This window comes from Meriones unguiculatus, chromosome 3 (assembly GCF_030254825.1).
Source record: "Meriones unguiculatus strain TT.TT164.6M chromosome 3, Bangor_MerUng_6.1, whole genome shotgun sequence".
Classification (NCBI taxonomy): Eukaryota; Metazoa; Chordata; class Mammalia; order Rodentia; family Muridae; genus Meriones; species Meriones unguiculatus.
In genome coordinates this window covers 171,997,640-172,140,889 of record NC_083351.1, presented here as the reverse complement: position 1 = coordinate 172,140,889, position 143,250 = coordinate 171,997,640, and the positions used below count along the sequence as shown (strand labels likewise).

General features: G+C 45.6%; 3 protein-coding genes across 10 annotated transcripts; 2 read left to right on the top strand and 1 right to left on the bottom strand.

Annotated features, from left to right (window-relative positions):
* The first annotated feature begins 29,261 nt into the window (after positions 1–29,261).
* Tmem150c (transmembrane protein 150C) lies at positions 29,262–89,842 on the top strand. 6 transcript variants are annotated; one of them, XM_060381004.1, is made up of 8 exons: positions 29,262–29,279; positions 71,666–71,755; positions 73,808–73,861; positions 73,951–73,983; positions 74,088–74,155; positions 81,443–81,570; positions 83,939–84,116; positions 87,654–89,842. In XM_060381004.1, exons 2-8 carry the CDS (start codon positions 71,676–71,678, stop codon positions 87,860–87,862), a joined length of 750 nt encoding a protein of 249 aa, XP_060236987.1. In that variant the 5' UTR covers positions 29,262–29,279; positions 71,666–71,675; the 3' UTR covers positions 87,863–89,842. The 6 variants fall into 6 exon arrangements, with proteins under 6 accessions (XP_060236987.1, XP_021501801.1, XP_021501800.1 ...); XM_021646126.2 differs by lacking the exon at positions 29,262–29,279 and adding an exon at positions 29,544–29,787 and having other exon boundaries at positions 71,669–71,755; XM_021646125.2 differs by lacking the exon at positions 29,262–29,279 and adding an exon at positions 29,544–29,787.
* Positions 89,843–95,598: 5,756 nt separating this feature from the next.
* On the bottom strand, positions 95,599–124,519 carry Enoph1 (enolase-phosphatase 1). Its single transcript, XM_021646131.2, has 6 exons — positions 124,192–124,519; positions 106,275–106,376; positions 105,035–105,237; positions 102,643–102,775; positions 99,770–99,893; positions 95,599–96,524 (listed from the first exon to the last, which is right to left on the bottom strand). The coding sequence occupies exons 1-6, from the start codon at positions 124,273–124,275 to the stop codon at positions 96,388–96,390; spliced, it is 783 nt and encodes a 260-aa protein (XP_021501806.1). The 5' UTR covers positions 124,276–124,519; the 3' UTR covers positions 95,599–96,387.
* A 113-nt stretch (positions 124,520–124,632) lies between these two features.
* On the top strand, positions 124,633–129,811 carry Hnrnpdl (heterogeneous nuclear ribonucleoprotein D like). Of its 3 annotated transcripts, XR_009590975.1 has the most exons (9): positions 124,633–125,783; positions 126,513–126,681; positions 126,771–126,932; positions 127,278–127,409; positions 127,524–127,638; positions 127,831–128,001; positions 128,318–128,411; positions 128,778–128,882; positions 129,551–129,811. XR_009590975.1 is itself a non-coding variant. In XM_060381000.1 (8 exons), the coding sequence occupies exons 1-7, from the start codon at positions 125,341–125,343 to the stop codon at positions 128,386–128,388; spliced, it is 1,263 nt and encodes a 420-aa protein (XP_060236983.1). In that variant the 5' UTR covers positions 124,634–125,340; the 3' UTR covers positions 128,389–128,411; positions 129,551–129,811. The 3 variants fall into 3 exon arrangements, 2 of the variants coding, with proteins under 2 accessions (XP_060236983.1, XP_060236984.1); XM_060381000.1 differs by lacking the exon at positions 128,778–128,882 and having other exon boundaries at positions 124,634–125,783; XM_060381001.1 differs by lacking the exons at positions 124,633–125,783; positions 128,778–128,882 and adding an exon at positions 125,806–125,928.
* The last annotated feature ends 13,439 nt before the right edge of the window (positions 129,812–143,250 follow it).

Below are 143,250 nucleotides of genomic sequence, written 5' to 3'. Positions count from 1 at the left end.
CTCTGGAAGAGGACTCACCTCTCCAAGCCCATGGTAAGAATGACTTCCTCCTCTTGGGCTAGGAGGCCCTTCTGGAAAGTCTTCTAGACCTTAGAAAGATGCAAAGTGACACACTCTCAGGGCCTCGCACCTGCACCTAGTGCGAGAACCCTCTTGAAATTGGGGGGAAGTAGGCAAGAAGAACTCCAGCAAGCTGGAGTGGCAGGTGGACAGTGGAAATCTGCCAAGCCTAGATCTGCTCTACTGTGGGCCGCCACACTGAGGTGATAACCCTTGTTATTTTATTATAACCCTTGTCAGCTCATTATTGGTCATTGGAGTTGTCTATTCTTTACAGCCCAGGGCAGCCCAAAACATATGTCCATGAGTCAAGGTTAAGTTTAGTTCTTTGGCTCCAAGGGGACTATGCCAAGGACTGGGATCTCAACCACGGAGACTTGATTTTAGGGGAGGTTGTTGGTTTGGGAGAAATTCAGCTGTCTCGTAGAAAGTTGTCCCTCCTAGTCCTGATGTGTTACCACTCTGGTCAGCATGTAGTCCTACCAACAGCTAAGGGAATGTTCTGAAGATTCACCCCAGGTTCTTTGCAACCCCAGGATGCTCTGGCAACACATCCTGCAGCTGGCCTCAGAACCGGGAGGGAAAATTGTACTGTGGAGTTGCTGAAGAAGAAAACTCTTTTTTTTTCTTTTAATTTTTATTTATTCATTTTACATTCTTGTTCTAGCCCCTCCCTATTCTCCCCCTGGTCCCACTCTCCCTCCCTGTTTCCCCTGCCCCCCCTCCCCTACTTCTCAGAGAAGGGGAACCCCCTCCCCCGTACCCAGCCATCCAGCATATCAAAAGTTGCATCAGGACTGAGAGAATCCTCTTTCCCCTGGCCTGTCAAGGCAGCCCAACCAGGAAAAAATGATCAAAAAGCAGGTAACAGAGTCCATGTCAAAGAAAGCCCTACTTCTCTTACTAGGGAACCCACATGAACACCGAGCTTCCCATCAGCTACATCTGTGAAGAGAGCCTAGGTTCAGTCCATGCATGGTCCTTGGTTGGTGCTTCAGTCTCTGCAAGCCCTCCTGGGCCCTGGTTAGTTGGCTTTTTTGATCTTGTGGAGCTCCTTTCCCCTCTGGGTCCAAGAAGGAAACTCTTGATTTACAATGCTGGAATGAGGCTCAAAACGCTGAAGAGTATCAGAGGAAAGTGGAAGGCCTGAAAAGCAGCAACCAAGGAAGATGTAGTCAGCTTCCTGGTCATATGGAAACGCAAGCTATAGAAGGTCATACAGTCTTAATCGGGCGTCCTGTGGGTACTCAAGGTGTAGGCAGTGGGCAGAAGCTACTCCATCTATGAGGGCAGGCCAAGGTCAGAGACATCTGAGAATCCTTGGAGACTGCTCACTGACTCCCCGAAAGCTATGGTAAAGACCCCTAAATACGAGGGGAACACCAAGGCTTCCCTCATTCCCTCTCTTTGGAGTTTAGATATTCAGATGTTGGATGTTAGAAAATTACCCTATTGGAGGGCAAAGTTAAAGGCTCTTAGAATTGTCTAGAAACATTGATCAGTCATTGATGACATTTAAGTATGAGGCCTGAACACAGACTGTGGACTTTGTTTGGTAGGTGCCGGGAATAGAGAACGCTGGTGTTCAGGGAGAAGCAGTGGTAAGGGGTGCATTCGGGTGTGAAATCTGGATCAAGTGGCCCGTCGGGACACTGCTGAATACCTAGATAACTTCGAAGGATGCTGCTGGTGGTAGAAACGGGAAAACCAGTGTGCAAAATGGAAACAAGAATTTGTAAACCGACAGTTCCCCTGCTTAAAAGACCTCCACAAAGCTGACGTTCAGCGTGGTCCGGCACAGTCTCTGACTTTATAAACACACTGTTTTTACACAGAGTGGAGGGAAAGCCTGTAACGCCTCCATATGCTGCTAGAATAGGACTCTCCTTGCATACATACATACATACATACATAACTTTCTTCATACATTAGTAAAGAACAGGATAAACAGGCAGAAAAAAGCTCCGTATCTTTCTGTGAAAGTACTTGTGTGACTTTTGTATTTATATGTGTGCATGTGTAACTGTGTGTGTATGCACTTGCGCATGTGTTTGCATGTGTGTATGCATGTGTGCATATAAGTATGGCATGCACGCATGTATGTGTGTATGTGCACGGGTATGCATGCATGCACTTATTTTTAATGCAGTTTGCAGCAAAATCTTGGACTTCAGAGGATTCTTCCAGTTCCCTGAGGAATCAGACTGCTTCCTGGAACTCTGTTTTTGCTGCAATTGGAACGGTGATGGGTACTAGGGACCTCTGCTGAAGTAGAGGGGAATCCACTCAGTGGATGTCAGTGAAGGATAAGCTCAGCGGTTCCCAGGACAGTGGCATTTTGGAGGCTCATCAACACATCAACAATGAGCAAAAGCCATCGCGTGATTTGCAACTTCCCTTTCACCGTCCGGTCACATCTGTCCAATCTACTTCACAATTCACTTTGAAACTTGAACCTCTTCACTATCACCCACAAAATTCAAGCCCGAACTACCTTCTTGGTCATAACATATCCAGTGGGAGTGAGGCCGCCGGCTCTCCCATGAAGAGACATCGCTTCTCTCCCTTTGCTAAATAGACAGACAACTAGCAGGTTCCCAGCTCCTGCACCAGCCATACTGGGACCTATCTGGCCTATATGGTTTTCTTCAGGAAATTGGAATTAGGACTCAAAGACCCCACCAAGCTGTTTACGGGTTGGGTCTGAAGGCTGTGAGGAACTGAAAGCCATTTGAGGGAGGTCAAGTAACCAGAGAAAGCAGAGTTTATCTGGAGCGAGATAGTAAAGATGCAGTACAGGTGCAGCACAGGTGCAGTACAGGTGCAGCACAGGTGCAACACAGGTGCAACACAGGTGCAGTACAGGTGCAACACAGGTGCAGTACAAATGCAGTACAGGTGCAACACAGGTGCAGTACAGATACAGTGCAGGTGCAACACAGGTGCAGTACAAATGCAGTACAGGTGCAGCACAGGTGCAGTACAGGTGCAACACAGGTGCAACACAGGTGCAGTACAGATACAGTGCAGGTGCAACACAGGTGCAGTACAAATGCAGTACAGGTGCAACACAGGTGCAGTACAAATGCAGTACAGGTGCAACACAGGTGCAGTACAAATGCAGTACAGGTGCAACACAGGTGCACAGGTGCAGTACAGGTGCAACACAGGTGCAGTACAGATACAGTGCAGGTGCAACACAGGTGCAGTACAAATGCAGTACAGGTGCAACACAGGTGCAGTACAAATGCAGTACAGGTGCAACACAGGTGCAGTACAAATGCAGTACAGGTGCAACACAGGTGCACAGGTGCAGTACAGGTGCAACACAGGTGCAGTACAGATACAGTGCAGGTGCAACACAGGTGCAGTACAGATACAGTGCAGGTGCAACACAGGTGCAGTGCAGCTACAGTACAGGTGCAACACAGGTGCACAGGTGCAGTACAGATGCAGCACAGGTGCAACACAGGTGCAGCACAAATGCAGTGCAGGTGCAGCACAGGTGCAGTACAGGTGCACCACAGACGCAGCACAGACAGTGGGTGTATTCACTCAGAGGGAGTGAGGAGATGGAGAGGGGAGAGAGACTTCAAAAGAGAGAGAGAGGAAAGGAAGGAGAAGAGGGAGGGGTTGGGGAATAGGAGGGGAAGGTTACTGATGAGGCCCAAGTTCCTTCCTTGGGTTCAAGCCATCTCCCTACAGCCTTGTAACACTCCTGACTGTCCTTCACAGTTTAAGGCAATCCCTATTCTTTGTACCAAGCAAGCGCTAATCAACATTCTATGGTGTTTATTCCATGCTCTGTTTTAGGACTAACCATGTAACATTGTAGCTGTGAATTCCAGGCCTCTCTTTTCTGGCTGGCTTTGAACTTCCCTGAGAGTTAGAAATGCGTCTGCCCATCTTTTGAGTCCGAGCACTAAGAAGAAACCGGCATACAGCCAACACTCAGCAAATTATCCAGAAGGTACTTTTCAAGCTAGAGTCACCCCGTTTGCATCCTGCGTCAGTCCTGGCATGGTCTGACTCTGTTTCCCCACAGAGTTCTGACACACAGATACAAACACAGGCTTTTCCTTCTGACTGGTCAGTCTCTCAGTTCTGCAGCAGGAGCTGGTAGACGCCCACTTCCTGGGGTAGAAGGGACGGTGGGAGCTCACCGATGTTTGGAAACATGACAGCATTTGCCATTTGCTTAAAAAAAAATCTAACTTCAGATACACAAAACACACAGCAATACTAGTGCACAGATGAAATAACAACAACAAGAAAATCCATCCAAATGATGTCCCTACATTAGAGCATGTGTCCAAAGCCCCAGGTAGTCCTTGCTCATATGCATTCATACAGCTTACAGGGCAGGAGTCATCCTCCTGATAAAAATGTGTTTCATGTAATAATTACATTTTTTCTGTTGTCTGGACTTCCTAGATTTTAATAACATCTCTGCGGAATCTTAGCTAATTAGATATGCATTAAATTCTTGAATTTTTTACAATTGATATTCAGATTGCTTCACTCCCTCCCTCCTTCCCCTTCGCCTTCCCTCTCCCTCACTGCTTCTCTTTCCTCCACTTTCTCTCTCCATCTCTTTCTCCTTTCCATCCATCGTTGATGTAGTTTCTTTGGAAAATATCACATACATTCTTACATTCTTCCCTTCTTTAGTTTGATTCTTTGAGAATAATTCCACCCAGATCCATGTTACTGGCATAAGGCTCAGCTTTCGTTCAACAACAAACGTTTACTTAGAATCTAGTGCTCTGGCTGCTAAATGTTGGAGCCATAGGGACGCAATGTCCTCCCTCTCAAAGGGTTCTCCTACTGTCTCTCCCCTCCTGGCTTGCCAGAGGATACCATGCAGGCTACAGTGGGGGGACTGTCATCAAAAGTCTTACTCAGTTGTGGTCCCCATGTTACGCTACTGACTGGACAGGTGAGCGTGCCTGGGGCAATAGTGGCAAACCTGTTACGGGGGTAACTAGCTGCTACCTAATTCCATCCTACTCCACAAGATGGAATCCACGTGTGGGACTGTAAACCTGGTCAAAAGCCAGTGTCTGTGTTGGGAGGGAGGTCATCAGCACTACTAGAAAATCTGCTGCCATGGTTCTGCTAAGTGGGTACAATGTGCCCGTCAAATTGTCACCTAAGTAGTTATGTTTATGTCCACAGGTCAGTGCTATGATTGGCTTTGGTCAGAGACACTCCTTTTCGGCAGTAGTAACTGCAGAAATTCATAAATGGTCAATGTGATGAAAATAAGAGAGTATCGGATGCTCGGCCATGAATGGGAAACTCTATCCCCTCCTAGGCTCAGAGAATATCATGGAAGATGGGCCAGAAAAATGTAAGAGTCAGAAGGAGTGGAGTGAGGCAGAACACTGACCATGACATGACTGTTAAACTCTTGATCTCGTAGCAGGATTGAGATTATTTGGGATTACTGATACAAGATCTGTGCAAGATCTGTCAACATCCAGCCACAGCAAGGGAATGGTGTCCAGGAGGCCTTCAAGGAGGAACCATAGGTGGGTACTGGTACCTAGTGGAGAGGGTTGGTGAGGGTCCAGCCCTCCTTAGTATCTACAGGCAGTTAATGGTTGCTGGGGAGAGGAATAGTCATTTTCTTCACTGTTGTAGCCAGTGGGACACCCTTCACCCAGGACTCTGAAGGTGACCTTCTGAGACCCACTATACCATCAAAAGTAATTAAAAAATAGATAGATAGGTAGATGGAAGTAGAATAAGAATTAAGTAGGAAGAAGAAGAGGATTAGAGGGAGCAAGAGGCAAAGGTTAATGGGGTAAATTATGTGTGTGTATGAGAATGCCATCATGAAACATGTGTAATTCATGCATGCTAACAAATCAAATATTAAAAAATATTTATTACTGGCAATAGACAGAGACTAGCAGCTAAATTAGAATGTGCCATGGCAAAGTGCTACCTCACAGGGAAGAACAATTATCTATGATACCAGACTTCCTTGTCTTGGAGCTGGCTTTACATGCTGTATTTCTTATTAAAGGATGCCAAGTTCTCTGCCCACAGTAGTGCATGGGTATATGAAATTCCTTGTGGCCTCCATGACCTCAATGCCGTTACCAAGGACATTCCCAGGAAAGACTGTGACTCTTCTAGTTTACTAGCAATAATGATCACTCATTTACTGAGTACTTATGTTCCTGGATTTTATGATGTGGTGCAATGGCATGAGGCGGTTACCTTTATTGCCCTCATTACTTCACACAACAGAGGCTCAAAGATGTGAAATAAATAAATAAATGCTTTATGGGATCACACAAATTTTAAAGAAGTAATAAAGGGAGAAGCTACGTGGTGGTTCACACTCGTAACCCCAATACTTGGGAAGCTGAGGCAGGAGAATTGTGAGTTCAAGACTAGACAGTGTTATAAAGCCATTCTGAGGCAGGCTAGGAACTAACTCCTTTTGGCTGCAAAGTTGCTGTCTCTCCTAGGTCAATACATGCCATTGGTAAACTGAGTTCCCCTTTCCCTGGGCAAGGAGTCCAGCTGGGCTCTATGCTGGGTAAATGCAAAGTCTCTGTTTTGGCTACAGCAGAGCTTTGTTTTGTTGTGGGGCCTTACAGAGCAAGTCTCAAGTCCCTTCAATGTGGCCTCTCTTGTTTGTCAACCCTTATGGTCAGGCCTAACCCTCTCTGGGTCCCCACTGGAGCCTCTTTTGATATGGCTGTTCTTCTGGGGTGCACACAAGGGGACACACATTCTTTTAGTTTTTATTATTCATCAACACCATCTTCCCAGAAGGTAGCTTTTGCCTTCCTTGGATATTTTGATTGCTAGTCACAACACAATAGGTAGAACTGCATACCTAAATGTGTAAGCAGCCATGGCCTTCTGTCTACTCCAACACTCGCTGTGCTCACACGTTTCCTCTAGGAGGAATTATTAGCAATAAGCCTGAATCCAAATAGGGAGAAGTTGTCTTTGGCTGGGCTCCCAAGAAACAGCCCCTGAATAAGGGTCATGAGCAAATGATTTACTGAGGAGATGCTCCTGGGGAAAGCCAGTACCAGAGTAGGGGAGCGAGGTGAGGAAGAGCAGAACCCTAAACAAGGCTCTGTGGAAGTGCTGCTCCTGCCTGACCCCCCATGAGCTCAGGAGTATAAATTATACCTCAGAACTGGTCTCCAGTAAGGCAGGGAGTTGAGCTTTGTACTCTCCTGCCAGGCAGGCACTGGTTTTAAGGATGTAGCCCTGCATATCTGGCTCTTTAGCCGCGAACAGACAGAGATGTTGCTGGTTGGGGAGGGGGGTAGGGAGAGTCCAAGGGAGAGGATGTGAACTGCTAGAGAAAAAGCAGGCAGATGTGGGCTGGGCACTCAGGATACACAGGGGCATCCTGCTCATACTGGCACGCAAACAATGTGTGAATACAGCCCAGGGATGAAAAGTGTGGCCAGTGGGAGCTGATCTGGATTTACCTCCTAGCTGGACATGCCAGATGCACAACCTGGCTGGCTAAGGCTTGGCTTCCTCTGCAATATGGAAAATAATAGCTTCTAGGTGAGGGGGAAGACTTGAGCTCTGTGGTTGGAAGGATTATGTTGATGACGGTCATGAGCAGGTTTTCAGCTCTTACCCCTGGTTCAACACCAAGATAATTTGTGAAATGTCCCCAGCCCTGCTGGACCAGCATGTGTCTTCTTTTTTTTTTTTTTTTTTTGTCTGCTGGTATTACTATAGGTACGGCTATTTTTTTTTTAAGTCCATGATCCTAACAAGACCTGACAATTTTACACAAAGTTGCACAGTCTTCATCTCTTCTCACTTTTTCTGTGCAGAAAACCTTTGTCTCAGAGACAGCCATAGGTCTAGAATGCAGACAGCAGCTTCTTCCAAGTTTTTGCTCACCAGGGCTTTCTATTTTTAACTTTTTAAGAAATCTTTGCACATTTTTTTTTTTTAGGAAGAAAACCTAATGAGCCCCTGGAGAGTAATATTTTAAAAAAAAGAAAAAGAAAACAACTCAGTTTCAATAATGATCAGTTCTTAGCCAGTCTTGTCTCACCGGTGCCCCAAGCTTGCCTCCTTACCACTATCTGAAGCAAATGCTGGCTGCTGTTACCGTTCCGTCCGTGAATATTGTGCTATGTACTTCCAGAAGATAAGAACGCTTTTGATTTTAATTTTAAAAGTAGCGTATGCTAAGACTTCTCTAGTATTGTTAAATACAGCAAGTTCACGTGTGTGAATTTCCTGCTTGTATAGATGTGTGTCAGTGTCCTCGTGATCACACTGCAGAACAATCATGCCAGCACATAACAGGCTTCATTCATGGCTACACTACCATGACCACACCTTTTTAAGAAGCAGCAACAAATAAGTTTTCAAGGATAGATGTGACCCTGTCTCTTTATAACCATGAGCAGCTCCCGATACATTCAAAGTCTAGTTCGTGTTGTCTCTCTTACAAAGGGAAGGGTCCTGTCTGGGCACTCAAGCATGTCCTACTCAGCACATGTTCTAAGAAGTCTCTACCTGTGGCTCTGGCAAGAGATTCACATGAACACGGCGCTTTTCCGCTCAGCAGTGCTAAGGATACAGCCCAGGTCTTCATCCGAGCTAGGCCAGCTCTCTACCACTGACAGGGTTTTGCTTTGTTTTAATTGGGGGATGGTGTCTTGCTGTTACCCAGGCTGGTCTTGAACTCAAGGTCCTCCCAGTTCAGGCTCCCTAGTTGCTGGGACCATAGGGTCTGTGACACTGCACCCAGCCAAAATGATCCTTCCTACAACTTTTCATTTATTGTCTTGTGCATATAATCACGTTCCTGTGTTATCCATCTCTCTCTCTCTCTGGTGGACATTTTGTGGCATGCCCAGTTCTCATACAGTATAATTAGCCATGCTAACACAACTTTATGTTTTAGGAGATGACGTGCATTAAGATGGTTTTTGCTTTTTTTTTTTTTTAATAATGACATGGAATTTTATCTCAAGTCAATACTGGTTTTATTTCTTATGAAAATAGCTTCAAATGCTGGAGCTGCAAGGGAGGTTAAGTTTTCCACTAAAGTGACGGTGTATGCCCGTGAGGTCAACATTTTGGAGACTGAGGCACAAGAATCTTGCGTTCAAGACCAGTCTGGGCTACATAGTGAGATCCTGCCCCAAAGAAGAGGAAGAGGAAGAGGAAAAGGAAGGTGAAGAGGGAGAAGGGGAGGAGCAGATGGAGGCCAAGAGGAGGCGGATGGGGAGGAGGACCAATAACTGTGATTGCCTCAGGTCACAGAGAAGAACGCCTGGGCCTGCAGCTCTGCAAGAGGCTCGCCTAAAGGACACATTGTTCTCTTAGTGTCTCAGCCAAGTGCAGGCGCACCACACCTGGTTACACTCGTAAAACAGAGCCAAGCCATGCCCCTGTCCCCACCCCATGCAGGGAGGGCTGAGGAAGTGAATAGGGAGCAGCAGTGGGGCAGAGTCGTCGTCGAGACTGGAGGGCAGAAGCTGGCTGCAGTGCCTGCTGAACCAAAGCCAGGGTTGTTGGCAACCCACAGAGCGGGAGCAGTGCTGAGACGGATCTTGAGTGGGCAGCTGAGAGTGTCTGCCATGCCAGGGAACTCAAAAATGTGCCAGCTGTTATGAGACCTTCGGAGTTTTCATGGCATGGTGGATAGATCCAGCATGAGCGCAGGAGAGGGACGTTTGGTGTGCTATGCCTGCCCTACCGCTATGGCTGAATTCATACAATGAAGCCCCAGTCCCCAGTACCTCACAACATGGCCGTTTAAAGACGAAGAGCCCATAAGAGGCTGTTACAGCTGACCCTAATCAAATCTGGCTGTTCTTCGGAGACAACCAGGACAGACTCACATGAGCACAGAGAAATGACCGTGTAAACAGACAGGGAGAGACTGGCCATGTGACCACCAACGAGGGTGGGCCTAGATGAAGCTGCTCCTGATGCCATTTAATTGGAAGCTTCCAAACTTCAGTGCTGTGGGGAGATCAAGATTAGGCCCTCCAGACTATGGTACCTCAGTAAAGAGACCCCAGAACTCTAGTGCAGCACCTAGCCCAATCTTTACCCCCAGACGTCATTAATCATCTTGAGCTACTGCTTTCTTCACTATAAAAGGGGCTGGCCACAATGCCTGCTTGTTAGAGTTATGTAGGAACTAAAGCGTTCTCTCTATGAAGAGCTCCAGACAGTCCCTGGCACACAGCAATCACTATGTGGGTGCCTGCTTAGTGCGTGTGTGTGTGTGTGTGTGTGTGTGTGTGTGTGTGTAGTTACATGTCAATGTGTAATATTGACATGTCTACTGTTCATTGTCACTCCTTTATTAACCAACAGCAAAGAAATGATCTGATACGAGCCAAACAGTGGATTAGTGATGGATAAAACCCTGAGCAAGACAGATTGGTGTCTTCTGACCTTACTGAGCTTGTGTTCTGATAGAAGAAAGCAGCAATAAATAAGTAACAATAAATGTGTTAATGGCTGTAATTCCTGATTGTGCTGAATGCTGTGAGGAAACTACTTAGTGATGAGACAGAAAACACAAGGTGAAAGGGAGTCCTTGAAGTGACCAGCCAAGGGAAGAACCCCCCCAGACAGTGTGAACAGATAGCTGGTACAAAGGGAACGGAAAGAATTTGACCTGAGCCAGAGGGTGCTGAAGACCAGTGTCACTAAAACATGGTGAGTGACAGGTCTGGGGCTGGATAAGACTGAAGTAGGTAGGGGAAGGACTTGAGTTTTGCTTTAGTGCAGAGGGGAACCACTCAAGGAAAGCATGCTTCTTTGATATGCTTGTTTTTAACTACCCAGGCTGCTGAGTGGAGAGTCATTGAAGAGAGAGGGGAGTAAGTGCAAGGACACAAGCTATAAATAACAAACAGGTTGAAGAAAGGTGACAGTAAAGGAGGAGAGATCCGGGAGAGAGCTGCACTATGTGTGTGCATGCATGTGAGAGTGAGTGTGTGTGTGTGTGTGTGTGTGTCTGTGTGTGTCTGTGTGTGTGTCTGTGTGAACTTTGGGCCCTATACTCCAATATCATGTGGTTTCTCAGGCTTTACTACATTTCTTCTCATAGGCTTGGGCTGCTCTTTCATCCCACTCCATCCCTGGCATGTCAAGATACGCACCTCACCTCCAGATCGTGCTTTGATGTTCAGCAGAGACCAAAGCTGCTGCATAGAGAGAGTCACCCACACAGAGAGCAGCACCCTGACCAAGGGGCAGGTGTGCCCATCACTACCAACTGGTTTTGAAGGTAACCAGCCTGGGAGACCCATTAGCATTGGCCATGAATGGAGCCCGCCCTGGAAGAAGCGGAGGGTCTCAGAGGCTGGGGTCTCCTCTGTCTGGACTGTGCCTCTTCCTCTTCCCCAACCCCACGCTCCAGAAGCAGAGGGAAACCTGTAATTCAGATATTTACCTCAGTCTCTCCAGTTTGGCTATGAATCCCCTACATCTCCCTGGTTATGTGAGGTGTAGTAAACATATTTCTCACTGACAACATTTTAGATCCGTGATGGTCTTTTTGGGGTAACCTTCTCCTATGTCAGCCAAGAAGGATCTAAATTTGAAGCCATGGCTTTTTTTTCTCCGGTCTAGGATGTGGGCAGGTGGGAGACAGATTTCATGAAGTAGGAGGAGACTTTCAAATACCAGCTAAATATGGGTGCGGTAGAAAGATGAATGGAGCGTTCCTATGGAAGTAAGTTCCATTGTGTTCACTGAGAACTTCAGGCCCCAGGAAGAGCAGAAGCGTCCCCCATCCAGCAAGGACGGTTTAGTTAGAGCTCCGCATGGTATCTCGGTCAGAAGAAGGTCACAAGCGGCCTTGCCAATTATAGCTAAAAAGACCTGAGCCCCTCTGCCAACAAGGGCCCAGGGTGGTTGCCTGGCAACCGGAACGCATTCTCCTTGTTCAGCGTTTGAGGCTTTAATTCACCAACCAAGGCTGCTCTCGATGATACTTTTGATGAGGATTCATCTGTCTACCTCTGCTGGGGAAGGTCTTGACTCATGCCCCTGCTGAATGGGGAAATCTAGACCAGAAAGGACAGTCTGTGGGAGCTGGAAGATTGTCTCTGGTCCGATTCACGGTGGAGATCCAGAGAACCTGTCTCACCCAAGGTGGCACGGCCAGGCAACAACACACGAACCCTTCTGGACCCAGTCCACCGCCAGGAGGCCGTTCGGTAATTTCAGCACCTTCACCAGACCCCCACAGGGACCTCCTCACCCAGGACTCAAGGGCCTAGCTCGCCTATTGATCATGCAAAATGGCCCTGTGTGCTTACGGAATTACACCCAATCTCACTAACTCACAGTCAGCAGGAGTCGTGCTGAACCTGTGGAAAACAGCATGCAAGACTAAAATGGGGGCACTTGTTACTCTCACATATCGTATCCATAGTGACAAAAAATACTGGCAGATGGCAGCCAGGGAGAGGTCCAGCCAGTACTCCTCAGGGAAACGGTGGAGTCGCCCTGCCTTTGCAAGGCTGGAAGTTCCTGGTTGAAAAGGGCCCACCTGAGGGGGGGCGCAGGAGCCAGGACCCAGGAAGTCCAGGTTGCAGGGGGTAGTGCTCAGTGCCCACTTTTTAATTAGTGCCTCCAAAGAAACCACAAGTGAGGAAGGTACTGGTGTGTGTGTGTGTGTGTGTGTGTGTGTGTGTGTGTGTGTGTGTGTATTCGAGAGGCGTGCACAGGGCTGAGCTGTACAGCAAACCTGACAGTCAGTGGCAGCCATGGCCTGAGACCACAGGGCAGATCCCTGGTTTTCAGGGATCTGCTCTTTAAAAAGGATCACCAATGTTTATTGTTACTTTTGTCCTGGGGAAAAGACCCACATGCACTTGGGATTCGTGGGTCGCGGTGATGACCTTCCCAGATACCCTCCATGTGTCACCGTGATGCCAAAAGAGTTATGGGCATCCTTCCAGGACAGCAGGGTAGGGAGGGGAAACAAGTCGCTTAGGGGGGTGTTAAAATCAGGCTCTGAGTCAGGGGGCAGCCCCAGCTTTTTGAGAGGGGAGGGTGAGAGGGTTTGCAGCTCAGTAAGCAGCAATTGATCGTCTGTCTTTGGTGTGATGAACTGGCTAAGACACAGAGCTAGTGCTGGGGGCAAAGCAGCGGCTTCTCCTCACAGCCAGCTCTCAGCTCTGGCTGCAGGCGTCTGTCTGTTCGAGGCTCGCTTTCCTCTTAGTAGGAATCGGTTCCCTGCATCCCACTTCCATTTTCACCACTCTCCCACCTGCCGCCACGCCAAACGGGCAAAGGGGTTTGGGTTGGGTGTGGGGTACTAGCAAATTCTAGGTTATTATTAAGCTACTGTGAAAATCTTTAGCTTAACTCCTTTCCTGAGACCTGGATTACTCCTGATACCAAGCCAAAGTCGTAAGAAAATGACTATTAAAGTGCTCTAATTGGCTTTTAAAAGATCCTGTTCAGTTCATGCGTTTTCCTAATTTCCCCTCTCAACCATTTGTCTTTGCATAAATATATATTTAGGAGTTTGGTATCCGAGATTTAGTAACACAGCCTTAGAGTCAATTTTTTAACAAGTACTAGGGAGCAGGCTCTTTGTAAGGGTGTCCATCACATTGACACGGTGCGTCATGAACCTGAACACCCGCTGAAAGCATGCTCTCTCAGGCAGTGTCCATCGAAAAATCATATTTGTGTCTTGCCACCTTGCACAGGCAATTGCCACTGAAGGCGGCGTTTAATATGTTGTATCAAAATGAGCATAAAACTTTAATACCAGTCCGACCTTTCAAGGGGTAGAAAGAGAAGACAAGAAACCTGGAGATGAGATAAGTTTGGACGTGTGTCCGTATGGAGGGACAATAATAGTGAGACACAGCTAGGAAATGAGCAGACCAAGCCAGAGGGCTGGGCTGTTTTTACTCTGTTTCGTAGCCATGGGGGCCTTGAACTCGTGCTATAGGTAAAGATGATGCTGAGCTGCTGGTCCTCCTTCCTCCCCTCCCAAGCATTAGCATTATAGCTGTGTGCTGCCACTCCTGGTTTATATGATGCTGAGATGAGCCCTTAGTGAGTACTGTAAACCCTGAGCTACATCCCGGACCATCTACAAGGTTATCCTTGTGAGGCCTGTGGCAGGAATAAAGGGTTGGAGGGCAATAAAAGATCATATTTTATATTCATTTTTAGAAATAAAATGATCATAAAAGACCAAATGTGTATTATTTACAATGGCCTTGTTTCCTATGATAACCTGATTTGTGTGTGTGTGTGTGTGTGTGTGTGTGTGTGTGCGTGCGCGTGCACTCACATGCATGTATCCACATCTGTCTTTTGCTGGGAGCCAAACCCAGGGCTTCACAGAAGGTAGACAAGTACACGACAGTCAGCTAGTCCCGCAGCCCACCACCTGACTTTAAATTTAAACAAAGAAAAGGATGTAGTGATTTGTGAACCTAAAAAGCAGAGGAATAAGGTGGGCTTCAGGTACGATGTGACATCATTTGATCAGGATCATATCCTTTATCCCCTTTGATGATCTTGGTTCTTTTCTTCCTCCACATACAGGTGTCATCTTCATGCTGAGATCCTAGGATCTCTCTCTCTCTCTCTCTCTCTCTCTCTCACACACACACACACACACACACACACACACACTTCCTAGACAGACATGAACAAATCTCTATTTACCCTGTATAAGGCACCAACGACAGACCAATAAAACGGTTTCTTTCAAGTCCAGCTCAGTGAATCCACGGACCCGTTGGGCTTACTTCTAGGAACAGCAGGGAGGAGGATGACCTCACAACAGCCACTGAAAGATCCCACCCAGCGTGGATTCCCACTTCCCAGAGCTGCAGCGTTGGCGTTTCCTCCCGTTCTCCTCCCAACCTGTATATACACTAGCAGTTTACTATAATCCACCCCCGGAGCCTGCACACCGCTAAGGCAGGATGACAGCTGGGGGAGAAGGCAGGGCGAGTCTGTGGCTGATGACCCACTCCTGTAGCCGTTAATAGGCCTGATGCTGTTAGGGTCACCTCCAGGTAGGCACAGCTGCTGGGAGCTCAGGATGACAGTGGTCCCGTCATAGCGTTACGACAGTTCTTGGCTTTTTTTTTTTTTTTTAGACAAGGTCTCTTGTGTAGCTGGCCTTGAACTCGTGATCCTCCCAACATGCTGAAGATTACAGGTGTGCGTGGTTACATCTAGCGGCCAACAGAACACAAGGGCATTTAATCCCTCTCCAACCATTAACAAAAATCTGAAAATTTCACTTATTGGGCCAATTTAAGTCTCATTGTCCCATGAGCAAAGTGACGTAGGTAGAGAAATAGGGCTTCACCGACTGGCTTGGGTAAACTGAGGCTATTCCCCTGGCCAGGACCAGTCTGCTCGAATCATACACAGCTCCACATCGGGAGTAAACTCCAGGGAGGCGAATAGCACTTACCAGGGCAGAGTAAGCGTTAAGGACACGGAAAAGATTTTATGAAGAGTACGTGGGAGAGCCAGCCTCCCTTTGTTCACATTATCAAAACAGAACGGTGTGGATGGCGAGAACCCAAACATATCACCCGCCTAAGTCGGCATTAAAACTGATCTCATCAGCTTGACAAGGAAAAGGAGTTTAAGGTGGGCAGGGACGGTTTGTATCTATCTATACCTGTACCCTCAGTTACTCGAGATGCTGAGGTCAAAGAAGGGACGTGAAGAAGTTTTTGAAGTAATTTATATTTCTTTTATGTGCATTGGTGTTTTGCTGGCACGTATGTCAGATCTTAAAGCGGCAGACAGCTGTGAGCTGCCATGTGGATGGTGGGAATTGAACCCTGGTCCTCTGGAAGAGCAGCCAGTGCGCTTAACCACTGAGCCATCTCTCCAGGCAGATATGGAGAATGGAAGGCCAGCTTGGGCAACAGAGTGAGAATGTTTATGCAGTTAGAAGTGATAGTTTAATTATCAATAAAATTCTAAGAAAAGCAGCTAGTCAGGCTTTAAAAAACGTAGATAAATCAGGGAATTGAAAGTTAAAAATAAAGAAAAGCATTCACATGCACAGAATGAAAATATTAGAAAATAATTTAAACATGCTGAATAACTTTGGGTGAAAGACTTTTTCATTTTCAATTAATACTGGATCTTCAGAGGTCACTTAAAAAAAACATTTGACCTTAAAAATCAAACTATTTTATATAAAAAAGTCATTAAAAAACAAAGTGAAAATAAAGGGGAGAAACCTAAAAGAATTTGTTAGATATATAGCAGAAAAGGAATGTTTGCCCTCATTATCAGAAAAAAAATAACAGAGAAATGGAAAAAGCATCATGATATTATGTTTAAATCTTTAAAAATAATAAGAATCAGTGTTGGGGTTTACAGAAACTGATATTTTTATATATTGCTACAATTTTTAAGAAAGTTATCTGGAAATATTAGGGAACATTAAAACTGTACCCCTCCCTTTTAGGAATCTCTTTTTCTTTTCTTTTTTCTATTTGTTTGTTTTGTTAGACAAAGTCTCTTGTGGTCCAGGGTGGTCTTAAATTTTGTTATCCTTCACCTCCACTTCCCAAATGCTGGGATTACAGGTGTGTACCATGGCTGGTCTGTGGTTCTGATGGTGAAACACAGGGCCTTGTACATGCTGGGCAAGAACTCTCTCAACTGAACTGCACCCCTAACCCCACAGCTAGGGATTTGTTTCACTACTAAGAGTACATATACTTAAGTATCTTTAATACTGCATATTGTTAATTGTGGGAAGCAAAAGGAAACAATTTAAGTATTTATCAAAATGGTTATGGTTAAATAAATTGTGATACAGTCAAACTATAAATTATCAGTAAGGTTTTGAAAAGTGGTGTGGCTCAGCTTGTTTATTTGGCAGTGAGTTGTTTCCATTTTCCTTTGGTTTATGCAAAGGCCAATTACAAACAAACACACACACACACACACACAGAGCTGATACTGTATTCTATAGTAAAGGACTGAATGTCTCCTAAGCTAGGGTCAGATGGAAGGGGAGGAAGTCCCCCCCTATCTGTGGACTTGGAAAGGGGTAGAGAGAAGATGAGGGAGTGAGGGTGGAAATGGGAGGGCATGAGGGAGCCGGATACAGCTGGGATACAAAGTTAATAAAGTGTAACTAACATTAAAAAAATAAAAGGATCAGGAGAGAAGAAAAGGCTCACTCTGGTCACTTCATTCGATGTTATGTTGGAGGTTCTATGCAGAACAACTAGTTGGGATAAAGAGACGGGAGCACCCGAGCCGGAAAGGAGGATGGGAAATTGCAGAAAACCCTAAGGAGCGCACACGGCGAATGAGTTGTGTCAAGCGTGGGCTGTAAGGTCACTGTGCAAAATCAACTGTGCTTCTTCTTGGAAGGAACAGACAAGCTAAAGACAGAACTAAAAACCATTCATTTGTAGTAGCACACAAAAAAAGTAAGATATTTAGGAATGCATTCAGCAAAGGAAGGAACCGTACCTTAGGAACTATAAAACATCATTGAAATAAATTAAAGAACACCTAGGGAAGAGCTGGAGAAACGGCATAGTCCTGGCTGCTCTTAGAACGCGGGTTTGACTCCCAGCACCAACATGATGGCTCACAGCTGTCTGTAACTCCAGACAGGGGATCCAGCTCCCTCCTCTGACCTCCACCAGGCACACATGTAGTACTGGCATACCTGCAGGCAAAACACCCACCCACATAAGATAAATTAAAAATTTTGAAGTATAAAACTTAGGTAAATGGGAAAACGTCCCTTTATCATGTGTTTGAAGAATAAATAAGACAATATCCTTGCAACTTCTATGCCTAGTCTATGCAACCCAAATAAAAATAGCAACTGGCTTTGCAGAAATTGACAGGTTAATCTAATTATTTGTATGCAAATGACAGTTCCTGAGAATAACCAAAGCAATCTCACAGGAGAAAACTAAAGGTGGAGGCTGTCTGCACGTAATAGCACAGAGTAATTTGTATGAACAAAAACATATTGGCTTACACTTCTGTAAGCTGGAAAACCCAAGATCAAAGGATTGGCATTTAGAGAAGGCCTTTCAGTCTGCTGTAGCCACAACATTAATCCACTCCTGGGTCAAATGCCTTGGAGCCTAATTATCTCCATTGTGACCTACTTCTTAAGTTTGTAACATATGGTCTTCGGGGAACACATTCAGACCAAAGCAGAAGATTCATACTTCCTGATTTCAAAACCAACTCTAGTAATTAAGACAGTGTGGTGCTGACATGGGGTAGACACGTGGATCAATGGAATAGAATTAAGAGGCCAGAAATAAACTCTTACATTTGCAGTCAATTGATTTTCAATAAGGGTGCCAAGACTGTTCAGTGGGAGGGAAAGAGCGTTTTCAACAAATGCTACTAGGCCAGCTGGATAGCTACGTGCTAAAAATGAAGTTGGACCCCTTCCTCATCCATAAAATAAGGCAAAGACTCAAATGTAAGGAGCTTAACCTATAAAAGTCTCGGGAGAAAATGTAGGCATATATTTTGTAACCTTGGGTGAGGCAAAGTCATCTTAAACATGACATCAAAAGAATAAGCAGCAAAAGGGAATGGATAATTGGGAACTCATAAAAATTAAATATGTTGTTTCACGGGATTCTGTGAGGAGAATAGAAAGACGGGTGGGGGCATAGGAGGAAACACTGTAAAGCACACACACAGTTAGCACAAAGAACTGCCTCCACTCATTATCTGACCGGCAAACACCCCCAGTTAAAAATGAGTGAAGATCGGAAAGCCTTCCACAAAGATAGACAAATGGACAACAATCACATGAAAAGGTGTTCCAGATGATAACATCGGGTGAAAAGGAAAATTAAAACCACAACGAGATAACACTTTAATCATTAGAATGGAGCTTTAACATTTTTTAGATTATTTACATGTGTCGATGTTTTGCTTGCGTGTATGTTTCTGTACTTTGTGTGTGCCTGTGCCCAAGGAGGCCGGAAGAGGGGGATGGATTCTCCGGAACTCGAGTTACAGACAGTTGTGAGCCATCGTGTGGGTGCTGGGAATCAAACCTGGGTCCTCTGGAAGAGCAGCCGGTGCTCTTAACTGCTGAGCCATCTCTCCAGCCTCCAGACAATTACAAGTGTTGACGAGGATGTGGCGACATTAAAATTCTCACACACTGCTAGTAGAGTCGTAAGGCAGTGTAGCCACTTTGGAAAAGGCATAGGCAGTTCCCCATAAATTAAATGTGGAATCACCACATAGCCCAAAATTCCACTGCTCTGCATGTGCCTAACAGATACAAAGACACCTCTCCACAAAAGAACACAAGCATGAATATTTACAACAGCATGATTCAATTCATCAAGAGGTGGAAACAAGCCAGGCGTTCATCGAAAGATGAATGGGAGTTTGGGGAAGACGACTTGGTGAATAAAGTGCTTGCTGTACAGATGTGAGGACCCAAGTTCAGATTCCCAACACCCATGTAAAGTTGGATAGATAAAGCTGCCCGCCTTAGAGGTCCCTGTACAGCCGGGGCTCGGGAGGTGAAGATCCCAGGACAACCCGGCTATCCAAAAAAGCCAAGTCATCAGATTCCAGTGAGGGACTCTGTGCTATAGTTTGTCTTCTGTTGCTTCGATAAAACACTGACTAAACCAGCTTGGAGGAGGAAAGGCTTACTGTTCCATCACCCAGGGAAGCTGAGGCAGGAACTCAAGGCAGGAACCTGGGGGCAGGAACTGAAGCAGAGACCAAAGACGCATGCTTCGTACTACCTTGCTCTCCATGGCTTGCTCGGCTTGCTTTCTTATACAACCCAGGACTGCCTGACAGGGGATGGGGGTGGGAGGCACTGCCCACACAGGATGGACCCTCTCACATCAGAAAAAGAGCCCACAGATATGCTCACAGGCCAGAGTGGTGGAGGTAATTCTTCAGTTGAGCTTCCTTCCACCCAGGTCTCCCCAGATTGTGTCAGGTTGACAGAGAACTAACCAGCTCACTCTGCCACAGCAAACAAATGGAGCTTAATCAAGGAAGACAGATGCCTCTGGTTTCTACATGCACATATGCGCATGCTTCAGCACCAGCACACACGTGCACATCCACACGTATGCAAATATGCATACACACGTGCACGTACGCATGCAGAAGAGAATGAATGACTAAATAAAAGTTTGCATGTCAATTTAATAAACCGTTATTTGTTTAAAAAAAAAAGAAATTAAGTATCGGTGCAAGCTACAATAGGGATGATTGCATTAAAAAATCCAGAAGAAAACGGCCACATGTATAATTTCAGTTATACAAAATACCCCAAACGGGAAAAGCCATGGAGACAGAGTTTTGGAGGAAGTGGAGAGGATGCAGTATGGAGTTTGTTTTTGAGGTAGTGGAGGTGAACTAAAAGTTATCATTGTTGTCTGAGTGTTTAAATACAGTAAACAGTGCTGTGTCTCTAGCTGGTGTTTTGTGTGCTGTGTGAACCATATATCAAGCTATGTTGTCTTAAACGGTTGATTGGATGTCTATGATAGACTTTTAAGTCAGAAAGGAAAAATGTCATAATAATGTATGCTGGCATGAGCCTACACATATTTCCAAAAGGTGCATACCAGGCTAACGTTAGAAGTAGGAATGGGGGGAGGAGCTTGGAGATCAAGAAAATTTATCGTTTTCTTTTTCATTATATGCACTTAGAAATTCTCAATTTTTTGACTGAAGACAGAGAACCATATATTTTTTAACTTTTTTTTTTGCTATTTTGATTAGTATACAAAGTAATGGGTTTCATTATGTCATTTTCACATGTATTTGTCATTATATTTTTTTTTTAGAAATTACATATCTTTCCAAAGTGACACTGGCCTGGACAATGGACAAATGGCTCAGGGTTAAGATGTTAATCCAGAATCTTATTCCTAGCACCCACATCCGGCAGCTCATAATGTCCTGTGACTCAAGTAGTTCTACCAAAATATAATGACACATGTAGAGCCAGGGGGAAGCTAAAAGAGGATTCTAGGTGACCAGCAGGACAGGTAAGGACAAAAGAACCAGCCAGGTTTTTCTTTCCTCCTCTCTCTCTCCCTCTCTCTATCTCCTCTCTACCTTTCTATCTTTATTTTTTTAGACAAAGACTCACTGTGTAGCCCAGCACTCAAGCTTGTGGTCCTCCTGACTCATCCTCTGAGTGCTGGGACTACAGACACGCACAACTGACTGCTGAGTTTGAAGGGCAAAGAGGTGGGTTTGGAGGCTTGCAGAGGTCTTCGGGACAAGGAGCCTTCAAGGCCATTCACTGTGGATCTTCAAAAGGATGCTTCACCAGAGAACGGATGGATGCCAGACTCCTGGATCAGAGCGTAGGTGAAGGAGCCTGGCACTCAAAACCTACGCTTTTGAGAAATTTCACACGGAAGGAAAGGGAAGAGATGAAATCAGAGCGTGAGTCAGAGAGCGGGCATGGAAGGTGTTTATAGAATGTAGGACACATGTTTAGTAAGCTGCGAGGAGGGTAGGATCATGTGTTTAAATGAGGGGGTATTACTTATGCATAAGAGAGAATTGGGAGAGAAAAGAGTAACAAATGGTAGGTTTACATTTGGACAAAGACTCAGGGCCCTCATCTTCTAAAAGTGAAAAGGGTAGGGAGAAGGAAAGGGAGAGAGGATCACAGAGGATAAGAAGTTGTTCGGGGTAGAGAGAATAAGCCTGCCTCCAAGACTGATACTTAAGTATTTAGCAGCAGAAAGGAGACAAGCAGCAGGCACTGGCTATGCACCCTCCTGGCAGCACCCAGGAGGTCTCCACTTGATCAGTGTTAACTCTTTAGTTGCTTGTGAGGCCTCAGAGGAGAAAAAGATGGCGGCACCTGGGTGGCAGGCCGCAGTTTGAGGGAATGAAATGTCTCTCGCTTAGAACTTTGAAAATCTGAATAAGAATTCATTAAATTCCTCAAAAGCAGCCGTTTGTGACTAAAATGATACCACACCATAAAATCACCTGTGGCTCTCTGCTTTAGAATGTTGTTGGTTTTTTTTGTTTTGTTTTTTTTAAATCAAGTCAATAATGGACGCCTCACATAAATGAAACACACATTGCTAAAAGCTCCAAAGAAAGCACTGATTGGACTTAAAACCCTTCACATATTCTTGGCTTACGTTCTTTGCAGCAAACCAGCAGACTCTCGGTTAATGGGGAGTATGGAACCACAGTCAGCTTGGAATCCGTTCTATATCTGAGGTCCTCCCTGGGAGCGGCTTCACAGAGCCGCTCTCCCTCCAGAGCAGAGGAACAAGGGCAATGAGCACCCAGGGGAATACAGGAGAGTGTGTGGGGATCCCCAAGTGCTGAAGGGCAGTAAAGGTGGATGGAGACTGTCACCACGGTGATCACGGCAGCTCTACCCATTCGTCCGCTACTATAGGAAGGCACTGCTGCCCTTGTCAGAACCCCATTTTTTGAAAGACTGAAGGACTCCACATCAGATACGCTAGTGTGAGGACTGATGGACTACCTGAAAATTGGCCCTTGTTGTTTTCTGACCGATGGAGACCTTGACAATCACCTAATCAAGGTGCATTAGAGATAAAGGGGCCTCTGTGAACATGTATTTACTACACAGTTAAACTTTCATTTAGAAGCATGGTTCTTTTCATCCAATATCCTTGCAACGCCTATGCCGGAAATCCTAAATTATCACCCTATACCCACAAAAAGGGACTTCATTGTTGTAGGAAATATAAATTCTAATAATGTTTATTATTGAAAGCTATAATTATTGTGGCGGTTTTATTTAACCCGCTATCAAACAATAAAAGACACAGACACCTGATAGATTTTAAATAAGCCTATTTTTTTTTTTTTACCTGGGGCTGGGCAGATAGTACCCCATAACCTACTTTGTTACCTCTCTGCCCCAGAGACCCGTGCGATTTGCCCTGATCATTCCTGTCGGGGCCCGGTCCCCATCCGTCATCCCCATAAATACTTGCACATGCTTTCCATCTGTGTGCTCCTCTCCACACCACGCTCAGACCAAGCCTCCTGGCCCACGGGGTTCTTCACCCTTCCCACAGTGACTGTCCTTCTTTCTCTCCCACCTGTCTGTTCATCTCTCCCGAGATCCTTCTGCCCTCCGAGTCCTCAAACTTTAGCCATGCCTATTTCATTTCTGCCTTGCCCAAGTGTGTGGGCATTCATTCAGCCAATCAAGGATAATTTGGAGGCAAGGATTACAAATGTCATTCTGGGGTGCATGAGTGTCTGGTCTGCTCGTAAAAGATAGCAAGCAAATTTCAGGAGGCAAAATAACAATGCACCAGACTATGCCATTAAAATTCCCCTTTTTTGAGGAAGGAACAGTCTTGCTAGGTCACAGAGGAGGACATGACAGCCAGTCCTGAAGATACCTGATAAGCTAGAGTCAGATGGAAAGGAAGGAGGACTTTCCCTAGCAGTGGACTGGGAAAGGGGCAGGGAGGAGATGAGGGAGGGAGGGTGAGATTAGGAGGGAATGAGAGAGGGGAGCTACAGCTATGATTAATATAAATTAAAAAATTAAAATTAAAAAAATAAAAATAAAATAAAATTTCCCTTTTTGTCTAATTAAAAAGGCTATTTTTAAACTCTGTACAGTAAGAGCAATTATAAAAACAACTATAAAAAACACTAGGTAAGACTTATATATACAATGTCCCATCTAAATGTATTTGGCAACTTTGAAGAAAACATTTTCTACAACCTTCCGTGACACGTATCGCTTCTTTATAATTGATGTAAAGACCTAAGGAAACGGCCTCAGAGGCTCCCGGTGTGATGTGGGATGCGCTGAGGCTGATGCACCAGCCAAGGTGTGTGGGCACGCTCAGACACAGTTGACTTCTTTCCCACCCACCCTGTTCAGAACTGCTTGCTTTCTACCTCCTCATTAATGAAGGCACAGGACCTGTTCTTTGGGGGCCCCTTTCAAGGACCAAATAAGTCTGTGGTTATGTTCAGCCAAAAAGATAGACATTCCAGTAACTAATACGTCTGGTACAGGATAATAACAAAACTACCTCCAGTGGGAAAGGGGGTGATGTAGGTACCACCTCCATTTTTTTCTCCAGTCTGCCGCTTCTCCCTTCCTAAGCTGGCCAGTTCCTCCAGAAAGACGTGGGGGAGGGAAGCTAATGAACGGGAAGGTTCTGGACGGTCTGTAAGCAGGACTGCCATAGCCATGTTCCCACACTGTCTCCTGGTACTTTCTTGACAGAATTCGGCTTCTCACAAGTGCTCGCTGGCACGTACTGACCACCCAGGATCAGGATGATCATGTTGCCCCTGACTGGTGCCTTGAGCTTCCTCTTAGCCCTGGGCACGTGGAGGTAAGTCTCTCTTGCCTCTTCCTGCTGACCGAGCAGTCATTGAGTGGGAAACCAGTCCTACGCTGTGGCACTCTCTCAGGCTTAACTTCTGTGGGGACTAAATTGCTTCCCCCATTGATATGCAGGCTTTTTTTTTTTCTTTTTTTAATTTTGGTTTCTCAGACCTGAGCCACACTTTAGTCTGGGGTGCAGGTGGGGCTGTGTGAAAAGTCTGCCTGAAGTCCCTCACGGCAGGGGAAGAGGAACGTTGTCTTGGCTTCCCTCTTGTGGGGTGCCAAGGAGGGGCCCTCAAAACTATGTCTGCAGAAAGCTTCCCTGCTGCTCAGCAGCCCTGCCAGCATCTTTACATAAGGTAACCAGCCGTCGCGCCCATACTCCTTGCAAATCCTGCCTGGTAATGTGTAGCACTGTGTTTGGATAGAGTGTTGAAAACCGCCACTATCTGGGAAGGGGGCCTCTGAAAGTTTTCTTTTCTTTCTTTTTTTCTTTTGTTGTTGTAATTGCTTTGTTGGCTGCTGTTGGTGGGACAGGGTTCTTCTTTGAGGCATAATACCTGGCTATCTTAAGTCTCGGTCCATGCTAGCATCAAAGTGCAGGCAATCCTCCTGCCTCAGCTTCCCAGGTCCAAGGATTACAAGTATGTGTCATCCTATCCGGCTAAGGATTTCTCTAACAGGTGGGTCAAGCATCATTTCTATAAACTCTGCGTGGTTTCAGAGTTGCCAGTTGGATAAGAGCTGACGATAATTCTGTTATGTAGGGGGCCTTATCATAATGGGATTCATTGCAATTTCAGCAACAGCCAGGATTTCCAGAATCTCTGGGGGAGTTATTTATGAGCTGTGCAAGTCTGATGTTTCAAATAAATAAGGAAAGTGATTTGAATCATAAACAATAACAAACTGGCTGCTCTAGAGAAAGAAAACAAGCAAGAACATAGAGTTTACTTTTAGATCTAAGTGTTCTGTCACGATTTCCGTTAGAATTCACTTTATATGAGAAAAGCCAACACCCTACTCAGGTGCATGGACCCCTGTGCAGGTCGGCAGAGGTCAGGCAGCAGACTTATGCCTTGTCATGGTCCTACAGGATAATGTCCCTGAATACTGACTGATCCCCATCCTCTCTGAGAAAGCCTGTGGCTGGTATGTACCACCTACCACCTAACGCACCCTTCCTGTTACATTTGGTTTCTAACTCTGTGCTTGGCTCTTTCCTTAGAGCATGGAGTGTTTTAGAATTCCATCAATAGGTCTTTCAAAGGCACAAGATGAGTCTTGTACGCACTAAGAGACGATCAGTTCTGGGGTGGTAATGTTTTTATTTTTTGAGGTAGAATCTTAACACGGAGCCCAAACTGGTCTTGAACTTGCAGTCCTCCTGACTTTGCCTCATGAATACTACTGTTAAATTGTGGGCCACGATGCTCCGACTTAGCAATATATGGATTTAATGTCTTGGGCCATACTGAGTGGGTAACAACCGACAACAGATTTTAATGGGCGGGATATCAGTAAATCAAAGATAAAAGCACAAACAAGCTCATCTTTTGTCTCCAGTTCTCTTGAACTGTGGAACATAGAGCAGGAGTCCTGTAAATGATAACAGAATCTGCTTATAGCAGTGAGTTCTTCTAGGTAGCCAGTGTTTTAACGTATTATTCTAAACTGTCAATATCACTGTCAGAACTGTGACTCACTCCCCTCTTTGGGTTGATCTGTATGGACATTTTGGAGATGGAAGGTGGCAGTGACAGAGTACAGCTGACAGTTGGCAAGGAGTCTACTGTCTTCATAAACCCGAGCTGGTTTCTAAAGCAAAAGGGGGCGGGGCTCTAAGCAAAATGATAAGCAGGTGTGGAGCAGGCTTTGTCAACCTCTGACAGAAAAGTGAAAAAAAAAACTTTCACAAACTGGAGACCTTATTCCCCCCCACCTCTCTCCCCCCCCGCCCCCGCAAAAAGACTGTGACTCTCACAACCATGTCAAAAAGCACATCTTCTTCTTTATCAAAATGTCCTGGAGCTGGAGAGGTGTCTTGGCAGTTAAGAGCACTTGTTGCTTCTGTGGAGAACAGGGTTTGGTTCCCAACACTCACATAATGGCTCACAATCAGCTAAACCTCCAGTCCCTGGGCATCCAACACCCTTTTCTGACTTAATTAGATACCGGGCATGCATGTCCTGTACATACATGTATACAGCCAAAACACTCATGCACATAAAATAAAATAAATCTAAAAACAAAAAAGCCAAAACAAAAACAAGCACACAAATACCCATGTCCCATCCAGGCACGTTGGCAAGCCTTTACGGTATGTGCTTAGGATCCTAGAGACTGGGAGAGCTGAGAAAGTGGGCTGCAATCCGTGGCCTGCCTCCAAAACGTAGTGTGTGCCTGTTGGGTCATGATTTCCTGCCCCTGGAGGGAGAGGGAAGCTCATAGGTCAGAAAGTAAACAAAACATACAAGTCTGAGAGAGCCGTGTAACTAGAGTCATGAGCTCCAGTCCCTAAGGAGATACAGGTAATAGCAACGGCTGGGAAGGGGGAATCTACTCCACTCTCTGTCCAGGGAACTGCTGCAGATTTTCTCCTCTGCGCACTTCTTGTCGCCCGACCCGTAAGAAATAAGGAACAGAGAAGAGGGAGCTGAACAAGGATTTATTAAGTCAAAGAGAAAGAGAAAGCTCCAGCTGAGCCACAGGTTTGCAGCAAGGAGGCTGGAAAATGTTCACCATGAACTCCAGAAACTCCGTGACAGACCCAGAAAAGCAATTAGCTTTATATCCTCCTCTTTCACAACCCGAATCCCTTACCTGCATTTACTCCTTGGTGGTGGATGAATGCGCAAAGTCTATTCAATACTGAAAGTGCAAAATTTAATGTAAAGCTATATATACCACTTCCCTTTTGAATGCCTATTCTTTTTTGTTTAAGTTTTATTAATTACACTTTATTCACTTTGTATCCCTCCATAAACCCCACTCTCCTCCCCTCCTAATCCCACCTTCTCCCCCCCTTCTTCGCACATGCCCCTCCCCAAGTCCACTGATAGGGGAGGTCCTCCTCTCCTTCCTTCTGATCCTAGTTTATCAGATCTCATCAGGAGTGGCTGCATTGTCATCTTCTGTGGCCTGGTAAGGCTACTCCCCCCTCAGGGGGAGGTGATCAAAGAGCAGGCCAATCAGATTATGTCAGAGGCAGTCCCTGTTCCCATTACTATGTAACCCACTTGGAGACTGAGCTGCCATGGACTACATCTGTGCAGGGGTTCTAGGTTATCTCCATGCCTGGTACTTGGTTGGAGTATGAGTCTCTGGGGAGACCCCTGTGTTCAAATTTTCTGGTTCTGTTGTTCTCCTTGTGGGGTTCCTGTCCTCTCCAGATCTTACTATTTCCCACTTCTTATATAAGATTCCATGCACTCTTCCCAACAGTTGGCCATAAGTCTCAGTGTCTGCTTTGGCAGTCTGCAGGGCAGAGCCTTTCAGAGGCCCTCTGTGGCAGGTTCCTAGCTTGTTTCCTGTTTTCTTCTTCTTGAATGCCTATTCTTACTCCATACAAATTCATCAAGTTGTTTTTGGGTAATTTTGGTGAGTGGTCTTTTTGTTTATTTGCAAGTTTTGTTTTGTTTTGTTTTTAATGATAAAGTTTATTTAAAAAGGGAAAATGTTTGCCATTGAGGGGGCAGGCTCTTGAGGTGTTTGCTACGTTTAGGAAGGCCCTGACAGTCCAAGTCCACTGATAGGGGAGTATGCAAAATAGGTTAAAAATAGAGGCCAATCAGAGGAAAGCCGGCCAAACTGAGAAGGGCTCTCAATTAAGTGCTCATCTGGGCCTTTGTGCTTCTTTTTAAGTTCCATGGGTGATTTTGATGCGCAAGTTAAGAGGAACCACTAGTTCTCTGAATGGATCTAGAAGATCTAAAATAACTGAGTCTCTGTAGCTCAGAGGCAGTGTCTGCTTGGCAAGGGCTGGGCCCCAGGCTGGGTCCTGAACACCATCATTCATCACACACACACACACACACACACACACACACACACACACACACGGTGAATACCTTAGAGGAGCTGGAATGAATGAGGTAAGGCACACCTGAAGTCGCAGTGTCTGGGAGGCCGAGGAGGGAGCAAATCTCAGGGATTCTAAAAGGGCTCTCCCAGGGCCAGCTTGCTGTTTTCCTCTCGTGTCTTACTCAGGTAGTCATAAAAATGTATTCGTCAGCATTTTCATAACTTCTCCCACCCCAAGCCCCAACCTCCCACGGCAGCATGATCATGACCGCTAGCAGCAGCACGGATCAATGATTTTTTTTCCCCCATGCACACCCGATTAACTCATGTCCAAATGCCATTTTAACAGCCTCCCACGGAAGGCCCTCTGGTGTCAACGTGTCAGACTGGGCATCACAGGAAGGGGACAGGGAGCAGGGTATAGTCATCAGACCTGGGGTTTGTGGTGGGCCTCAAGCACTTCTTCACTTTGGGGGACCCACAGGCCACCCGGAGAGTCTGAAGAAACCAGTTGACAGTTGACGGGGTGTGTGTGTGTGTGTGTGTGTGTGTGTGTGTTAACTTTTGACTTGCTGCCCCAACTGAAAAAACAATAGCCCCGTCCCTTAACTTATGGTAAACAGAAAGCCTTGCACAAGTCCTCGAGAACCTCGGGCCAGTTGTCAGAACAAAATCAACGTATGCGTGGATAATTACGAGCGCCGTGGGAACAGAGAATTCTAGAAGCCAGGGGTGGAGAGTTTGAACAGGTTTGAGGAGGGACCTTGGGAAGCCGTTTTAAATAGACGGTGTGGTAGGCTGATGCAGGGGACTCTACCCTACGTGACAGGCCGGTAAAGTAAGTTGATTGAATTGTCGCTGGGCTGCGTTCCCCGGGGAGGCTGGCGTCTGGGATGGGGGATGCCACTAAAATGCTGGAGAAGAGTGTTTTATGACGACCCCAGCAGGACGCGAGAGAAAGGGGCGCGAGTCGGCCGCAGAAGCGAGGCCTTGAGGCCCTCGGTTCACCGTCAGGGTCAGAAGTTGGCCCTGTCTGTGTCTGTTCTGCAAGAAGAAAAGCAAACCACGGGGAGGACCGCGGGGGCGGGGGGCGGGGAGCGGAGAGGCGCACGAGGCTGGCGGTCCTGAAAAGGCATTTGAGCTGCCATGTGCAAAAGCCCGAGGTGTGCGGACAGAAGGAAGGCAGCGAGAAGGGTGCAGCGGGTCGGGAATAAATAACCGGCAGGGCGGAGGATCCCGGATCCCGTCCTGCCTTTTGTTGGGCGACGAGCGCCTGGCAAACGCGTCCAACCTCCTCGGCTTTGGAAGGGAGAGGTTGGAGCGTCCACCGGCAGCCGCAGCCCCGGGTGACTACGAGGGACCCGGGGACGGGGTGGAGGGGGGTAGGGTGGGGGCACGAGCAGGGACCACGAGGCTCCGCGGCGGGGACCCCCGGAGAAAGTCGGGGGACGGGCCGCGCTGCGGCGGGAGGGGGCGGGCGGGCAGATCCCACCCCTTCCTGAAGGAAGCGCCCTCCCCGCCGCGCCCGCCGCCGCCGCCGCCGCCGCCGCCGCAGGTCACGGCCCGCCCGCCGCCGCCGCCCGGAGCAGGTAGGCGCGGCGCCCTCCTCCGCCGCCCCTCGGCCGGGATGCCGCGGCTCGGCTCGGCCCCGGGACCCCGCGGGGACCCTCCCCTCCCCACCCGGGCGGCGCGGCTCCCCCGCTCCCCGCCCCCGCAGCGCCGCCCGCGGCCCCGTCCCCTCCCCCCCACCCCACGCCCGGCCCCGGTGACAGGTGTCCCACCGCCGCGGCCGCGCCCCGGGTGGGGTCCCCGGCCGCCGGCCAGCCCCGGGCGCTAACTTGCGGTGCCCTGCGCGCAGCCCCGCGCTCGCCCTTGCCTGGCCACGCGTTCCCGGGAAGGACCCGGGGAGCTCGGGCTGAGCGTGGGCGGGGGTGCGGGTCGCGGTGCGCGAGGCGTTCCGGTCATCCTTGGGTTATAGAGCGAGCCTTCACGGAGTGGTGTCCCTTCCCCCCCATCCCTCGCCATTCACCCCTACCCCCGCGGCACTTGCTTATACCCAAAGCACTTTGCTGGCCTTTTGGTCGCGGTGATTCCGGCCAGGGCTTTCAGGGCTGAGCCAGGGTTGGGGTTGCCAGTGTGAGAGCACACAGCCCAGGTGGAACGGAAGCCGGCGCATCTCCCCGGGCGATTCCAGGCTGACCTCCTCCGTGCCTGGTCCTGTCAGGAAACCCAAAAACACTGATAGATTAAAAAGCGCTCCTTAGATCTGTTACAGTAACACGGCCTAAAGGGCGATGTCAGTTTCTGTTTCTTCAGTTACTGGCTTGACTCGGAGTCAGGTTTTAATAATGCACGGCTGCGACTCCACTCTGGGCTGCAGTTAATAAAAGGTTCGGCGACTGTGAGTGCGTCAAGTCCACGGTAGCAGTTAGGAAGTTGCGCTCGAGTGACGTTTCCCACGTTGGGGATAAACCGTTAATTGCATCCATGCAGTGGATGCACAGTGAATAATTTTACGTTCTCAACTTTAATGTATCAGATGCCTAACTTTTTCTTACACGTGTCCTGGAGAGCGCCATGTTGCCGATATTAATCATAGCTGCCCCCCCATTTCTCTTTTTCTCTCTGTGTGTCTGTATCTGTCAGTCTGCTCTCTCTCTCTCTCTCTCTCTCTCTCTCTCTCTCTCTCTCTCTCCTCCCTCCCTCCCTCCCCACCCCCTGAGACAATTTCTCTCTATTCTGTAGCTCCAGCTGTCTTGGAACTTACCATGTAGACCAGGCTAGCCTTGAACTCTCAGAGATCCACCTGCCTCTGCCTCTGGGTGCTGGAATTAAAGGTGTGTGCCGCCACCACCCGGCAGCTGCAACCTCCTAATGCACCAGAAGTGTGACATCCATCTCCATGGCATTCGCATGAGAAGGTTAACGGTTTGCTCTTGATGTACAAACTACTTCGACGTTCTGCGAGCCTCCCAAGTTGGAAGCTCACAAACCGGACATAGTAAATAAAGGGGCAAGAAGTTCCGCTAGCATTAATAGTAACTGACAGAAGTGACGACCCTGGGCAAAAATAAACTGTGTGAAAAGGCATGCTTACTATCACGTGCAGCTAGCTGAGTGAAGTCTGTTTGGCTTATTTGAATTTACATTATAATGTCTTACATTATAATGTCAATGGCAGTGGCTTAGCCCGAGCTTCTTGTCAACTGCTTTGCTGTGGAGGCTGTGGTTTTTTTCACGAGCACTCTCATGCTCTCTAGTACCTTTATTGCCTTGCACGACTTCCGTGTTCAGTTGTGCTGCTTTTGCCTGCGGGTCGAGAGCGAGGCACTTCATCTTGCGGCCAGCACCTCTGTAGTCCGTGGCCGGAGGAGCAGGCAATCTGGGAGGGAAGGGCAGCTGGCCCCTGCAGCCTTAGTCGTTTGTGTCACTGTGGGACCATTTCAGTGGCCGATTAAGCGAAACAACACTGAGGAGGTAACGCATTAGCTGGCAGTGTCACTCTTCATGAAAGAACGTGGAGCGCAGGACTCGGTCGGGACTCAGGAGGCCCAGGTGGCTGTGGTTATCATATCATTGTGTGTGTTGGGTATGAGTGTGTGTGTGTGTGTGTGTGTGTGTGTGTAGACATGCATGCATGTGTGGAGGCCTGAGGCCAACACCGCAGGCCTTTCCTTAATCTCCCTCCGCCTTTATTTTTGGAAATTATTTGTTTATTTTTAGGTGCGTTGGTGTTTTGCCGGGATGTATGTCTGTGTGAGGGTGGCAGATCTTGGCGTTACAGATGGTTGTAAATTGCCATGAGAGTTGAACCCCTGTCCTCTGGAAGAGCAACCAGTGCTCTTAACCGTTGAGCCGTCCCTCCAGCCCCTCCACCTTTATTAATTAATTGATTGATTGATTGATTGATCGATTGGTTGAGATAGGGTCTCTCACCAAACTTGAAATTCCTCGATTCAGTTAGGCTGTCTGAGCCAGTGAGTTTCAAGAGGTCTACCCGCCTCCCCTCCCCACCAACCGCTGGGGTTGTAGGTACCCAACACCATGATCATCTTTTTTAAAAAATATTTTTATTAATTACATGTTAATCACTTTGTATCCCCCCTCCTTTTAACATGGGTACCAGAGGGTCCAAGCTCAGGTCTCAGTGTTTGCACGCCAAGCACTTTCTAGGCCTGCGCCCCTTCCCAGCCCGAAGTGGAAATACTTAACACAAGGAGATTTCAGACAGGACGGTTGAAATGATAGAAGATGATGAGGTTTTTGGGTATTTGCTGTCCCATCCAGCCCCATGTTATTCTAGTCTCGCCAGTATAGTAGGTTAGGCAGGGTACGGAGCTCTTCTGCCAAAGAAGAAATGAACAGTTTCTCATTTAACCTCTACCTAGAGCCTCTTGTAGCTCAGCACTACCAAGTGTAACTTTCTACATTGATGGGACTATTCTGTAAATCTGTCTTAGATGATAACTATAAGCCACACGTGGCTGTTGAAATGTGGCCAGTCCGACTGTGGAACAGATTTTAAATTTATTTCACTTTAATTAACTTTAATTGCCACATAGGGACAGTGGCTACCATATTAGACAGTGCAGCTCTGAGTTCCCGCCACTCATTTCCGGTAGGCATACATTTGACGGCAATTATCCCTTAATTGGGAAGAAAGGGAACTCTGCACTGTACTGCCGGGAATGAAGATTTAACTTGAGAATCCTGTTTTATGAAAAAGCGCTTGCATGTATGCTGGGTCTTGTTTCTGCTCTAAGGACAGTTGGCTTTTTCAGCTTCTGCCTCTGCCAGTCGCAGATGTAAGCATCACCCCAAGTTGTTTGGAATCACGTCTGGGTGGGCACTCACAAAGGAGCAAGGTTTGCTCCCGCGCACTTTGCAGATGATTCATTCTCAGAGTCGGCTTCTGCGCTTGGTAAGTTTTCAAGCCAAGGAGGAGAGATTTGGGGAAATGGAGGAAAGACTGTGGTTATGTCTGATTGTTCCTTTCCTCTCGTAAAGTCAGCTCCGAGAAAGGGCTGAAGCCTACTTGACAGCCCTTCGTGTCTGGTGTCCTCCTCTGGAGTTTCAATCTGGACAACTCTATCCCTCGCTTGCTTCACACTGCCCATAGGGTTTACCAAATCCACTTAAAATACCAGCTACTATCATTTTTAGTAAAGTGGGATTTGATTTAGCTTCTGCTGGATGGCTTCCATTTTAAAACTAACTTGCTTTGATTAAAACCATCATTTTGATAGTGGAGAAAGCACGCTTTTTTTTTTAATTAGATGATTTCACAAGGTATCACCTCTCACATTTCTTGAATGAGTGACCCTCACCCAGCCCAAGGCCTAAAAGCCTGTCTATAGGGGAGACCTAAGGGGTTCCAGGTCCCTTGGAGAGACTACCCTTCGGTCAGTTATTGGAAATTGTTGAATATGTCAGGATATATTAGAGTTAGGCTAAAATAACCCTAAGGTATTTGTGCCTTGAAGGTACTAACAGTATATACAAGGGCAGTTTTCCAGTGGCTGTTCCACAGGTAATGGAGTGCTTCTATAACTATAGTAAATGTTCTAATAGTCGCAATACCACACCAAAGCCTCTGAGATGAAGAAGCATGTTTATTTAGCTTTAAAAGACCCAACTTTGTTGGTGTTTTCACACATCACAGTATTTTTCAAACTGCTTGTCTCAGGTCTTAAAATCAATTTCCAGAGGAGGGTCACCATTTTCCTTCTGAAACAGAACCCTAAAGTTGTCTGTGCGCTGTCCTCTGTGAAAGTTTTTGTTTCCTTGATAGATAGTAATGACCAGGTCACAAGGAATTGGGAACCAGGCAGAAGTGGCTTGCACATTCTTCACTCCATGGCCTAGTTCATCTGTGCGACACAGTTTGTGCCTGTTCATTGTTTGTAATCGTTGTAGTGTATGGGTGTGTCCTGGTTCAGATATAGAGTCCTGCCCGTGACATCCATCTTGGAACCCCTTTGAGAAACACTGATTGAAGACCCTGTAGTTGCTAGCAATAACCTATACCTTAGCGATTACTCTTTGCCAAGGGCCCCACGTGAGCTCTGGTTTTCCTTTGATGGGGGAGCCCTGTTTTCCCACAGTATCTCCATCTCATTTGTTGGTGAAGGCAGTGAGTTTGGAGACAGACCATATGTCCAGTCACCCCTACTCCCCATATGTGATTGTGTCACATACATACGTGGACACTTCCGACCTGTGACACCCAGACAGTATGCACCATTGCACGCGTGCAGATGTGAGCCAGCAGCAGTGATTCTTCTGCAGGAGATACAGCCTGGTGGCGAGAGGCAGGTCACCATAGCTCAAGGCTGCAGAGGCCTGGCAGCCGGTGGTCTCTGAGCTTAATGCCCTTCCCAGGTGAGGCTGCCCATGCCTGAAGAGTTTGAGTGTCCTGGAGGCTGACTACAAGTTACATCTCCAGACGTGTTCTCTTCCCCGCCAGCACACCCTAACTTCTGCATTCTGGTTTGCAGCAGGCAAACGACGAGTACTCAGAGCAAACAGGCCCGTCTGAGGCCCATGCTGGGTACAGTCACCCATGTTTTCTTTTCAGAGTCACTCCTTACTTCTGAATGCCTCTGCACATTTCCTAACATAGCAGCCGGGAATCAAGTGGGAGGGTAGCCCAGGGGTAAGCTTACCTCGTGTTGGCCCCGGGTTTGACCCCAGCACCATAGCTCAAAGTACAGCTCGATATAAATTCGCATGAAAATGAAAGTCAGTGTCTGAGGGGGTCTTAACATTGAGCCTGGAAGTCCTTTTTCTCCTGCTGTCATCTAGAAGCAGATTCCGGTTTTCCAAAAGACCAGTGATCGCTTATACAGAGACCTCGCCACTTAGAATTAGGAGAGGCTGAAGCCTGCCACCGTCATGCTGTTTCCTTCTGTTAAAAGTCCGGAGGCTGTGTGTAACGCACTAAAAATCTGTAAAATGTTCAGACTTCGTTCAAGGCTCCAGATTTCTCTGTCTCTGTGGACAGTGATCTAGACTCTGCCTGTAGGATAGACAGAGGCTTGAAGAATTGTCTTTAAACACACACACACACTGAAGCCGGGTAGACAATGCCTAAAGTGTAATCGTGCTTAACTGTGGCCATTGAGGAAATTAGCCTGTAGTTGGAATGGTGTCTTCTTACTCTGAAGTGTTCGTTATGAACGACCATGATGATCAACTGACTAAACCTAAGTGTCTCCAAACAGAGCTTAGGAATATAACCTGCTTTCCATCAGACATGCAGGAGACTGCGCCATCTCCATAACCCCTTATTAAATATTTTTTTTAAATTGTGTGTTTTTCAGACAGTCTCATGTAGCCCAGGCTGGCTTTGAACATATTACATACATTATTATTATCCTCTCATCCGTCACATCCTGACCTCAGTTCCCCCTCCCTCCACCCCTCCCAGTTGCCCCTCGCCCACTTCCATTTCCCCCAGATCCACTCTTCTTCCGTTTCCCTGAAACTCTTCATATATTAATACCAAAAGACAACCCAGAATTGCAGATCCTCTTCCCATATGCTGAGATTACAGGCACATGACAAAATTAAACATTTTAATTAGATTTATTCTGTTTTGTTTTTCACGTTTGTGACGGCTTGGCTGACAGAGAAATGTTTTAAATGGGATTAACTGGACGTTTTAAAACATAAGTTAAAATTGGCTGCCTGTAGCTAAAGTGGGTGTTACGCTCTGGAGAGCTGTACTAGTCAGTATGAGTCTTTCAAACTGTTTTTCTCCTGTCAATTCATGAGGGAACAGACTAGGAAGTGGTGGGTGATTTGGGGCTGGAGAGATGACTCGGTGGTTTAGAGCACTTGTTGTACCTGGTGTATACCCGGGCAAAACGCTCACACGTGTGAAATAAACAAGCAAAATGGTGATACCGCTGTTAAACAACATAAGCGGAAGTGTTCGTTTTAGGTGAAGCTAGACGTGTTTGTTTATTAAAATGTGACTCCATCTGCTCACGTAGCTCCCTTAGAGTTCCTAGAAGAAGCTTACCTTGGAAACATATGACCCCAGTTTCCCCAAGAGTAAGCAGCTTGTACAGAAGCGTGAAGGCACAGCAGGGGTGGGACGGTAAGGCGGGGGGAACGAGTTCTCTCCTTTTATGACACCACGTTCCCACACGCCCCCACCCCTTCAAAAGAACGTTTTACCGTTCTTGTCAGCGACAGCACAGTGTCTGCAAGGATCGTATTTATATCCCCGTAACCTTAGCAGCTAATGCAATTGGTCTTTTAAAAAGATGATTATCTTCCCTATGACATTTTGATTGGTATTTCTCCCTTTTAATTTCGGCTTCTGTGTGGCATAAAAATTGATTCACATGGAGAGGAGTGGGTTGCCACTTCATACCATAATCTTGATTGTATATCTAGGCGTGTGGAACTGAAGGGGAAATTTCTCCGCTAACTGAACTGCAGAGCAGTCACGGCTGTGATACAAGGGATCAAGTTGTGATTTTTTTTTTTTTTTTAAGATCAAGCCACTTACCCACATCAGTGTCTGCTTGCAAATCCACAGACAGTTCAGAAATGTGACTTCTTACTAGCTCTAGTGATGCTTGTAGCACACTCCCTGGATCAGTGAGGATAACTATTTGTGTGGGAGGATGTGGGGTGTATGATTGTATATTCGTGCAAGCATGTGTATGCCTGCAAGCGTGTGGAGCCCAGAGGTCAATGTCAGCCATCTTCTTCAATTGTCCTTCAGTTTGGTTTTGAAGCAGAGTCTCTCACTGAACCCAAAACTCACCCTTAGATTAGTCGGGCTAGACAGCAGGCTGCAGGAATCCTCCCACCTCTCCTCTTCAAGCCCTGGAGCTACAGATCTGCCTGCCTGGCTTTTCCATGGGTGTGGAGGATCTGAACTCAGGTCCTCAGCTTCCATGAAAAGGTGCTGTACCGATCAAGCTGTCAGCCTGTCCCTCAGGATACCTCCTTCTCTCCCTGGCACTTCCCTCTTATTAATAGCACAGCTCTTAAATAATTTTTTTCCACATGGAAAACTAAAGAGAATTTTTGTAGATGGTGATGGTTTCCTGGTAGGGTGTCCAAAGGATAGACAAAGCCTTTGGAAGTCACACAATTTATGCCTTGGAGTCTTGGCACAAGAGCAGTCACCTCAGAATGGGGAGGTGTCTCACGCTTTCAGACCATGAATGTTTTACATGAATTCTTGACATACTGTTGACCCAGGCTATCTTAGCATGATTCCCACTTCCGCCTTAGTCTCTGCTTGCATGATTCCCTTCTCCTCCCAATTAAATCATTGTCTCTGAGTTTGAAAGTTATATTCTGCCGTTTAGTTTTATCTTAGGGCATTTGACTATCTAATGGCAGAGGCCAGAAAAATGCTATAAAGTTTTACTAGACATAACCACACTTCTGCTCCTGTGTTGCCTGACCTGCTTGTATACCTTAGAAGCAAAGAGTTGGATAGCTGGCTCAGTGAATATTTGGCCCCCAGAGCTAATGGTATCTAGTGTCAGGCCTGTCGTGGGCTAAATTTTTAATTTTGATTAAATTTTGCCAGCTGTACACAGCTTTAGATTTAGTTGGCATGCGACTCCCCTTCTTGTGCTGTCTGAGGTGCAGCATCCTTCCGTTCATTGCCCATGACTGATAAAGTTCTTAAAGAACTGCTACCTTGGACAGCGCCACCCCCATGAAGCTGGGCAGGCGACCCAGGTTCCTAGCCTGGCTGCATAGTAAAATCACTGGCCTGTGGCCAGTGGCCGGAAATGAACACATGAAGGCCAGTGGAGCCCATCTTACCTTATTCAGGAAGTTAAGAGTCCAGGCCATTTTCTCCATCAGGTGGCCATAGCAACAAAGGATCACTTACCCTATAGTGTCGAAGTGCCAGTTTGCTCAAGTGAGGAAGAACTGTAGGAGCTAGAGGGTTCGAGGACACCAGGAGAGCACAGCCCACAAAACCAGCTTACAGGGCTCATAGGGGTCCAGAGAGTCTGAAGCAGCAACCATGGAGCCTGCACGGGGCTGTGCTAGGTCCTCTGCATATATGTTGTGGTCACTTAGCGTAGAGTGTTTCTGGGACTCCTAACAGTAGGGGTGGGAGTATCTGTTTTGTCTGCTCTTGGAACCCTCTTCCTCCTGCTGGGTTTTCTCATGTAGCCCTGAGGTGAGGGTTTGTGCCTAGTCTTGCTGCATCTTGTTATGCTGTATTTGGTTGATACCCCTGGGAGGCCTGATTTTTTTTTTTTCTGATTTTTTTTTTTTTTCTGAGCAGCAGCGGATCTGAGGGAGAGAAGAAGTGAGGGATGGGGGGTGAGGGGAGTGGAAGGATGGAAACTGTGGTTGGGATGTAGGAGAGAGGAATAAGTGGGGTAAAAAGAAAATGGCTTCCATAATTTAAAAAAGACAGATTCATGATTAAAGCTTTAAAGAGAGAGAGAGCGAGAGAAAGTTGGTATAAAACTAACCAACAATTGATCCTTTGTCACCTTGACACAAGCTGCTGGAGTCATTTGAGAAAAGGGACTCTCAGTTGAGAAAAATCACTTCCTAAGACTGGCCTATAGACAGGTGTGTGACCGATGGGACGGTGTCAATAAAGAAGAAGAGAGGTACACGGCCACACAAGAGGCAGGATGTCAGGAGCAGAGAGGCGCTGGCTCTGCAGCAGACTAAGGAGAGCCCGTCTTAGACTCCCGTTAAATAAACCAGGTAGATCTCTACAGGGGAATACTCTATTGCCTTTGAAATGCTGGTACAAGTATATGTACCTCAAGTGAAGTGTGATCTCTTTCTCTCTCTCTCTCTCTCTCTCTCTCTCTCTCTTGCCCCTGCCCCTGCTTAGCACCATGGCTGTAGAGTACGCACATCTCACTCAGCTTGTCTGCTCATAGGTGGTGCGCTCATTTAGCATAATTTCCCAATTGTAACTGTCTTAGCGTCCTGTGATTTAGCCATGCTGCCGCATGTGAGGGCCGCCACCTCTTTAAAACTGAGAAACGCTGCTCTGTGTAAATACGTCACATGTAAAATGAAGTTACTCCGGCTTTGAAGAAAAGGAATGCTCATTAGAGTATGCGGGTGTACCACACACTTCATCCTCGTCAGCTCTCAAAATGGACTTTTTAAAGAGTAGTATAGAGCAAATGATGTTAGTGCTGTTGCTATGTGTCTATCTGTACTTTTAAATACACGAGACTCTGCCCAGTCCAGTGTACATACGTTTCTTCACTATCATCTCATAGCTGGACTGTAAGGTGAGGAGCCAGAACACAGAAAGCATTTAAGTGTCTTGTGGGAATTATGTGAATATAGACAGAATGATTTGTGATTTATTGCAGGCTCTTTGCTGATTTGGTCTGATTGGTGCCTGTCACTTTGCCTTTCTTTGCTAATTTAAGCATCTCTCAAATACTAAGATTTTATTAAATTTAAGACATAATGAAGTATAATTTTGCTGCTATAGTGTGCTGAACGTGTCTCCTTAAGTCTTTTCTCCCTTCTCCTCCTCTGTTCTCCTATTCTTTCCTAGTGGGTAACAAATCCATAAGTAGACCACATTAGGCACTGTGTGGAAATGTGGGAGAAGGAAATATCCTTCCTCTAAGAAAGTGTAGCTCAGCAGACAGCTGTGGGGCCCCTGTGAGCTAATGGTAGTACGACTTTGACTCAGATGAGGGTTAACTGTGCGGGCAAACTTTGTACGGAGAATTAGAAGTTTGTCACTCGTGCTTATTAAGTTCTTAGTGTGCGCCAAGCACTGAGCTTGCTAAATGGTGTGACTGCGTACGCATGCAAATATTTGAGGTAGGTTCATTCATCTCCTCTTCAGAAGTAAATGGATTGGAGTGTCCTATGATGACATCAACCGCCTAACATCAGACAGCTCGAATTTAAGGCACCCTGTCTGCTATCGTGGAAGGCTAAATTCAAGGTGTTTATTGTTCATCACGGTGATTTGCATCGACAGTGATATAACATTTTTAAATTTGCTACAAGATGAACTTTAAGTGTTCTCACCAGAAACAAGAGTGTGTGAAGTTGTATACGTTAACTAGCTTCACTTCGCCTCTCCTAAGTGTATTCTCACATTAAAACATCAAGAAAAAGCAAATACGTACAGCTTCTACTTGGCAGACAACAAGAAAACAACTTACCTTTATGTCAAGAGAAAAATATTATTTAATGGGCTGGGGACGTGGCTCAGTGGCCAAAGGCCACCAAGCCTGATGATCTGAGAGGACCAACTTCCAAAAGTTGTCCTCTGATCTCCACGTGCGCGCGCGCGCGCGCGCACACACACACACACACACACACACACACACACACACTTAGATAAATGAGTGTAAGATATGTATGCGGTATAATGTTAAATTAGAAGGCTTTACTGGTGTTTCCTTTAGATGACTATAACGCCATACAAAGGCTTGTCTTTCCCTATAGGAAGTGAGCTGAGCTGAAGAGAATAAGAAACAAACGCAATCATGGTAACAATAGTGTGTGAAAGGAAGCCTCCTTAGTGATGAAATGCTAATTAAGATAACAGGTGGGGACATTGCAGGGCTTAGTTTTGAATCTCCTAATAGAGCTAACTTTCAAGATTAGTAAGTAGGTTTAAAAGATTTTAAAAGTGGCTTAGCTGGAAATTTCCTGTGTAGGGTTGTCTTAAAACAGGTACTCCAGATCACTGATAGAAGTAACATCAATTCCAAATTAATCTCCCCGAGGTTTTTTCTCTTCACTGATTTTTCTGAGCCTCGCTGTCTGTGGAGTCGTGTCCCGTCTATTCCTACAATAGGTAGGCCCAGATATTTAAAGGGGGTTGTGGTTATTACACATTTATAATATTTCTTTTTATTTTTCTGCATGATTCTTAGACGCTTGCATCTCTATGCTTTCTCTAACCCTTTATGTGAATGCTCATTAACTTCTGTAATATTTTAGTTCATTCTTTGGACTCACGTTTTTTTTCTAACACTCCCATTTCCCTATGTCTTTATTTCTATCTCTTTCTTGAACAGTGTTAGTTCACACAACAGTATTAATTCTCTCTAGCTGCTTATGGAGAAAGCTCCCTTCTTATACCAAAGAATAATATTGGCAGATAGAGAGAGGGTCGAGGGAGATCATAGGATCCATCTGCTCATAGCTTTCCTAGATAATTTTTCAGGGGTGAACAGTTTTATTAAACGTCTATCCACATCCGTGGAACTCATCTTTGACTCGTGAATGCGTTATGTCCATGATATCTTTTATGTTTCTCACAATAAACTCTTTCATGTCAGGAGGCTGATTTTGAGACTCAATCTGGCTATGTTGCCAGGCTGGCCTTGAACTTCTGAGCCCTGGCCATCCTCCCACTTTACCCTTCTGAATATGTAGGACAAGAGGCGTGCATATTTTAGTGTTTGTTGACATCATGTGTTGTATCCAGTTTGGAATTTCCCCCATGTTGGTCTCACAAGAGCAGTAAACATGTGTATTAAATGCAGTTGCCCTTGGGAATCACATTGTACCCATACTTTTATGTCCTGAATTTTCTGTCTGTATGAGAATCTTTAGATGGTTTATTCTTCAAGACATAGTTAATGGTTGCGAAATATACTATGGGTTCCTTATAATCAATTACAGTTTTTAAAACATATACATTACATTTTTACTTATTGACTGTGTGGGATGGAGGATGTGAGGACAATTTGCAGAAGTCCATCTTCTTCCACTAGGATCGAACAGGGCTCATCAGATTTGGCAGAAAACACCTTTACTTGCTGAGCCATCTTTTCAACCCTTTCAACCCTGCATTTTTGTTGCTTCAAGGTTTTGCTGTTCAGTGTCATCATGAATGCAGGTGTGAGTACATGTCTGTATAAACTTTCGTTCCTACCTCTTGTCATTTCCGCCGTGTGTGTTTCTGAGACCTCAGTGGATTGCCACAAACATGGTGGCTTAAGACGGCAGGAGCAAAACAGAAAAAAACAAAAATCAGCATGGGCTCATTCTCTCATAGCTCTGGATGCCAGAAATCCAAAATTAAGTTGCTGGCCCTTCAAAGGCTCCTGCTCCCTCTTGCCTCTGCTAGCTTCCGGCCTCTGTGGTGCGTGGCACCGTCACAGCTGTCTGTGGTGTTGTCTTTGTGTCTGCGTCCTCCCATCCCTTCACAAGGATGCCAATCTGCGATGACTTGGAGATTGTCAGCACCCACCTCTGAGAAGGCCCTGTTTTCAAGTAGTTGCATTCACAGGAAATTGGGATCAAGAACCGGGACATAACTTTTTGATGGTGGCTAGATTCAGCGCTACTATAAATTTGTGTTAGGGGACCGATTTCTTAAACCTCTTGATTCCATTTGCCACTTGTTTTCCAAAGGCTACACTGAGGCCTGTCTCCTTTGTCTTCAGTGGTATAGATTATCCCCATTTACCTACACTCTTCCTTGCATTAAGTATCTATTTTTAGATCTTTACGTCTTGGACAGACGTGGTTGGAGAGGAGAAAGCTTTGCTGAGTTCAGCAGAAATTCCTGTACACAGCTCCAGACATTTGTTTCTCTCCCCGGAATCTCTGTTTGTCGTTATATAGAAACACCTTCATCCTTTCTCATGCTGTCTATAAAAATTCTCATAGAGTATCACTTACTTTTTAATTTTCCCAAAACTATAGTCTGTGTGGCCAAAACTATCAGTGTTCATTTGTGATTTCTTCCTATATTTTAAATTTAAGAAATACTTTCTAGGGGCTGGAGAGATGGCTCAGGGGTTAAGAGTACTTGCTGCTCCTGCTCAGAACCCGGGTTTGGTTCCCCGAACCCACGGTGAACAACGACCATCTGAAACTCCAGTTCCAAAGACTCCCACACCCTCGCCGGCTTCCGCTGACCTCCGTGAGCACTGTGTTCACAAGCTGAGCATACATACCTGCAGGGAAAACACCCATGCACATAAAAAAGAAAACAAATGTACCAGGATCTGAGTAAACAGTTATCTTTCTCATTTTAAAATTTCTTTTCCCAGCACATATATTGAATGATTGCTGTATTCTTTGATTCCTTAAAAAACAAAACAAAACAAAAAAATCCTGTTTTCAGCTACTGGTAATTTTTATCTCCCCTGCCTCAGGGGCTGTAGCAGTATCAGTAAGTATTTCTGTTGATACAGCTGGAGGGGAATACTGTCAGGATGCAACAGGTAGAGCTGGTGGTGCAGCAGAAAACCTCACCATTCACAGCCCAGTCCCTCCACAGCCAGGAGTTAGCAGCACAAGAGCTCAGCAGTGTCTGTACTGAGAAACCCTCTTCTAAATGTTGCTGTAGGCTTGTGGGTCATCTGCGCTTGAGAAGCGACCTAGGTCCAGGTCGGTGGCTGCATTTCCTTACTTTGACCTGGAAACCCTTACAGATACCGTCTCAGACCTTTTCACCCTGGGGTCTCCTAGCTTGGGGTTCCGAGGCCTCTGCTCATTGTGGCTTGCATCTTCCTCCTGAGAGGTACGCGTGACCACACACCTAAATTGCTTCTACGCCCTGTGGCTTCAGACCATTCAAAGCGAACGCTCCCAATTTGTTGGGCAGAAGTACAGCAGTTTCCTGGTGAATGTGTAACGGACACAAAGCATTTTACTTCTGCAGCTGAAGAGAGGAGTTTGTCTCAGGACTGTTTTCCACTCTGTTGATTTGTTGGTTTGTGTGCAGGACAACATTACTTTTATTGCTGAAGTTTATGGTATACTTTATATTTTTTTATATTTAACATGTGTGGGGGCAGCTCCCTTTGTGGGCTTTTATGAAACCTGAGTGGGGGAAGTTATGCTAGCTTAAGTCGCATGTGTGCTAGCCTCACACAGTAGGTGTGTTGTATGTCAAAGCATGTGTGTGTGTGTGTGTCTCATCCACACACACCTTTTTTTTCAGGGTTTGATGGTTTTTCTCCTCCTCCTTCCGGTTTTGTTTGGACAAAGCATTGCTATGTAGCCCAGGCTAGCTTCTAACTAACGTTTTCCAGCCTCAGCCACCCCACTGCAGTGATTATAGGGGTATACTGTCACACCTGGCCTGAGACATACTTTTGGGATGAGGCCCAGGGAACTGCACTGTGAGACTCAAGCTGTGACCGGGAGCAGCACTCCCTGGCCCCCATTTAGAGAGCCGTGTGTCTGACCTGTCTCTACTGCCTCTCCTTTTATTTGGATTGTCTCTGCGTTTCAGCCAAGTTTGTCCTCCACATTGTACATACATCTTGCACGTGGTAGATGGATTTTTCTTTTCTATTACATCTTCTAACTGTTAACTATTGATACACAGGAAAGCTATTGATTTTTGAGTGTTTGTTCTGTATCCCACCGATTTGCCCAGCTCTCTCGTCCTATTGAATAGCATTTTAGTTAAAGCTTCTGCAGGTGCGAGATGAAGGCGCAGTTGACGGAAGTTGCTCTGCCCTGGGGTTGACATGGGTCTGGGGCATAGACTCAGATTAGGATCATTTGATTCAGCCTGAGTCAGCTCTGGGTGGCTCTGGGCAGCTTGGAGCTTGAGGTGTGTCTAGCCTGGGAATAGCAGCTGACAGCACTCACTGCTGTCAGTTTCCCTTCGAGCCCTGTGGCCACTGTACAGCCCCTGTATCGGGCGCGTCTTCAGCTGTGCCCTTGGTGCATCTTTTTTGCTTACTGAGAGACCAGCAGTAGCCGCAGACACCAACAGAACGGGAAGAGATCTTTCTGGAACCCTGAAAATATCCACGAGCCCTAAGGACAGACAGTAATAATTGACATTTTCCACTGAGTTTTTATCAATCGTGTGTGTGTGTGTGTGTGTGTGTGTGTGTGTGTGTGTAGGCCAGAGGAAGATGCTGGGTGTCTCCGCTATCACTCTCTACCTATTCCTTTGAGACAGGATCTCTCATTGAATCGGAGCCCATCTGTGTGTGCCCCTCCCCCAGGCTCTGCCAGCAGCTAATAAGCCCAGCAGCCCCCACCCCACCCCACTCACATGCTGAGGCTGCAGGTTTATCGTGCTGAGCTGGGGCTCAGAGCACGCTCTCTGACCCTCTGCGCCATCTCCACAGCCTTCTTCGCGCTAGTGAAACTAATCTTTGTAAGGATAGGAAATGACGGTTTCCTTTATTACACGTTCTTCCATGCATATCACTGTATTTTGCTCATATTCAACCCATAACTCTTCCTTATCCCCCCCCTGCTGGTTCTCTGTCTCCTTAACGAGTGCCCTCCCTCTCCCCACTCTGCTTCCGTATCAGTGAGGAATTGATGCTCTTTAGCTAAGGCAGTTTCCAGGGAGCTGCTTCCACAACATGAAAGTTTCATGACATTGCCAAGGACATGGAACAGTTAATACAGTGTTTGTCTACCATGGATGAAGACCTGGGTTCAGCCCCAAGCACAGCGTAAACCTGGCTTGGTAGGGCATATTTGTAATCCCAGCACGTAGGAGATGGAAACATAACAAGAGTCAGGAGTTCAAGATCATCCTTGAATACAAGGCAAGTCTGAGGCCTGCCTGAGATATATGAGGCCTTATCAAGAGGGAGAAGGGGAAGAAAAGGAGGAGGTAAAAGAGAAAGGGGAAGAGGAGAGGAGAGGAGGGGAAAGGTTGAAAACAGGAATAATTTAAGAACATCCACAGCCATGACTGGCCCAAGTTCTTTGAAAAAATATCTCACAGATGCTAACTATCCTTTCAAGATCCACAGCTCAGTGATTACCTAACATGGGGGAGACCTAAGTGACAGATAGATAGATAGATAGATAGATAGATAGATAGATAGATGATAGATGATAGATAGATAGATAAATAGATGATAGATAATAGATAAATGATAGAGAGGTAAATAGATAATAGGTAGATGATAGGTAGAATAGGTGATAGATAAGATAGATAGATAGATAGATAGATAGATAGATAGATAGATAGATAAATTGATTGATTGATTAAAGGCACTGATAGTGCACCTGAAAATGCAGAGCCATTGACTAGTGAGGATTTTATTTAAGGCTGGTGCTCTGGCTCTAGCTACCCTTTCTCATTCAAGATCATAGTTGCCTGGCAATGCCTACAGCAATGCACATTTTGGTTCAAGAGCAGCCTAAAAAAATTCAGTTGATAAAAAATTCAAACAGAAAGGGTTTGTGCCTATTGCCTTAGACAAATAACCTTGGTTTTGACTCAACGTGCAGTCCTCAGATTCTGCTCAGATTCTGGTGTGGCTAGACCCAAAAGAGCTCAGAGAACTATAGCCAGAAACTGATGGTGCTGTAGCAGCAATTGAGACAATGGCTGTTGGTACAGTGACAGCCCGCAGACTTGGGAGTGTGGGAGGAGGGCTATTTCCTTCAACTTCTTACCTACTTAGTGTACTGGTAGCTATGTACACTTTCAGCGTGTGCTGGGGAATCAAGTGCCACATTTCTAAGGCAGGCATCCAGAAAATGGACTATATTCCTTCCTTTTTTTTTTTTTCTTTTCTTAATAAAATTTGGAAAGTAACCATGGGAGGGGAAATATAAAACTACATCAGTTTAAAACTATGAGCGTTCCCTTTGTTTTTATTTGAGAATAAGATGGGTCTATAGTTTTCCGTTTTCAGAAGTATGCTTATTGATTTTTGGCATCAGAAGTAATCCATCTTCAAAAAATAATTTGGGTAGCTTACCATATTTTTCCATATTCTAGCAGTTTTTCACATTAAAAATGAGCTCTTCCATAAATGTTTGTTAAGGAATAATTTTTTTAAAAAAAAGATAACTTCTCCTGTGGATATGGAAATGGATACCAGTTAAGGATGCCAAACTCACTAACTCCCTGCTGGAGCCAGGCGAGCCAGGGCACCGCAGAGCATCTCAACATGTCAGATATGCTGCACATAAGATACCTACATTGCAATTGGTAACAGTAGAAAAATTACAGTTATGAAGTAGCAACGTAAATAATCTCACCCCAGCCTCAGATGAGCACTGCAGCCTCGTCCGATGCCTCCCTGACTCCCTCACTTACCCCAACTTCTATCCCTCCATCAGGAGAGATGGCCTTGCCTTACCTTAGCAGGGAAATGGAGAGTAGGCAGGAACTGGTTTTTCACTCTTGTGGCATTTGATTCCTCCCTCTTCCGGCTGCTTAACTCTCCGATGTGTTCTTCAGCATCTTAAGCTGTTGTATAGTTCCTCAGTTTCCCAACTTTGGGCCTCCCATCGCTTTCCCAATGGCCATACAGTATGATCAAATCCTTTATGTTTTGAAGAACAAATTCTTTTAATATTAATTTAGACCTCCATTCCCTTTATCTGTCTTTTATGCCTTTTTAAAATAATGTTCTGGGTTGGGTTTTGTGGAAATAATCTGATTTTTTTTTAAATAAATCTCATATAGACCAGGCTAGCCTTGCAACTTGACATGTATACAGCCAAGGTTAACCATGAATTCTTGATCCTCCTCCTTCTACCTCATACCTGGCTAATAATGTTTGCTTTAAACATTTTAAAATTCTATTGTGTGTATGTGTGTGTGTTCATGCACATGGATCCCAAGGATTGAACTCAGATCATCAGACTTGGCCTCAAATACTTTTACCAATGAACCATCTTGCCAGCCCCAATAATAATATTTTTAATAGGCCTATATTCATTGTATGCGGTGCTGGGTTTGATAGGGACATTTCATGCAAGTATATAATGTGCTTTGAGCATATTTCCCAATGCCTCCCTCTGTATTCCCATGCCCTCCCATCCCTTAGTCCTCATTGCCCCCATGGACAGTTTTACTTCTTCCCTGTGAAATTATGTGTCTTGCCTTTTATTCACACCAGGCCCTTCCGGGAGGCAGGCCACATTTGCTTTATCTTTTTCCCAGTTCTTTTTTTCCAAGCTTCACTGCAGCGGATTGCGCCTCTGAAGTCCCATGGAAACTGTTTGGAATGCCTGCTACCTCGTTCCAACCCTTATTTAGTGTGGTTATGGCTCTGAATGTGGGCACCTGCCAGTAGTATCAACATTAACCGGGAACTTGAAATACAGACTCTTAGCCGGCCAAGTCCACTGTAGTAGAACCTCAGGGCCAGGGCTGGGGCCAAGTAGCCCCTGCAACTGATTGTGTACCACCTGAAGCTTTCAAACCGCTGCCCTCAGGTAATCCATACATTCTCCATGGTGCAGCATCAGTGGTGCCATCTAGTCTTCATAGTGCAGCATCAGTGGTACCATCTGTTCTCCATGGTGCAGCATCAGTACCCTATCTGTCTGCAGAGCTCTTATTGACTCTTCCAGAGAAAATTGATGACTTCCTCCTCCTTGTCCCCTTGGCATTTCATTCATGCCAATTATGCAGTACTTATTCTATTACTGCTAGGTCTGTAAGGGTCTTCCTTCCCTTCAGATCATGCAATCTAATTTGTTATTGATCATCATATTTCCAGAACCAGACATGTGCCTGGAACCAATCAGACAAATATCACAAGATCACGGATTGTCATTCTGTTTCCTGCACCCGGGATCCCTTTTCATTTCCTCTGAATTCTTCTTCCTTCTTTTCCTGAAGCTGCCTTCTGAGTATGAATAATCAAACATCTTGTCATTCAAAGGGAAAACTTTCAGAGGGTTCAAGCTTTTAACCCTCTTGTCTGTCTGTATCAGACAGGGTTCAAAGAAAGAAGCAGATCACAGAAGAGTCTATGTACTCACATGTGATAGCCTACATGCATCAGAACCTACACAGTCATAGACATGCTTGCACTCACATGTGATAGTCTACAGGCATTAGAACCTACACCGTCATAGAGATGCTGCACTCACATGTAATAGGATACAGGCATCAGAAGCTAAATAGTCATAGAGATGTTTGAACTATTTGTGTAAGTCTGTTGTCTTTCCTTCTGAGGCAGGGGCTGGACACCCGACCCTTGGGAAGGAAAAGATGGATGTAAAGGCATGTGAGGATAGTAAAGGAGAACCACATTCCATAAGCACATGCCAGAGCTCATGCGCGTGAGCAGGACCCTCAGGATTCCAGAACTGGGTTGGTCCCTCCTGCCTTTAACCTTGTCACTGCGAGGGCCCAGCTAGTGAGAACAAGGTTCCATTCAATTCAAAGATAAGCACATTTCTGGCCTAACTCTTAGAGAAGCTGCAAAGGGTAGAGAAAGGGGACCAGTTGCAGATCAAGCAGCTGTCCTGTGTCAAAGGAGGGACGCCAGGAGCCAAATGATGATGTGTTAGCCACAAAAACATGCCTGGCATTCCAAGCATAAAAGACAAGCGCTCTGGATATTGAAATCATCTCGTGGTATATGTTTAATGTCCTTCCATTGGGTTGCTAATTCGATTTGTCCTCCAGAGCATTCATGCGTCTATCTTCCACTTTTACTCAGAAATCCTGCAGAAGGGATTTCCGAGGAGCCTAATTCAGATGAACCTAGCCAGACGGGCCTGAGTCCACCACACCAGCCGCGTGTCTGATTCTGAAATACCACAAGACCAGAGGCTGAAGCAAAAGATCAGAGATAGGAGTGATTTTTTTTTTCTTCTGCAAAAGCAATTCCCGCAAGACGGGGGATGGGCCGAGTAATGAGAGAGACCCTTCAAAGGTTAGCTTGCAGTAAAATTGGCCCTGGGACAGATGAGTGAGAATTACAGGGCAAAGACTTCCCCGGGAGCCAAAAGCTGTTTCTCCACAGAAGACTTTCGGTGATGAGTAAGACGAAATTGTGCTCAGTATATTGTCTTGCCGGTAGGCTGCATTTTGGAAAGATTATCAGTAAGAGATGAAAGGGAAACATCTCAGTTTAATTAATTAGCACCTCGTCTGGGCATTAGAGTTAACTGAGAGGTTCTGGCAAGTGTAGAGTATAATAAAGGGTAATAAAGTTTAGTAGAATGTACTGGGAAGAGTCCAAGAGCTTGGAGAGACTCCACCACTTTCAAGCTGCCTGGCCCTGAGCAAAGCCCTAAAGCTCAGTAGGCCGTTGTGGTCTCCTATAAATTGACAGGAAAGCCGGTCCGCGCATCATAGTTAAAATGTGATGAATGAATAACAAAATCCATATAAAGTAATTGGCAAAACCACTGCCAATAGTTCGGTACCATCATTGTCGTGCCTATTGCTTTTATTGCTATTATTTTCCCCAGGAAATGCTTTCCAGGAAGGTTGACTACAAAGTGATACTTTTGACCACTCTGTGGCAGGCCAGTCGGTAGATGCCGTTTGCATTATCAGAAGAACTCGCCCTTACTTCTTTTTGTGGTTTCTTTCAACTCAAATATAGCTTCCAGAGACCAACCCCAAAAAGTCTTTCATTTGCATTTTGGTCACTGTTTGCACTTCCAGGCCCTTGGGGTGGGTGACTGTGTTTGCGGACAGGCGTGTGTCACTCGTGTGAAGGAGTGATCAGTTGGCCACCTTACCACTGAGTTGTTACCCATGGAAAAACAGACTCGTGATCCCCCACATGTGGTTTGCAACCATAATCAGAAGCTGTTAGACATTGCTGCCTGAGAGAAAGGACTAGCTGTGTTTGATAAACAATGAAAAACAAAGACTGGAATGTTGTCCTTTAATTAAGGAGCTACTCTAAATCGCTTTCTTCATTTTGATTACCATCAGGGTTTCATAAATCTCTACCTCCTATAAATCGTCATTCTCATCCTCCCCTCTCTCCTTCTTTAATTAGATTTTTGTGGTTTGTGACCACTTGAATGGTGAACTAGACTTTGAAAACAATACAGTCCCTTCTGGCTTTATTACTCTATTTCTATATTGATCCAGTCCCCAGCTGTACTCATTTACATACATCTTTTGAAACAGTCTACAGATCCTATCAATTCACTAATTTCCCCTCTTTCCCAAGCCCAAACGAACTTTAGTCCAAACACATGAGTTCCATTGGCATCTATGAAAGGGGTCTCCAGTCATCGGAAGGTATGCCTTCCCCAGCTACATCCTGAGAGTAAAATGCCCCTAGGATTCTTTGTGTGTTTTCCTCCTTTGGCAGCTCTTGCGCTGGTTTGGGGCACCAGCTCTCTTCCCAGGAGCACTGCAGTAGCTCCCCACACTCCAGTCCCCACAGCTGCCCTGTGACCCACCTTGCCGGGGAAACCTGCCTCATTTGTATCCCGTTTCCATAGCTTTGTCACACCGTGCCTTGTGCCACTGTATCCTTTCCGTTTTACCTGGCTGGAGAACCCTTCACTGTCTGTCTTAAGCTTTGCTGTCCTTAGAGGGCTTATACCTGCCTGGCTGTGGACCGGGAGCTTGTCCAAGTTAGGGCTTTTCCTTTGCACTAGCATACAGCTGTGTCTGTCTCCTCTGGAGAATGTCTGTAAAAATCTGGGTTTACCTTGAGCCTCCGAGCCCCAATCTCTAATAAGACACTGACCCTCCCCGCTGTCCTTTGTGATGGTTAATTTCGTTGTGAACTTGACGGGATTCAGAATCACCAAGGAGACACTCCTCTGAGCATGTGTGTGAGGATAACGCAGATGAGGTTTAAGAAGGGAGATCCACAGTGAGTGGGGGCGGCGCCGTCCTGTAAAACGGTCCCAGACGAGTGAAGGAGGAAGTTCCCGGAGCAGCAGCGCTCAGCTCCCTCTGCTCCTGACTGCAGATTTTCACATTCCCGTTGGCAGGCCCTCCTCACCACGATGGGCCGTGTCCTCTCAAGCCATAAGCCAAATGAACATCCATTCCTCACGATGCTTTTGTGTCACAGCAACAGTCAGTAACACACCTCACCGACTGCCGATCATACTGCTCTCTCAGCATCCTGTCAGAAGCAGGCACCTGGTTGCTCATACCCGCTGGGCTCCTCTGCGTTGATTCAGCCCTGCCTGTGATCAGGAGCAAGGTCCCCCTCGCCGTACCTCACACCCTGCCGCGTCCTTGTTGGGACTTACCGTTTGTCTGTTGCACAACAAGAATCCTTAGTGGAGTGAGATGGAGAAGGGTGTGATCTGATTCCCATTTTCTGTGGTGGATTGCCAATGTGGGGTGGAATGCTTTTCCACATGCCTGGTCGACACGCCTCCTCATGGGGCCTGTTCTCCTTTACTGTTCTGGAGGTGATTCAGTGCACTGGGATAGATGAGCTTCCTTTGGGTCTTAGCCTTCCTCGGATGTGTAATATGCAGGGATTTTCTCCCATTCTGTGGCTCATCTCTTCACATTATGGACTGTTTCCTTTCCTCCATACAAGCTCTTTAGCCTGATATAGACCTATCTGTCTATTTAACCATTTCTGTTTTGATTTGGACAAGATCTAGCCCCTCCAGCCAGCCTAGAACTCATGGGGACCCCACCCACGTACCTCTGTCTCCCCAGCATTGGGTCAAGTTATTCTTCTCCACTGTCAAAACCAATACATCTCAGAAATGAAGCAACTTTCCTCCCGTATGTGTGATGCTATCAGACACATTGAGAATCCTAATGGTTCCCCTCCCCAGTCACTGAATTCACCCCTAATTTATCCTAGACAAGAGCTTGCTCAAGGTGTCAGGGGGAGTTCAGCTCATTAGAATATCCAATTAGTGTTCTGTGGGCTGTTTCTATCAGGCGAGAGATAGATTACCTAATAACTGATAAGATTTTTCAACCCCCTCTTTTGTGCTGGAACCCAGGTCTGGCTATGCTACCACTGAGCCAGCCCCCGTTGAGCGATTTATCATTGTGTGTGTACACATGCTTGCTACCATAGGACTGTAAGGAGGTCAGAAGAAAACACAGAGGAGTCATTCTGTTTTTCTACCGAGGGATCCGGGAATATTGCTGAGGTCATCAAACTTGTATCCAAGTGTGTTTACTCACTGAGCCATGTTGGGCATTTATTCTCTCAGCCTGTTCTTGCTACGCTACCAAACCCCATCGCCTTCTACTTTAAGGGTGAGCTATGCGGTCTCTGGAGAGGAGGGGAAGTGCCTAGGCAGGCAGCAGGGTGAGGGGCCCATGAGCACCCACCACTGAGAAACCACAGCGGGAGGAGCCTGCAACTCCGCTAGGAGGAGCAAAGGGAACCAAAGGGATGGGTTTCACGCACACAAGTCTGTCACAGGGGATGGCCCTCATCCACCAACCCTTGCCCAAGAGAGAAGAGGACGTCAGTGTCCCACCCACCTTCATGGAGAGGTGAACAAGACACTGAAAGGAGCTTCATTCTGAGCCATGAAAGGGGCCGTGAGGCGATGACCACCCAGGAAAATCATCCGGATCCAAAGCCTTGTGTGCTAGCCAGGGCCAGCACATGGGCCAGGTTAGACCTTGAGGTTAATGGACGCCCGGTGCTTTCCGAATATTTATCCTGACGGCTTCAGGGAGAGTTGGAAAACACTCTGGTTCCCTTAGTTACAAGCTTGAAAGTCCTCGTTAGGATGTGTGGCAATTCTGTATGCTAATTTTATCGACTAATCGTGAAGCCACCTCTGCTGCTGATGGCATGAGTCAGGCTCGTCCAGGGAAACGGAACCAGAGGCTCGGTGTATAAAAATGCAGGGGGGGGGGGGACGGCTCGTGCCACGCTGGGCCTCAGAACTACAGTGTGCAGTCTGCTCCTGTATACAGGGAAGTGCATGGTGAAAGCAGCTGGAGTCTGCAGGCCCGACAGCCGGGAAAGTCACTCGTGTTAAGGTTAGAGTTGTGAAGCTGGAGAACCCAGAGTCCTGCTCGTCAAGGGTAGGAAGAATGAATGTCCCAGCTCAAGAAGAGACAGCTGGCTGCCCTCCAGCCAACTCTCCAGACCCTCAGCGGACTGCACAGTGCCAGTCAGACTAGTGGAAGTAACTGTTATTTACACGGTCTGACCAGTAGCATTGAAGAGGAAGAAGGGGCTTATTTCATCTTAAACTTCCAGGTCGAAGTTCATCATTGAGAAGAGTCAGACAGGAACTTAATGGAGAAACCTGAAGACAGGAGCCACAGAGACAGGATACTGATTACTGGCTTGCTGTCCGCCCACTCCCCGGCTCATGCTCAGCTTTTTATACATCCCAGGACCACCTGCCCAGAGAATACTGCCAACCCGTGGGCGGGGCCCTCCCACACTTAATAGTCAGGACAGGCTCTCACAGACATGTGCATAGGCCAACCTGATCTCAGCAGTTCCTCAGTTGGGGCTTCATCCCTCACATAACTCCAGGTTGTGTTAACCTGACAATCTGAGCCACCCAGGACACGTAGTCTCCTGAGTCCCCGGAACCTTCTCTCAGACACACCCACTTGTTATCTGAGCATCCCTTAGCATGAACCACTCAGTGGTAGAGTGTTGGCCTGGTATGTGCAAGGCACCGGATATGACCCCAAAACAGCAAACAGAGAAAGAAAAAAATTAATCTCTGCCCACGAATAAGCTAGTTTTACTCTTCATCTGCATTCACACCCTTACTTATCATCTGTAGCCTTCTGAGCACTTAGGAGCAACCAAATGACAGCAGTGAAAAGAGGAGGGAGGCTCTGAGGGAAGGCAGAATTATTTACAAGGTCTCTTCCAGGTTACTTTTGTACAGGGTTCTAAGTGATGTGAGAGTCCGAGTTGAAGGAAGCATTTACCAGATGAGGGGGGTTGACCGCTGGCTTTGGAAGAGCAGGGTATTGTCAGCTAACTACACCTCCTAAGTCCCTGGTTCCTGTGGTTGTCATCCTGGTGATGGAGTAGTTCTACGTGAGTGTTCAGGGGACTCAGGTTCACATGTTGATTGGTTCTTGCTGAGGGAGGGATGCCGGATGGTGTTCAGCCCGCTACAGTACCCTCTGAACTCCAGCAAACAATCTCTGGTCGGGTATATTTCATGTGCTGTCTGTCCTTCCAGAGAAGACATCGGCATAAAGTGATTTCCAAGAGACTGCTTCGAGATTTTTTTTTTTAATGTAAAGTCATACCCTGTTTCTCCAAGGGAACTTTGGAAAGGCTGTGCTATATCCTCTTTCAGGTTCCCCTCCAAATTCCTAAGTGGGTACCATTACGTGTGACTAACTCTACAGTGTTGCTTTCTCTCCTTGGGTCAAAAACAGGGTGGACTTCGGTGATGTTAATGCTGCCATTTATAATGACGGTTCCCAGCGAGGAAGAGCTCCGCATGGGCCTGACACTGTTGGGCTAAATCTTAGTCTTGAGTGCAGGCCACAGAAGTAGGTACACATTGTGACGAGGACACTGAGGCTTCTCGGCAAGATGCATCACCCCCACAGATCCACGTCACACCCATGGCCCTCGCTCTAGTCCGAGGTCCCGTAAAACAGGATGTGAGAGAATCATCATCTCGTCCTTTGCATTTGCAACATTCTCCACCAAGAAGCTGGCAGCCTGACTGACGAGGAGATCCATCTTCGGTGTTTGGGGATGGCTGGTCTCCAGCATTTCTCAGCCTTGGCGTTCTTCCACAAGCCACACAAGACTCAACCTGCGTTTGCCTCTCAGACTTTCACATCCTGGAGTTCCTGGGCATTTTGCATCCCTGGGGACTTGGGTGGGGCACTTCTTTTGCCCTGATTTGTTCCACGTTTGCCTGTCTTTTCACTGAAGCGAGTATTGATGTCAGAGCCTAGCAAGAGAGAACCTGCATCCTGTGGGCCCAGTGCTTGTCCTGGTGCTTGGAGCTGGCACGGATTACCAGGGAGCTGGAGAGCTGTTTCAGAGCTGTGGGCAGGGTGTACCTGGCAGTGTGTGGTCAGGTATTGCACAGGCTCTTTGTTTGTTTAGTGCCTTTGGGATAGGCAGATACGAGAAACAATCCCATGAAGTGAAAGGACTAAGAGTCTTCAGAACTTCCCCCAGTCTCCTCACCATCTACAGATTACATCAGTGGCAAAACCCAGCCTTTACCCAGCCTTTTCCCTGCCTCGGAGGAGGCCTGAATCATTCAGGAAGTATTAGACAAGTAGGGAAAAGATTTGCGTATTTATGAAGTCTTTGTGAAAATGAGGCTGGGGGTGTCTGGAATGAACCTTCGTTTAAACCCCAGCCCCACATAAGCCAGGTATGGTGGTACGTGCTTGTAATCTTGAACTGGGGAGGTGGAGACAAGGGCCTCAGGAGTTCAATGTCATCTTGACTGTGGAGCAAGTTTGAGGCCAGCCTGGACTACCTGAGATCCTCTCTCAGGGGAGAAAAAAAAAGCTGAAAATGTTACATACATATGAAAGATTGGCCATCATTAAACTGGAAAGTGGTTCCATACCCTCAATTCTACCACAAACTGTGGAAAACTGCCTAGTGACTCTTGTGGCCTCTTGGCTGTCACCTGGCTCTCAGGGCAAGGTTACGTTAGTGCCACTGAGACATTTCCAGGTAGCTGACGAACAGTGCCTTTGACGTTGATGAGCTGTTTGGATTTCAGTGGCTGCCGCATCTGAAGGCATCAGTTAGCTACAGTAAAAGCTTCTGCCGCAGCAACCAGAACCTAACGACAGGATGGCTTTTTAATTTCCGTAGAGGAGGGTGGGTGTTCCGAGCCAGTGGGAGAGGAGGCACTGATGTGTGGCGTGGCGTCTGTACAGCGGTTGCTGTTGTCTTAGCTCAGAGGGGTGAGTGAGAAATCCCTCTCGTTCTTGTCCCATTGGTAAGAAATTGATGGCGTAGCTGTGCTACAGCTCAGGTGTCGCGTAGCCGGGCAGCTGGCTGTGTGCCAGCTGTTCTCCTAAGACACTGGAAGGCGTGTGGGAGCCGTTCACACACAGCTGTCATGTCTGCCACCGCAGCCAGCGGGTCTCCATGTCCTCCCCCATTCCGCCATTGTAACTGGAATGTGTGCGTGGGTGTCGAAGGTGGGTAACTTGCCATCTCGATTACAGTCTGTGAGACTGTTAGCAACTACACCTAAGTGCAGTGCGTGAAAGGGCTTCCTGTGCAAGCACGTCACCCTGAGTTTGAGCCCCAGAACTCACACACACTCACACACAGTCTATACACACACCCATAGGTGCCCACACATATCACATATACACACACATACACACACATACATCATACGCATGCACACACAAACATTATACATACACTCATACACATATATACACACATGAACATCACACACATTATATACTCACACATTATACACTCACATACACACATTATATACACAACCATACATACACCCACATACACATATACACACACATTATATACACATATGAATGCATGCACACACATCACACATACACATTATACACACACAGTAGTAATAAATATATAAGAATTGCATCTGCCCGGAGTGGAAAGGGCAGTGTGTGACCCAGAAACCGTAACTTGCAGGTGGAGCCCCTATGGTACTCACTAAATACAAACCCCTTTCCCTAACTCCACCCGAGAGCCAGCACCTGCTTTCTGTCCATTCCAGTCTCTGTTGGTTGAGCCACTCTGGTTAACTCATAAGTGAAACCGTACAGCATTGTCACTTTGTTCATCGTATGGCATTTGTCAAAATTTCCTTCTCATGGCTGGCCTCGAACTTGTGACAACCCTCCCGAGGGATGAGATTGCAGATGGGAGCTACCGTGCCTCGTTTGTTTGGTTTGTTTTTTTACCCCTTTTTAAAGCTAAATAACACTCCGTGGTAGGTACAGCGCCGAACCTTTCCACCCACTGATGGGCGCTTGGGTTGTTTCTGTCTTTGGCTGTTGTGATTTCTGTTGCTCTACCTGTGGGTTTGCATGTGTCTGCTCACGGTCTGGTTTTCGTTCTTAGGGTTTGACTTAGGTCCTTTTCTGTTGCTGTGATGAAATACATGACCAAAAGCAACTTAGAGGGGAGAAGTGTCTGTCCTTGGCTTACAGGTCTGGAGGCAGAGGTTTGTGGCAGGGAGGGCACAGGAAGCTGTTGATGACATTCTGTCCACACACAGGAAGTGAGAGAGAGTGAGCAGGAAGCAGAACAAGACTATGTGAAACCTCAAAGCCGAGCCCCCAACCCCTCCCCCCCGGACATAATTCTTCCAACAAGGATCTTCTTCCTCCTAAAGGTTCTGTAATCCTCCCAGGCAGGACCACCAACTGGGACCAAATGTTCAAATAGCTGAGCCTAGGGGGACAGTGTTCATTCAGACACCGTGTGGTCACAGACCCAGGGCGGGATTTCTGCATCATTCGCTAATTTTATTTTTCACTTGTTGAGAAACCATTACTGCTTTTTAGTGATACGTGGCAGCGTTTCACTCTGTTTCTGTGCTGAACGGGGGTGGGGAAACCGCAGTGTGCTCGTGGAGGTCAGAAGACAAGCTCGGGGGCCAGTCTCCACTTTCTTGTCTGAGGCATCATCTCCGTTGTTTGCTGCTACATGCACCAGGGCGCTGGCTCGGGGCCTTCCAGGGAGTCTCCTACCTCCGGCCCTCATCCTATCCTGAGTGCTGGTGCCACATGTCTTCATTCCCAGCGCTACTGCATCTAACTGTATGTAGGTTCCGGGTTCGAACTCAGGTCTTCACACTTGCACTTCAAGTATTTAACCCCCCAAGTCACCTCCCTATCCCACCAGCCATCCATAACATTTAAATCCCAGCAACGTTTCTGATTGTTGGCCAGGCATAGTGGCACGTGGTCTTAATCCCAGTGCTGGGGAGGCGGAGGGAGATGATTCTGTGTGTCTGAGGCCAGGCTAGCCTACACAGCAAGTACCAGGTCAGCCCTGTCTGTATAATAAGACATTTAAAACTCTATTTTTCCACATCCTGACCAATGTTTGTTTTGTTTTTGTTTTGTTTTGTCTTTCTTGACACTGGGTCTCTCTGCATAGCCCTTGCTGTCCTATAACTCCAGGCTGGCCTGGAACTCACAGATCTGCCTGCCTCTGCCTCCCAAGTGCTAGGATTAAAGGCCTGTACCACCACTCCCAGCTAATAATTGTTATTTTTATAATAGCCTCTCTAATGGATGTGGGGTGGTGGTTGTTTTTGTTGCCTTTCTTTTTTGTTGTTGTTGTTGCCTTTCTTTTTTTCATTGTAGTGAAATACATATAACAAAGCTTGCCATTTCAGCATTTAAAAAAAATTTTATGTTCTATGTGTGAAAGTGGGCGTATGTGTGTGCCCAAGAGTGCGTGCATGCATGCTTGTGGGTGTGTACGGAGGCCAAAAGGAGTGCCAGATCTCCGAGAGCTGGAGTTGTGAGTCACCTGATGTGGTTGCTGGGAACTCAACCCAGGTCCTCTGGAAGAGCAGCCAGCACTCTTAACTGTTGAGCCTCCTGTCCAGCCCCAGCTTTCAGTATCTTTAAGTGTGCGGCTCAGAAGGCAGCGGTTCTCTTCAAATGCCCTGCAGCTATTGTACTTTGTGTCTGGTTTTTTTCATCTCTCCATTGAAAAATTTAAATCAATTTTCCTGGGTGACAATCAATGTCTAAATGCTTTGGTATGTATCCCGGGAAAGTAGAAACCTTGTCCCATTGCTGTGAAATGAACCTTTCCTCATAGCCCTTTGGAAGAGTATTTCTCACAAAGCCACACTTGCAAGAGAGGGTACTTGTCATAGTACAGGTGAGTGTTCACTGAACCAGTCATGGTAGGAGATGAGCAGAGAGAATTCTGTACTGTACCAATCTGTAATGGAAACTCCTAACTGACCTTTGCTGTGCTTGGAAATTGGTGGAACTGGACCTTTGAGGATATCAACAAGGACTCATTCTTTCCACATTCTATTTGGCCATCCTCAATATGGTGGCTTTGGGTCCTCATATTTTGTCTTCTCCTGATTACATAATGGATGTTGGCACCAGGGCCGTATTTTTACTGCACCGTCCCAAGTGAGAAAGAAGGAATGTGGCTGGATGAGTTTTTTTTCATCACTGAGGAAACAAACCCTTCCCATTTGCTACTCAGTAGGCTTTCTTCTGCGTCTCAGTGGCTAGGTTCAAGAGAGTCTTGTCAAAGGAAAATGAGGTAGCTGTCCATGACATATATGGTATCCGTGGGCTGAGCACATTGCTGTCCTGAGGAAAAGTAAACTGAGTAAAATGCTCTGAACCAAGAAGAGAAGTTATATCCTCCAAATATGAGCAGCGTTTGATATACTATTCTTGAAGTGAATTGTGGAAACTCAGGCCATATTGGATCCATGTGCCAGTGGAAGGGAATTCCTTTGGGAGTTATCTTTGGATGGTATCTGTGGGTTCCATCCGTTTCTAAGAAAAAGAATCCATGAGTATAGGAGGATCCCCTATATTGTCTGTCGGGTGAATGAAGGTGACCGCTTTTAGAAATCAATGGTAGATTTAAAGAAAAAAAAATCACTGCTGCTTCTGTTTAGAAGTCATCATATTTGGGGGCCTTCACTACGAGTGTTTGGAGGTTTTTGTTTTTTATTTTGTCTTTGCCAGAACTCTTAAAAACTTTGTGGTAGGGAACTGACCTTGTGGATTTAACGGTGCTGCTTATACCTGCTGACCAGGGCAAGTCATAATGGACTCTTAGAGTGGCACCTCGCCTGACTCTTGGGATATTCAAAGCTTAGGATGCGGTAAAAACAGCTTTTATCTCTGGGTTTGTGACTTGTTTATTGGCTCCTTCTCTATTCCTCGAATCTCAGGGTCTCTAAAAATCATGGAAAAACAAAACAGATAGCTCATTCTCACTTATAGTTGCAAAAGGACAACAGCATAATACGAGGCCTCCACGTTGGCTCACACACATGGCAAAGACCCCCGTGAGGCTCTGGTTCACAGACACTGTGGCAGTCCTGGCTCTCAGAGGGCAGCCATTGTTCATTGTTTCTGCTCCGTACCAGCTGGCTCCAAGAGGACACGAAAAATTGCTGTATCAAGCAAGGAACGCACCTCCTGATAAATTACGAAGTGGAAAAAGCTAAACAGAGCCCCCAAGAAGTTCTTGCAGTGAAGGACAGGATCCTATGTCACTTAACGACAGGGACACAATCCTGAGGAGGGTGTCATTTGACAGCTTCTTCCTCATGGGAACACACTCCACAGACTGACTTCGAGTCACCAGGCAGTATAATCTCAGGGGATCAAAGTTATATGTGAGGTTTGTCTTGGACAGAAACGTGAATTCATGGTACATGACAGCAGTTAGCAGCAGTTCTGGGAGGCTGGCTAGACAGCCTTAAGAGTGTTTTCAGTCTATATGTGATGAGGCCCATGCCATTATCATTCCACTTTATTGATGAGGAAACTGAGGCCCAGAGCAAGCTTAACCACTGTCACATAACTAGAAAGAGGCAGAGCTGGGACTCTAAGCCCTTGTCCCAAGTGGATTAGCTATAAGTGCCTCTCCCTACTGGCCCAGACAAACCTTCTCCTTCACAGGCAAATGCCTGCTGGTGCCGCTCGGTCTCACCTTCTTCAGCAGTCAGTCACCGGAAGAAGTGCTTTAAAGAGCATCAAGCATCTGGGGGGCTTTCGTTTCCCGTCTGTAGGTGGGAGGTGTTTTTCCATCATACGGTACACTGGAAGATTTGTCTTCAAGGACCTTGGACTGGCCTCGGGATGCCATTTTCCCAGGCTTTGATAGGCGCGTTTACATTGGAAGAACTACATGGTACTTGATAACAAATAGGAATGGTGCCATTACTATCATTATTGGCATTTTCAAATAGGGCTGCTTATGAAGCTCTTGCTGGCCTCAAACTGTTCCTGCCTCCCAAGTGCTGGGATTACTGACATGAGCCACCATGTCCAGTTGTGAGTTAGACTTATAAAGTTCCTTTTTGAACAAGTTAAAGTGGGTGGGGTCTTAGATAACAAGCTTGCATAGGCATAAAATCCATGCTTCAGGAGGGGGAAAGCCAGGGACTTCCGGAGCATCAGAGATATAAGCGGTGGGAGATCCCACAGTCCTTTAGCTCTGCTTCCTTTATCCCCCCTCTGGGGGAAAGCAAGAGTTTTGGGTACACAAAAGGAGCACAGGGAGCAGAGGTTCTTACGATCTCACTCAAGCTTGCTTCACACACCAACTGGGTAAGAGTATACGGATCACTCACACTTGTGGAATGATATTTATTGGAAGAGAACACACGGTAAAACGTTCAGAGCTGGCAGTAGTGCCTCTGTGAGATGTGGCCATCTGGGTAACAGCTTAGCAAGTCGTTTGGATAAATAATGCCGTTTGGAGGAGAGTTTCAAACCAAAGCTGAATGCCAGAACCTTTTCAAGAGGGTTTTTACAATTCTGGCTCTTTCCCTCCTTCTGTCAAAAACTCATTAGATCCCATTCCAGATATGCTCAGCTCTTTGGGGCCATGGGAACATTTATCCTTGTTTTCTCTCTGTGAAATATTATTGGAAGATTAGTATCAGCAGAGTAAATACTTCACAGAATAAAAAAAAATCACAATTTATTAAACAAAGATAAATTCTTTTTTAAGATATTTTATGTACATGAGCGTTTTGCCTGCATGGGATATGTACACTGTATGTGCGCATGGTGCTCACAGAGGCCAGAAGAGGGCATTAGAGCCCCTGGAGCTGACTTTGCCACCATGTTGGTGCTGACACTTGAACCTGGGTCCTGTGCAAGAACAACAGGGCAATGCATCCCCAAGCCATCTCTCCAGCCCCAAATAAAAGTCTTAGGAACGTGGATTACTCCTTCTCTGTCCTTGAAGGGGCTTCTTTGTTCAGCTCAGGAGAAGAATGGAACTTATCCTTGTGCCTTAGGTTACCATTGCTGTGTTGAAACACAATGACCAAAAGTAACTTGGGGAAGAAAGGCTCCAGTGTGCTCACAGTTCCGTATGCCAGTTCGTCATCAAAAGCAGCGAGGGCAGGAACTCATGCAGAGCAGGAACCTGGAGGCAGGAGCCTATGCAGTGGCCATGGAGGGGTGGGGCTCACTGGCTTGATCCCATGGCTTGCTCAGCCTGCTTTCTTATAGAACCCGGGACCACCAGCACCACCCCCTACAGCTGAATCTATGGAGGCCTTTCCTCAAGGCTGCCTCCTCTCTAATGACTCTAGCTTGTGGCAGGTTGGCATACACCTAACCAGTACATCTTACTGGTAAATGAAATTTTTTATTTTCTTTTCATTAAAAAAAAATCACTTATTATTAGCCTGTATATGTACTCATGTGTACATCATATGTGTGGGTAGGAGCATGCATATCATGGCACATATGTGGAGGTCAGAGGGCAATTCTGTGGAGTCAGTTCTCTCCTTTCTTGCTTGGGTCTCAGGGATTGAATTCAGGTTACTGGGTTTCCCCAGCAAGCCTTTTCCAGATAAGCCATCTCCCCAGCCCTGGTGGCATTTTCTGATGTAAGGAGAGCAGTAGACCAGTTTTGTGTTCAGGAAATGAGGGGGAGGAGTTGAATGAAGAGAACTACCTCTCAGTCTTTCCTTCAGTTCCTAGCCTGGGAACGCTGTCCTATGATCAAGGACCGTTACCTGCTATTGAAATGTATATTGTATGCCCACATGAGCTTGCTACCTAAGATCCCAACTTTAATTTGTTAAGAAAGGGGCCTTTGCAAAGTCAAAGCCACACCTGGACATGGTGGCTCAAGTCAGTAACCTCAGCACATGGGAGGCTGAAGCAGGCACTGTTTGAGGCCAGCAAGGGTTTCCTTCTCAGCCAATTCTGAGACTAAGTCATGAGAGCTGATTTATCAGGTCAGTTGCTTCACTCTTTCCCAAGTCTCTTGCAGTCGAGTTCATTTTCTGAACTTGCCCTTGATCCCAAACAGCACACAGTCAGTCCTGCTCATCTTTCAAGGCCCCCACAAGCCCCTCACACCAAGAGCGGAGAACACATTGTTTGTTTGTTGGCTGGAAATCCTTGTAAGCTGAGTGTGGACTAATGGGGGGCCAATGGATTCTCTGTGACAAGAAAAGAGACAAGGCATGTGTGACAAGGCCCGCCAGGATTTGTCACAGGAGACATTGGCAGGCTGATGAAACCAGAAGCCGGTCGTGAGCTTTTCACTGTAGTCTTCTGGTCTCCAGATGCTCTTGACACCTAACAGGGTCTTTTGCAAAGAAAAGGTGGGTAGGAAAGTGGAGTAAGGATTTCCCCCCTCTACACACACACACACACATACACACACACACACACACACACGCGCACCTGACCTTAGGTTCATATTTGTGAGCTGCCAGAACATGGCATGGTGGGTTCTCCTGTGTCTGATTTATGTCCTTCAGAATAAAGAATCTTTTTCTGTGATGTCATCTGATGTAGCTCGTCACGTTTCTGAAGTCTTACCAAAGTGACTGACAACTGTTGAGGCTTTAACCAAACTCAATAAGACAATGGAGACTCACAGTTTTAAAAGGTAAGAACCAGATCACAGATTTCAACATAAAACCACAAACCTTTCAGTAAAAAGGACAAAGGAGAAAAAAAAATCTGAGATCAAGGGATAAGCAAGAAGTTCCTAGATTTGACATTAAAAGCAGGACCTATAAAAAGAACTGGGCGGCTTAGATTTTGTTAAAAGTAGAAGCTCTTGTTTTGTACAGGACCTCGTACATAAGCCAGGAATGTTGACACATACCTGTGTCCCAGCTGTTGAGGGCAGGAGAAGAAAAGGGGGTGCAGGGTCACCCTCAGGCATCTGGTGAGTGTGGGGCCAGCCTAGGATGTGTGTGACCCCATCTCAAAAAAAATAAATAAATAAAAAGGTGAGGTGGATAAGAGTACCTGCTGTGCAGATTTGAGGGCCTGAGTGTGGTCCCCGGCACCCTTGTAAAAGCCAGATGTGCTCATGTACACCTATAAACCCAGCACGAGGCTGAGCAGAGACAAAAGGACTGCTGGGGCTTGGTGGCCATCGAGTCAAGGGTGGGGGGAGTGGTCAGCTCCAGGATCAAAGGCATTAGGTGGAGAGTGATGGAGCAGGACCCCTGGCCTGGTCCCTGCACATGCATGCACAGATGTGGGCATCCGCACACACATGCACACAGACAGACACACACTCTCCAAACACACAAGATCCTGAGAGATGGTCTTTAAAATAAATGGTTATAGACCTTTCATATCCAAAAGTAAAGGAAAATTACTTTCTACCATATACTTTTAACTCAAAGTAGTCCAAGGCCCTAAACAGGGAGAGCTAAAATTATTAAAAAAAAAGAAAAGAAAAGAAACAGAGCACAAGCCTCACAACACTGGATTTGGCAACAGTCTCTTGTTCTAGACACGGAAACTCAGGCAGCAAAGGTAAACGCAGACAAATTAGACTTCCTCAGAAAGTAAAAACACAGGTGCCCCAAAGGATACTATCAACAATGAGATGGAGACTTAGTTGAAGAAACTTGGATACATGATAGGAGGCTAATATCCAGGACATGTGAGGAGCAACGAACCAACTGAAGCTGCGAAGGGGTAGATGTAGCTCAGCCGAAAGAGTACTTACCCAGCATGCACAAGGGCTTGAAGATGATACCTCGTGTTGAAAAACAACAACGTATAAGCAAATTAGGTAGCCATTTCTATAGAGGAGAGATACTAATGACGGGTGTGACCACACAAATCTGCGGAGGTGGGAAACGTACATAAAACTAACAGGAAAACAGTGGAAGGGGGTCAGGGTAAGCTGGTGAGAGCTGACTAAAGCCGAAGGGCTGTGTTAATGTCAGTCACTCGTTGAAGATGTTAGACATCAATTGATGGGCTAGGAATTGCCAGCGGGGAGACAGCATGAAGAATAAACAGGGTTTCACTGCGTTTTTTCTTCCACCTGTATGTGAGTTTGCCAGCGTTTGAAAAGGGAAGGAAGCAGAGCCCACGTGAAATGCTTTGGAGGAGGCGCCAGGGTAGCTTGCTGCAGGCTAATAACGCTGTTGCTCACAGACAGCTCCCATGGCGTCTCTTCACGGTAAGAAAGGGCGATTTCCATCTGACCTCAGGCGGGATATAGAGAATGTTTCCTGTGATATAGACATAAGGTGCCCTAAGAGAGTTAAACTAGTGAAAACAAAACAATTTAGAAACGGTTGGCCACGATGTTAGGTGTTGCTAAAGCAACAAGTAACACCTAGTGAAAAATAACAAAACATTGCCTGCATGGGGAGGGAAACCTGAGACCGCAGCCCTTGGGAGGTTCAGGCAGGAAGACTGTGTAGGAGTCAGCCTGGGCTACAAACAGTAACAAAAAATAGATAGCTAGAAAGCCATTTAAAGAAAAATAAATTATTACCAGAAAAGTTATCTGTGCCTTTCTAGAAAAAAGTGGTACCCAGAAAAGAAAGTATTGCTCTACGTCCTGTCCTGCAGATGGGAGCCCAGTGCTAGCACATGAGTCTCTCTGCTCAGCCTCTATAGTTTCAGCGCTTCCATACAGAGGATTGTATGTGAGGCTTCTTACCTGCACCCTCACCAGTCCTCAGCACGACCCTACAAGAGAGACATCACTCTGTGGTTAGGCTAGGGTATAAGAGGGATAACCCAGCAAAGATCACGAAGCTAGTGGTTCACATCCTGAATCTGTTCAAGTCATTCCTCCCTGCATCCCCCAAGTTTCCCATAGTCCTGGAAGAGGAACCAATGTATCGGTCCATTTGACTGTCCTGTTTCTCACTGTACATTCGCAGGATGATATTTTGTCACAGTTCCAATGCAAGCATGGTTCTCTGTAGATACAGTCTGTATCCACAGACTGTGTGTGTTTAACCACCCCTTGGTTAAACACCAAGGTGCTACCAGCTGTGACGTCTGGTCTTTTGACGTCTTTCTCCCTCTCTAAATTTAGCAATCTCCCTGTGGTGAGACAATGAAATGGTACAGATATCAGGAACTAAACTCTGGCCCAAGGAGCCAGTTTCTGACATAACTGAGGTTGAGACCTAATTCTCTTTCCAGGGCAACCATCTTGAGTGAAGTCATCCAGTAAGGAACCTGTTTAGTGATAGATCTACAGCAATGGGCTTCCCGACCTAGTCACTGCTTCCGTTACCCCCTCTACAAATGTCTGCTGGTGGAATTGTGGGTTTCTCTGTCTTTCTAGTAGAACTGATAGCTTTATTATGGGCCCACACACTTTAATGAATAGACACTTATTATCCATATTGTATATGCTGCAGATTTCAACATTACGCCTTATAGAAACAGAAAGCCATGGGCCGCTAGGTCATTCAGTAGCTTTTATAGTAGCCGGTGCCTATCAATTTCCACTTTGCATTATGTTAGCTATCTATACTCCACCATGATCCAAAGATATTAAGTGGAAAATTCCAGAAATAAACATTTCATAAGCTAACTTCTGTGCTGTTTCTGAGCATTGTGATGAACTCTTACTAATGTTTATGAAATCTGGCCTGCAAGGGCTGGAAAGGGAGCTTAGCAGTCATGAGAGCACTCTGCTCTAAAAGAGGACCTGAGGGGTTGGGAGAGATGGCTCAGAGGTTAAGGTCACTGCTCATCCAGAGGTCCTGAGTTCAATTCCCAGCAAACACATGCTGGCTCAGAACCATCTATAATGAGATCTGGTGCCCTCTTCTGGTGTGCAGGCACACATGAAGGCAGAACACTGTATTCATAGTAAATAAATAAATATTTTTAAAAAAGGACTGGAGTTTGGTTCCCAGTACCCAGGTTGTCAACCACAACCACCTGTAACTCCAGATTCAGGGGACCTGACGTCCTCTTCTGTCCCTGGCAGACATCTGTGCATACACTCACAGTCACACATTGACACACACAGACACAGATAATTAAAAATAAAATTTAAAAACCTGAGTTAGGGAAACATTTTTTTTTACTAAGTCAAACATTTAAAATATTTACTAGAGTTCTCCAAATAGGCTGTTCCCCCTCCCCCCAGCACTGGGTAAATGACGTAATAACCATATATCTTATTTTAATGGGCAAACACAAATGTCTGTTAATTTGTCCCTTTCTACAAAAGTCATCATACCGATGACCTCCAGTCCACTATAATAATAATAATTAAGTAAACCGTTAACATTAATAAATTTTGACTCCCTCCAGCCTAAAGGGGAAGGACTGTGTATTTTTTAAATCCTGTTATGTTTATGAGACATGCTATACATGTTATAAAATTGGCTAATGTTGATTATGATAGAAATTTAGGAAAAGACAATATTACATAAGCTGGGGTGGTTACAGGGCAGAAGCACAATGTGGGGACATGGGTGAAAATCTTCCTCTACGTGTGCGTGTGTCTGTCTGACTGTCTGTCGGGGGTGTCTGTGTGTGTGTTTATCTGTCTGTGTGTGCACAGGCTGAGATTGGCCACTGTTAGTAGTAAACAAATAGTGAATTGTGAATACAGGAACATCAGATGGCCAGCAAGCATTTCTTTTATCAGGGGTCAGTAGGGGTGGGATGGGCAGGAATCCATGCTCTAGTTCTAGAATGCTAATTACCATGGTTTCTGGAAATTGCTATTATTCAACCACAACACTCTTTTCACAATGAAGTTGGCCATGACTAACATTCCTGACTTTGGCTTCTGGAGAAGGGCAGAGAAGCCCACTGATACCTGGACTTAACAGCACGTCTCCTGTTCAGCCTACACCACTGTCTTCCTCCTCTTTTTTCTCTCACCCTTTAAACAAGGCAACCACATGTCTCTTCCGTTACACAGAGACCCAAATGCCCTTTGTATCATCTTGGTAAAGTGTGCAATTTAAGCTCACCAAGGAACTGGCACAAGAGTTAGAATTTGGCTCTCTCACATCATACTCAAGATGATTTATCTCCAAGTGTCCTTCAAACTCCCCTGCCCTGGGTCAGGATGCTCCTGGACTCTGTACCAGCTTGAAAATAGAATAAAACGGCTCAAAGTAAAAACATTGTGCCTTTGAGAGCAACTAAAAGGTCGTTGTATTTGCATAATAAAATGCCCATAGAGGGGAAGGCCAAGGCTTCGATACCTTAAAAAAAAAAAAAAAACAGTCCACCCATCAGAATGGCTAAGATCAAAACTCAAGTGACAGCACATGCTGGAGAGGCTATGGAGAAAGGGGAACCCTTCTCCATTGCTGGTGGGAATATAAACTCATACAACCACTTTGGAAATCAATCTGGCACTTTCTCAGAAAATTAGAAATAGTGCTTCCTCAAGATCCAGCTATACCACTCCTAGGCATATATCCAAAATATGCTCAAGTACACAACAAGGACATTTGTTCAACCATGTTTGTAGAAGCTTTATTCATAGTAGTCAGAATCTGGAAACAACCCAGATGTCCCTCAGTTGAAGAATGGATACAGAAAGTGTGGTACATTTACACAATGGAATACTATTCTGCAATTATAAACAAGGAAATCATGAAATTTGCAGGCAAATGGTGGGAACTAGAAAAGATCATCCTGAATGAGGTACCCCAGCAGCAGAAAGATATACTTGGTATATGCTCACTTATAAGTGGATATTAGACATATAATATAGGATAATCATACTAAAATCTGTACACCTAAAGAAGCTAAGCAAGAAGGAAAACCCTAGGTAAGATGATCCATCCTCATTCAGAAAGGCAAATGGGATAAACATTGGAAGACGGTGAAAACAAGGAACACGATAGGAGCCTACCACAGAGGGCCTCTGAAAGACTCTCTACCCAGCAAGGTATTAAAGCAGATGCTGAGACTCATAGCCAAACTTTGGGCAGAGTGCAGGGAATCTTATGGAAGAAGGGGGAAATAGGAAGACCTGGAGGGGACAGGAGCTCTACAAGGAGAGCAACAGAACCAAAAGATCTGAGCCCAGGAGTCTTTTTTGAGACTGATACTCCAACCAAGGACCATTCATGGAGATAACCTAGAACCCCTGCACAGGTGTAGCCTGTGGCAGCTCAGTCTCTAAATGGGCACCCTAGTAAGGGGAACAGGGACCATCTCTGACATGAACAGTGGGTGGCTCTTTGATCACCTCCCCTGGGGGAGGGTCAGCCTTACTAGACCACAGAGGAAGACAGTGCAGCCAGTCCTGATGAGACCTGATATGCTAGGGTCAGAGGGGAGGAGGACCTCCTCTATCATTGGACTGGGAGAGGGGCATGGGAGTAGATGAGGGAAGGAGGGTTGGATTGGGAGGGCATGAGAGAGGAGACTACAGCTGGGATACAAAGTGAATAAATTGTAATGAGTAAATTTTTTAAAAATGAAAAAAAAAAAAAAAACCCAGTCCTCTACCCTTGCAGTTTAACAGGGTTTCCTTTATTGATTTCTGCTGGAAGCTGCATAAGTCAGTTTGAAGATGTCTGTGTCTGCTTCTTGCATCTCTGTCTGCTACGTGGGCTCATTTGGAATGAAAAACATGGCAATAGTAGATCTTTCCTCAGACCATGAAAAACAAAGAGATTTTTGATTGTCCTGTTTCCTATGGGACTTGCCTGAGAACTTACAAAGTCTCATACCTAACAGTATATAGACAGATAATATTAACATATTACATTATGCCATGTGTATAGTTTGGATCCAGATATTTTTTTAATATGATGATAAATATACTTGTTAAATTTACTGTGTCTTGTGGTGTTAAGAAAAAAAAAAAAAAGGAATCTGTAAGGAAAAAAAAAGAAGAAATGTTATCAAGGTGTAAGAACTGAAGTGCTTCTAGTAAAGATGGATAAGTTGGGAGATTGAGATGGCAGGTGTTTTTCCAGAACGGGAAAGAAAACTGCAAAGCCTAAGCAAATCCCAAAAGTTCTAATTAAGTTATACAAGACATGGGGAAGATGAGACCTAGGTAGCTAAGCAAGATTTATTTAAAAGCATTTGGGCTTTGCCAAAGCTTTAAATATTACACCCTGAAAGTACTAAACTGGAGTAACTGGCCTTCTGGCTGTTTACTAAATATACTTGGAGGCCATCCTAATGCAAAAGAGAGATTAAAAGGGACATTTTGCCCCTTGTCCTCCAAAGTCAGCTACGCCCCAGGGACTGTGAGACGTTTCTCAAACCGACCTATATTCCTGGTGAGTCAACAGTTCTTTTGTTTGGAGAGGCTGTGGAGACTCCGTCAGGTGGACTCTAACAGTGTCCATTCTACAAAAAGAAAGCCGACACATGCTGCCAAGTGAAGCCATTGCCAAGTGGGCCTCTGACTAATGCCGTATGATATAGGATAAATGTACTAAAATCTATAGTCCTAAAGAAGCTAAACAACAAAGAGGACCCTAGGGATGCTTGATCACCATTCAGGAGGACATATAGGATGGACTTCTGAAGTGGTGGCAGTAATAACAGAGTTGAATCACAGTTTTACAAAATAATAATGTGGGTTGTTTTTTTGTTTTTGTTTTTGTTTTTTTAATTCCCAGCCGGACGCTCCATCTTGAAAGAGTTAGCTGGGCTTTTGCATCATTATTAATGCCCGTTCGTTCGTTTGCTTTCAGCAGTGCAGGCATGGACGGGAAGAAGTGCAGCGTGTGGCTGTTTCTGCCTCTTGTGTTTACTTTGTTTACTTCGGCTGGCTTGTGGATAGTGTGAGTATGCTTTAGTGAACGGGCTGAGGGTGCAAGTGGAATACAGAGAAAATCCAGGTTTGGTTATTATGACATATTTATAGAAGTGTATTTACAGATAACATTATATAGAGCAAATGGTTGGTTTTTCTAAAGTAAATATGTATTTATATGTGTATATATATATAAGCATACTAATTCAACCTTACTAAAGTTTCCATTTTTTCTCATCCTTTATTACTTCAAGTAAAATAACAAAATTGAATAATAAGTTATGCAAAAATAGGTTATGAAGAAGACTGGTTTTATTTTCTTCTTTTTCTTTCTCCTTCTCGTCGTCCTCCTCCTCTCTTTATGTCTTTCCCCCTCTCTCTACCCCTCCCCTTCAAGACAAGGTCTTGCTGTGTAGACTAGGCTGGCTGTGCACTTGCAGCAGTCTTCCTGCCTTGCTTCCTGCATGCTGGAATTACAGGCATGTACCACCACACACAGCCATTTGTTCCTCTGAAGTTTTTCTTTGTTTCTGGATAGTCTCACTCTTTGGGCTGGTATGGAGCCTGTGCTGGGGTGACTGGCTTGTACCACTGTAAGGAATGTTTTAAAAACTGGCAAGATTTTCTCATTTGATACCAATACACTGTGGACTCCATTATGACAAGATATGATGTGTTTATAAAATAGGTATCTCTATGCCAGAAGGCCTGGCTTACCACACACACACACACACACAAAGTTCCCTTGGTTGCTGATTTCAGGGTCTTAAGAAAAGTCATGAAGAATGCTGTCACAGGCTGTAAAGTCAGTGGGAGAGCACTTGCCTAGCACATACAAGGCCGCGAGCTCTGTCTTAGTCACTGTTCTGTCGCCGTAATGAAACACCATGGCCAAGGCCACTTACAAAAAAGAAAGTATTTGATTTGGGGCTTCTGGTTTCACGGGATTTACAGCCCGTGGTTGCAGAGCAAAGGCATGGTGGGCAGAACAGCTGCGAGCTCACATCTTCATCTTCAAGTAGGAGGCAGAGAGAGCTAACCGGGAATGCTGTAAGCCTTTGAACCTTAAAGCCTACCCCACCCCAATGACACCTCCCACAAGGCCACACCTCCTGATCCCTCCCAAACAGTTCTACCAACTGGGAATCAAGTATTATTCTCATTCAAACCACCACAGGCTTGATTACCAAGAGTGGGAAACAAAACAAAACAGGAGAGGAAGAATGGTGGTCATATATTCCTGAGAAATTTTGTTAAAGCTGTAAGGCTTATTCCCCCTCCCCGAGTTTTCAGGTTGTAATTATTCTGTTAATTTGAGGAGTTTTTTTTTTTTTTTTAAATTATGTATATATCTCTGTGTGGGTATGTGCATTTGAGTGTGGATGTCTGCGGAGGCCGGAGGCATCTGGTCCCCCTGGAGCTGGAGTCACAGGAGTCATGAGCTACCAGACGTGGGTGCTGAGAACTGAAACTCAGATCCTCTGGAAGAACAGCATGTGCTCTGCACAGCTGAGCCATCTCTCCAGGGCCTGATAATCAGTGATCTATTAATCACGGCATTTAGTTTTAAAGCACCAGTGATCTATGGGTAAAGATTTGCGATTGGCATGGCAAGTGCCTGAAATGCCCGCACTTGGAAGGATGAACAGGAGGCTCGTAAGTTTTAGGCCAGCCTGAGCTACATATAACAAATTCTAGGCCAGCCAATGTCATAATGAGACCCTGTCCCAAAAGAAAAATAAGTGTAATTTCTGTTTCCTGTTTGTTTGTTTGGCTGGTTGGTTTTCTGAGAGACGGTCTCGTAGCCAGGCTGATCTTGCACTCCCTATGTAACTAAAGATGATTTTGGATTCTTGATCTTACTGCCTCCATATCCCAAACACTGGAGATACAGTTGTATGTGTGCAAGCATGCCTAGCTAAAGAACGTTCTTTTAGTTAGAAAGGAATGGATATGATATATATCTATGATATAAATAAATTGGATACTTAACCCAATTAAAATGAAAAACGTATTTCTTAGGGGTTTTTGTTTATTTTAAATTGTTTCATTTAATAAGCTAGTCATTCTTTCTTGCTAGGTACTTTATAGCCGTGGAGGATGACAAGATTTTGCCACTAAATTCAGCTTCAAGGTAACTATTACCCTAGAGAACTCACCATTCCCCCACAGTTACTCGGGACTTTGTGTTAAAAGTGCCTTTTTTTTTCTTTTGTTATCTAGGAAATCTGGGGTGAAACATGAACCATATATCAGGTAACTCTCATTCTGCCTGACCTGTGGAGTTTAAGGAGAGGACATGTCAGCTCCATCAAGTTACAATTGTGAATACCAGACTCTGAGGCTCTGTCTTCTTCCAGTTTTGCAGGTGACGATCCTCCTGCCAGCTGTGTGTTCAGCCAAGTAATGAACATGGCCGCCTTCCTAGGTGAGATGAGGAGGAAACTGTTTCCTGTGCTCTGCTACATCTCTGTTGTAAATCCTCCCAAACCCATATCAAAGCAATGAGGGGGCCTGGCTGATGATTTAGTGTCACATCATGTCAGCATGCTGAAGGCAGCTTTTTGTTTTTGCTTTCCCCCCCTCGTAAATCCCTTTGCCTCCCTCCCAGCCCTCTTCCCTTCACTGTCATCATCCTTTTCTTCATAGTCTGAACTTTATTTCCTTTGCCGTGTGAGATAATATATTTCACGTGTCATAAAACCTTGCTGAGAATGTAATAGGGTGCCTCATGGTTGCTCTGAAGACAAGGCCTTGGTTATTGTTCTCTGGTGAACATGGAAACATAGGTAGGCTCTGTGATAAGTATCCCCGTTAATATTGACCCTAGGATAATACCCTTCTGTGTCCCCACATACATATCAGGCTGCCATGTGAAGAGGTATATTTAAGAAAAAATACCATTTCTATGGGGTCCAAGACCTTCCTTTAATGTCCTGTCCCCAGGGTCTGCAAATACTAACAAGACCCCGCCAGTCCTCTGGAAACGGTGGGAGGTAGCCGTGCTCCTTCTCTTGCTGTTTTTGTTTTACTTTGGTTTGGTTGTTTGCTTTGGCATTGCTTTTCGGGTTTTGTTTGGAGTTTTGTTGTTTTGTTTTGTTTTTGAGACAGAGTTTCTCTGTATAAGAGCTTTGGCTGTCCTGGAACGCACTCTGTGGACCAGGCTAGCCTCAAACTCAGAAAGATCCGACTGCCTCTGCCTCCCAAGTGCTGGGACTAAAGGTGTGTGCCACCACGGCTAGCATCTTTTTCTTGGTGAAAAATCTTCTAAGCCAGTCCTTCTGGGCATCTTATAAGGGGTCATGGATTGACCTTGTTGGCATGGATGTTGGTGTTGGCACGCCGTGAGGAGAAGAGCAGGGGCAGCACGGCAACCCCAGTTCTTTGGAGGAATGTTGATTTCTGGTTCTGCTTTTGAATGCTGAGACTTCCATTCCTAGCAGAACATACACATAGCGTTGCAAAGACTGCAGCACCTTTTCTCAGCCTTAGTCCCTGTATCTGTGCGTTCATTTATGTGCAGAGCCTCTCCTCTCTGCTCCGAAACAAATTTCTGCCCCCTAACGTGTGTGCCTACACTTCAAGACAGGGTTTTACTGTAGCCCAGGCTAGCCGAAAACTCACTATGTAGCTAGGATGACCTTGAACTTCTGATCCTCCGGCCTCTACTTTCCAAGTTCTGGAATCGAAGGCATGGATCACCATGCCCAGTTCCTGTGGTTCTGGAGATACAACCCAGAGCTTTGTGCATGCTAGGCAAGCTTTCTTCCAATTGAACCATATCCCCAGCCTCATGTGTATCATCATCATCATCATCCCTTCTACTTCCTCTTTCTTTCTATATTTGAGGCAGGATCTAATTTAGCCCAGGCTAGCCTTAAACTGACTACATAGCAGATGACTTTAAACTCCTGCTCCCCCTGCCTCCATCTCCCAAGTGCTGGGTTAAAAGCCATGTATACTTTTTTAAAAGATTTATTTATTTTTATTTTATGTGTATGACTGGTTTACCTCCATGCACCACTTGCATGTCTGGTACCATGGAGGTTAGAGGAAGGCACCAGATGCCCTGGAACTGGAGTTTCTGACAGCCATGAGCCATAGTGTGGGTGCTGGGAATCAAGCCCACACTCTCTAGCAAGTGCTCTCAACCTCAGCATTCTCTCTAGCACCTATGCGTATTAAAAAAAAAAAAAAAAGTTTGTTTAGGAAAGGGAAGACCTGTAGAAGACGACACTGGAAGAGTGCTGGTCTAGAACACAGCATGGGCAGACAAAAGCTCAACCCCTGAGAAACTCTCATGAAGAACACCCTCAGAGAAGCACTCTGAAGAAGGCACTTCTCTGCAGTTAAAAGACGTCTCCCTGGAGCTACACATAGTTTTGACGACACCTTTTCCTACCCCAGCTGTGACCTAACCTGGAAGTGTCTGCCCCAGAACCACCAGAAGGTCATGATGCTGGGTCACGGGGTCCTTAAAGCAGCATTTCCTTTCTGCCCTTGACCATGAGGGTTTCGTGTCTCAGACGGTCACAGTATTTAAGGTCACAGCACTCAGCAGAAAGTACTTGTGTGTGGCCAGGTTGGCCTTCCCAGCCTTTAACCTCAGAACTGGCAGCTTTACACCCCTTTTTCCATCTCTTGATACCTGCCTGCTCTCCTAAAACCACCCAGGCCAGGTGTGGTGGCACATGCCTTTACAGGTTCAGGCCGGACACTGGTAGACCTCAGGCATGTGTGAAGGCAGAGGCAGGTGGATTTCCAAATTCGAGGTCAGCCTGGTCTACATGGTGAGTTCCCAGGCTAGCCTTGCCTACATTGATAGCCCCTGTCTGTAAATAAGCAAGTAAATAAGTAACCCAGTAAACCCATTCATACAGTGGCCTAAGTGGCTACTGACGAATGCTTGCAGCTCACAGAGCACAAAGCCCCAAGAGTGAAGGTGAATTGCAGGCCTGCGGCTTTCCACGGACCCTCTGCTCTCACAGCACACAGGCCTACAGGCTGACAGCCTCGGCACGAGCACCCCTAGGGCCCAACGCAGACATTAGCAGCCCTGACTTCTACTCCAGACCCATGGCTGAGCGCTTTCTGAACACTGCCTCACTTCATCCCAATACACGGGAGCCTGCCTTCCTGCAAAGGCCGTCCTCCACCAGGCTGTAAAGAAGCCAACATGCTGGAAGCGACACGTTATTTCCTTTGTATTCCAGGCGCAAATTGATATTTCCCAGTCGTCTCGGGTGTGGGATCTGAAAACGGACAGTTTGCACGCTTGGCAAGTCACGAAGCTTGCGATTAGCTAATTATAAAAGCATCCGCAGCAAGCGGTGCAAGAGACGCCCCTCTTCCCGCCGACATCCATCAACACCTCATTCTCCCTGATCCACCAAGAAACGATTAGGTATCACCAGCGTTCCCTGGAAGGTCTGGCAGCAGCCGATGCTGTCTTTATTATCTTTCATCACGTTTGGTGCCATCTGGTAGGCGCAAGACTGACTAAGATTAGTGTTCGCTGAGAGCAACGCAGCGGTTCCTGATTTGTCAGTGCTGAGGATGGAGAAGAACCCAGTTTTTTACTACAGATTCTTGCTGTAACAAGGTGGCTACTTTCTTCTCCTCAGGCTGGACCCTGGTGGGCCTCTGGCTGTCACGTTACGCTCTCCAGCTACCTTTAAAAATAACCTTCACTGCTTTTGACAGCCATATATACTGTAATTTATGGTCCAAAAAAGACCCCACGTGGCATTTATTAAAATTAGTTAGCAAAGATCCTTTATCTTTTTTGACAGACTAATCAAAGATTAAATGCTCAGTTATTTTCTTCACCGAATTAGCCACAGTCTTCATCCTAAATGTACACTTTCCTCTCCACCGGGGGAAAGGACCTAAGACAAATGTGTTAAAAAGAGCATTACCCCTTGCCCTGGGGAGGGTATGAGGCTAAATAAAGCTAATAGCTAAATGATTTCAGTCACCCACCTCACGGCAGCCGCTTCCTGCCTTGAGCCAAAATACAATGGCTGCCTTGCTTTCCCACAGCCGTAAACAGGAGCCGCCGATACATAAACGGTAAAATTAACAAAACAAAATAGAAGCTGGCCGGGTGCCAGCTTAGGACTGTGATAGGGAGATGTTATTCTGCGTTTCTGAGTCGAAAATTCCCATCGGTCTTTACACCTTTCATTTTTAACAGTCAGCTACGTTCGCATTTGTGTTCTCTTAAAACGTAGAGGAAAATTAGATGGGCGGCTCCACATAACAGCAGTGTAACCTGAAAGTAGCAGATGGGTAGGTTAAAAGTTCTTTCCTAAAACTATTAATAAAGATCAAAATCTATTGTATTGCATCTCATGGGGGCGGGCAGTGGCACGCACATGTCTTAACATGTGTGTGGAGATCAGAGGACAACGTTCAAAAGTTAGTGCCCAATCCCCATGTCCTGGGGATTGACCTCAGGCTGTCAGTGTTGGTAGCAAGTGTATTTACCAAGCCATGTCACTGCCCCCAAATCAATAATTTTTAATGAAACTTAAAAGTATAGTTATCAATCTGTTAGGGGATAGAGGGTTAGCACAGCTGTTAAGAGCATGGCTGGTGGCTCACAACGTTCCAGCCCCCAGACACCTGGCGCCCTCTTCTGTACCCTGCAGGTACTGCATATGTGTGTGGCACGCATGCTTGCGGGCGAAACACATAAAAGTGATAATTTTTTAAGTGTTAAGGTATATCTGAGTAGGCCAGCATTTGTAATATGAAGATACCTCTGAAACTGTCTTATTTCCCAGAAGTTACTGTCAAGAAGTTATAACTTGATCACTATTTGCTTGGAAATTGACTTTTTTTTAACAGGTGGATTTACCAGAGACAGATTAAAGTTCATAAATTCTTCTAAAGTCAAATCTCCGTTAGTTCCATCTTTCTAAAGCTTCAACTAGAATCTGTCTTATCTCTTCTGAGCTGACTAGCAAAGCCTGGTGTTTGGAATATAACTGTAAAAACTGGGTCAAATTATTCTATTCAGATAGGTTTCTGCTCGTGATAAAGCGACTTCTCACCTATATTCCAAGTAGGAAGACACTGCTTCCAGGAGCTGAACACACCCATGTCCCCAGGCAAGACGTACATAGTGCCTGAAAGGGCTCAGATCCCCTCGGCAGGGCCGGGAGGACACACTGTCATAGAGGAGCATTTGGGGGTCTGTGTTGTCAGTCAGTGTTCTAGCACAATATGCCCCCTGATGTCAAATGCCCAGCAGGGAGTTCCCAGACAAAGAGTTTTTACTAGTTGTCTTTAAAAGAGATCAGATGTGCTGTGTTGGCGTTTGCCATGACATCACGCAGTTTTGACCAGCAAGTGTCCCCATGGGGTCTCATGCTGAGCCTCAGTCCTGACCTGAGGCTGCTTCATCAGCTCCACCGTAATCAGCCCCCTCCCAAATTCCTCCTCCTGTTCCCATCCTAAAAACTAATTCAGCCTCCTGCTTTTCCCCACTGCCGTAGGATGCGGTGTCACTAACAGGGCCCTGACCTAACTCCAGGGACACTGGTTGCAGTGAGAGCCGCTGTCAACTTAGTTTTTCTCTGGTCAGTCATGGAGCCTTGGCCAGAACGTGTACCAGAAGCTATGTCAAGATGAATAACTTACAGTTTTGTAGATCAGGCTTTATCCTGATTACAAAATCCAGGTCCGAAGCAAGTTTTATTCCCCTTGGCTGGTCAGAGGTACACTCGGTTACAAATGAGCGCTGGACGACAGCGCGCACAGTGAAGCCTAGCAGCTTGGGAAGTGCAATCGTGTAGATGGCTTCTCTCTGTTAACGGCCGGAGAGATGAGGGTCCAGAGTCCGGGTTAAATTCTTAGTAAATAATTTCTAGTTAATTTGCTATATTAATAGGGTAATCTTGTCTTTCCTGCTGAAATATAATATCAAAATAGTCATAGGAAGTTGTTACTGCATTCCCTTATACGTATCTATGATTTAAATTAATTGCCAATCATCTTTAATAATTTCTAGACTAAGTTTACATATACATACACATGTATTCATATGTACATCTCCACAATAAGCAGCAATAAAAGGTGATTTTTAGGATAGTGGTTTGAATGTGGACTGTCCCCAAGGAATCATCAGAAGTAGGTTTTCTTTTCTTTTTTTTTTCTTTATTATTTATTTAATCACTTAACAGCCAGACAGAAGCCCCCTTCCTCCTCTTCTCCCAGTCCCACTCTTACACTCCCCCAAATTCTCCCTTCCATGGGCACCAACCTGGCACATCAAGTCACAGCAGGACTAAGTGCATTCTTTCCCACTGAGGCTAGACAAGGCAGCCTAGCTAGGGGAAAGGGAGCCAAAGGCAGGCAAAAGAGTCAGAGACGGCCCCTACTCCAATTGTTAGGGGACCCTGAAGTGGGGTTTGTTGATATACCATGGCTGTTTGATATCCATGGGAGGCCTGCCCTTTCTGAAGAACAGAGAAGGAATAAATTCAGGGGAGGAGGAAGACTGGGAGGAAAGGAGGGAGGAGATATTGTGGCCAAGATGTAAAGATAGATAGATAGATAGATAGATAGATAGATAGATAGATAGATGGATGGATGGATGGATGGATGGATGGATGGATGGATGGATGGATGGATAGATAGATAGATAGATGTAGGGTTTAAACTCTAACTTCCCCCCATTTACCTTTATATTCTCAATTCACCCTTTTTAAAGTATCTTTTTAAAATGAGTGATTACTATCATTTGAAAGAATTCAGTTTTAGTGAACGTGGTTATTCCAGATGTAGTTACCTTGTCCTCTCTCCCGTGTCTTCCCCCTCTCTGCTCTAACACTGCTCTAAGCTGAAGGTGATGGATCAGGGAATCCTGAGTTCCACATGCCCTCTGCCCCGTCTCCTCTGTGTGCTGCCGCTGCAGTCCTCTCCCAACCCTGGCTTTCCTTGCCGACAGCTTGTGAAAACTCTTAGAATGGTCCTGTTAGCAATGCTGTCTTCTTGGCATCCCTGGAATTGTCACAGACAGCCCTGCTGCTTCAGGTCCCCCTGTGAGACCCCAAAAATTAAGGACAGTAATGCAGCTGAAGAGTCTAAGCATTGAATGAAAAGTTTCTTTAAAAATTGTCTATCAAGAACTACGAGCAACTGAGGAATGCTAGGAAAAGTGGGAAAAGTCTTCCCCAGGGAAGAATACATGAATTTGTCATTTAGTGCCAAATAATCAGCCCTGAAAACATACATACAGGTAGCATTACACCAACCAATCGGGTTTGTTTATGTATTTAGGAATATGTATTGTATGTACATATACATACATATGTTTCTAATAACAATTAATGAAAAAAGCCATGGAGTAGGTGTGTATAGGAGGTTTGGAGAGGAAAGGAAGGAGAAAGTGACATACTATAATCTCAAAAATAATCAAAGAAATAATGAAGAAAACTTGTCTGTGGCATGTGTCTGTAACCCCAGCATTCAGGAGGCTAAGGGAGGGGGGTACTGAGTAAGAGCCTGGATGACATACAGTGTCAAGCCATCCTGGACTGCATAGCAAGACCCTATCTCAAAAAAAAAAAAAAAAAAAAAAAAAAAAGAAAGAAAGAAAAAGAAAAAAGTAGTAAAAGAATTTTGCTCTTTTTTTTGGCACATTGTGGTTTTAGGCTTCTGCCTTAGTCTGGACATACTTTAACTGTATGATTTGCTTCGTTCCTAGCCCTCGTGGTAGCTGTTCTGCGCTTCATCCAGCTGAAACCAAAGGTTTTGAACCCGTGGCTGAATATTAGTGGTTTGGTGGCGCTGTGCCTGGCTTCCTTTGGAATGACCTTACTTGGTAATTTCCAGGTACTTCCTCTGGCTTTTTCGCCTCCCTCTCACGCTGGTAAGATTATTCACGTCTAGATTATTGCGGCCTGAGGAATGGTCCCCTTGTGACCCAGATGATTCTGAACCTCAGAAACAAGTAGACCCTTCGGTTCGGCATCATGCTTTCTCCGTGCCTGTTCCCATCAGACATGAGTGCGAATGGGAGACACAGATGGCATGGTGACTGGGGAAGCGGCTGAGGACAGCTGTGTGTTTCCTAAAATGACTTCTATGCAGTGTGGTTCACACTTTTCTTCATTACAAACTGTATCCCAGGGTGCCTTTCTAGATAATTAAAAGCTGACCAGCCATATACTATGAAAGCCCGCATTGCAGAGTAACTAGTTCCCGTGAAAGGTGGGATGGAAAGCCCAGACTTACCTTCCTAGAACTCGGAAGCCCGAGAGCACACCTGGAAGAGTAATTTCCCTCGCCCGTAAATACGGCCTTTTCCTCTTGTCCGGGGTGGCTTCATTTTTTCCACAGTTGGCTGATTTCCCTGCCTCTATTGGCTGCACACTGTAGTCCACCCTGCACCGCTACAAACTTTCTCTTGTGAGCAAATAAGAGCTAGATCCAGTCTTCTTGATCTGTTGGCTGAACTCAAGACCCTCAGAGGTCTAGTGAACATTTAGTCCTGTTCTTTCCAAAACATACCAGCGGGTTTTCTACAGCTCTTCCTCATTCGAAGCCTCACCCTTGCTGATTCATTAAACCAGGATTGTTTATTCCTCAAGGCTTCACCTGGGCACATAGCAAATAAGTGCTTTGTATGACCTGTTGTTGAGCAATCCTATTTCATACTAAGCTGGATAGTCAGAAAGCTGCATCCTTACAGGGTAAAAACTGTCAAGAGCTTTTCTGATGAGATTGCTGGGGTCTTGGTGATGGCCTTCCCTCTCACCTGCCTGTCCTGCAGGTATAGGCACAGCCTAAAGTAAATTCCCTCCACCAGAATGGGCACAGCCCATTCCCTCCACCAGAGCGTTGAGCTTTGAGGAGTGGTGAGGTGCGCATTTCATTCTAAGGTCCTAGAAGAATCCCTGGGTTGCCTTGGAGAATGACAAAGTGTAAAGCTTTGAATGATATGTAGAACCCTTGCTGGAGTGCTGGAGTGTCTGTCAGTGGTGATTGGGGCACAATTATCAGCCCTCTGGCATATGGGATAAGAAATGTTTCAATTACTGCCTCTTTTTATAAATTTGTAAAAGCCTGAACCATATGACTGTATTAGCTATTTTAAAATCAGGTAAAATAGTGATAATAAATGAAATGGGTTGCATTCAACGCGAGAAATTGATTTTCTGGAAGTGAAATTTAACTTGAGAAATCATTATTTTAAATAAATATTTAAAATATACCTTTTGAATTATGAGGGGGAAAGTGGCCTTCTAGCAAAAAGGGTATTGGAGAGAGGGACCTACAACCAAAAACAATAGAAAAATTATAAGGGAAAGGTATTATTGATTTGGTACAACACTATGACAACACTGTCAAACAGCAAAACACCTGAGGGCATTGTAAAGTTTTAAAATACTATTTCACAGTGGTTTAAAAGCTGTCTCTTGGGCAGATTTCATTTTCCTGTATGTGCAGTTAAAATGCAGATAATTTCAAATGGAGATTTTAGTGACCGGCACCCTCTGTAAAATAGCTGTGCAATGATTTGGAGAGTGTTTTTTTACATCTCTGACAGGCAACTGAAACAACAGAAGAGTCTCAGTCCTTGAACTGCAAAAGCCTTGGGTACGGATTTTCAACACAGTTGTTCTTTAATGGCCTGTGGAGCCGGCTAACACTCGGAGCTTGCAGTTTTCTTTATTACTCTAGGAAAAACAAAAGCCAGAGAATTCCTGTTAATGTTGAGTAGGATGAGTTACACAAAAGGGGCCAATTGCCCCAAGGGTATCACTGTGTGCCAGTCAAATGTTCCCATGCCAGAACTGGCAATTCTCAGTAAGTGCGCAGCCACATCCCAAGCCTCATTCTTTGAGCTTGGGAAGCAGAGTCTGGGATGTGTGCCCATAGAAACCTGACATTTTCCTTTTTATGTAATTCTCCTGCTTTTTAATTTTCTTTCCTTAAAAGCTTTTTCTGGAAAATAAATTCAGGGAATACATCCTTGCCTCCTGCAGGGTTTTCTAAACAAATGTTTTTGAGCCTGGGCAAACTACTTCTTTTTCTCCCTCTGTAGATTTTAACCATTTGAGAATCGACACAAGGAGGCTTAGAGAGAAGTCCAGTGTCTCATCTCTGTGGGCCCACTGTCGAGAAGTGTTTTGTCCTTGTATTCTCATAAGACTACACATTTCCAAATGAGCCTCCATATACCTTCTCTGTTCCCTAGCTCAAAAATGACGAAGAAATCCATAACGTGGGAACATCCTTGACCTTTGGGTTTGGCACATTGACCTGCTGGATACAGGCTGCATTGACACTCAAAGTCAATATCAAGAACGAGGGACGGAGAGTTGGAATTCCACGAGTTATCCTGTCCGCCGTCATTACGCTCTGTGTAGTCCTGTGTATCCTTTGAAGGTTCTTTGTCAGGGACAGTAGAGCAAGGTAAGTTTTATGTGTAGAAGATAAGGCTGGTGTCCTTCCTGGTGCGTAAAACTGTCAGATCAAAAGGCGTGAGACCAGAATGCCATAGTGAGCCCATCACTTTGAAAATGAAGAGCCAGGGGCCAGAGTGAGAGATGGCTTGGTGCTCAAGAGCACTGGCTGCTCTTGCCGAGGGCTGGGGTTTGATTCCCACATCCACATGGTGGCTCACAGCTGTCTGTAACTCCAGGTAGCGGGGATGCTATCTGAGGCCGTTGTAGCCTCCTCAGGTACTGAGCACACAAAAGGTACTCAGACATACATGCAGACAAAGCAATCATACACAAAAAAATAAAAATAAACCTCTGGAGAACAAATAAATAAAAACACCCAGTAAGGTATGGTGGAGCATAGATGTAATCCCAGACCCTGGGGAGAAGGGGGGAAAACAGCAAGACAATTGGGAGTTTACGATCATCCTTGGCTACACAGTGAGTGAGTATAAGGCCACACTGACTACGTCAGACCCTGCCTCAAAAAGAAAAGTAGTTTTTAAAACACTGTCAGATCAGATTTTTATGCCAAAGAGAGATGGGGAACTAAAACTAAGGCAGGTTCGCTCTCTGAAGATTATTTCAGCCTACGAGAAAGGTATCTTGCATTCTGTCTCCAGTCATGTACTCCATTTATGAAAACCACGGTACAAAAAAAAAAAAAAAAAAATCCAGGGGTGTTGTGATGTTTTTTATCTATCTTAAAAAATTCCTGACTTCAAGTCCTACTAGGGTTAGGTCATTAATTAACCTTAAAGTGACCTTCAAGGGACAAATGTTTATATCTTTCAGTGTTCTAAGATTTTCTGGAAAACAAATCCAGGAACTAGGTCACCTACATGTGTGAGGTTTTCCAGAATAAATACATGAAGCATCAGGGTGCTTTTCTTGCCTCAGATTTTGAACCAATGGAGAACAGACAAAGATAAGCTAGGTGAAAATCAGCCTTTATTCCTAGTAAACTGGGGAAGAATGGCCCAGGCCCTGTCCACAGCCTGTTATCAACAAACAGAAGAAGAGAAAGGCAGAGTGGGCCTTACTCCCTCAGACCCCAGACAAGTCCAGAGAGACTGAAGAACTAGAGCTGGGCTCGGTGACAGCACCAGTAGCCTGGCCCAATACAAGTCACCAGTTCCCTCTCTGTCCCACTTTCCTGTTGCTATGATAAAATGCCATGACCAAAAGCAACTTAGAAGACGAGTGGACACGGAGGGTTAGAGTCCATCACAATGGGGGAACACATGGCCACAGACAGGGGAAAGCAGATGGCTGGAGCTGGAAGCTGGCGGTCTGAATTTTCACTCATGCACAGGAAACAGAGAGAGAACGGGGAGGAGAGCGAAGCTATAAAAACCAGAGTCTGCACTCTGGTAACATACTTCTTCCAGCAAGGCTCCAGCTTCTAAGAGTTCTGGAACTTTTCCAAACAGAGCCACCAACTGGGGATGGAGATTTCAAATACGTGAGCCTGTGGCTGGCATTTGTTGTTAGAAACCCCACCCCACCCATCAGTTACCCAGAGCACAGAGCAAATGAAAAACAAAATCAGCCTTTATTCCTAGTGAGCTGGGAAGAATGGCTCAGGCTCATCTACACCCTGTAGTAACCAGAATTTACTCACACACGTTCTCCTCAGACGCCAGAAGTGGCCATGCATGGCTAACACTTGCACACCTCAGTCACAATGATCCCCAGTGTTTGCTGAGCATCCCTAGGCATCATTCTCAGCAGTTGGAGTGGTTCAATACTTTCGATCATAGGTCTAGATTCGTAGGTAGGTTAATGTGTCCAGGATCACACGAATTGTAGCAATCTGATACAATATGGTCAAAGAAACCAAAGCTGCCATCTCCCCAACAAGTTAACGCAGCCCGGGTGACACTTTGTACCCTCAGTCAGAAGAATGTGCACGGACCTTCAGAGACTTTAGGGCTGACAGCTAATGGTTCTGACTGTGCTGCATCTAAACACTCGGAAGCCCTGCTGTCTTAGGGTTTCTCTTGCTGTGTGTGAGGAAAAACCAGGACCAAAAAGCAAGTTGGGGAGGAAAGGGTTTATTTGCCTTACACTTCCACACCTGCTCATCACTGAAGGAAGTCAGCAGAACAGGAACTCAAACAAGACAGGAACCTGGAGACAGGGACTGATGCGGAGGCCATGGAGGGTGCTACTTTCTGGTTTGCTCAGCCTTCTTTCTCATAGAACCCAGGCCACCTGCCCAGGGATAGCTCCACCCACAGTGGGCGGGGCCTCCCTCATTGATCACTAACTGAGAAAATAAATCCCTTACAGCTGGCTCACAGTTTCCTCAGCTGAGGCTCCTTCCTCTCTGCCGATTCTACTCGTGTCAAGTTGACACAAACTCAGCCAGGACAGTTGCTGAGTATCTAGGTTTCTTGGATCGGCTGAAGACGTTTCATCTGTTTCTTTATTCTCCGAAAGCCCCTGAGGATTTTAGGTCTGTCTATTAAAGACAGAGCACAGATACAAGTTCTCAGATATGTCCAGGGAACTTTTTGCTCGTTTCTCAGCTCCTCTACCTCCATATACATGGTCATACGTGTGCGCACACACTGTATTACACATATATGTTTCTTTGATATGGGCATACATATATTTAAGAATAGGACTGTCACTTGATATTTTATTGGTGTTTTGGGATTATTTTGTTTAGAATTTTTTTAATTTTTAATTTACTTTTACATTCGTGACTGTTTTGCAAAATACAAAATATAATGTATTTTGATATTTACACCGCTTTACACCTTTTGTCCCTCCTTACTTTTGTGAACATTTTTTATCTTGAGACAGGTCCTCACATAGGCCAGCATGACCTCAAGGCTCACTGTGTAAGTGAGCCTGGCCATGAACTCTGGGTTCTCCTGCCTCTACTTCCCAAGACCGGTGTTCCACGCACACACAACCACACTGGGCTCACAAAGGCCTTCTCGACTGCTTCTCTTCCTTTGGTTACATGTTTTATTTAACGTGCGACCAGAGATCCAGAGGGAGAAAAGCAGAGGAGTCACCATATTAGCATTGTGGGGCAAACACTGGTATGTGGTACTGAGATGTGAGACGTCCACAGAGCCACATTCCTTTCGCTACCCTCACATCTAGTCAGGCACAGTTCAGTCACATGGCCGAGGTGTCTGTGTAAACCCAACAATTCATGCCTTTGTAAGAATGACTTCAGGCAAGTTACCTGCTTGGCCTCAGTCCATCCACTATTTGTAAACTATTTGTCAGTGACAACAGGATAACTGTTAGAGATTATCTGTGAAGACATCCAGAAACATGCCCAGCGTGGCACACAGCTCAGGTTTGTTTAATAACACATGCAAATATCAGCTCCCAGCTAGCCCTGTGACATGCCTGTGAGGCGTGGCCATGGCTACCAGCGTTGCCAGTGATGGAGACTGACGTAACGGTGTCTGATTACCTTCCTTGACCGCTGTGCCCCAGACTTCATCCTCATGGCCCAACGTATCCACATGTACGCAGCCAGGGTCCAGTGGGGCCTGGTCATGTGCTTCCTGTCGTACTTTGGCACCCTGGCTGTGGAGTTCCGGCACTACCGCTACGAGATTGTGTGTTCCGAGTACCAGGAGAACTTCCTGAGCTTCTCAGAAAGCCTGTCAGAAGCTTCTGAATATCAGACTGACCAGGTGTAACCCATCAGTCAGTTTGTCCTCAGGGGCTCGGTGGGTGTGACAACAGGGGAGGGGCCAAGAGGATACACTCACAGGACTTGACACATCACCTCACAACACATTCACACACACACACAGACACATATTCTCGGCCACATTGGACAGAAGAGCTTTTCAGGGCAGAGTTATTTCTTTCATGAACAAGCACAAGCTCTCCTGTGTGGAAATACACGCTGTCACACTGAAAACATACCGCACGACGGAGCCACAAGCTTGTGCATGGTCCCCGCCCCGCCCCCGCCCTCCCAGAATGCCTTGCTCCTCTCACCCTCTTCACCTTGCAAACCCGGCCTCTTCCTCCTGCAGAGCGAGGCAGGCGGAATGTAACACGAGAATGCTGCCAACTCCCTAAGTCGCCTCCAGGTCCAAAGGGCTTGGTGTGAGCTTGAGGGGAAGTTGTGGCTCTGGTAACCGATATTCTTGAGTGGAGAACTGAGTGGGCGCTGTACTGAAGCTGTGACTGTGGCCTGTGAGAGGAATGGGCACAGCTTTCCCACCAGGCTGCCTTCACCACTGTTAAGCAGTCGGCTTTGTGGATCCAGAGAAAGAACGTGCTGCAAAGAGTGAATGCGAAAGAAGACCACCACCACTCAAGCGTTTGGACTTGAGTCACTGCCTGAGGAAAAAAAAAACGTCCAAATGCAGATGCTCAGAGGGACAGTCTGCCGGGGGTGGCATGAGGTACAGTCGAGAGGGCGTGGTTTAGTTTTTGCTTCCACACTGTCGTGCACAGTTCCGGTTTTATAGCTCGTGGCTTGCCTTCTTTTTCAAATGCATCTCTCATGGATCTCTGGAGGCCTCGTGGACAAAGGTGTGGACCAAAGGCAAGAACCTTGTTTTGGTTTCACATATGAGAGGGGTGATACCTGCAGGCTTAATATATGTTTGAAGAAAAAAAGAAAAAGAAGAAAAAAAAGGATTCTTGAAGAAGCACAAAGAAATCTGCACGGGGGTGGGGTTTGGGTTGGGGAGGTATGAGGGTGGCTGTGGGCTTTGAGGAAAGATGGGAGGTTAGCACTCTTGCTGCAAATCCAAGCCAGGGGAGACTTTCACATACATGTATTGCCCAAACTTTGTAGTTCAGGGACTTGGGGATTTCTCAAATCTGGAATTTATCGAAGCTATTTAAAGCATTGCTTTCCCCAAAACCACATTTGCACAAACAGCTGTTGGGTCTATCACCTGCTAAGAGCTCAGAAGATGAGACCACAGATGCATGAGTTCAAGGCCATCCTAGATCCCCTATGCCAACAGGGTATGCTAAGTGCACAAGCAACCGACCCCCCCCCACCCCAACTGAGTGCACTGTTTCAGGAAATCCCCAAATTCACGGCCCCTGTGAATTCGGGATACCCCAGACTATAATGTGAAAGACGGTATTTTATAAATTCAGCCCAAAGCGTAGCATCCCAACGAGGGGTTTAAATGTTGCTTTATCTAAATCTGCACTCCCAGCACAGTGCCTCCCTCACATACAGCAGGTGCTCAGAAAGTGTCCACTGAATAGACTGCTGGTTTCCGAGTGGAGGAAAGAAGTATCGAAGAGATTTCAGAGACGAAAGACTGAGTGGAAGCTGTCTCGAGTGAGGAAGGACTCATCATGACTGAGCAGGAAAGGGAGCAAGAACTCTCAGTGTGGGGAGGAGCCTCAAGCAGGGTGTCATCAAAAAGGCATCTCACTGTAAATAGTCCAGGGTGACATCCTTTAGTTCTGAAACTGCTTTGGGGTTCCTTTCTTTTTCATTTTTATATTTTAAAGACTTAATCAAAGGACAAACAGTTTTATTTTACTGCACACACTCCAAGTGAAACAGCTTTTGGTGATGAACTTGTCTGCTTTCTTAAGGGTATATGTAACAGCACATCTTAACAGAATCAAGCAAAGACTGGCATTCTTCATTGGGATCTGGCCACTAAATAAAGGTGTTTTATGCAAATTCATGACTTCGTTTCTTACACTAACAGTTCTTCATGGGTGTGCACACATGACCATGTTTGCTGTTAACAGCTTGCAGATCACTTTCGTTGTGACTGTTTTATTGTGAAGGATACAACTCAGGATCAGTCCAATGAGGTGCTTAGGTAGAGGAGGAAGGCCAGACTCCTTTGTCCTCAGTGTCCCACTTGCCCAGCTTCCATCCCCAGCTGCCCCTCCCACCTCCCAGAAGTGAGTGGGTTGGAGGTCTGAGCGCTCTGTCCTTGAGGTGCCCAGCCTCATCATGACCCTAACTCAGTATCATGAACTACAGTATGACCAGAAGATATTCATGATGAATAAAACATTGTTGCTACATTCTAAGGGTGTTAGGAATTCAATGCCAGGGATAGAGACCAAAGCTAAACATTTTATTTGAGAAAATGTTTTTGTATATTAAAATTTTCATATTCTTTTTCAACTCCTCCCACCTCCATATCCAATTTCTCAATAAAAAGCTGAAACCAAAGCAAACTAAAAAGAAAGAAAACCAATATGACAAAGAGAAGAGATCACAAAAGGACATGGAGATTTTTGTATATGTGTCTGTTAGCCAACTACTGAGCATGGGACCTGCACTGTTTGCTGTGTTGTGGATATACCCAGTGACATTCCATTTGAGAAAATTGGCTTCCTATTTCCCAGCAAGCACCAATTATGAATACCTTCTAGGTTAGGGGTGGGACTTCCTGTCCATTTGTTTTTAAAGACTAGGTCTTGTATAGTCCAGGATAGCCTCCAATGTGATATGTACCCTCCTCTTCTTGAGTGCTGGAATTATAGACATGTACCACCATGCCCAGATTTGTGAGATTTTGTAAGTACTGCCCTTTGATTAATGCAAAACCTGAAGGCATGGCCTGCTGACTGCTCTTTCTGTAGGGTATCGTATTTATAATGTAGTTAATCGAATGACTTCAAAGGCTCTTGAGAATGGAAAGAACAAGGGTTGCTGTGAAAAAGCAGTGGCTGTGTCTGACTATATAAAGAATGTGAAGTAAAAAAAAAAAATGTGAAGTGAGGAAGTCAGAGACACCTCGTGGTTTCAAGCCCACATGATTGTAGAGCCAGGGACAACTGCAACATCCCAGAAGAAAGGTGAGGAAAAGGAGACTGATGTTCCTCACTGCGCTGCGGCACAGGCCTCTGTGCTGGGGAGGACAGCCGCTGTTCTGCTTGGCAGCACAGATTCATTTGATGCCTGTTTTAGTTCTGTGTCATAAAATGCAGCGGCATAAAACCGTTTCTCAACTCTCAGACTCAGTGCTGGTAACTGATGGCGCAGCAGGCACATCTCTTCTCTGCTCCCTGGGGTCCGGGCTCTCAGCTGGATGACCTGAAAGCCGGAGACTGTAAGCAGTGGAAGGCTGACTGATCCTTATGTCGGGAGGTTGAGGCTGATGACCTACTTGGAGCCTGGGTTCCTCCACGTGTAGTCTGAAGCTGGGTTCCCACACAGCATGGTAGCTGGCCTCCTTGCAAGCAAATGAGCAAACTCCAGCACCTGACAAAAGAGCTCTTGAATCAACATGGCCTAGCAGAGCATTGTGGCTCATGGTTGGAGTTTTGGGAAAGGCTTTTTCTGACTTACAGGTGCCACCTTTTCACCTTACATGCTAGACAGGGAGGAGAGGAAGAGGAGATAAGACAGTCTGGGGTCTAAGAAAATGGCTACACTGAGCACTCATTGAGTCCTATTGGAGTAAAGCCTTATCCTTATGACATCCATTTACTTATTTCTTTATTTATTGAGCCAGAATCTTACTATGCATCCCTGCTAACCCAGAATTCATATCCTCCTGCCTCAGCCTCCAGAGTACTGGCATTTCAGACAGGTGCTACCACACTTTTTTTTAGTCCAATTGCCTCATAAACGCCTATTGCAAAATGTGAGCACACTGGGCTGGGACTTCAAAATATGAATTTCAAGGATTAATTCTGGTGGGCCACCACAACAGCCAGTCTGATGATTCCTATAATGGCTCAGAGGGATTGGCTTCACCTTCCCTAACTTGAGAAGTCCCAGGCAGCTACCCAGGACCATTTGCTGAAATAGCTAAGGACAAATGTATTAACCACAGCTATGCAGAATAACGGGTAATAGACAAGCAGTAGACTTAGCCAAGAAGCTTGTTAGGAGAGATAGAATAAGACCTTCGGTGAATTAGCAAGAGCTCTTTGCTACTGTGCTATCCCTCCAGCCCCTACTCAGGCATTTTGATCACAAAGGAATTTGAAACAAAAGGGAAGGCTTGAGAAGCCTTTTGTTTTGTTTTGTTTTGTTTTTGTGGCTGATAAGGATTTACATGTCCCCCTCCCTAACCTCTCCCAAATACACTGAAAGTCTAATTGCTAGCAACACAGAATGCAACCTGATTTAGAAAGGGAGAGATTAAAGTGAAAGCAGACCCTTAGTTACATCAGTACTGGGAGTTGGACATACTCTCTTCGTCTTCTTCTTGGCTTGCTTCCTTCCATGGCTTGATCTCAAATGTTGAAACCTGAGGGCTCTCTGGCTCTTCTCCATCAATAGGGCTTCCCATCACCAAAACTCCATGCTTTAACAGCATCTCTATGCCAATCACCTCTCAACCTCAATCTGCTCTGCAGTCAGGCCAGAGCCTCAGGTTCTGGGCTTGTATCCCACTGCTTTTGGTTGTTTCGGTATCCCTTCTCCATCTTTCCACATCAAGCCATTGTTTACCCAGCAGCAGCAGCAGCAGCAGCAGTGTCTAGCCAGTGACTCAGGCTAAAATCTAGGAGTTGCCCTTTTAAGTCCTGTCAACAAAATGTGGTTATCGACACCTCTAAAACATCCTTAATGTGTCCACGTCTATTTTTGCTGTTAGCACTCCAAAGCCAGCCACTGCAAGCCCTCTGTTACAATAGTCTTTGGTCTTGGATCCAGCAAATAGAGCAATTAGAGGAGTTGGAAAATTAAAAACATTCCCCAGACAGATTGCGTGTGGTTCTAGGATGGAATTACTCAATGAAATGTGGCAGTGCAATCTTACAAGGAGAAGAGAGGCAATCTTTCTATTGCTGTTGGAGTGGGCGAACGTAGTCACTAAACTGCAAATGTCTGGAGAAGCTGATGCCATCTTCTGGCCTCCACCACAAACACACGTATAAATACTGATCCATTTAAAAAATACCTGTTTTCTGCTTCCAACTCTCCACGCACAGGTCTTACCAGCCCAATCCACTCTCCATCAAACAGTTTCTTCAAACCTTAGTCACTAGTATCTTCTGTTCAGAAGTCTCCTGTAGCTTCATCCCACATTTAGATCACAGTCTAAATGTTTTCCTGGGTCCCTGAGACTGAATGATCAGACGACTTACTTCTGCACACCTCTCTGACTGTAGGCAGCCAGCGGGCTCCCGATTCCCTGGTCGACACTCATGGCTAAATCTCTCATCTCTCCTCCTTTTAAACCTAGGTTACAAGCTGCAGCCCCATGACTTATTTTGTGTTGTCTCTGTTTAGTTTTCTAACACCTCCGTGTACATTCTGCCAGTACAAAGAATGTGTCTCTCACATCAAACTCAGGACTCACATCTCGACAGAAGAAATCTGAGTGAAACTCAAGGGTTATTATTCTATTAGCAAGAACCATGGGGGTTTTTGTTTTGAGACAGTCAGTGTAGCCTAGGCTACTACCTGGAACTCCCTATGTAAACCAGGCTGGCCTCTAATGTCAGGGATTATAGATGTAAGCCACCAGGCCAGGCTCTGTGCATTATTGTTGAATTTTCCTGAAGATACTATAATTTTGACATCAAGGCACAACTGGCAATATAGCAAACTGTTATGAGACATACTATATTTAATATTTTTTTTCTTTGATAGGAATGAAAAAGTATCTGAAAACAAGCACCTTTAAACACTGCTGCTACAACTTATCTACCCAAAAATGTGTATGTATATGTAAATATTTTTGAAAACCATGTTAGAAATGAGAGAGAAAAGGAATTACTAGGTGGGTTGTGGTTGGCATTATTATCAAGTTTGCTCAACTACTCTGCTCTTGCAATAGCACGCTATTGGCTCTCAAAGATAAATGAACCATCTGCCCTCTCCCTCCCTGTTCCATCTGCGGGGAAACCTTATTTTGACAAGGTCTGTGGGGAAACAGCACCACCTGCTGGGCAAAGCCTGCTCTGCACCTATGCTTGCGTTTAAGAGCCTGCTGTCCACCTTCGGTCACACTAAACTTCAGTCACACTCAGCAACTAAGGCCAGCCTGAAAAGCAAGCCTCTCTGCTCCAGAATTACAGATTAGAGAATCCGCTTCGGAGATTTCCCTCCTGGAAACAGTAGCTTGGAAGTCAGTGCCACTGAGGAAGAACAACCAAAACATATCTGGCTTGACAAGGGCATAAAAAGTGACCTTTTCCAGAGTACCTTGTCCCCATCCTCCCCATAAACAAGAGACCTGGGAGGGAAATTTTAATTTTATTATACATGTATGTGTGTTCTGGCTGCATGTGTGTCTGTGGACCACATGCATGCCTGGTACAGAGAGAGGCATCAGACCCCTGGGATTGGAGTTAGATGGCTGCGAGCCACCCACCATGTGAGTGCTGGGAATGAAACCCTAGTCCTCTCTGAAGGCAGCCAGCGCTCTTAACCACTGAGCCATCTCTAGCCCCGTAGAAATGTTTTTGTGGTTTTTGTTTTGTTGGTTGGGTTGTTTGTTTGTTTGAATGTCCCAGAACTCCTCCATATGTAGACAGGCTGGCTGGGAACTCAGAGCTTCTACCTCCTACCTCCCCTGGGATCACAGGCTTTCTTCCAAGGCTGGGATTACAGGGGATGACAGGGGTGTGTGCACCCACACCGGGCTTTCTCTTTAAAGGATAATCTGTTCTACCATCTGCCTGTGAACTTATCTACAAATACATATATGAAATTAATCCTTTCATTAGTTTGTGATTTTACCATTTACAAATTATTCCCATTCCTATGACTTAGATGAATCAGATTCTGTTGTCTAGTCTGATGAAAAATCTGAATCAACATAATATTTTTTCCTAACCCCTCCTCCTCCTGTTTGCAAGACTTTTTCCTTTATTCAATACATCTCCCAAATTATTCCTCCATGATTTTCTTGATTAATTAGGAACATAACTGTTTCCTTCGAGTATTTTCTTATACAGCTTTTTAAAAAATGAGATGGTGGTGGTCAATTGTAATCCCAGCACTCAGGGGACGGAGGCAGGCAGATCTCTTAAGGCCATCCTGGTCTATAGAGCAAGTTCCAAGACTGCCAGGGCTACACAGAGAAACCCTGTCTCAAAAGGCAAAAAAAGAGAGATTGCTCAGTAGATAAAGACTCCTGCCACCATGACCTGCGTTTGACCCCAGGCCCCAGATGGTAGGAGAGAAACAACTATCACAAACCTCCTACCTACCTACAGAAACTGTGTGTGCCTTTCATACCCACATACACACACTCACACACCAATTAAAATGTGGGGTGAGAAACCATGGTGATCAAAATTCCAAGAAACTTCAGTCATACACTGAATGCTTGCTGTCTGAATTAGCAACACTCAAACACAACTTGAAGCCAAGAAATGATGTTCACTTACATTCTGTTAAACAGACAAGCATATAACACACTCTATGCAAAAACTAAACAAAGGTCAAATGTTCAGCTGTTCCAGCCTCACCTTCCTTTTTGCTTCTGACAATATGAGGTGCAAACCACAATCTATATGAAACTGAAAGAAGAAATGCCTTTATTAATTAAATACATGAAACTGACATGAAATCCTGTTAGAATGGCATCAGGATAAACAATGCTGTTATAAAACTTACATCTTCACATCCATTTCAGAGGAATTATTACACGCTAGAATTCTTGTGGCATTACACTGGTTTCAATAAAACATTTTTAAAAATAGTCATAAACATATTCTGAAACTGCGCTAAGACATGAAAAGGCAGCTACAGAGTGGCGCTGGCGTTGGCAGGCTTCGAGGAGCCCGGCACCTGCCGTGAACACAGGCATGCCGGCACATTCGATACCTGACTGATCAGAACCACCTTCCCCAGCTCTGCTCACTGCGCAGTCTCGTGCAGCAATTAGGACCCTCACTCATGGACAGGGACAGTAAGCTCCTCTTACACATGCCCTTGAGGCGCTTCTGGCTTTTAAAATAACAAGGTCTCTGGATAATAATTTCTCAAAACTAGCTTTCTATTTTGGTAAACAATTTGATAAGCATCACACATTTGATTTGTACTTTTGTGGTTTCTTCTATCATATACACTCTGGCCTCGGTAAAGACTTAGATTTATGGTCTATATATAAAGCATCTTTACATGAACTTGGTCCTCATGGAACTGACAACTTTACTCACATATGTACCCATGGAAATTAATCTGAGCACAGGTACATGTATATACACTTGCATGTGTCTCTGTGTGCACGTAAGTAAGCTACTTTTACAATTAGACAAAGCCAGACACTGGGGAAACTGTTAGTCTTCCTCAGAAGCTGCTCTATGTTGATGGCAGGTAGAGCTCGCTGAAGGACGTGATGAGGTTGTAGTATGTTTTCTCGTCATCTGTTAATCCTGCATTCCCAGGTCTCACCACCACAGCCACGTGCACATCTGCTTCCTCAGCAGCACTGGCCTCTGGGAAAATCAAAGTACAGTGAGACACGCCAACACCTGACGCCTGAGGTGACAGCTAAGTCAACAGAGAGAGCACAAGGAGTGAGTTTGGCCTGGCTTTTGTTGCAGCTAAAAGACAGGCACAGTGAGGAAGGTTTTATTTTTCTTTATATATATAACTTCTATGCTAGGAAGCACTTGACTGCGTGTGGCAGGCAGAAAACACAGCCTGTCATATACTGTGTTGTAATTAGAGCTACCGCCGAGTGCAGCTCAGGCCCACTCTGGCCCACGCCCTTTGCCCATTCCCGCAAATTAGCCCCAGAGGGTGGAGTTGTTTCTCGAAGGGCAGGCTGTAGGGTATAACACCAACTGTTGAGTAGAGAGAGCAAAGGAGGCCCGTGATCTAACCCAGCTGAAGTACAGGCCCCAACATGTGAGGCCCCTGCCTAGACTCACATCTTTTTGCTGTTCAAAATTCCACTCCAAACATGCAGCGCCAGCCCTCTATTAGAGCAGCCGTGTGCTCCTGACACAGTTCTTAGCTGCCACACAATGCTCTTTATTACTGTTCACACCTCCTTAGGCTGTGGGCCCATCATGGTCAGTGACTGGGCTGGGGCTGGATGGAACGGACTGAAAACAAGGCCAGTCTCATTAAATCAGGTAGGCTGGCGATTAGAGGAGCTATCCCCTTGGGTTACAGCCATCTCTCCATTGTAATTTTATTTGAAAAAACGGCTAGTACCATCTTTGAACGCATCTACTGTGTGCTAGGAAGCATTCTTGGACAAGAGGCATGTGGACACCCACCTTAATATTGCTCCGATTCTCACCACCATCTCACCGGCATCATCTCCTGCTGCAGTCTATATGGAAACAGCTAAGCAAGCAGTAGGCCTAAAACTCTCAACTGTCAGCCTGACACAGTACCCAACGCTCTAAAATGAAAGCTGGCAAATCAAGCATGCCACTTTTGTAAAGTTGTTTGGCGCACCGCTAGGCCTGTTCGTTTGCATAGTCTGTGGCTGCTGCTGCACTGTGAACACAGGGCTGAAGAGCTTCGCCAGGGACTGAAGACTATCTGGTCTTTAGAGGAAAAGCTTGCCAGCCCTTGATCTAGGCCCCAAGTACTCCAGTGTGCTCTACAGACACCTCATGCTACAATTCCAAAAGAGCCTTTTACTTTCCCCTTTCACACTTTGGAATCGTTTGGTGTATCAGCCTGGGTTTCTGCCCTGCCTTCAAGTGAAGGGATGGCCGTGCGGTACAAAAAGCCCCAGGACCAGAGATGACTGAGGAGCAGAGCAGGCAACCACTACCTCTTCCTTCCCAGCTCCAGAGCATCCATGTTCCGTTCCTCCTGACTAAACGATGAAGCTGCAAGGGGGTAGAGGGGAGGGCTCTTATGGGACTTCTAGATGAAGCTGATTCCATTTAAGGCTAACTTATCCTATTCTTAGATGGTGTGACTATAGCCAGATATGGTTTATAGTCCGTGCCTTTAATCCTAGCCTTGGAAGGCAGAAGCAAATGCCAGAGCCTGTCTCAAAACAACAACATACAAAAACAGAGTTGGGAATATATACTCTGATTTCCTCAGACTGTATACATCTCCTTTTGCTCAAGTTAGAAATTAATTTCTAGAACTTCAGCCCTAGGGATTGGCTTAAATTAAACAAGAAAGACTTGAAACTGCAGGTATACACAGGGTATATATAAAAGTACCTAAAGACAAAAATATGAAGAAAGCTAAAGTAGTCTTAGAGAGATCGTGGGCCAGTGAGCTAGCGCAGCTAGAAATCTGATGACACGAACTCCATTCTCTAAACCCACAGTAGGAGGGAACTCACACCTCCCATCTCCACCTCACACACACTGTCTACTGTTTTCTATGTACAATAGCAAGTGTGTCCCCACTCCCATAAAAAGTATACAAATGTACAAATGAGTAAGTGTTAGAATTATGATATGTGCATATATGTTAAGACTTGTATTGTGCATGTATTCCCATGGTGACAAGAGGACAATCTTGAGTGTCATTCCTGAGACACGGATGACCCTTTTCTTCTTGACACAGAGTAGAGCATGGGTGGCATGCCTAATAATTTCATATGGTCTGGCTATCTGTTATAAAGTAAGCCTTGGGCTCAAGAAATGGCTCAGTAGTTAAGAGTACTGGCTGTTTTCTAGAGAACCCAGCTTCAGTTCCCAGCACTCACATGACAAAGGACAACCACATGAAACTCCAGGTCCAGAGGATCTAACAAACTCATTTGGCTTCCACAGGCACTGAGCATGCACATGGCATACAGACACATGGCAGCCGAATCATCCATGAACGTAAAATAAAAATAAACACATCCTCAAAGAATAAAATAAGCCTGGGCTTGCTCTGGCCATCTGTTTCTCCTACAGTGCAATCGGGTGTGTAAAAGAAACCCTTTCTCAGAAATGGAAGAATATAAGCAATTTATAGAAGCCCAGCCCAGCCAGACACACAGGAGAGGGCCTGGTCCTCACTAAGTATGCCATTTCCAACCCCGGGGGCGACAAGCCTCTGTGAATGGTCCTATCTGTCCAGATTACAAATTTCTACCAAGCTCCAAGGACCGAAAGCAAACTTTTCTCCTTATTGCTATATATTAATTACACATGGAGGCAGGTATCACTGCAGTGGTTCGTGCATGCATAATAATTTTTATCATATTCAAATCATCTTGGCTTTAATGTCTTGAAACAGTCTCTCACTGAACTAGAACTCGTTTGGTTAGGCTGGTGGGCCAGCAAGCTCCTAGAACACGATTCTCTTCACCGAGGCTAGGATGTCAGGTAGATGCAGTTACACTTTGTTATGTGGGTACTGGGGATTTGAACTCAGCTTCTCATGGTTGTACAGTAAGTGCTCCTACCCACTGAGCCATCTCCCTAGCCCCTATCCCTTCCATGATGTTCCCTTGGAGGGGTGAAGCTGACATCCAATTAAGAGAACTTCTAAGGTGTGATTCTACACTGTCCCCCACGGGCTCAGGTATCTCGCCAGTCTCCATCAGGTGTGGCTAAGGATGAGGAGGTTGTGGAACCTCCAGTGTAGGCCAGCAGAGAGCTATAGCCCAGGTATGACTACATGAGAGGCAGAGCCACTCCAGGGAACACACCTCTGCCCACCATGATGGCTGCATCCTCTGAACTGCCAAAACCAGCCTCCTTCCCTCGGTACTTCGCCACAACGACAGCAAGAAACAAGCAACCAGGCAATTACTCACCTAAAGTGACGTCTGTGAGAAACAAGATGTTGTTGGTTGAACAGCCAATGCTATCTGCAATCTTTCGATAACTCTCACTCTCCACTTTGTGTCCAATCTTGGTATCAAAGTGGCCATCAATAAGCTGAACAAGGAGAATGGAAAGGGGTATTCAGTACAAATACACTTACAATCCACTGCGTCTGTCCACCCTGCAGGCCTTCCTCTGAAATGCATGCCAATCACAGGGACTTTATTCCGTAAATATCCATGGAAATATATCTACTGGAGTACTTTATAGAACCAACAGTAATTAAAGTAAGTTCATATAGATTCAGTTGTGACTGACTGGATGTCTCTCCAACTAAAAACAAGTTTAATGACCAAAGACAAAAAGGTAGTATTAGGTTTGAAGTTTGTGATTTGTTGAGGTGGAATCTTTCATGTAGTTTCTGCTACACTGTGTATTCTAGGCTAGCTTCTCCACCTCCTATCTCCCTGTAAAAGTGTGGGGACGAAAGACGGTGCTGCCATGCCTGACTTTTTTTAAATGGGCTCCAGGAATTGAACTCAGGTCATCAGGCTTGCCTGCTGAGCCATCTCACAAGCCCCCAGGTTGGTTGGTTGGTTGGTTTTTTTAACTATTAAAAATGTTGAGACTGATTTTACACACTTCTATTTGCCACACTTGGTATCTGGAAAATGAGACTTTTATTACTGAAATCAGTAAGGCAATTGCCATGTCCAATGTATCTTGACCTTACTGTGTGTCTCACTAGCAGTAAGTTTTCATCTGTATCTAGAAAATAGCCATCACTGATTAAAGGATCTCATTACTGGTTTGATATCTGCTATGGAAGACAAAAAGAATATATAAATTAGAATACAGACGGCATTATCCAAAACCAAAATGTTCCCTAGAAACCCAACGTGGGCCCAGAAAATACTCATTACAGAGACAGGAGTGTCGCAAAGTGGCAACGCACTTTCCTAGTATTGCATGAAGCCCTGGGTTCCAACTCCCTGCAGAAAAGACCAAACTAATTGTTCAGTCAGCCCTGCTGGGGAGGGGAGGAATCTCTTGAGTTGTTGATTTTTTTGTATTAGCAAAACAGTACATATACTTTCTGGTCTGAGTCAGCATGTCGATACACAAACACACATACACACACAGACACAGACACATACACATGCACGCACGCGCACACACGCACAGACACACACACACACAGAGTATCTGGTTTTAGTGCTAGCCTTACCAGAATTACTTAGGGTGGATATTTAATGTACTCTTGACCTCTCCTGACAACTCAAAACTTCCTAGGACACAGGGCACTGCTTTTCATAGTTTAATGGTTGATACAGTGGCTGCCCTTGAAACGGTGACACTACTGCCTTAACCTCCCAAGGTCTGGACTGCAGGTGCTCCAATACACATGGCTGGGAAACTACATTTTGTGTTTGTGTGTGCAGGTGTGTGTGGCTGTGTCTGAGGGAGCAGCTACAGGCACTCCTCCATCACTCTCCACTTACTCAGCTCATCACGCTTGGAGGGGAGAGCCTTTGCCCATGCACCCCACCTGCCAACCCTTCCACCTTATTTTCTGAGACCTGGTCTCTCTCCAATCCTGGAGAGCTCACCGATTTGTCAAGACTGGCCAGGAAGCTCAGATGGTCTTCCTGCTTGCTGTCTTGCCCCGACCCCACCCCCGCTGCTGGGATGAGAAGCACGTGCTGTTAAGCTTGGCTTGTACGTGACCACTGGGAGTCAGACTCAGGTGCTCAGGCTTACACAGCGAGCACTTTACCAACTGAGCCAATGCCCCAGAACCCACATTTTAAACAAACGTCGCCTGATCTTCAAGCGCAAGATAGACTTAAGACTTCCAATTTAACAATTTAAAACTGGAACTACACAAAACACATCACCTGTTGAAAGCCAGGCAAAGCCAGGTTTCTCAGAGGTCCCGATGGAAGGACAAAAGGAACCTGGTTCTGGCTTCGCAAGGTCACTCTGGGGCTGGGGACAGGGCCTCCAAGGAGTTATGGTTTCTGTTCCTGAGAACTTGGCTTTTCACCCTGAAGAGTTATCAGCTCTCAGTCCCAAGGCTTGGTCTGTGGCATACTTGAGATACCCATGATCCCCTTATGCAATACTGCTTGGCTAGCTTCCTGCTAAGTGTGTCCTGTTTCCCCCTGCAAGCTGTGCGTAAGATGCTGGACTTAATAAACTTGTTTTGCATGAGCCATCAGCTTGTGTAAGCAAACATTCCTATCTTCATCTTCTCATCCCCTGGTCATCTCTCTTGCAGGAATCAGACACTGAAGAATGACCTGCTGGCTCAGGCCATTCACCCTCTATATGAGGTACCCTTAAGTTTCTCCACATCTTTGTACAACAGTGAGTACTACCGTCTGGATATTAATTTAGCTTATTTAGGAGATGTCTTTTACTATTCAAGACTTCATGCTTTGATAGTATCAAAACAACGTAACCCAAGTATGCTGGTTAGTTTTTGTCAATTTGACACAAACCGGTTATCACTGAAGAAAAAGACCTCAGTTGAGGAACTGTATATCAGACTAGCCCCTGGGCATACATGTGGGGCATTTTCTTGATTAGTAAGTAAGGAGGGTGGTGCCACCCTTAGGCAGGTGGCCCCTGGGTAGCATAAAAAAGGAGGCTGAGCAAGCCATAAAGAGTAAGCCAATAAAGCCACCCTCTTCTGTGGTCTCTGCATCAGTTCCTGCCTCTAGGTTCCTGCTTGAGCTCCTGCCCTAACTTCCCCAAATGACTTGACGAGGAAATGTAAGCCAAATAATCCTCCAACCTGCGCTTGGTCATAGTACTTTTCACAGCGATAGCAAACAAAGCAGTACACCAAGTAACCTACCTCAAGAATGTCTCCCTCCGTGGAGTGCCCAAAGAGCAGCTTCTGTGCCTCCACGCTCCCTGAAGAATAGATATACACCTTCATTCCAGCCTCTCTCCACCTTCTGACTGCTGGGACCACATCTGCAAAGAACCTGGAGGGAAATGCAGCAAGTTACAAAGCAGAAACTTCATCAAGCCAGATGAAATTCAGAAAATGCACAGACGCCACATACTTCTCTTCCTTGGCTCGAATGAAAACCTGGGAAGCAACTCCATGAGACAGGCAATCCCTGTGGTCCTAATAAACAGGTCACTGGACTTCCAGCGTCACAGATTAGAAGCAACAAGTTTGGTGGAGAGAATAGTATTTGACCATAAAAGGCATGAATGGATGGATGAAATAACAAGTGACTGGTGAGCTGGAGAGATGGCTCAAAGGTTAAGAACACTGGCTGTTCTTACAAAGGTCCTGAGTTCAATTCCCAGCAACCACATGGTGACTCACAACCATCTATAGTGAGATCTGGGTGCACAGGCAGAATGTTGTATAAGTAATAAATAAATAAATAATAAACAAACAAAGTGACTTGTGGATGGAGGGATGGCTCTGAGTTAAGGGCACCTAGTGCTCTTTCAGAGGACCTGGCTTTGTTCCCAGCACCCAGAGCAGCTCACAACTGCCTGTGGGTCCAGTTCCAGGAAACCCAATGCCCTCTTCTGATCTCCATGGGTACCAGGCATGTATGTGGTAAACTTACATTCATGCAGATAAAAGACTTATACAAATAAAATAAACAAATCTAAGAAAGTAAACATGTTTAACTCTCAAGAAGCTAAAATAAAAATAACATAAACATACTGTGTTATTATTATTGAACTGAGGTAATTTAAGACTAAAATTTACCTTTCATCGTGCTTTGAGAAACATGAAAATGCTTTCTTCCCCATTTTTAAAACATTTATTTTAGCTTAGTGTTTTGTTATATGTAACAGTACTTCTTGCATATATGTAAGGGCATATCCTGAAATTCCAATGCTTCCTTTAAAAGGCAGATCCTTACAGCAACATTTTTTGAAATGACATCTCATTTAACAAAATACATGAAATACAAAAGAAACACAGCATCTGAAAATGGCCTTGAATATGAGGATTTATATAAGGCAACTGAGTAAAATCCTTAAAAAAAAAAAAAGACTCTCTAAGGTCATCTAGGTATAGAAACACATCTATAAATTCCAGCACTGAAAAGGCTGACATGGGAAATTCCCATAAAGCCATGCTGAGCTACACTGCAACACGTCCAGGCCAGCCTGGAACATGCATGAGACCCTATCTTTAGAACATTTTTACATCTGTTGTGTCTGTGTGTCCGGATGTACGTACGTATGTGCATGAGTGCATCCACACACTCACAAACACATAGGCACATGGCACAGCACACATCTCAAAGTCAGAGGTCAAACTGCGGAAGGTGTTTATCTCCTTCCACAACGTGGATCGTAGGGCTTGAACTCAGGTTGTCAGTGGAAGCATTCACCCTTGCTCACTAAGCCACCTCACTGGCCTAAACTGTTATGTTTTAACTCTCAGCAATACAATACTCAGCAGGAGAGCTACCAGAATCCCCATACCTGAGACTTGGAGCAGAGAGAAAGTCACAATGCAGGGCAACCTCAAAACAGCAGGAGCATGGTTTCACAGCACTGCCTCTCCTTTTCTGCGTTTATTCACTTTATAATGTTATGTGTATGAGTGTTTTGCATGCATGTATGTATGTATATATGTGCAGCATGTGTGTGACCAGTGGCCAACGTCAGTCAGAAGAGGACACTGGGTCCCCTAAGAATGCATTTATGGGTGCTAGAAATCAACCTGGGCCCTCTGCAGGAGCATCAAGTGCTCTCACTGCTAAGCCTTCTCTGCAGCCGGATGGCTGTGAGAAGCAGACAGGGTTAGCACCGTGTGACAGCGGCACTGCTCAGGGAAGTCCAGCCCCTAAGTGCCGCTGTCACAGATGCACAACACCACGCAGGCTGAAGCTGCCTTCCGAAGAAGCTGTTTTAAACAGAACAAACAGTCTTCCACCCCCCCAAAGGCCATGTGCAGATCTCGGGGACCAAGCTGAGTAACATGCTTATGAAAAGAAAACTCAACAACTCATTTTCTTTAAAAAACAAAACAAAAGCCTGATCTTATCTTGTATTTTGAGACAGGGTCTCTATGTACGCTTGGCTTCCCTGGAACTCAGAGATCTGCCTGTCTCTCTAAGCGCTACGATTCAAGCTGTGCACACCTGTGCCTGGCAACCTTAACAATTTTTACTAGCTACAAGCAACTAACGGGAGAGAAGAATAGCTCCGGTGAGTGTGGACTTGGGGCCTGTGAAATGTTTCCTCGTTACAGCACGTACTCTGCCTTCACGCGGCCAGCTGTGAACGCCGCCTTCCACATGTGGCCCTGCAGCTGTTTGAGCGCTGTGGTCTTGCGGTCATGAGACATCTGCCAGAACACATTATCTACCACAGCCTGGATCGTCCGCTGCAGATCCTCCACCGTGTCCCCAGACGCCACGGGGATCGGGACAGCCCCATCCAGGTGTGCGTCCTCTTCAGCCTTTATTCACAGACAAACCGAGGTTATTCACATGCCCTTGAAAAGTATTATACACAAATGCTTGCACACACACATACACCCATGCATGCATGTGTTTAACAAAACTATTCTTAAGGGAGCAATGTGGCCAAAGGAGCAGCAGATAAAAAAAACACTTGCCACCAAGCCTAATGACCTGAGCTCAATCTCTGGCACACACATGATCAAAAGGAAAACAATTACTTTCTCAATTGTGCTCTGACCAGCACAAACACACCACAGCCCATGTACAAACACACACACACACACACACACACACACACTCTCATTAAAACAAATACATAAAAATGAAAAACAATTCGTTTATAAGGACTTTGTAGAAATGCAATGCATTATCTGACCATGAGAAAATATGTATGCATGGAACCTGTGTAGAGACAATAAAAAAGATAACCTCAAGTTACCCAGAAAACCCAGCAAACTCAAACACCGTATGATTCAAGGGTGTCACTATTATTTCTAACCCTCACCTCTCACCGTAAGGAGAGGACCTGTGGACAGCACTCTACAAACCAGGGCAGGAGCACTGCTGGTAAGAACCTCTGCCCCTGAAGGCAGCTTCCACAGCACCCCACAAGGAAGAAGAAAGAACGCAGACTGGAAGAGCAGCAGACAGCAGTCTGAAGCCCAGTCGGCCAAGGGAAAACTGGTTGACAAATCTGTAAAGGGGGTAGTTTCGTGCCATGAGGTGGGAGGGTAGCAAATGACAAGAGCCGTCACCTGGTGACATTAATGAAATGCGATGAGACTGCACAGAACCCTTTTGTATTCCACCAGAAAGGCTTAATTTCACAAACACACGGGGCTTTTGTGCAATCCAAATAGTCGCTGAAAGCAGCAATTCTGCAGACACAAATCGCTCTGACTTGTCTTATTACATGCTGTGAATTCCTAGGCAGGCAAGTCAGTACAGTGTCTACGAGAATCCAGGGCACTGATTGCAAGGTCCAGGCACCTGTGTTCTAAGACACTGGGAGTGTGCAAGAGGCAGCCCTCACCTGCTTCCTCAGCAGGCTGACATCCTGCCGACACTCCTCCTCGTCCCAGTGTGTCTGCAGGTACTCCTTAACGTTTTCTCTGATGTATGGAAATAAAATGTCCTGGGGAAAAGAGGAAAACAAGAATTAAAAACAAGGCTTGGTTATTCTTTTTTTAATTGAACCACACGATCTGTGTATTTTACAGTCTCAACAATGGAAATCTCGAAGGAAATTGCTGCTGTGGGTCTGCCAGCAGAGTAAGAAACAGGTCCACTCCGCCAGGAACTGGCAAGTGGATCCTGCAGATGTCTGTAACACAACCACAATCATTTACTTACACAGTTTCTGGCTACTCTGGGGCACAATGGCAGAGTTGAGACTGTTTAGCCCAGAAAGCCTAAAACACGTTCCTGGCCATTTATGCAAATCTGCTAACTCTCATACTACATTGTTAGACCATAGATTTTTTTTGTTTGCTTGATTTGTTTTTGTTTCTTAGCTATTTATTCTGATTTTATGTGTATGAGTGTTCTTTGTATGTTCACGCACAGAGGATGTCAGAGCCCCTGGAATAGAAGTTAAGATAGTTATGAGTCACCATGTGGATGCTGGGAACTGAATGTGGGTTAGCAAGAGCAACAAGCACGTCCAACCGCTACACCTCTGCATCCTGAGGCCACAGACTCTTGAGGACATGGAGTGACAGTGCCGTACTCAAAGCACACCACAGTATATGACTCAGATATCTGCTGTATGGCTTCCATATGACAATGTTAACAGGAAAGCAGGACAAGAGACTGGTAATCAGAGCTCCCCCAGAGCATCCTCTAGAGGATATGCAGCTAGCCATCTGCCTTACACTTGTAAACAAGACTTCAGAGACTGACTAAACCTAAGGTATATAATAAGTGAGTTTCAGGCTAGTTTGAGCTACCAAGTGAGAACCTGTCTCAAAAAGAAGAAAAAAAAAGTGAGACAGAAGACAGTTATAGGCAAAGCAATTAATAAAAAACATGTCAGTAACTCATGCACTAAAAGTATAACCTCTCATTGATCAAAATTTATTTGGGGACGAGAGAGATGACTCAATAGTTAAGAGAACTAGCTGTTCTTGCAGAGGACCCCGATCAGATTCCCAGCACCCACATGCCTGCTCACAACTGTCTGTAACTCAGATCCACATCCTCTTCTGTCTTCCTAGAGTAGTTGCCAGCATGTGGTACAGACATAAATGCAGGACAAACACCCACACAAATGATTTCTTTTTCAAAGTACTGTTTGGTGCCAAGCACTGAACTGAGGCCCCTTTGCTGCCACCTGTAAAAGGTGGTTTATTCTCCTGGTTCAATTGTTGTCTTGGAGGATTATTGTCACTTCTGCTAACCTAGGCCTAGTCCCGGAAGCTTCTAACCTGTGTACTAACCGAGGCATAGAAAGTTTTCACCTTCTGACACTTACAGCTTAATAAGCTCACCTTTTTTTCCTACTGAGCTCTGGGCTGGCTGGTTCAACTCAGCTGTTCTGCCTCAATTTTTTCTCCAGCTGACTTCTTCAATCTGACTTTTCTCTTGGCTCCTGAATTGCTCTGCAGGACCTCAAACTAACTTTTCTAATCTTCTGGCTCATTCTATGTCTAGCTTGGTCTCTCTGCAAACTGTCCCTCTATTACTGTCCCAGTAAAACTGCCTCTTCTCTCTGTATTACCCCTTAATGAGTTTCCCTTTTTCTCTCTCCTCTTGTGAGAGTTGGGCATATGCTATTCTGTCAACTCTTTCTCTGATTCGTCACCTTTTCTGCCTCTCAACCAGACATTACTTTCAAACACCGGTGCTTCCTTCTACAAACTATCTTTACCTTCATTGTTTAGGATTAAAGGCATGTAACTAAGCTTTTCTTTACCTGAAACTTGTTCTATATCAGACTGGCTGTGAACTCAGTTCTGCTTGCCTCTGTCTCCTGGATCAAAGGTGTGTTTTTATACCAGCCAGATCACACAGACCTAGACGGTTTTCGGATGTGACCTCTTACCAGAGCAGCCATGTTCTAAATTAAAATTCCTCTACAGCCTTTTGTTTTTAAGATTTATTTTTATTATTTTAATTTTATGGAAGTGTATATGCACAAGTGAAACTGCCCACAGAAATCAGAGGTGTCAGATTTTCCTGGACTGGGGTTACAGGCAGTTATAAGCCACCTGATGTGGGTGCTGGGAATCAAACTCAGGTCCTCAAAAGGGCAGTATGTGCCCTTAACCACTAAGCCCTCTCTTCAGCCCCGCACCTTCTAAGCAGAAGCTCTGATACACTAAACTCTTGGCTCCTCTTTAGTCAAAATGTCTAAGTGTGCAGACATCCTCTCAAATTATACTATGGTACATTTAAAAGTTTCCTTTAAATATCTCCTGTGTATCAAGATTTGGTAGCTGGTGCTTGAGTAGGGAATGGAGAGGTGGGTTACAAAGTTCTAGCTGGTGTTGCCCGTGGCGCAAGGAGCTGAGGTGGGCAAACACATTTCACTGCAGTGCACTGGGGAGCAAGGAAAATGTGGGGTACTGAGCAGGTTCAGGATGTAGTGGTTTAGCTAGTGTTAAGAATAAATCTAAAAACTTGAAAATAGATTTATGCTTGAGTGTAGAACCTGTGCACATACTGCAGAGCTGCTATATTTTAAGTGAAATTGTATAATGAATTAAATTCAAAAAGCCTGCTTAAATGCACTCATTATCTATTAGAAAACTGAATGCCTCCTCTTTTCTGAGATGGACTATTTTCTGAATAGTCTAGACCGGCCTCATACCTGCAATCCTCATGCCTCAGCCTCGCAGCTTCTAGGAATATACTTCATGCTTGACTAAAAGGTCCTTTAATTTAATAAATGCTACAAAATTAAGAAATATATATTTTTTTCTTTTTTGCTATTTAACTTTGCTGTGTAGTCCAGGTTAGCCTCGGTCTCCTGAGTAACGGTACATAAGTTACCACACCCAGCTCACAAGCTCTTATTTTGGCCCAGCAAAGAAACTGAAGGGAAGCTTGGGGAAATCTTTGGGGAACCATCTAAACAACCCTTGAATGTTCTGGTACTTTCTAGGAAACCCAGAAAGCCAAAGTACTTCCAGAGGACACTAAGATGTTGATGCTGTCAATGAAGAAAAAGGCGCCTTTATAGCAGAGTGACCTTCACGCAAGTATCAATGTTTCCTGACAAATTTTAAGATATTACAACCATTTTCTCTTCCTTCTTTCCTTTCTTCCTTCGAAGTGAGACCAGGCAATGGGGTTTTCCACAGGCCATGCATCATTAAGACCAAATACAGACTTTATAAGAATGCAGACATAGGGTCTGGGGAAGTAGAGAGCTCTGGCTGCTCTTGGAGGGGACCCGGGTTCCATTCCGAGCTCTTACATGGCGGTTCACAATCATCTCTAACTCCAATTCCAGGGATACAACGCCCTCTTCCGAACTCTGTTGGTACTATATGCATACCGTACACATATAGACATGCAGGCAAAACACCCATACACAGAAGAAAGTAAAAATTAAAGAGTCTAGGTATCTTCAATAGTAGACATGCAAGGGATGGTACCAAAGTGCAGGTTTCTACCTCAGTTTACACCTCATGTGTCTTTAATTAAATTAAACAGTAACACATTAAGGGATTAGGGTGGAATAAGGGTTGAAAGGGAGGTAGAGGTATACAAACCCAGTAAAACAGATTAAAATATGCCTTCAGGACACCTATGCTCCAGAGGCTGGCCCCACACCCAGGGACCATGCACACAGGGCAGCACTAAGTGGACCCAAGAGATATTATTTTTGTTATATATATATATATTTTAATTTATCCACTTTACATTCCGATTGTAGCCCCCTCCCTCATCTCATCCCTGTCCCCCTCCCACGTCTTCCCCTTTCTCCCTCCCCTAGTTCTCAGAAAGGGGGAGCCCTCCTCCCCTACCAACTGACCTCAGCCTATCTACTTTTAAATGAGAAAGAGGAGAGGAAGTTGGGAAGAGCAAATGTTGGGGGAGTAGAGTCTGGAGGAGCTGAGGAGGAGAAATGGTAGGTGGCGTGGGGAGCCAAGCCAAGACTTTCCCAGATGCCCTGATGAAAAGACAAAGAGAACTTTAGTTCTGTGTCCTTGTCCAGGAGTGGACTTGGCAAGGCCAGTCCAGGGCTGGACTGGGGGAGCCAAGGTTGGACTCTTCCCTCTGGGCTGAGCTACTAGTCCTGAGGCAGCCGAGTCTGAAGTGTCCTGTGCCCTCTTTACCAACACTGTCTGCTTTGGCTCTCTGCTGAGCTGAGCCATTTTCTCCTTGTGAAGAGTGTGTATGATGCTTAAGAAACTTGCCTGGCCTGAGACAAAGCTGTGCCAGACCTCCAGACCCTATCACCTCTGTCTTTCTCATCCCCAGAACCTCCTCATTAGAACCTTGTCACTGAGGAATGGCCTGCTGGTCCAGGTCAGGGTGGAAATGACGAAAATTGTGTATGTGTGTTAACAGGTAGAATAGTGTTTAAAAATGCACTCTTCTAGTATGTTAACCCAAATAAGCACACTTCATGCTGATATTCAAGTTAACAACGTACTGAGGTTTACTGCTCCTGATTAAAATGAAGGCCTTAGGCGGGTGTGCTGGAGCATGGCCCTGTATGAGTTCTAGGCCAGCCAGAGCTACACAGTGAGACCTTGTCTCAAAACAACACAAAGTAATAATAATGATGAAAAATTCTCTACTACTCAGTCTTAATGCCCAATATGATAAATACATAAAGAGGACTAGAGGGAAACAAGATTGATCCAGAGCAGTTTCTACACTGATACAGCGTGGGTAGAAAGGCTCTCAAGCAGACAGGACTGCCTGAGACCAGGTGTAACTTCACTGAGTGTAAAAATTACAGGTTTTCAAACGTCTCCGCACCACTCCGGAGTGGGCAGGAGGCCCTGAAGAAACACAGCCCTGTTCCTGGCAAGGTGGGCTCACTACCTGTTGTGTGATTAGCGTAATTACTCCAAGTCATGAAACACCAGGGAATGCTAGCATCTTGGGTGGCAACCCAAACTCAGACCTCTTCAGATCCCCATCTCCAGGGCCAGCTTCCACCCAGTGTTTGCCAGGCAACACTGCGGGCTCTGCTCCAAAGCCACTGTACCAGCAGACTCACACACACAGAGTCACAACACAAATCCACTGGGGGCAGTGCGGAAAATTGTCACCAGTGGAGTAAGGTTAGGATATCTAATAGCTAATAGATCAATATGAACAAAAACGTCTTCTCAGTGGTCTGGGTATATAATCAGAAATCCAGGCTGGTGTGTGTGTGAACCCAGGGTCTTGTACATGCTAGGAAAGCACTCCACTAGAAGGAACATCCAAGCCTGAGAACTTTAAAAATGTGTTTAAAAACTGAGCAGCACCGCAGATCCAAGTTCCTTTTATACCGAGACTCTTCCAATTTTGAGTATGTAACTTTTTCACTACCTCCACATCGTGCCTCTCACTCTCCCTTCTTTCCCCCTGCTCACTATACCCACCCCTATCCCCGCACAAGCTCTGTGGAAGCCAAGATGCTGCATGCAGCCGCTCCTCTGCTGGCAGTGATCAAGAATGCTAAAGCAATGTTGACTGCAGCACTGTCCTAACAGCGGAGGGCCTGGAAGAGCCCAAACCTTTAGCAACTATAAAACATCAGCAAACCACACTACGTGACAGCCTAGGTGGTGGGTGCGCGAATCCCAGTGCTCAGGAGCTGGAGGCGAGACCAAGGAAGGACCAGGAGTCCAAGGAGGCCCCCTCAGCTACACACTGAGTTTTCTGCAGCCTGTGTTACTTACAACCCTGTCTCAAAATTAAAAAAAAAAAAAGGAAACACTGCACAGCAGTTAGAAGTTAAGTGTGAAAAAGTTACACTTATTAACATGAATACAAAACAAGATGTACTTAGGAGCTCAGCTAAATGTGTGGTGTTTCTTTAAACTAAGATCTAACCAACATGGCTTGTCAATCTCTGTGGTAGGAGAACTGACATGGTTACAACAGCCTTTATTTTAACCTCTGAAAAGTATTCCACAATTACTAACAAGCAAGCTGACTTATGATTGCTCACACCTGCTTTTTCTTACATAGCCACCTTCCTCCAAGACCTTGCTTCTATCATTCCCTAGTTTCCAACACCCAGAAGCCCTCCTAGGGAACAATACTGGTTAGATTCCCAGAAACTGAAAAGTGATAAGATGATGCAATGTTCCAAAGTCCAATTTCATATTGCTCGCTTTATTGGTACCAAGAACAACTCCTGACATGTACACACATGAAGAATCTATGATTCCAAAATGCCCAGGTTTCTGACATCTGAAGGAGGGAAGAAGTAGATCCGGGTAGCATGTCAGGCTGGAGATGAACTTCTGCCTTCTCCTAGCTGTGGAATTTATCCCAACGAGCCTTAGTTTCTTCAGTGGTCATATGATAACATGAGGCACAGTCATGGCAGTGATCAAGGTAGTTTACAGAAAGCACCATGTACCTTAATCATCACTGTAATTCTCCAGCACGGACATGTAAACTATATAAGGATCATCTCTGGCTCAGATTTGTGCCAACAGTGGGGAAGTTCTCAGAGGGTAAATCTAAATCATAAGCACAAATGTGCTATCCAGCTATTCGCCATCTCTCTCCAGCCCCAAGGGATGTAAGGAAGCTCTTAAGTTACTGCTCCAGCACTGTGCCTGTCTGGCTTGCTGCCAAGGTCATGGACTCGGCCTCTTAAACTACAAGCCTGCCTCAATTAAATGCTTTCTTCCATAAGTTGCTTTGGCTGTGCTATCTTCTCAGAGAACAGTAACTAAGACACTAGCTGAGGACCTAGCCTTAAACCCGTGAGCTTGTGAGGGAACGTTTAACCAAACCACAAGAACCTCATCCATGCCACATTTATTACAGGACAATAATGGAGGCGTAACCAACGGCAGCACTCTTCTCAAAGAACTCCCAGAAATGAGGTGCCAAATGTGAAACAATTCTAAACTTTTGGAGAAAGCTTAAAAAGCAGGAGATTGTTTAAAACTGCTCATCATCCATCATATCCCATCTCACCTATAAAGCCCACGCCCTGGATACACACAAAGCTAGGATGTAGTGTCAGAGAAAAACACCCAGAACACTCGCATCATCTGGTGACAGTGTTAGCTAACTGTCCTACCTGGGTAAGAAAGTAGCACTGCACAGCAGAAAAACGGGTGCCCGTTCTTTAAACACGTAATCAGAGTTTCTACGTAACACAAAATGCCTTTAATTTCCTTACAAAAGCAGCCAATAATTATCTCACAGCCTGGCACACAAACGCTCTAGAACACACCATTTTAAGTTAGCAGCGGGAGTGGGGACGCACAGTGCTACAGTGTAAGAGGTCCTAGGTGCCATTCTCAGCTCAATTAAAAGTGCGTATGTGTGTATGCATGGGGCTGAAAATGGCTCAGTGGTTAACAGTATAGACTGTTCTTTCCAGAGGACTCAAGTCCCAGAACCCACGTCAGGCTGCTGAACACCTGTAACTACAGTTGCAGACCTGACGCCTCTGGACGCGATGGACACACACATTCACACCCTCTCACACACTGTTAAAAATAGATGAAAGAAAGAGGGGGGCTGGATGATTGGCTTCATTGGGTGGCACTTGTCACCAAGTCGAACACCCTGAGACCCACATGGTGGAAGGAGGGAACTGACTCCACAAGTTATCCTCTAAAACACACACACATATGTGTGTTCACACACAAGTACATACATGTAATAAAAATGGAGGGGTGCGCATCCAGATCCAGTTGAAGGCCAGACTGGTCTACATGGAGAGACCTTATCTCAAAAGAAAATGAAAAAGCTAGTGTTGAATGTATACAATCCAGCGATATTTTTAGGCTTAAAAAGTAATTCCAGAAATAATCTTTACTTTTAACTTCAGTTATAATCCATTTACTGGTAATTTCAAAGTAGTCTAGTATGAAAACCATATTGCTATTAACCCTGGAGTCCACAAATAAACCTATGAATCTTTTTAGTGCACCAAACCTGGAAGGGGTTTAGACTTAGCAGTATATAGAGCAAAAGGTTGTATGCAGAGCTACAGAGGAGTTGCAGAGTGCTTGCCTGGCATGTGCAGGGGCCTAGAATTAATCTCTGGGGATGGGGAAGCTAGAAAAGTAAATGAGAGTGCTTACTTCTCAGGGAACTGTGATCATACTCCACCGAGTGCTGACGGGGATACTGTGAAAGCAGCACTTTCTATTACTCCACGCAGCTCCATGACGGCTTGCAGAGAGAGGCCACTGAGACGTTTCCCACAATGTAGAAGGTGCCTCATGAATGTTTACAAGTAAAAATATGGATGTGCTCGTGGCTGTAGTGTTTTAATGAGAAAGTCACAGAATCAATAAAAATAAAAGAATGGCTGCAATATTTACGTAAGTTCCCTTGAAGAAAATGGGGATGAAAAATCCCTCCTAGGAACAGAGTTTAGCTACTTAAAGTACTTTAAAGTCTTTCAGAAAAACCACAGAGTACAAGTGATAGTAACTGAAACCTTAAAAATTTTTTACCCAGAAAATAAAATAATACAGAGGCAATACCGAGAGGTTACTATTTCACTAACCTCAGAAGAAAAAAGGAAAATTAAATGGCTTCATGGCTCTTAAAAATAAATCAATTTTAAAGCAAGAAATAAAACTCAATATTAAATAGCTTGCAACGTAAAACCCTGTCGTGAGCGACATACAATGTAGAAGGAAATGGAGAACATGGCTCTAATGAGATTCTCGCTGGGCTGGCCACACTGGAAGCAGCAATACTTTCACTCCAACTTTCATAAGGCTCTAAGTTAACGGGTGCTGGGGAGAGGAGGCATTTTCCTCAGTGGTGTAGCAACCTTAATTAAACTCTTGGGTCACCAGAAAAGAAAGACATGACAATGGATGGGGATTGACAGCACAGGGAGGTGACAAGAAAGGGCTTTGGGGAGCACATAGGATCAAAACACACTACCCACTGTCACACGAAAGCCCATTATTTAATAATATCAATATATTCTACTAAAAAACTCTAGAAAGATATACCTTCGTCCTTCTATCTTCGCAGGCGAAGGTCTCACTCCAGCTCAGGCCGACATGGAATGCACGCTGCCCAGTTACTGTCCTTTGTCTTCCTAACTTGGTCTCTATAGTGCTGGAGGCACAAGCTGAGCCACCATACCACACTCTACTTTCTGCCATGAAAATACATAATCTTTTAAAGAGACAGAGACACAGAGAGAGTGTGTGTGTGAGTGTGTGTGTGTGTGTGAGTGTGAGTGTGTGTGAGTGTGTGTGTGTGTGTGTGTGTGTGTGTGTTCCACAGTCAGTTCTTTCCTCATGAGGCTTGGCAGCAAGCGCCTTTACCCAGGGTACCACCTCACCATCCCAAAAACATATAATTATAAACCAGCACAAAATTGGTAAAATTTTAGTTTAAAAAAAAAAATGTCAATCCAGGTGTGACAGCGACATGCCTATAATCCCAGCACTCGCGTGAAGACAAACGAATCAGGCGTTTAAGGTCATCCTTGGCTACGTAGAAAGCTTGAGGCCAGCCTGAGATATGTGAGACCCTGCGTCAGCGTCAGCGCAAAATCAGATTTCAAGGTGTGAGACTGACTCTTACCACTTAGCCCAGGTTGGCCTGAAACTCAAGAACCTCACGCCTCAAGCTGAGTGCTGGCATCACAGGCACGCGCCACCACACTGGGCTTGCTACCCAGTATAAAAACAACTAGAAGCCATTTGCCCTGAATGAAATTAGGAGAAAATAAATGCAATGGGCAAGAGTAGCTTATCATACAGAACTATGGCTAAAGAGTTCAAAATGGTCCGACTGCAGACTCAAAAGAACAAAGCCATTATCAGCACAGGCAGTGAACCACTGCTACAGAGAACCTCAAGACTCATTTGTGCTAACAGACAGGCCCTTTCCCAGCACCTTCTGTGATTCAGACAGACCAGCCTTCGCCTGTGATATGTGACAGTGGAGAGTCACTATTGTGGCAGCATAGGAGAACTTAACAAAGCTTGTTTTTAATTTAGACATGTTTTCTTTCAGGAACTGCATGATAATATGAACTTTGGGAGCCATTTCCATTCTTTTTGTTTCTGGCACTCCTGGCTCTAGACCAGACTGGTTTCTCTAGCCGGACAAGAGGGCAACATCACCCAGTCACCCTGGAGAATCTCATGTGTCTGCACACTGTGTTTACTGAGGACAGAGACTTCCTGGGCACGAGGAAACCCCACCCTTCTTCTCCAGGACCATTTCATTATGAACCACTGTGACGCTTCCCACTCTGCCCAGTCAGCAGAAGGGAAAAAGGATGAGCTGACAAGCCTTGGCGGTTAAATAATCCTGTCAGAACAGTGAGGCTAACACTTCTTGATTAAAGTTTCATAATAAAAATTTTACTAAGAAAACCATTCACTTGGCTCAAGGCAAGCAGAATAAATGTGTTTAGACAGAGCTGCATACTGGCGAAAGGACAAGCTTCTGAACGAGGTTGCCCAAACAAGCAGGCAAGAGCACAGGGCAGTGTCAGAGAGGATAAAGGGATTCCTGTGCCATGACAGAAAGCTACCCATCCCTGGCAAAACAACTTATCTTGTTCGTATATGTAAATTCTAATGTTGCCCTTGCTCCCTTCAGGGACAGTTCTGTGGGCTGAGGGCCTAGCTCAAGGGCAGGTGGAATGTGTCTATTTAACATGCCTACACAGTTTCATCCCCCGGAGAAGAAAGAAGGAAAATGGAGAGCTTCAGTTCAACCCAGGCCTCTGCGCCTCACCTGATTCACTGAGAACATTCACCCCACAGTGGCTGGAAGGCTTACATCAGACAGTTTATGTCTCTGTATTCTCTGGCTCCTGAAGGACCACGCAGCCTCATCTCTGCAATATGGACACGTGCCCCTGAACACCAACGTCTGTGGAAATGATGGAGGCTCGCTCTACTCAGTGAGGAGTGAGGCGCCATCACCTATTCTGCTGGGCACTTTACTGGACCAAGGCAGTGTGGCTCAGCGGCAGAAGGAGCTTGACTTTTACTGTGACTTTTGCTTTTATTATTGGAATTTTCTAAAAGTAGGAACTAATGCACTGTCCTCAAGCTCACGATCTTCAGCCTCCAGAGAACAGGGATAGGACACCACACCAGGCTACACCTCTCAAGCAGCCTCCAAAGCACTGTTTGGACACATGTATCAATGGGAATCACTTCTTAGAAGGGCCCATTCCATCTGCCAGCGCCTTTCAGCGAAGACTATAACTGAGAACAAGACCGGAAACTAACAAGTCTGAGTGCTTCCGTGCTCGGGGGGGGGGGGGGGGCAAAAGGCTCTCAAATTGTCCCTCTGTTCCCATCTCCATGAGGTGAGTGAGGCAGAACCCAAACAATAGGTGTTCCTTTTGAAAAATGCTATCTGCACCAATAAACCAAGAAATGTGCTCATCTTGTAAATCCCGCTAAGGAGGTTAACTGTAACTAAAAGAAGGTAAATTCTAATCTAATTAAGTACAATGAATCACAACGAACAAGGGAGGGTTATTATTACAAGCAGCCTGGGACTGGAACAAGGTTTTAAAGGAAACTCAGAAGATAGAACGTCAGCTCCTTGGTGAGTTCTGGAAAGCCACCGGAACAGGTTCCTAGTGGGAAAAGAACTCACATTGATTCCAAGGAAACAAATTCTTTTTAGGAGCTGAAGAAGCTGAGTTTCCCAAAGGCTTTGGTGTTGGCCCAAGGTATATCCAGAACTCAATTACAAGCTTCCCAAATCCCAACACCCAGGTGAGGTCATCCAGGCCTCGGATGGTGTCTTCAAGGGGCAGAGCTCACTATCACCAATTCCCTGGATTCTGATATATTCCACTTGAAAATTGACAGCAACATTTCACACCCCCCAAGAAACTTAGGAGACAAGAAGTCAATGATAGTCACTTATCCACCTCAGAGGTAGCATCTCTCACTACATCTGGAGGAGCTAGCTGTTACGATCAGACAGGCTGGCCGGCAAACCCCTAGGGTCTACTGGTCTACGAAGCCACAGTGCTGGGTCTTTGGCACTGCTGATTTGTTCCATTGTTGGTCTATGTTGTTTCACTTTGTACCTTTTACATGCATTCTAGGGACCAGAACTCAGGTCCTGGTGCTCATGCCACCAACAACTTTGCTGACTAAGCCATCTCCCAGCTGTGAGAGAGCCTGAGCTGAAAATCTGAGATTGTGGTTTATTTGACAGTTGTAACTATAGCCATATTAACAGTAATTTTCCCATGGTAGGAGTAGCATTTTCCCTTTTTTCTTCAAAGCCAACAAGTATCTAATTTTCAAAGTTAAGATTCCAGCCAGAAGCACTGTCTTCAGTGTCTTCCCCATCACAATCCTTTCTAAAGCAAAACCTGGGCCAGCCAGGTGCAGTGGGAGAGGTGCTCGTCCCAGCCAGGTGCAGTGGGAGAGGTGCTTGTCCGCCATGGGCATGACCTACTCCTGAAAGTTGCCCTCTGACCTTCAGACACACTGTGACACATGCATACCCACACACATACACAAAGTAAATGTAAAAAAAAAAATCTTTTAAAAAGATTATAGATCAGAGTCAATATCATAAAATATTTTTAACTGACTCACCGTGAAATCTAACCGCAGTACAGCCAAGAACTAAACTGTGATCTTGAACCACAAGATTTCTTCAAATTATTGCATTACACAGATAGCAACTTCTTCCCTTTACAGAAAAAGTCTCTCTAATACAGCCTAGCCTGACCTAGGACTCAAAATCCTCCTGCCTCAGTCTGTCCACTGCTTGTACATTACAGGCTTGTCATCAAGTCTAGCAAACAAAACAAACAAACAAAAATTCTGTTTAAAGTTTGTTCCAAGGACAAGATGCTCACATCCCACTCAGGGATAAACAAAGGATGTCTACTGAAGCTCCCACACAGTAAACAATTAGCCTTTCCGCATTTTGTTGGTGGCTCTGCTTTCAAAACAGTCCTGCAGTGAGTTCTCAAGTGCTGGTTAGCACTTCCTCAATTCAGGGCAGCTATGACGTACCTTGTGGACAAAACACAAACAGCTGCACTGCAATATTAATGAACACACACACACATATATATATATATATATATATATATATATAGTGTACTAATATATATGTATTAAATAAGGAAAATGGAAGCACATAAAATGAGTCTGTGCATTGATTGTTGATAAAGATAACACCTTGGTGCGCAGTGTTCTGCTCTAGGGGCAATGTCCAGTACTCACCGATGTGGCTCAGAGCTGCCATACAGAAGGAAACTATTACAACACGCAACAAAAGAGAAAACATGAAAGAGCAAGCATTTTGACAAATGAGAGAATCTTCCCCAAGCTCAGAAGTGAAAGCTGGTTTCTCAAGTAAGATAACCACGAGGACTGCTGACTGCTGCAGGTTGTGTTCACAGGCTAAAACACAGTGCGCAAGAAAGTGCTCATTACATCACCGCAGACAAAAACAGACCAAGGGGTTGTACCATAGTATGTGTGTGCCTTAACATTCACAAAATACGCCAACAGGACGTATTTATGCAACCATTTATACAAACCATTCATTATCAGTTAATTCAACTACATTAAATTACTCTTTTAAAACTTAGTAGTCCTGAAATGTGCGGATAGATTCTGTACTGGCAATGCCTGCTCCAAGTCTGCTGATGTACCTGACCAAAAATGTTGACCGATCAGCAAAGGTCAGTCCAGTAGCTGAACTGACACAAGCTCCAGAGGCACAGGGGGCAGAGCTGGTGGCATTCAGGGCAAAGGAGCACTGGGAACAGGAAAGGGAATCTAGGGGCTACAGCTGTGGGACGCCCAGCCATCTGTGATGGTCCTTACCCAGGACTGCTTTCTAGGGCCCATGTCTCCTAGAAATTATCAGGCCACTCCAACATTACCAAGCCATTCTGGCCAGGAGCCCGCCCTGTTCCAGATCTATTTCTGACTCATCAAATCAGACAGAAGAGCTGGTAAGTAAAAGCGCTCCATGATGCTGCCTGTAATCTCAGGGCAGAAGAAACAGAGATACAGCAAGAGATAAATACCACTTCCCAAACCAGGATTGTGGAACCACATATCCAAGACTGCTGACACCGTGTATGTATTTTACAAGATGTCATATACAACGAGGAGGAGGAAAAACAAACAAACAAAAAAATCCGATAGTGCCAGCAATCCGTTTGCTATTCCACTTGGTGAGGGTGCTCAGTTCCCAAAGCCAATCACAGTCCCCCGTGTTCTCTTACAGTGTGGCTCAGTGTGGGGCCAAAATCACATGGTTATCACCTAAACTTCCAAACGGCATCTCTACCTGATGCAAGGAGGGAAGCAGGGCTGTGCTTCGACCTTAAACAACTGGATGCATTTGAGAAATGGAAAATGAGACTGGGTGTGGTGGCTCACGCCTTTATCCAAGCACTAGAGAGGCAGAGGCAAGATAATGAGATTGAGACCAGCCTGGTTTACACACAGGAGTTCAAGGACAGCCAGGACTACACAGAGAGACCTTGCCTCAAAACAACACAACTTAAAAAAAAAGGAAAATGAGTCTTTCCAAAGAGTATTGACAAACTCCACTTTCTCAGTCCACACTAACCAAAGAACCAACTATACAAATACAGACTACTCATTCTGGTCCAAGGATTCACATCATCAAAGAGCAATATAAACTGAATTATTTTTTACCATATACTTTTATGGTATTTCACAGTAACTAAAGTGTTCTCATATCAACTGTTAGCATTTAATGAGTATAATAACCACTCAAAAAAGACTGGATAGAGGTCAAGGAAGTACTTGCTGCTTTAGCAGAGGGCCCAGGTTCAGTTCCCTTCAACCACGCCCATCGCCAGTTCCGTGTCTGACATCCTCGTCTGGCCTCCATTGGCACAGCAAGCACATACTACACACACAAACACACTCTTGCACATAAATACAGCTAATTAAAAATTTTTCAGAGAGGAAATATACTTTTTTCAAATGTTAGGTTCAGCAACAGAAATAATGAAAGTGGGTTTTTTTTTTCTTTTTCTTTGTTGTTTTCTTTAAGAGATAGTCTCATGCAGCACAGGCTGGCCTCAAATTTGTTCTGTAGCCAAAGATGACCTTAAAAATCTGATTCTGCTGTGTCTACACCCTTCACAATGGACCTGGCACTAGGCTTGGTTTTACCCGTGCTGGGTAAGCTCCCAGTCACTGAGCCACATCCCAGCCAAGAGCAAGAGGTTTTGATCATAACAGTTTGGGTTAAAATCACGGACACTTAATACAACTCTTTGGAGCCTTATTAAATTCAGAGTGTGTACATCTTCACAGTTTCTGAAGATATTGAAGAGTTCAATATCTCATATGTAAAGAGCTCTCAATGTTTCCATCATTCCCAGGAAATAAAACTACAAGTTCACATGCCTACTTGACTAACAATAATGCTCAAAGCCGAGCACCTTCAAACTGCCAGCCCCATGCTAGAAGGCGGGAGACAGCTATGAGTCGGTCATTCCGTGATTGTTCAAGTAGTCTTCAGAGACTCCAAGTGCCACCCTGCTGCGGACGCAAAAAAGCATGGAGGAGGGAAGAGGACATCATATTCCTGGGTATGAGAGTGCAGCGGCTCTGAGAAGCCACGCTGGAAAGCTGGCTAAACTCGTTCAGACAGCAGCTTCCAAACGTGTCTAATGGAATTCCTCTGTGAGGTTACTGTAAACACCCCAAGAACTCGAATTCTTCTGAATTTAACTCATTCTTCTGAATATACTTTTAGAAATACTGATGTTGATTAAACTCATGTAAAATAACAGCAAACATTATAAGACATGACCCATGAAACTTACTTATATTGACTGTTAAACTTTCTGTTTTGTGTTTTTTTGAGAGTGTGTCTCTAAATGGCCATGGCTGTCCTGGAACTCACTATGCAGAACAGGCTGGCCTCAAATTTACGGAGAGCCACTTGCTTCTGCCTCCCAGTGCCGGGATTAAAGGCATGTGTTACCATGCCCAGCCCTTAATTTAAAAAAACAAAAAACATCTTTATTTTTATGTTATGAGTGTTTTGCCTGCATATATGGCTCTGCATCATGCAGGACTGAGGTCTACTGAAACCAAAACAGGGTACCTGATCCCCTGGAACTTGAATTACAGACTGTTGTGAGCCACCATGTGGGTGCTGGGGATTGAACCTGATACTCTGAAAAGCACCTAGTGCTTAACTGCTGAGCCACATCTGCAGGCCCTAGCTTTAGTTATCATTTTTGAAATGAGGTCACACTGTGTTACCCTGGCTGACTTCAAACCAGCAATCCCCCTGCCCCAGCCTCCCAGGCAGCACCACGCTTGATTGCTAAAAGCTATCCTTTAATTGAGATTACCAAATCATTATTTTGTAGCTGGCCTTGAATGTATACATATTCTAGTATTGGGCTGTTTTTAGGCCACTAGAGCATTTTTATAACAAGATTTCAGAGTAAGACTGCCTAAGGATTAAGAACTGGCATACAGTCATCTAATGGAAGGCAGGAAGGAAAAAAAAAAGTTTTACTTTTTACAGGGGGAAGGTTTTACTGTTTCTAAGCTGGCTTGTATGAGATTTTCTTATTCAACAAATCAACTTTCCAAAAATGTTAACCACTATGACCTCTGCTTTCATTAGTGGTGGACAACAGACAGAAAGAGAATAGAGCTAGTGAACTGTCACCACCACCACCCCCCAACACACACACAAAGCAGTTAATTATGTAACAAGAAAAAGAAAGTGGACACAATTATCAGCATTTAGGCAGTCTTAAAATTTGCCACTGAAATTAAAATATTGGGGAGATAGCCAACTAGACTTTTTCAGGACCTCTGCTATGTGTCCAAAGAACCATAATTCTTCTTTGGAGGTTGAGGTAGGATTGCTGGGTGTTCAAGGCCAACCTGGGTTATACACAGAAGTAGAGAGACCCTGTCTTAATAAATAAATAAAAACAAAGTAGCTGTTACATTTGGAGACCCAAAATTGTGTACAAACATTATGACCTACACCTAGAAAATCAGGCAATTGTAAAAAATAATCAAAATAGAACATAACAATGGCCTGCACAATTTACTGGATGGTTGGTGTGTTTTCCAACCTTTTTTTCCCTATACTATCTCAACTATTCTATATAAATATCTGTAGTTAATACGGGTGCTTAAATTGAATCCATAGAAGAAAGCAAAAGTCCTACGCCTGTAAAACAATGTTAACGAGCCAAATACTTAAAAGCTTCAAGATCTTCCTAAGGAAAATGGATGAAATTTAGGTGTGTTCTGATTGCCTCGTATCCAGCGCCAAGTGAGACCGTGCGAAAACCAATTGCTGTCGCCCAAGGTACCAGAGCCACTTGAAAACTGCTTTCACACGAATTGGGAAACTCCTCTTCTTGCACTGGGAAGGCCTAAAGCTCAAGGACCACTAAATCAGGCCGCAACCTTGAGCACGTGGTGGTCACTCAACCCCCGGGCGACAAGGTACACACCTACCTGCCAGGCCGTGGGCGCTCCTGTCACCCCAACTCCACCCAGCTGACCGGCCCCTCCCCAAGCCGTGGTTGAGAGCACCTTCACTTCTTCCTACCCTTCCCCACCAAAGCAAAAAGCAAGGACGGGGGGAGGGAGAAGATGGTGGCGCGAGGAAAAGCACCCCCGCAAACCGCCGCAGCCTCCCTCCACCTCCTTCCAGAGTCGCAGAGCCACACCACCTCTCCCGAGCCTCGGGTCTCTAAAAGGCAAAATCCGCAACACTTAAGATTTCTTTTTTTTAGATGCTTTTAGGCACAGATAGCTTCCCCGCTCCCTTCCGCCCCTCACCTTCACGAAAGCAATCGGGGTTGTGGTACCTTCGATATCTAACAGGATTACGGTGACTTCGGCGGGCACCGAAACCACGACCATTTCCCTGCCGGATGCTAGCACGGGCTCGGCCTTGCTGGGAAGGGGGGCAGCACCGCCTGCGCCCCAGGACGTCTCGGGGTCCCGAGGGCCCAGCAACAATCGGGGCGCGGGCCCCAGTGAGCGACGGGAGGCGGGGAGGACGGGCCGCGCTCCGCGCTCCCGCGATTGCAGACCGAGCAGCCCAAGCCCACGGCACCCGGAGAGCAGGCGAGCGGCGCAGGCCCAGACCACGTGGGGCGGCGGGAGGGGCGGGGCCCCGAGTTCCGAGGGGGCGGGGGAAGGCAGGGAGCGCGCGCCGATTGGCCGCCGGCGGGCGGCGAACGCGATCCGTCAAAATGGGCTTCGCGTGGGCGGGAACAAAGAAGCGAACACCCGAGCCCGGAGCCCGGAGCCCCCAGCGTGGGCGCAAGCCCCTCCGCAGCCTGGTGGAGCCGGCGCGGGAGGCCCGGGGCACGTGCGGACGGGAGCCCCCCGGCCCGGCGCGCCCGGGACGTGAGTGCCCCTTGCCGTCTCCGGCACCCGACCCCTTCCCCGCCCGCCGCGCGCGCTAGGGCGCCTCTCCAGCCGTCCGAGCAGGCCCCGCCCTCCGCCGCGGCCACAGCCAGCCTGGGAGGCCGCACGGACCCGGGCTGCGGAGATCCTGCAGCCGAGGCCCCCCGAGCCCGCGAAGCGTCGGCGGGAAGGCCGTCCCCGCCTGGACGCAGCGGGGAGGCCGTCGCGCGCCCGCTGTCTGCTCGGCTGCTCGCAGCCCGCGCGAGGACAGAAGAGGCGGGCGCCGGGCGGGCGCGCTGCGGCTTCAGCGAGCGGCGCCGGGTGCACGCCGCGCCTCCACCGGGCGGTGACAGCGGCCGCCGCTCCGCACCGGGGCAGGGGGACTCGGAGGGCGCGGCCAGGCGGTGCGCCGGACCGGACGCCGCGCGCGACACAAAAGGCTCGCCAGGCAGGCAAGAGGGGCCGTGGCCCTGCGGCGGCGCTGCTCGGGACTCTCCGCCCGCGCGGCTCGCGCGGCTCGTCCTCCCGGCCCGGCCCCCCGGGGCGACCGCGCTCCTCACCCGGAGCCCCGCGATGGAGGTCCCGCCCCGGCTCTCCCATGTGCCGCCGCCATTGTTCCCCTCCGCTCCCGCTCCTTTAGCCTCCCGCAGCCTCTCCCATTGGCGGCCGCGGGCTCCCCGGCAGCTCGCCCCGCTCCTCCCTTCGCTCGCCTCCAGCGGCTCCCGCCAGGGGGCGCGCCGGAGCCCGCGCCACGTCACCGCCCAGCAGCCCTCCCGATTGGCGGGCGGGGCGGCTATAAAGGGAGGGCGCAGGCGGCGGCCGGACCTCTTCCGCCGCCATTTTAAATCCGGCTCCATACAACGCTCCGCCGCCGCCGCCGCCGGGACCAGGACTGCGCGCCAGCACCCCCTCGCCGACGGCTCCGCCACCATGGAGGACATGAATGAGTACAGCAACATAGAGGAGTTCGCAGAGGGATCCAAGATCAACGCGAGCAAGAACCAGCAGGATGACGGGTACCGCACGCTCCGCTCCTCCCCTCCCCCAGAGCCCCGCGCGCGCCCTTCGTCCCTCCGGAGCCGCGCGCGCTGCCCCCAGTCCTCCCCCGAGTCGGTTCTCCGCGTGCCCGCTGGACCCCAGTAGCTTCCCCACCAGCGGAAAGTAAGACGGGGTGACTCGAGAGGCCCGCCGAGGGTGGGGGAAGGGAGGAGGGGTTGGGGGAGGAGGGCGGCGCCGTCGGTGTCCCGAGTGCGCAGGCGCCGGGGGGGAGGGGCCGGGCTCCGTGTGCCGCTTGGTGCAGCTGCCGCCGCCGCCTCCTCTTTGTGTGTTGGTGCCGCTCGGGCAACTCTCCCTCCGGGAGGTTTGGGGAACTTTGGTTTGGGCGCCAGTAGAGGTCTGCTGTTGGAGAAAGTTCTTTAGGCGGCAAGCTGGCTAAGCCTAAGCTGGCCTTAGGGCTGTGGACGAAAGTCTACGCAAGTTGCGGCGGATTCGGTGTCGAGGTTGTGCTTGGCGACCCAAAGTAATCGGAGCGGGACCTCTACCGCGTTTTATGTCGGTTCCTTTTAAGCTTTTGTGTTTGCACAGTAGAAAGCAACTGGTTTGAAGCAAGTGTTCTTACGATTTTTGTGGCCTGTTGTTAGTGTTTGTAAACAAAACAGTGTTTGCATTTGGTGACTAAGTAGTTACCCTGTACAACTGAGTTTACTGTTAAGCCTTTTTTTTTTTTTTAATAATTTTGTTTCTAGTAAAATGTTTATTGGAGGCTTGAGCTGGGATACAAGCAAGAAAGATCTGACTGAATATTTGTCTCGATTTGGGGAAGTTGTAGACTGCACAATTAAAACAGATCCAGTCACTGGAAGATCAAGAGGATTTGGATTTGTGCTTTTCAAAGATGCGGCTAGTGTGGATAAGGTAGGGCTGTGTTGTGCTTTGTGCCTGTTGAGTTGATTCCAAATTGTTCTAGGCTTTTAAGTTCCTGTCAAAACTAATTTGTCTTCTAGGTCTTGGAACTGAAAGAACACAAACTGGATGGCAAATTGATAGACCCCAAAAGGGCCAAAGCTTTAAAGGGGAAAGAGCCCCCTAAAAAGGTTTTTGTGGGTGGACTGAGTCCAGATACTTCAGAAGAACAAATTAAAGAATACTTTGGAGCCTTTGGAGAGGTGGGCTGTGTTTGTGTGTGTGTGTGCCTGTTTATACTCTTGCACGGGTCATGTTTGTGTAATATCTCATGCTCAGGTGCCTTTTACTTACATCTTACTGCTGCTTTCTATGCTGTAGTGGAAACCAGTCTCTAATCCCTTTTAGCTGAAGCCCAAGGGCTTAAAGAGATGGGTGTTTTACCAACTGGGCTTCTCTGGGGTATAAGATGCTATGAAAGGATACAGCACAACTTTTTAGAAAGTGTTGGCCAGTAGAATGTGTCTGTGGTGTTTGTAAAGAGCTTGTGGTGTTCTGTGCTCTTCCATTAACTGGTGGTTTTGTTTTGATTGTTCACCTGCTTTCAGATAGAAAATATTGAGCTTCCCATGGATACAAAAACAAATGAAAGAAGAGGGTTCTGTTTTATCACATACACAGATGAAGAGCCAGTAAAGAAATTGTTAGAAAGCAGATACCATCAAATAGGTTCTGGGAAGGTAAATCAATTTAACCACATTGAGAGGTGTGTGTGTGAGTGAGAGAGAGAAACCTATTTGAAAAGAAGATTGGTTTTGTGTTCAGAACTTAGCAAAGATTCTGTTTGTTTTTAGTGTGAAATCAAAGTTGCACAACCCAAAGAGGTATACAGGCAGCAACAACAACAACAGAAAGGTGGAAGAGGTGCTGCAGCTGGTGGAAGAGGTGGTGCTAGGGGGCGTGGAAGAGGTGAGACAATTTGGGGAGAATGGTGACTTTTAGCTAAGTGGTCCATAAGAAAACACAGCTGGATTGAAACTTAATGATTCCCAGCTGGTTTGTGGGGAGGTGTAGCTAGCTGCAGCGTAGGGGACAAGAATGCATGGATTGTGTTAGGATTGGGACAGAGTTGTTTTCTAACATGATTGTGCATTGTTTCAGGTCAGGGCCAAAACTGGAACCAAGGATTTAATAACTATTATGATCAAGGATATGGAAATTATAATAGTGCCTATGGTGGTGATCAAAACTATAGTGGCTATGGCGGCTATGATTATACTGGGTATAACTATGGGAACTATGGATATGGACAGGGCTATGCGGACTACAGCGGTAAGAACACTTCACTTAACTCTATAAACCAGTGCTATTAAAATTCAGTTTTGAAGTACTTTCCCATCCTGAAGTTTGTGTGTGTGAGAGAGAGTTTTTGCTAAGATGTTTGGGGTTTAGTCATGTATAGTTATGGGAAAGTAACAGTGGTTTAAAATATAATTTACAACTGTTGACAATTACTGGGTATTAAGATTGTTTGATGTTTTTTAATGTTCAGCATGCATAGGTTTTTACACGTGGGATAGATATTTTTATATTTAAAATCAATTTTATAGGAAACTGTCTTAGTAAAACTTCTATCCTTTCAAAATAGGTCAACAGAGCACTTATGGCAAGGCATCCCGAGGGGGTGGCAATCACCAGAATAATTACCAGCCCTACTAAAAGAGGACGATGGAGGAAAGCAGGTGTGTGTGAGATTACAAGAAAACATCAGCAGTGTGTAATTTAATTTAAAGATCAATAGACAAATGAAAAATGAGTAAACAATATGCTGTGTAGTCTTTACTAAATTGTTAATTTTTAATTGCTTTATGAGCCTGTTTTGCCTAAAGTGTCTATAGATCTTTAACTTTAAAGTCTTACCTCACCTTTTTTAGAATTACAGAAAAACTTAAGAGTTTTTCTGTTTGCTTTGTGTACCAGGAGGTGTAGAGGAATAATTAAACTTTTTTAGAACTATTAACAGGTAAAGTACTGAAATGGGTACAACTTAAGGAAAACAAGAATGTTGTCTTCTAACTCTGACATTATACCTTGTTTGTACCCGCCAGCGGGAACTTCATTGCAGGCCGTGTGTCACCCTGACCACGTCTATCTCTGGGGGTCGCACGTTGCGGGCAGAGCGCAAGGCATACACCAGAAAACGCTGTCCTGTGGTATGGTCTCTTCCAACTTCATGTACCAGCGTAAAGATTAAAGTGGAAAACTTCAGACTTTGGCTTCTTTTTTAATCTTTTTGGAGATTAAGTGTCTAAACTTAACTTAAATGGTTTTTTACAGGAGTTAAAGTACATAAATGCCTTTTTACAGCTTAATCATTTTGGTCTTCTGTTTAGTGTTGTATTTCAATTGTGGAGCCTCATTTTAAGTGTTCATTCTTTAAGATTTAATGCTTGCTTTTTCTTTTTATAGCTAATAGTGAAATCTACAAACCAAAACAAGAACTTTTAAATCTGGGATATAAGTTAAAGATCATATGCACACAGCAATTTATTGTCAATTTATTGTCAATATTACAAACCTGCCTGTTTGTGATAGCATTCTTCTTGGCTTACTAGAGGTGCTTCTAGTTGGCCTTCATCTGCTAGACCTATAACTGGGAAGATTGCTTTCCCATGTTCTAAATTAAATCCATTTAATATGTCATTTGGGCACTCCACAGTGAGTTTCATCACCCAAACTGTACTATTTTGCTAATGAATATGCATGTGATCTTTAATTGAAGAAAAGAATAAAGTGAGGACTTAAAACAATTCATGAAAGTGGACCTTTGCAAGCGTGTGAGGACTACACATATCTAATGGTTGTTTTGTTTTTGTTTTAGGAGGTGTAAAGAAACCATCTTACAGGACGACATTGAAGATTGCTTGGTCTTCTGTTGACCTAAGATGATTATTTTGTAAAAGACTGTAGTGTATGTGACACAATTGTGTCCCACTGTATATAGCTGCCAATTAGTTCCTTTGTTTTTACTTTGTCCTTTGCTATCTGTGTTATGACTCAATGTGGATTTGTGTTTATACAAATTTTTATTTGTATGATTTTTATGTTAAACCTCAAATAAATGCTTCCTTATGTGATTGTTTTTCTGTGTCAGGTACTACGTAGTTCTGTGGAAATGTAATTTTATAAAGAAGCAATAATTAAGGCGCAGTTTATTTTGTAGGGGGTATTGGGCCACAGGAAGAAACTGGTCCTGATATCCCCTTGTTCCTGGTTTTTTGTGAGTTTTACTGTGCTTAAAGTCTAATTCTTCGTTTCTCTGAGTGAGATCCTTCCACATTCTTTGAATAATGTTTTGGTGTTTTTTGTTTTTTTCCCCCTCTGGGAATCTGGAGACTGGCACTCCTGTCTGTTATGAAGCTTTCTTAGCACCCGGTGCGCTTTTAGACTAGTTCAAAGGAAAGCACCTTGGCCTATGACTGTCTGCCTGGCAGTGCTCTTTGCCTAAGCATAAATGATGCCCTGTTTTCTCTCCCATCCATACAGAAGATGAACTTACTGGCACAAAGTTTGTTAATTGCCTATCTTTGCTTTGTGCCTGACAAACCATGTCTAATTTACAAGTGACTTTAAGAGTCAATGGCTTGTCCGCTAAAAAAAAACTCATGTTCACCATGGCTGTTGGGTTTCAAGTAAATACTATAGGTAAATTAATGTGAGCTGTCAGACTGGTAGTGAGGGTTTCATCAGATGTCTGGGAGGATTACCCACTAAGGTTTACAGTGGGGTGAGAGTTTAGGAAAGTTAATATTGGTGAGTCCGTTCTACCATGGTTCGTGAGCTAAATAAATTTAAGCTGTTCAGTGCTCAGGCAGGAAGGGAGCAGTGAAAAAGTCACGTGGTTTATCTTCAGCACATTAAAAACTTCAGGATTGAAGGGTAATACAGGCTTTTGAGTTTTCCACTGAGTGCTTGGACTTAGAAAAAGTGTCTCCATGGTTCCACAGAAGCTTCTGGGTTTGAGATTTGTGTTTAGAGTACTTGGTCTTAGACCAGTGTTTTTATACTGATAACTTTTTTAAATGCCTACAACTTTGTTCCAATGATATTTGTACTTGCTAGGCTGTCCGGTTGCCATGCCTTGGCCTTGTTTTACTCGGGCCAAGTACCGGTGTTGGCAATTACAAAGAACTGTTTCAACTTGCAGCCAGTAGATGGAAGGGAGATGGTGTCGCATTATGTTAGTAGGTAAAATATCCAGAATAAGAAAAATTTGTGAGTTCAAGCTTACAATAAGGTGACAAGTTGAGATTGTCGTTTCCCCTGATGAAAATGAATAAAGTCTTTTTAAAATAAAATCTCAATTAAGTCTTTATGTATGACTTTAAGAAAATGTAATTATTGAGATGATATGCTAAGAATTGAAGGGTGAAAATGTACTGGTCATTGAAGTGGGGAGATTTTTTTTTTAGTGTTGGTCAACACAGGAATGAAAAACTGCCATGGTTAAATAATCTGAACATTTCTAAGTTGGATGAACAGTTCTTAGTGTCATCTAAGAACTAACCTGAGTGAAGATTGGAGTGATGTGAGAATTCTGAAGTTCCTGTGATACAGGAATCAATCCATACATGCTACTGGTTTATTTTGACAATATCTTGGCTACTTTTGTAAGATGAGGACTTTGTGTCGTCGTTGTGCTACTAACATGAGTAAGCAGAGCCTCTTACTGTTAAGTGCATTTTACTTATAAAATGGTGATAGGAAACTGTTAATAAGAATATAGCACATTTCAAGTCATTACCAGGACTTGTTTTTATCAGCAGCTGTGAATCTTAATAATGGTGATGAGACGAATAATGAGATTGTCTCAAAAAGCAGAAGTGGACAGTCTGGTAAGGTGGCTCTGCCCTGAAAGGCACTGGTTTCCCCACAAAGCACAACCTGACTTCAGCTGGAGCCCATGGCAAGAGCAGACTCCACACAGGAAATTTTTTCGGGTGGAGAGCTATCAACCACACTTTGACAACAGCCTCAGCCCAACATTACCACTTCAGCCACACAGAAATCACCTGTGTATATGTACCATATGGACTCACCAGTGTTGAGCAGTTAAAATGTTAATTCAGGAGAACACCTTGGCCTGCTAGGTGTCACCTGTGGTCTCAACCTTTATAACACAACCTCTTGCTTTTTTTTTTTTTTTTTGCAATAGTTTGAAAGTATTCCTATAAAAATGGGGATTACTCATTTCAAATGGTTGGGGTTTTACTGTTGTTTTTGTTGCTGTTGTTCAAAATGGCCAAATTGGAGATTGAATTTTAGTAGGATTTGGGTTTATAAAAGGTAAGGATACAGTGACTCCTGTGTGGTGGTTTGAGACAGAGTAATGCTGACCAGTGAAGAGTTCTTGTGTTTCTTGAATGTGAACTTGACCTCTGGCTTTGATTTTGCCAAAGACTACAAGTTAAATTCAAGTCTTGAAATTGGGGACCTGAGAATGGACTTAATGGTTAAGGGCAAGTGCTGCGCTTGCAAAGGACCTGAGTTCAGCACCCACGTCAGGCAGTTTACAATTGGCCAGGAACTCCAAGAGTTCCAATGGCTCGCGTCCTTGGGAGTATGCACACACATACACTCACAAACACGTTGGGGAGGGGGATATTTCTGGGCAGTTAACACCCGAGGCCTAGCTTTTCAGATGAATTGTCGCTTGAGAACTGCTTGGGCACCTAGACTGGTGAGGGAGGTTCTTTAATACCCATGGCTGTGAGTGCTAGGATCTCTTGAAGGAAGGTCAAATTGGTTACAATGGACTCATTTTTCTAAACACCCAAGAAATCTAGAACAGTTATCTGGGCCTATAAAAGACGGGTCTTTGGACATTGACAGTGATTCTGATTGTCCTTGGACCATGAGGTCCTTAGATATATTCGTGTATGTATGCATACCAGTGTGTGTGGTGTTGCCTTCATGTGTGTGTGTGTACACTACCTATGGGTGGTGCCCATGCAGGCCAGAAGAGGGTGTCAGAAACCCTGAAATTAAAGATAGAAACAGTTGTAAGCCTTCTCAGGAGCCAGGGAACTGAACCAAGGTCCTATGCGGTAGCAAGTGCTCCTAAAGGCTCAGCCATCTTCATGCGCAACCCAGAAGCCATGCCTCAGTGTAGGTCTCTGTAGGTCTATGTAGGGTTGTCTTAGAAGCTTAGTGAAGGAAGTTTGAGTGGTATGGTTGCCAAAATTTTCATCACCAGAACACTTAGTTTTTCTCTTCCCATATATTGGTTTTTGTTTGAGCCCAATTTCCCCATGTAGCTTATGAACTTGAGTTCCGCCTGCCTCAGTCTCCTTAATGCTGGTGAAAAGTATGCAAGACACTCTGGGCTGACTTGTAAAAATAGGGTATGTGTGTGGTGGGGGGTTGACTTTCATTGTGCTATGGCATTTTTGTTAAAGGTAGGTAGCTGTCAGAATTTTGTGAGGTAATGGGCATCATGGCAATTAAGATTAGATAAAAAGTTTGTGTCATGTTGTACAGATACTTCAATTGATTTCTGACATGCTAGAATACTGAAAATAAGCCTAAGAAATATTATTCAGACTTTAGAAGCACGCTTAGCCCATCACAGGGGCTAAAGACAAAGGGGGTGCTCAGGAAGCCTAATAACTTTAAAGCACTAGAGGCTGTGCATACTTAAAAAGTTTTTAAAGTTAGCATTTAAATGGCTTTGGAAATAGAGACACACACACACCCAATTTCGTATAATGTCTTTTTTAGTAGTTAATGTATGTCCACAAAAGCCCTGGCATCCATCAAATGTGTAACTGTTCTGACCTAGTTATTTAATTTTTAAAATGTTAATTAAAATTATGTCATTGCTATTCGCCCGTCTTTCAGGGTCCCAAGATACAGACATCAGCAAAAAAAAAAAAGGGGGGGGTTTCTTTTTAAATTTTCCCACTTATTTGAGAGTGACTCATTCAAATGTTTCAGAGCTGCAGAGATGGCTCAGTGGTTAAGAGCACTGGCCACTCTTCCAGAGAACCTAGTTTCGAATCCCAGTCCCCACACTGTAATTTACAACCATGTATGACTTTAGTTCCAGCAGATCCATCCAGTGCCCTCACTGCAGACACTGCATGCATGTGCTGCATAGATGTACAAGCAGGCAAATCACCCATACACACATGTACTTGGAGAGAAGTGTGGTTCTCTGCTTCTCCAAACACAGCAATCACATTCACAAACCTTGCATTCACACACACAGACATTACTTAAAAATTAAAATTAGCTTGCCTTGGTGGCACACAACTTTAATCCTAGCACTCAGGAAGCAAAGCCAGGTGGATCTCTATGAATGCAAGGCCAACCTGGGCTATAAATGAAGTTCTAGCCTAGGCAGAGCTACAAAGTAAGACCTTGTCTCAAAGGGGGGAAAAAAATATATATATATATACATATATATATGTGTGTATAATGTATATGTATATTATATCTTAAAATTCAAATGATTCATTCTACTTCCCATTCTCTGCTGGAGATGGGGATTATTGGCGTGGTGTGGTGTGGTTTGGTTTTTTGAGACAAGGTTTCTCTGTAGCCCTGGCTTCCTGGAACTTGCTCTGTAGACCAGGCTGACCTCGAACTCAGAAATCCCCCTGCCTCTGCCTCCTGAGTGCTAGGATTAAAGGTGACCATCACCACTGCCTGGCCAAAATTATTAATGCGCTGTGACACAAAAAAAGGATTTCATGACAGTTTTGTTTTTGTTTTTTTTCCAGTGATGTTGCTACTTGTCCTTTTGGCTAAGATCACATGTACCATTATATACCATTAAGGGTATATATGTAGGTATATGTATACACATGTCTTCATATGATTAGATATTTGTTGTTTTGTTTTTTCAAGAGAATGAATATACATGCTTTTGTGTCTAGAAGCTGTGGTCTAGGTCGTTCAACTCTTTGCAAACAGAATGAGATTTTTTTTTTTTTTTGAGACAGGGTTTCTCTGTGTAGCCTTGGCTGTCCTGGACTCACTTTGTAGACTAGACTGGCCTCAAACTCACAGTAATCCACCTGCCTCTGCCTCCCTGAGTGCTGGGATGGCAAGTGTGTGCCACCACGCCCAGCTGAGAATGAGATATTAAAAACAAAACAACAACAACAAACTGCCAGTACTGGAGAACTGACCAGATCCTGGGACTCCGGTGGCAAGCCTGGGGGTAGGCACAGAGATGTACTCCTGCTGTCTCACTGTACGGACAGCTGACGTAGATGTGTAGGTTCAGGCCAGGATGCGGAACTTAGGAAGACCTGCCACAAGTAAAAAAGACGAGTGAACCGAAGCCTCAACATTTCCTCTGCCAAAGAAGTTAGTTCTTTACCCTTGAATCCAGCTCCACTCAGGTTCCCAGGATATGTACAGGAGCCAGCAAACTCTGTCACAGTGTAATGTGAATGGCCTCCAGCTGGGTACACAGAGCCCTTGTTGAGCCCGGAAACCAGCCTCTGAGGCGTTTCTGTTGACATTCTGGTCTCCCAAACTCCTGGCAGAATAACCTGTTAAGTTCTTTTGACAACACTCTAGAGCTTTTCTTGCCCAAAGTTCTAAATACTTTGACATTCTTTCTGTAAACTAGTGGTCATTTTTGTCACAGATTTATTCCATTCTTGATACCAATTTTCTGTGTTTTACTGTTCTCAGTGTGTGCCAAAATACCTGGCAAAAGCAGCTTAAGAAATGGTCAATTTCTTAAGGGTGCAAAGTGGTACACCCTTGTATTCCAGCACTCGGGGAGGCAGAAGTGGGCGGACCTCTGCGAGTTTAAGGCCAGCCTGGTCTACAAAGCAAGTTCAGGATAGCCAGGGCTACGGAGAGAAACCCTGTCTTGGGGGGAGGAGGGGGGAAGAGGAATAAGAATAAAAGAAGGGAGAATGTCAGTAGAATGTCAGTAGTTGAGAGCACTTGCCACTGTTACAGAGGATCTGAGTTTGGTTCCCAGCACCCACATGATGGTTCACAAGTATAATTCCAGTTGCAGGGCATCTGACACTCTCTTCTGGTCGCCATTAGCACTGCACACAAATATGCTGCACAAACATACATGCAGACATGAACTCCTACACTTTTTTTTTTTTTTTAAATTTGAGATAGGGTCTCTCAATCTAGCTCTGGCTATCCTGGAACTCTATGTGTAGACCAAACTGACCTCAAACTTACAGAGATCCGCCTGCCTCTCTGCCTTCTGAATGTGTACACCACTAAAAAAGAAAAAGGAAGGGGGCTGGAGAGATGGCTCAGTGGTTAAGAGCACTGTCTGCTCTTCCAAAGGACCTGGGTTCAATTCCCAGCACCCACATGGCAGCTCACACCTGTCTGTAACACCAGTTTCTACCTTCATACCAATGCACAGAGAATAAAATTATTAAAGAAAGAAAGAAAGAAAGAAAGAAAGAAAGAAAGAAAGAAAGAAAGAAAGAAAGAAAGAAAGAAAGAAAAGAAAAAGGAGTTTGAGGCTCCAGTCCATCGTGGCAGGGAAGTCACAGCAGAGGGATATAAAGCAGCATTAGCAGGCAGGAAGTAGAGATGAAAGTTGTTTCTCAGCTGTTTTTCCTTCTTTATTCAGCCTAGGACTCCAGGCCATGGGTAATGCCGCCTACATTTTGGGTGGGTTTGGGGGTTGGTCTGATGCTTGTACTTTGATGCTATTACTGCCCTATCCTTGTTGTATAAACCTGCCTAAGACATTTTTTTCTGATTGGCTAATACAAAAGTCCTGTATCTGGGCGGAGCATTAGGAGGAAGGCGTGGCTAAGGTTCCTGGGCTCTTAGGGACAGGGAATCATGGGAAAGAGAGAATGGAAAGAGAGGAAAGAGGAGGAAGCTATGATAGGTTAGCATGGAAAAGAAACAATGTGGGCCGGGAGGAAGGACTCTGAAAGTGGCGTGGAAAGGTCCAGATGAAGGATAAACAAGTATTTATAAAATTATGGGTGGAAGGTGGCCCAGATAAGAATGGTTAAGGCGAATAGCATTGGATGGTGAGGATATTGAGACAGCGTAGGTGAAATATCTGCCCAGCCCAAGGTAAATAAGGCAATTATAAAATCTAACAGGTGTCTATGTCATCTAGTGATAGCAGGTTAAATAATACACAGTAATAACTATAGGGCTAATACTAAACATACCATTTATTTTTATTCCAATAGCATTTATTTTTCAACAACAGATGGGTCCTTATCTCTTGAAGTGCAGCCTTTCCAGAAGCACCCTCATCACACCCAGAAGTGTGTTTCCATGGTCATTTTCAGTCCAGCGAGGCTGACAGTCAAGATCGCTCCTCACATAAGCGTTTAGTCCTAGCAAGTATTGCTGCAGTTTGAATACGGTATGAGCATGTTCTCTGAGAACTCCTGTACTGGAAACTTAGTCCTCAGGGTGCGACGTTGAGGGCAGGAGACCTGTAGGGTGTCTTTTTAGCCACTGAACTTCTCCAGCCCACATGAGCCCTTCGTTATGACATTGATGAACATCATACATGTGTTACGGGAAAGGGAGAGTTTTCACTTTGGAGGCTTAGTGATAAACAGTGTATCACACAACACAGAGAGGTAAGAGTCACCTTCCGAGACTCCTTTACACCAGAACACAGATGTGTGATGCCAGCTCCACCAGAAATCTCTCAGACCAGGCCTCGAGCAAAGTGATAGTGAGATGAAGAAAGGAATTCTGCAGAATCAGCGCTGGGACAGGTATCAGTCATGGCGGCAACCACTGTTCAGACAGGACAGGAGCTTTTATAATGACACCCAGTGTTCAGACTTGACAATGGCAATGCTGAAAGCACTGCTACCTTTGTGTAGCATGATCAGCAGCCACAGTAAAGACTGGCATCTGTATGGAGCCAGTATTGTGTGATTTTGGAAATAGTTCCTGCATGACAGTGACGAGGTATGGTTTCCCAACCCTTTTTGAAAGTCTGAGATAACAAAATAGTCTGTGGTTCTCTCTTCCTCACTCTCTCCCCTCTTCTTCCTCTCTTTCTCTCTCTTTCCCTCTCACTTCCTCCCTCCTTCGCTTCCTCCTTCCTTTCCTCTCCTTTTGAAATAAGCCTGTCTTTAATGGAAACAGGAGAAGCCCCTCCAGGATGGAATGGTTCTAAGGTGTCAGGAGCAAAGCCCTTTGTGACTCTGGACCTCTCAGGTGGCATTCTTGCAGCTATGAAAGTGGTCACTAATAGCCCACAGTGCCCAGAGCGTAGCAGCTAGCTGACAGAAGCCAGTGGGTAGGCGGTGCCCAGAGACTTCCTGAAAGATAAGCAGCTGCAAACTCAGAGTGCCCGGGATTATGGTTGCCCGTGTAGTCTAAAAGCTCCAGCCCCCAGATTTGTCAGGCTGCTCCTGAAGTCAAGTGTAGCCAAGGGTGACCCTGACCTCTACCTGATCCACCTTCTAAGTGCTGGGCCTACAGATATATGCCACCAGGGCCAGTTTATGCCCTGCTAGGGACTGAATGTTAACAAGCAAGTGTTCTACAAATCCAGTGATATCCCTGGACTGTCATGGTCACTGTGACAGCATTCCTGCTGCTCTCACAGATCCACCTAAATCATAGCTGTTTCATGAAATTCTTTTTGTTGTTGTTTGGTTTTTTGAGACAGAGTTTCTCTGTGTGTAGACCTGGCTGAGCCCTAACTGTCCTTCAATCACTTTGTAGAGCAGACTGGCCTTGAACTCACGAAGATCCACCTGCCTCCGCCTCTCAAGTGCTGAGATTAAAGGCATGTGCTATCTTTTTTTTTTTTAAATCAAACTTCAATTTTTTAATTTTATTTATTTATTATATATACGATGTTCTGCCTGCATGTATGCTTTCACACCAGAAGAGGGCACCAGATCTCATCAATGGTTGTGAGCCACCATGTGGTTGCTGGGAATTGAATGCAGGACCTCTGGAAGAACCTCTGAGCCATCTCTCAAGCCCCCATGAAACTCATTCTTAACTCCAACAAATAAATAACAGGGAAATGAAAAATGAAAATGCAAAAAACATATAAATCAGAAGCATTTCCAGGGGCTGGAGAGATGGCTCAGTGGTTAAGGGCAGCACCCGTGTCAGGAAGCACACATCTTATAACTCCAACTCCAGAGGAGCTTCATACAGCAATTAAAAACCCAAAAGAGTATGTTTGTGAGAACAGGAGCATGAATCCAAAAGTTGGATCCACAGAAGGACAGGGAACAAGCAGAGAAAACACCCAAGCTAGGAGTTTTCAGAAGCCTGGAAAGTCTTACAATCTGAAAAGGACTTGCTTTTTTTTTTTTTTTTCTTCAAAAATTTTATTCAGTGGGAAACATGAGTCTTGTAACCCTTTTAATTTATATTGTCCTGGTCTCCCTTCGCAAGCCCTTTGTGGGCCTGCCTGGAGACCCCAGAATCTCAGCACAGTGCTGTACAAAGAAGGTGGTTAGGAGCCAGCAAGAGCTTTCTCGGCTTCCCTTGCCTGCAGCTCTGTCACCCGGAACACAGCTCTGTCCTCCTTTGTCATCATTTCACCTGACTGGAGCTTGCTCTTTACAAACACATACCCTGAGGTCACTTCTCACACACACAGAGCTGCAGTAACAGGGCAAAAGCATGGGGATAATCATAGGCTGTCAAACAAGGAAGAATAAATGAACCCATGAGGGCTTTAAAAAGCTTTAATAGAGAGGCCTGGAACCCTGGGGTCACGTGGGGGGGAGGGAGCCATACACATGTCCAGAAAACAGCAGAGGACACTAGCAGCTCTCTGGGACTTTCTCTGAGCTCACTGGATTCTGTATCCATTTCTTCTGAGCTGAAACATTCCATCCCGGAATGTTGACTCGGGAAGTAAACTTCTGTCTGGGAAAACAGAAGCTTGTAAGATTCACAAGGCCGGTCTCTGAGGCCGTAGGCCAAGCTGCGCGTGAGGGCTGGAGCTTGGGGCAGGTGAGCTGGAGGATCTCCAGAGGGCTGAGTTGCCTGCAGGCCTTGCCAAGAGCTCCTGAGTTCCAGCTGACGATTGCTCACTGCACTGGGCAGGTGTTTCCGGGACTCAGCTGCTCTCGAGTGGTTCCCACTCCCGTAAGTAACCCACACCCCTGTAAAGGAGCCCAATAACCTAACTACTTCACCAAGTTGGGTTTTGGTGAAATGTTACTGTGATCTGATCCGTTATTGGTTTCCTAACTGGTGTACCCAAGCATAGTTGAGATATATTTATTTAATGTGTATACACTGGGGAAACAGAGGCAGGAGGATCTCTGTGAGTTAGGGGCCAGCACAGTCTACATAGAGAGTTCCAAGTCCACCAGGGGAGAAGGGAGGCAAGATCCTGTCTAGAGAGAACAAATTGGTTCTCAACCTTCCTGGCGCTGCAACAGTTTCTCACGTTGTGGACCCCCAACCTTAAAATTATTTTTTGTTGCTACTTCATAACGATAATTTTTGCTACTGTTATGAATTGTAATGTAAATATCTGATATGCAGGTTACCTTGACTCCCGAAGGGGTCACGACCCACAGGCTGAGAACCACTGCAATAGACATTTGTGTCCCATCTCTCCAGGAAAAGCCGCACAACTACACAAGCAGGGAGAGCTCGGGCAGAGTCGTAAACAGCATCACGAGCGCTGCTACGCTCTCAGGCCTTATGATCTCAATACCCACCATCCCCCACAGACCCATCTGTTCATCTGTTCATCTGGTCCTCCGCTGGTGACATTATCCAGGGAAGTAACGGAGACTGTAGGAGGTAGGGCCTCAATGGAAAAAGCAGGTCACTGGAGACTCGGGTTGAATGAGTGTATGGGGGTGGGGTCACATGCACATATGGGTGTCATTTGCCCTGTCCTTTAAGGCAGGGTCTCTCACCGTCCCGGAGCCTGCCACATGTGGTGGCGCTCACCTGTAATCCCTAGCACTCAGGAAGGCAGAGGGAGGCAGATCTCTATGAGTTCGAGGCAAGCCTAAGCTAAAAAGTGAGTCCAGGACAAACCAAGACTACACAGAGAAACCCTGTCTCAAAAAACAAACAAACAAAAAACAGTCGAGGTGATTTGCCTGTCTCTGCCTCCTTGCTGGGATCAAGGCATGTGCCATCACACCTTGCATGCATCACCTGCTTTTTAAACACGGATCTGAACATTCTGAGCCATCCTCATTTGTTGCTGGTGGAAAGGCAAGGTAGCAGAGCCACTCTGGAAGAGCCTGGCAGGTCCCGAAAATCAAAACACACAACAATGATACAGCACATAAACTGTACTCCTGGACATTTACCCTAAAGAAATGAAAATTTACACCCACGCAAACAACATTAAGAAGGGACAAATTACTGATTTAGCAACCTGGATGAGTCTCCAGAGAAGGAAGCCCAGTGGGAGAACATTTGCCTAGCGTGCACAAACCCAAACAAACAAAACCCACAGCTGCCTGGGGTGAAGGGAGGGAGTTGAGGTTAAGACTGAAGAAGATAGAGGTGGGGGAATTTTCAAAAATTAAAACCAATGTTAGCTGTTGGTGTGTGTGTGTGTGTGTGTGTGTGTGTTTGCATTCGTGATGGGGATCAAACCCAGAGCCTTATACAGAAGAGGCGAGTGCTCAGTCTCTGAGCTGAATCTCCAGTCCTAATGATTTCTTTATGGTCAGTTTGGATCGTTTGCGTTTAGGGACCAATAGTTTGGCAACCACCGATCATACACTATATGCCAAGTGTTTATGTAGCAAATGAGTGTGTTTTAAGAAGTCGTCAATGTGAGGCAGTGTTGGAAGGACCCCGCTGTTTGAGGTTGCAGTCCTTCCAGTCTGGACAGCCAGTGTGAGCTGGGAGTTAAAGTGCAGGACTCCCTCTCCCCAGCAGGGCCTCCTGCTCTCTGCCTGACTTCTTTTGCCACATTTGATACATGGCCTCTGACACAGCTCCCCGCTAGCTCTCCTCTCCCTCCGCCTATTTGATAATTAGGTACTCTGTTCCCTTTCATATGATAGGAGGTGCTGTTTAATGCAAATCAAGCATCGCTGAAGTGCCTAGTTTTAACCAGTTCTGTACACCTATCCTGGGAGCCCCCTACCCACTCCCCAAGGGGGTATATAGCCTCTGTTCTCTGGAATTAAAGTTGAACTAGCTCCCTGAAGTGGTTCCTGGAGTCTCTGTTCTCTGCCATGCTCGCTGGCCTTTCAAGCTCTGTACCTCATCTTCTGCCCCTCCTGTCTTTGTGGGCTGGGGGCACACCACCACCCAGGAAGGAGGAAAACCACTGAGTCTATCACTCAGTGTGGTGGTTTGAATAGGTGTGACCCCCATAGTCTTGGCCCCTAGGGAGTGGCACTTTTAGGGGGTGTGGCCTTGTTGGAGTAGGGGTGACCTTGTTGGAGGAAGTGTGACACTATGAGGGCAGGCTTTGAGGTCTCCTATGCTCAAGCTACATTCAGTGTGGCACGCAGTGTCCTTCTGCTTCTTGCAGATGAAAACGTAGAGCTCTCGGCTCCTCCAGCACCGTGTCTGCCTGAACATGGCCATGTGCTCCGCCATGATAATGGACTAAACCTCTGAAACTGTAAGCCAGCCCCAATTAAAATTTGTTCTTTATTAATGTTGCCTTGGTTATGGTGTTTCTTCACAGCAATAAAACCAAACTAAGACACTCAAAAAGGGAATGTGTAGTAAAACAAAAAGAACAAAGGGCAAAATCCTGGTGAGAAAATAGTTGAAAGACAGATCAAGGGAGGATCTTAGCCTAATTCTCAACTGCTACGAGAGCGCTGAACTTCCTTCTTCTGAAGCTGCGTGCAGGTGAGCTGGAGTGCTGAGGCTCCAGAGAAATTCTGTTCCGAGTTTCTGGTTTGTTTTTTATTTTTTAAATGATTTAATTTTATTTATGCGCATTGGTGTGAGGGTGCTAGGCCATCTGGAAGTGGAGGTACAGTCAGTTGTGAGCTGCCGCGTCAGTGCTGGGAGTTGAACCCAGGACCTCTGGAAGAACAGACAGTGCTCTTAACCGCTGAGCCATCTCTCTAGCCCCTTGTTTTTTTAATTGGAGGCAGAGTCTTGCTATATGCCTCTGGTTGGCCTATAGTCCAACATCTTACTGCCTCAGCCTCCCGAGTGCTGGAATTACAGGTGTGAGCTGCCATACCTGGATCTGTCTGGAGTTTAAGAGTGAAACTATTCACATGGTACTGGGATTCTTTCAAATCAAATTAAGAATAAGAGGCCAGTACAAAATATCCTCACCGTGGTGGAGTGAAGGGATACTGGCTAGTAAACCCAGGAAGAAGAAACAGCTGTTGGATAGCGTTAGGCCTTCCATGCTTAGCCTACGTGTTCCACACCAGAGATCATGATGAACTGCCTGCACACAGAGCATTTGGCAACATGCTACGGAAGAGCAGAGGCCTATCATGTGGCCTGCGGCACGGAATAGCCTCTTCCTGAGATGTCACGCTGGAAAATGATGAAGCGTCTGTTGTGTTATCAGACTGGACAGTCATGCTCAGCTTTTTTTTTTTTTTTTTTTTTTTAAGATCATCCACCCCTTGTTGAAGAGACCCAGGG

What these genes read in the sequence shown, in the direction of transcription:
- Tmem150c (XM_060381004.1), top strand. Translation starts at nt 71,676, where the DNA reads ATGGACGGGAAGAAGTGCAGCGTGTGGCTGTTTCTGCCTCTTGTGTTT. An exon ending in CCACTAAATTCAGCTTCAAG is followed by an intron (nt 73,862 to 73,950) that starts GTAACTATTACC and finishes TTTGTTATCTAG; the next exon opens with GAAATCTGGGGTGAAACATG. An exon ending in GAACATGGCCGCCTTCCTAG is followed by an intron (nt 74,156 to 81,442) that starts GTGAGATGAGGA and finishes CTTCGTTCCTAG; the next exon opens with CCCTCGTGGTAGCTGTTCTG.
- Enoph1 (XM_021646131.2), bottom strand. Translation starts at nt 124,275, where the DNA reads ATGGTCGTGGTTTCGGTGCCCGCCGAAGTCACCGTAATCCTGTTAGAT. An exon ending in CCCCGATTGCTTTCGTGAAG is followed by an intron (nt 106,377 to 124,191) that starts GTGAGGGGCGGA and finishes TCTTTTCCCCAG; the next exon opens with GACATTTTATTTCCATACAT. An exon ending in GCTGGCCGCGTGAAGGCAGA is followed by an intron (nt 102,776 to 105,034) that starts GTACGTGCTGTA and finishes ATTTCCCTCCAG; the next exon opens with GTTCTTTGCAGATGTGGTCC.
- Hnrnpdl (XM_060381000.1), top strand. Translation starts at nt 125,341, where the DNA reads ATGGAGGTCCCGCCCCGGCTCTCCCATGTGCCGCCGCCATTGTTCCCC. An exon ending in ACTTTGGAGCCTTTGGAGAG is followed by an intron (nt 126,933 to 127,277) that starts GTGGGCTGTGTT and finishes ACCTGCTTTCAG; the next exon opens with ATAGAAAATATTGAGCTTCC. An exon ending in TGCTAGGGGGCGTGGAAGAG is followed by an intron (nt 127,639 to 127,830) that starts GTGAGACAATTT and finishes GCATTGTTTCAG; the next exon opens with GTCAGGGCCAAAACTGGAAC.